Source organism: Dryobates pubescens, chromosome 39 (genome assembly GCF_014839835.1).
Source record: "Dryobates pubescens isolate bDryPub1 chromosome 39, bDryPub1.pri, whole genome shotgun sequence".
Lineage (NCBI taxonomy): Eukaryota > Metazoa > Chordata > Aves > Piciformes > Picidae > Dryobates > Dryobates pubescens.
The window spans coordinates 519,162-652,419 of NC_071650.1; the positions used below are offsets into that span (position 1 = coordinate 519,162).

General features: G+C 53.7%; 3 protein-coding genes across 3 annotated transcripts; 1 reads left to right on the top strand and 2 right to left on the bottom strand.

Annotated features, from left to right (window-relative positions):
• The first annotated feature begins 6,420 nt into the window (after positions 1–6,420).
• VPS54 (VPS54 subunit of GARP complex) lies at positions 6,421–42,064 on the top strand. The gene is made up of 22 exons (XM_009901589.2): positions 6,421–6,578; positions 7,995–8,236; positions 10,058–10,136; positions 12,375–12,409; positions 13,697–13,828; positions 16,272–16,657; positions 17,827–17,953; positions 19,644–19,751; positions 22,791–22,846; positions 24,715–24,811; positions 25,256–25,587; positions 26,998–27,127; positions 27,495–27,676; positions 28,937–29,049; positions 30,284–30,347; positions 31,890–31,995; positions 33,423–33,510; positions 34,939–35,060; positions 35,174–35,254; positions 37,851–37,958; positions 38,749–38,843; positions 41,854–42,064. The coding sequence occupies exons 1-22, from the start codon at positions 6,443–6,445 to the stop codon at positions 41,957–41,959; spliced, it is 2,925 nt and encodes a 974-aa protein (XP_009899891.1). The 5' UTR covers positions 6,421–6,442; the 3' UTR covers positions 41,960–42,064.
• Positions 42,065–43,918: 1,854 nt separating this feature from the next.
• Positions 43,919–63,900, bottom strand: UGP2 (UDP-glucose pyrophosphorylase 2). The gene is made up of 10 exons (XM_054177237.1): positions 63,583–63,900; positions 57,558–57,685; positions 56,946–57,053; positions 50,088–50,273; positions 48,621–48,754; positions 47,427–47,724; positions 46,026–46,223; positions 45,568–45,810; positions 45,006–45,110; positions 43,919–44,084 (listed from the first exon to the last, which is right to left on the bottom strand). Exons 1-10 carry the CDS (start codon positions 63,599–63,601, stop codon positions 43,977–43,979), a joined length of 1,527 nt encoding a protein of 508 aa, XP_054033212.1. The 5' UTR covers positions 63,602–63,900; the 3' UTR covers positions 43,919–43,976.
• Positions 63,901–85,626: 21,726 nt separating this feature from the next.
• On the bottom strand, positions 85,627–99,080 carry MDH1 (malate dehydrogenase 1). Its single transcript, XM_054177250.1, has 9 exons — positions 98,982–99,080; positions 93,449–93,547; positions 92,011–92,107; positions 89,955–90,130; positions 88,523–88,645; positions 88,235–88,411; positions 87,118–87,231; positions 86,846–86,935; positions 85,627–86,226 (listed from the first exon to the last, which is right to left on the bottom strand). The coding sequence occupies exons 1-9, from the start codon at positions 98,982–98,984 to the stop codon at positions 86,101–86,103; spliced, it is 1,005 nt and encodes a 334-aa protein (XP_054033225.1). The 5' UTR covers positions 98,985–99,080; the 3' UTR covers positions 85,627–86,100.
• Between the last annotated feature and the right edge of the window lie 34,178 nt (positions 99,081–133,258).

Here is a 133,258-nt window from a genome sequence, read left to right on the forward strand (position 1 = left end):
TGGCAGTGTTGGTGGGGAGGCTGCCGGCAGCTCTCCCCGGGAAGGTGTTTCGACCGGGGTTGAAGTAACCAGGAGGGCTCTCGGGTTTTTTCCTGCAAACCCCGCCCCAAAACGATGTACAAAACTTGATTACGTTATTTGCAGGTTCTGTTTGGGTCACGAATTCCCCCAGGATGCTTATTGGGCAACTTCAGTGCAAGTTAGAGGCTTCAGAAAATGGAGAAGGCAGAGCCACACAAAACAGCTTCACCCCACTTGCAAAGTCAGAGGCGAGCCAGGACCTTAGGGAAGGTATGAGAATGCCAGTTGTGCTCAGGAGGACGCAGCAGGAATGTGTTGATGGTCCCTAGGTCTTCCTTGGGTGGCAGGCTCCAGAGCTGCAGGTTTCATAATCCCATTTGGGGATAGCATGGCACAAATCCGAAGGAAAGGGTTCTGCCAGAATCAAAGTGTCTGCAGACACGGCTGCCACGAGGGGAAACTCGTGAGCAGCACTGTCTGAGCAGTGCAAGCAAGCAGCAGTTTGATGGCAGGCAGGGAATCAGAGAATCAGTAAGGTTGGAAAAGACCTCAAAGATCATCCAGTCCAACCTGTCACCACAGACCTCATGACTGCTAGACCATGGCACCAAGTGCCACGTCCAATCCCCTCTTGAACACCTCCAGGCATGGGGACTCCACCACCTCCCTGGGCAGCACATTCCAATGGCCAACAACTCTCTCAGTGAAGAACTTTCTCCTCACTTCCAGCCTAAACTTCCCCTGGTGCAGCTTGAGACTGTGTCCTCTTGTTCTGGTGCTGGTTGCCTGGGAGAAGAGACCAACCCCCACCTGGCCACAACCACCCTTCAGGTAGAGAGCAATGAGGTCTCCCCTGAGCCTCCTCTTCTCCAGGATAAACAACCCCTAGCTCCCTCAGCCTCTCCTCACAGGGCTGTGCTCAAGGCCTCTCCCCAGCCTTGTTGCCCTTCTCTAGACACATTCAGGTGTCTCAATGTCCTTCTTAAACTGAGGGGCCCAGAACTGGACACTGGACTCAAGTTGTGGCCTAACCAGTGCAGAGTACAGGGGCACAATGACTTCCCTGCTCCTGCTGGCCACACTGTTCCTAATGCAGGCCCCGTGCTTCAATCTGCCCTCCGGGGATCCACCTCTTTCCCTGGCTCACACTCGGATCCTCAGCACCACCCACAGCCCATCCCTCAGGCCCCTGTAAAGTGCCATTTTCCTGCTATTGCCTTAGGAAGGGGCTCTACCTGTGCCCTTCCCTTTGGCTGGCTTTAAGGAGCTGACTGCAGACCAAGTCTTGAGTGCCTCCCCATCCTTTTCTCTCGAGGACAGTATTTTTAGCTGATCCCAGAAGACTGCAAGCAAAACAAACACATGCAGCCATCTCCTCAACTCGCCTGAACGCACGGCTAAAAACTGCAGCCTGCTGTCGTGCACCGTGGGAGAGGAGCTGAGGAGACTCATCCCTTCCACACCCCTGGCGTTCTGCTGCGCTCCTGCCGTGGAGGAGGAGGAATCAGCCAGCGAGGGGAAGGAGGAATCAGCCAGCGAGGGGAAGGAGGACGGCGAGAAGCGCACACAGCTCCCAGCAGCGCCCTCAGCTGCCGTGTTAGCATGGAGCAACCTGGACACAACCTGGCTCCTTCGTCGGGTTCCACCTCTGGGCTGTGCTGACAGCTGGCACAGTGGCTGAGCTCTTCAGAAGCCTTTGTAGGAGGAAGGTGCAGAAGAACTTTCTTGACCGAAAGGGTTCTCGGAGCCTGGCACAGGCTGCCCGGGGAGGTGGTTGAGTGCCCATCCCTGGAGGTGTTTGAAAGAGGCAGAGGTATGGTGCTGAGGGCCATGGCTTTGCCCCAGCCTTGACAGAGCTAGAGAATGGTTGGACTGGGTGATCTGAAAGGGCTTTTCTAGTTGTCATGATGCTGTGACTGCACAAAGCATTCGGAGAGGCAGGGCAGGTGGTGTGAGGACTTCAGCCCCACCATGGCTCAGGTGTGCCCAGGTTGCTTAGCAGGGCTGTCAGCTCCCTCTGGAGCAGCAGAAGCAGGCAGCCCCTCTGTGCCTCCATCAGTTGCTGTTTGTGGCCCCCCTTGGCAGCTCCTGCCAACTGCCACTCAGGTACAGCAGACCTCTCCCTGTGTGACACCCAATTCACTTTCCCAACAAGTGGATCTGAAATGGAAACTGGGGAGGAGATCGCTCCACAGAGCTGGGGCAGCTCTCACCAGGAGGAGGAGATGGCTTGTCTGAGGGACAGGCAGGAGTAGCAGGCTACAACAGCCCTGGCACGCTGCCTGGAGAGCGGTGGAAGGGTATTTTAAGTGTTCATTGGATGACAAGCTGAACTGGAGGTCTGGTATGCACCCAGAAATGCAGCTTCCTGCCTCCTGGGAGCCAAGGTTCCCACAGCAGGAGCTGCCAGGGCTCTGATGAGCATTGCACCTCGAGCACAAGCACCCCCCTGGCCTGTCCAGCTCATGGTGGTGCTGTCTGGGCTGCTTCCTTCTCGGCTGCGTGAGCCAGCACGATTCATGGAGTCGTGGAATGGTGAGGGTTAGAGGGGACCTCCAGAGATCCAGAGCAGGTCACACAGGAACACAGCCAGGTGGGTTTGGAAAGTCTCCAGAGAAGGAGACTCCACAGCCTCTCTGGGCAGCCTGCTCCAGAGCTGCAGCAGCCTCACACAGTAGTTTTCCCTCGTGTTGAGGTGGAGCTTCCCCACTGAAAAGAGCCTGGCCCCTTCTTGTTGACCCCCACCACCCAGATGGTGACAGACATTGCTCAGATCCTGTCTCAGCCCGCGCCTCTCTACAACCTCCATGGCAGCACCCTGGCTGTGGCTCGTTCCTGGAGCCTCTCACAGCCCTGGCTGGCGGCGCCGCGGCCGGGAGGTCTCCCGCGGCCCTGGCGGGCGGTGCTGTGGCTGAGAGGCACTCCCAGAGCCTCTCCAGAGGCAGTTCCTCGCCGTGGCGCCCTGCGGAACTTCCCGCACCCCAGCCGCTCACCCTGCCCGGCTGCGCCGGCGGCTCCTCAGCCCTCCAGCCGACCCGAGCCGGAAGAGCCAGGGCCGGAACCGCAACGCTCAACGCGGCCAGGCAGGGCATTGCCTTCCGCCGGCCGCGGCGGCGGCTCCTCCTCCGGGCCGCTGGGAGAGGCGGTGCCGCCGTGCCCCGGCCCCTCCCGCCGCCGCCGCCCGGGCCGCTTCCTGCGCCGCTTCCTGCGCCGCGCCGCTCCCTGCGCGCCGCCCAGCGCTGCCCTGCGCGGGGTCGGGCAGCGACGTGTCGCGGTGGAGGCGCCGCGCTAGGCCGCGCCGCCCGCCGCCGCCGCAGGTAGGCAGCGGGGAGCTCCGCGCCGCTTAGGCCGCCGCCGCGGCTGTCTCCCGGGCCGTGTCCGCGGCTGGGAGGCTCTCAAGGAGGGCGGCCGGGAACGCTGCGTTTTCCCGGGTGCCCTTTGTGTCTGCGGCCCGCTGCGGGGCCGGGTGGGTGAGGGCCCGCACTGTGTGGAAGAGAGGAGGGGGGGAAGGGGCAGCGGCTTGGAGGCACAGGGGCCGCCGCCCGCGTTTGCCCGTTTCCCCACAAATTTACGGTTTGCATTTCCATGGTAACGCGCCTCCCGCCCCCTCTCCGGGTGCTGTCTGAAATCCCTGTGCCTAAAAGCGGCGCCTGCACCTGGCTGGAGGCGTTGGGCTGCTGTGGAAGGGTCCGTGTGAAGCCGGGCTCTCCCGGCCCGCCCTGGCCACGGCCATCGCTGCCCTCTCTCATGTGGCTGTCTCGCCTGCAGGTCACCGTCGCGCCGTCCCCAAGGCCCTCCAACCAGGCGGCTTTCCGTACGATGCGACAGGGAGAGATATGACGACGGCCTCCCGGAGATACCCTGGCGTGTTCTGTCTAAGGTAGGGCCGGCTCCTCGCCTGCTCTTCGGGCACAGCTTTCGTGTGCGGGGAAGGAACGTTTGGAAGAAGCTTTTTTTGGGGGGGGGGGGTGTGTGTGTTTCTCTGTAGTGCTGGCACACGATGTGCGTGTTAGACTGGGGTGTGGGATCGTTAAGGATTTGTTTGTGGGGCTGTGAGGGTTGCTGGCTTTGTGGCTGGTTCCAAAATCGCGTGCCCAGGCAAAGGTAATTTACTACCTTTCCTTACCATGGTTTTTCCAACACGGGGTGTGTTGGAGGAGAGGAACACCTGTGTGTGTCTGTAAAAGAGCAACCTCCAGCGCCTTCAACGGCAACAAAGAAATTGCTTTCTCTCTCTGGCTGCCCAGCTCTGACTATAGCATTTTACTGCTTCTGGGTTTTCATCTCAGTTTGTCTTAGAGTATCTAAAATGCTCGGGGTTTCTGTTCCCCAATGTGTAAAGTACCTGTTTCAAGCAATAGTTTTGCCTGCCCTGTTGTGGGTTTGGGAGTTTTAAAGCACAGGTGGGGGATCGACTTTGCTGTCTTACCTGTGCCCTGAATGAGAAGTCCCTGTGGACTTTGTGCAGCTGTGGCCCTGTACAACCACAGCTGCTGTGCAGCCCTGTGACAGAACGCTCCTGGTGACAAACCCATCTGCAGGATGTTGGTTAGTGCAGTTGCTGCAGTAGTTGCTGCTTGAGCCTGAGAGGCAGCGTGACTCTTTCCCAAGCTGTAGGGCAGACAAAAGCTGTAGTTCCTGTGAGGCTTTCGGGGCACGAGGTGGTGCTTCTGTTGGGCTCTTGGGGAGGAGAACAATGCCTCAGATGGACTAGTTGAAAGGAGACCTGTGGCTGTCTAAGCAAAAGCTGCTGTGCATCCTGTGGAGAGCTTCGTCACTGAGGTCCAAAGGCTGCCCACTGAGAAGCACCTCAGTCTCTCCCATACCGTTCACCAGTAACAGAATCTGCCCTGGGTTTCCCTCTTGTCTTTAGTTTCTTCCCTCCTGCCTCTGTAAGCAGGAGCCTGGTGTGTACCTTCCTGTTGACAGCACAAACTTCCTGGGAGAGGGAGATGTCCCTTCCCAAGGGTGAGCAGAAACCCTGTTTGCCTGAGAAGTGTCAGGAGCCACCAGAGGGGTTGGAGGAAGCAGACCACAGGCTAGGTCTGGCAGTTGGAGTGGGAAGATCTGATCTGTCTGCAACCCCCTGGTTTCAATTCCTATACCCCATGTGTAGCTGTTGCTGGCTTGGGCTGCACTGTGAAGATAGGCTGTAGGCCTCCTTGGAAAGCAGAGTGCCCCCCATGGTGTGGGGTCCTGCTATTAAGGCAGCACAACAAAGCAAGGACACGGAGTGCCCCACCTGACCTGTAGTGGGCTGGAGTTAAGCCTTCCTGGGCATGATCTCACAGGATCTTCTGTCCACCTCTTGAGTAGAGCAGTTGCAGGAAGCTTCTTGGAGGTGGGCATAGGCAGCTTTTTGTGAGCTCCCTCAGCTGTGGTTATGCAACAGTTTGCAGGCTTTCAATCCTGACCCAGAGCCATCATGCAGATGGGGTGGGTCTTCAGATGCTTGTCTTACTGCCACTGCCACTTACTGTTTGAAGACTGAGATCATGGCTGGACTTGATGATCTCAGAGGTCCTGTCTGGCCTGGATGATTCTATGATTCTCTCTCTTTGCCCTGCCTGGGTTGTCATGGGGGTTGTGGAGTGCAGCCCCCGGGACAGCAGAAGCTGCCAAAGGGGATCTGCTCCTAGCTGTCATGGAGGATAGTAGGTAGGAGGGCAGAGGGGGTGGAAGGCTCCACATTTGTCCACCTAATGTCCCTGACTCTGAGGAAGGTCTGCAGTGAAGGTGTGCACTGTGGCTGCAAGAGAGATGGCAACAGAAGGGAAGAAGTGCCTGGAAGGCTTTTTAAACATCCAGCTGTAGTGGTGCTGTGTGCAGGAAGCTAGGCTCCAAGGTGACCTAACTGTGGCCTTCCAGTATCTGAAGGGGGTCCACAAGAAGGCTGGGGAGGGACTTCTCAGGATGTCAGGTAGTGATAGGACTAGGTGGAATGGAATGAAGCTGGAGGTGGGGAGATTCAGGCTGCATGTGAGGAGGAAGTTCTTCCCCATGAGAGTGGTGAAGCCCTGGAATGGGTTGTCCAGGGAGGTGGTTGAGGCCCTGTCCCTGGAGGTGTTTAAGCCCAGGCTGGATGAGGCTCTGGCCAGCCTGATCTAGTGTGGGGTGTCCCTGCCCGTGGCAGGGGGGTTGGAACTGGATGATCCTCGTGGTCCCTTCCAACCCTGTCTGATACTGACACTACTGCTACTATCCCCTGAGCCTGGAGCTGTGGGGGAAAGTGGGCTGGGAGGTTGTGCTCAGCCTCTGCTCTGGGGGTCTCACATGAGCTGTGCCTTGCTTTGCAGTCGCAAACCCCGTTGTGGGGCTGATGGAGTGACGCTGCTGGGGTGGGAGCTGTTAGCAGGCCCTGCTTAAAGCCTGGCTGCTCGCTGTCTCTCGTGCAGGTCTTGCCTGGAGGTGTCTTTATGCAATGGCCTCACGCCACAGCTCCTCACCAGTGCCTCAGCCCAACGCCGGCGATGCTTTCTTCAAGAAGGAGCTGGAGGCCGCCAAGTGCTTCCGCCCCGCGCAGTCACTGCCCGACGTGTGCCCCAAGGAGCCCACAGGTGAGCCTGCTGTGCAGGAGGGGGGGCAGGGCAGCTGGCTTTGCCAGCCTGGGCACAAGTGCTGGGCCGGGGGCTCTGCTGTGCTGGGGGCGGCGCGCTGAGCCCCTGCTGTCGCTGCGCCGCAGCAGGCAGCGTCCCCTGGAGGCAGAGCAGGAATGCCAGCCTGCAGCCTGTGTTTTAGATGCCTGCAGTGTAGGTGGGATCTTTCTTGTGGGATTCCACAGGGTAGTTGTGATCCATACCAGATGCAAGAAGAGGCCATGGTGTGTTCTGGCAGAGCCTGTAACCGGCCTGTCCAGCGTGCTTGGACTCCTGTGCTACAGCCCAGTCCTCTTGCAGTAGCTTGCAAGCGACCAAGACCTCTCTCCAGCACTGTCATGAGTCTCTAGGGCTATTGTAGTGAGTGGAGTTGACTCCACTGGTGGCCACTCACCAGTGGTGTTCCTCAGGGCTCAGTGCTGGGGCCAGTTCTCTCTAATATCTTTATCCATGATCTGGGTGAGGGAATCCAGGCACCCTCAGTCTTTTTGCAGGTGGCACTGAGCTGGGAGGAAATGTGGAGCTACTGCAGGGCAGGAAGGCTCTGAGGCCAGTGGGATGAGAAGGCCAAGGGTTGGATCCTGCATTTGGGGCACAACAACCCCGTGGGCGCTCCAGGCTTGGGGCAGAGTAGCTGGAAAGTGCCCAGCAGAGAAAGCCCTGGGGGTGCCTGAGCCAGGGGGTGCCCAGGTGGGCAAGGAGGCCACCAGCAGCCTGGCCTGGATCAGCAATGGTGTGGCCAGCAGGACTCAGCACTGGGGAGGCCACATCTCGAGTGCTGGATTCAGTTTTGGGGCTCTCACTCCAAGAAGTACGTTGAGGGGCTGGAGCAGGTCCAGAGAAGGGCACAGAAGTTGGGGAAGGGCCTAGAGAGCAAGGCTGGTGAGGAGCAGCTGAGAGTACTGGGGTTGTTCAGCATGGGAAAGAGGAGGCTGAGGGGCGACCACCTCTGCAGGTTTTGATCCCAGCTGTAGCTGCTGTGGCACACAAAAGCTTAGTTTCTAAAAAGGAATAGATGGGGTGGGACCTTAAGAGTTGTGACATCCAGTGCTGAGGAATTTCAGCTGCCTTTGTGTTCTGGTTCAGATCAATACAAACCTGTTGGTGGTTGGGATTTTGCTCTCTGAAGTAGAAGCTAAATGCAGATGAGCTAAATACCCTCAGTGCATGTGAGGACTCTGCTGTGGTCAGCACTTGCTTAGTCTGAGAGAAGCAATGGCAGTTAAAGCGTTGCAGAAGGGAAATAGCCTTTCTGCAGAGGTAACTCTGCTCTGCTGTGGCATTGTGAGATCATGGTTTGCTTAAGAGTCCTATTTCAGCAAGAATGCCACCCTCAGTGTCTCACCTCCCCCATCTGTTTTGTCTTTTGTGCTGCAGGTGATCCCAGTAACCTACGTGACAGCCCATCTCTAGTTGTGGACCAGCACAGATGGACTATCTATCATTCCAAAGTCAATCTCCCAGCAGCACTAAATGACCCTAGGTTAGCAAAAAGGGAATCTGATTTCTTTACAAAAACATGGGGAGTGGACTTTGTGGACACTGAAGTCACGCCTTCATTCTACCTCCCACAGATCACCAAGGAACATTTTGCATTATACCAACAGGAGATCACTCCGGTAAGAGCCCAGGCGTGGAGCCACACGCTGCTGGAGGCCAGGGAGAGACCTGAGCCCCTTCTCGCTGCAGACTGGCCCTGCTAGGAGCCCGTGGTCATTAAGTTGCTCCTCAGTGCTTGTTGCCTCTTCACAGGACTTCCCTGGTTTGTCACCTCAGGGTTTGCAGCGTGCCAAGGGCCAACTGAGTCCTCTCCCAGGCAATTCCATTATTTTTGTCCTTAATTGGTATTGCTGAATATGAAGCTCTGCACCAGGACTTAGAGTTCCTGTTGGTTCTGAGGATGAAGAGTCCCTTTTTTGTAAGGGCTGTGTAATGGTTGGGCTTTACAGTTCAGACCATCAGATCCAGCCCAGAGCAGGATTATGTGCAGCAAGGGCTGGAGATACTTTTGAAGACTTCTCTAATGAAAATACTGGTCATGAAGTTCCTAAACTCCAAACAGGCCTGGGTTCTTTTGTAACAGGAGTGTTTAAGTGGCATCTAAGGCCACCAGGGCCAGTAGGAGACTCTTAAACTGCAGCTGTCAGGAAGTATCTGGTGGTCTGGGGAGATTCTGAGTGAAAGAACACAGAGAAGTCTGCCACTGTTTTCTCCTTCCTTGCTTTGTCACTTCCTTGTGTGTTGTTGCTTGCCCAAAAGGGGCTCCAGGAAGTGTTCCTTGTGTCCAACACAGAGTGTGTGGAAGGGGGTTGGTCTGTAACTGAGCTGCTGCCACTGGTTTAGGTGTTCAGCATTTCAAATGTTTGAGAGCCAATCTGTGCAAATTAGAGTGCAGGGCAAGGACTGGAAGGGGGTGCTGTGCTGGGGTAGGAACTGGCTGATGGCTGGGCCCAGAGAGTGCTGGGGAGTGGAGTTAACTGCAGTTGGTGGCCACTCGCCAGTGGTGTCCCCCAGTGCTCAGTGCTGGGGCCAGTTCTCTTTAATGTCTCTATCCATGACCTGTTTGAGGAGATCCAGGCACCCTCAGTCAGTTTGCAGGTGGCACTGAGCTGGGAGGGAGTGTGGAGCTGCTGGTGGGTAAGAAGGCTCTGCAGAGTGACCTGCACAGGCTGCGTCCATGGGCTGAGGCCAATGGGATGAGACTCAACAAGGCCAAGAGCTGGGTCCTGCATTTGAGGCACAACAACCCCATGAAGAGTCCAGGCTTGGAGCAGAGAGATTTGTGTTGGATGTTAGGAAAAAGTTCTTTACTGTGACAGTGCTTGAGCACTGGAACAGGTTGCCCAGAGAGGTGGTTGAGGTGGAGGTTCCCAAGGTGAGGCTCAACAGGGCTCTGGGCAACCTGACTGCAGATGAGGTTGGGCTGGAGGATCTTTGGAGGTCCCCTTCAACCCAGAGCATTCTGTGATTCTGTGAACCACAATCCATGGTCATGGTTTCAGCGAGGTCCTGAGTGACAGGGTGTGAAAGGGATTCCTGCTGTGCTCTGATTGAATTTAGCAGTGAAAGGCCATTCACCCTGTGCTGCTGCCATTGCTGGCTTTACAGCAAGTAGGGGTTTGCATTTGTGATTGCAGCTGCTCTGTGGTCATAGCTCAGTGTGCAGAGAAGTTATTACACCTCTGCAGTAGATTTTTGTTTTCTTTTTCTCTTGAGATGTAAAGAAACAGGGGGGGGGGGGGGGAAAGCCAGCACAGTGACTGCAGGGTGAACTTTCCGTCACCTTCCACCTGGACAAACAACATCTGAGCTTTTAAGTGGAAACAAAAACCTCTCACAAACTTGCCAGAAAACACTCTGAATATTCTGCTTCAAAAGGGGGGAAAAAAAGAAAAAGTCCTTTTAATCCTTTTTCTTTCATCTGTTTTGTCTTTTTCTAGAGAGAGAAGGTTCACGAGAGAGGCAAGGATGTTTGTGCTGCTAAGGACCCCTTGGACAGGACTCTGTTGCACACCCACGGTACAGTCATGAAGCAGGGATTTCTTTCTGTGTCAGGGACAGCACTCAGCAGCGAGTGCTGCCACCCACTGGTGGGCTCCTTCCCTTGCTGGGGGGCTTCCTGTGCAGTAGGTGCTGCTGCTGGTGTCTCTGTAAACAGCAGCTGAATCCCCCAGGCCTAGCTGCCCAGGAGCAGGTCAGAATGCTTTATGCTGCCTGCTCTTTCCTTGGCAGGTTTGTGTTTGTGGCAGCTCAGTTTGTCCTTGGCAGTGTTTTCTTCAGTTTCCTCTCAGTTAAGGAACTGTTGCATCAAATCTCTGGCAGCTGCTGACTTTGCAGTGAAGAATGGCAGCACTGAGCCCTTCCTGTGTCTGTGTCGGGAAGGTCAAGGGACGGTTGAGGTGGGAGGTGACGCTGCAGGATGGTCTAGTTCCCATTACCTGTGCAGGCAGGCTCATCTGTGAGAGGACAGTGTCCTACTGAATTGAGACTTCACCCAGGATGGAGATGGCACAACCTCTCTGAGCCAGCTGTGGCAGTGTTTGACCACCCCCACAGTCAATGTACTTCCTTGTGTGTAGATGGACACCACTGAGAAGAGCCTGCTCTATCTTCTTTACACAGCAGAGATTTAAGAGCCATTGTTAAGCTCCCTCCTGAGCTTTTTCAGCCTAAGCAGTCTCAGGTCTCTCAGCCCCTCCTCCTAGGAAAGATGCCTTGGTCTCTTAATCATCTTTGTGGCCCTTCACTGGACGTGCTCCAGGGTGTCTGGGTCTGTCTTGTACTGAGCCAGGACTGATTTCAAGTTCTTGTGTGAGCAGTTCAGCTAATGGGAAGCTGGACAAAGCAAGGCAAGAGGTAAAACAAAAAAGACAAAGTCAAGAAGCAGTCCTAACCTGGAGCACCCTTTTAATATTTAACTTCATTTATTTTCTGCAAAATGTTTGCATGAAACGTTTCCCAGTGGCTGGTTGCCATGAAGACACATCAGTGTCTGCAGGTAATGAAGCATGGAGCATTCAGGGCTTTGCTTGTCCTGACTGAGTTCTTCCTCCTTTTCCATGCCAGAGGAAGTCCTTCTGCAGGGCTGCTCTGGGATTGGTTTCATTCTGCAGCAGCTCTTCCTGAGGGAGTCTGTGGCACATGCTCAAAAATCAAAGCTTCTCCAGGCTCAGCTTCAGCTGCTTGGAAAGGGTCTTTTAAAGCAAAGAGAAAAGGACTGTGTCACCCAAGGAACTGGGAGCTTCTGTGTTAGCTGGGCAGTGTGTAGTGTAAGCACCCTTTGGGAAGCAGGAGCTCTTTGTCTTTTGTCAGTTCTTTTGTTTGTCACCTGTCTTGCCCTCAAGGCTTGGCTTTTCATTCTGTAGAAGGCTGGAGGCTGAGGACAGCAGGGTGAGTCCTAGGCTGCTTTTTTCATTCCACTACAAATGAAGTAAGAAACAGATCAAGTGACTGACTCTGGATGACCCTGCTCTAGCAGCAGAGCTGGAATGGATGGTCTTCAGAGGCCCCTTCCAAGCCCTGCTGTTCTGGAGCTGAGGGGGAGCTCAGCAATGCTGGTCAATTAGCTGAAGGGTGAGTGGCAGGAGGCTGGAGCCAGACTCTTCTCAGTGGTGCCCAGGGACAGGACAAGGGACAGTGGGCACAGACTGGAACCCAGGAGGTGCCACATGAACAGAAGGAACAGATTCTTCCCCATGAGGGTGGCAGAGCACTGGGACAGGCTGCCCAGAGAGGCTGTGGAGTGTCCCTCTCTGGAGGCATTCCAGACCCACCTGGATGTGTTCTTGTGTGACTAGCTCTGGGTGACCCTGCTCTAGCAGGGGAGTTGGACTGGATGATCTCCAGAGGTCCTTCTAACCCCTGCTGGTCTGTCATTCTGATGCTAGAGTCCAAAGGACAGCACAGTGTGTCAGAGAATCAGATCATCTCGAGTGGGAAGGGTCTTCAGAAAGCCTTTACTGCAACTGCCACCTCAGAGCCAGTTCAGCTGTAAGGTCAGGCCAAGCTCTTCAGGGCTTCATCCTGTTAGGCCCTGAAAACTTCCAAGGCTGGAAGGGTACCTCCTAGCCCTTCTGGGCAGCCTCTTCCAGTGCTTGATTGTCCTTGTGGTGAGAGAGGTTTTCCTTGTGTCCAGTCAGAATGGTTCCATGGAAGAGTGCTGTTCCCTGCCCACCCGCTGTGATGAACCTGTGTTCAAAGTGATTGCTACCCCTTGTTTGCTCATCAGTGACTGCTTGTGTTCTGTTTTCATTGTAGATAAATCCAGGACAGATCTGGAACAAGTACCTAAGGTATGGCTCCTGGGCACTGTGAGCTTCTGTAAGGGTTTGCCATGTACAGGCTTAAATATTTCAGGCTGCTGTGTCCGAGCTGCTGAGGATCTTCAGTGCTCACAACCTGAAAAGACAAAGCACAATCTGTTGTCTTTTTACTTCCTTTTGTCTGTTGGTTTTGCTTTGTTACTGTTTGCCATGGTGTTGTAGAGCACAAATGGCATCATTTTCTTCATCTTGGGCAGTTAAAACCTCAGAGCTGCCCAAAGCAGCCACTCTGGTTTAGGAGGAAGGGAAACAGGAGGAGGTTGATAGAAGCCTGAGTGTTGCATGGGGTACATCTTAGCACCGGGCTTAACTCCTTGGATCCTTGAGCAAACCCCTCCTGCTTGTAGGTCTGTGTTGTGGCAGGCTGCAAAAGGCACACCTTTAAATTCCATCTCAGCCTGAGGAGCTTTTTTTCTGGGTCCATGAGGCAGGCAGAGTGTGGATGTGGGTCAGCATCTCTGGGCCAGTCATGCAGCTGTCGCTGCGGCGTTCAGCAGTCCAGGAAACAGGAATGTGGATGTGGTGCCTGCCATACACATTGAACATGTTAAAACTGCACTTCATAAGCACATGGCAAGGGCCCTGCTGCCTGCCTGGCCTGGGAGCTGAGGGCTGGCACTGGTTTTGCCAAGTGCAGATAAAGCCAGAGAGAGCTTTAGGTCCCTGCCTCTTGGAGAGGCGTAGTCATTGGTCGGTGTCACCGACTCCCCGTGACCAGCACCTTTGCTGCCTTCTGCTAAAGGAGATCAGCTCTGGGGCCAGGCAGCTCTTGCTGCACCTTGACAGTTGGATGAATCCTCAGTCTGGTCAAATCTCTGGCCCCAGAGCTGAGCAGGTCAGCAGCTGGACACCCCTGCTGTCGAAGGACGTTTGCTCTGGTCCTTTGGAGGCCCCACCTGCAGTTCATTGCTCAGGCTGGTTTAGCTCACGGGAGTGCTCGCTAACCTGGCCCTTTGTGCAGCTGTGTCTTCCCCTTTTAGGAAGCTGAGGCTCTGTCAGATCAGACAAGCCCTTCAGGTGTGTCTTCCCCTTTTAGGAAGCTGAGGCTCTGTCAGATCAGACAAGCCCTTCAGGTGTGCAGGGAGATGGTTGTAAGGTCTGCAACGAATTTGCTTGCCCGGCTGAAGGAGAAGTTGGTTTTTGCGAAGCAGCCAACAAGGCCCCTGTTGGCTTCAGGAGATGGGAGGTGTGTTTAGGTGGGGAGGAAACTGCAGGGCTGAGAGAGGCACATTTATTCCTTTTGTTTTTCTGTTTCAGATTTTTATGAAACCAGATTTTGCCTTGGAAGATTCCTTAACATTTAATGCCGTTTTACCATGGTCTCATTTTAGTACTGCTGGTGGCAAAGGAAATCGTGATGCAGCTTCCTCCAGGTTACTCCAAGAAAAGGTAGAGCCTTGATCCCAGCTGGTGTCAGCCACTGCAGCTGGCAGCTGCTGCAAACAACCTCTTGCTGCTCTTCCCTGCTTGCTGTTGGCTTTGGTGTCTCTCGTGAGGCTGAAGATCGTTGTTGAGCAGCGCAGGAAGCATCTTACTGCAAGAGAGCTTTCTCGTTTGCCCTGCTAAATGAATCCATGCAGCAAATCAGGAGGGAAGGGCTTGTGAGTGGCATAATAGCAAATGCCAAAGCTTAGTGAAGCAGGGGAGGAACTGCAGAGATGTGGAACTGCTTGTTAGGGAAGAAGAGCAATTCATGAGATGGGAAAGCCAGAGCTTCTGCACTGTTTGTTCGAGACTGTTGCTTTCTGACACCTCAGGGAAACTGCAGATGCAAGGCAACCTGGTTTCTGTGCTAAAAGCAATACTAAGTCCTAGGTTTTTGCATGTAAGGAGCTTCCTCTTACCTTTGATTGTCTTGTCATCTGCTGTGATCCCTGTTTGCATGTCACAGAGGGTTGGAGTGCCTTGGAGAGCACAAAACCAGGGCAAACAGAAGTCTTGCTCTTTGTGTTGCTCCTGTAGTGGTCCTGTTGAAAACCCCATGCTGAAGCATTTGGATGGCCCCCATTTCCCACTAAACACTTCCAGGAGATCTGCAGGATTCTGGAGGCTGTTTTCTAACTGCAATTTTCCCTCCTGTTTAACCTCCTAAAGCTTCTGGGGGCAAGGGGAGAGTAGTGAGGTGTCTTAGGGAAATACTCAAGGTGACATCCCCTGGGTAGTGCTTCCAGATGTCCAGGAGTCAGTCCTGCTGCTCCCCCACCAGCTCAGGAGGAGCTGACTTGGTCTTTCATTGGGTTGTCCTACACACTTAGAGTTGGAGTTTCTTGTGGCTGTCACTCTCTGACAATGAAAAAGCAATGCCTGGCAGCTGCTTTAGACTCAACAGGCGTGCCTGGCAGCAGCAGGATGGAGGCTCAGGGAGTGAATGAGACCTAGAGCCCTCCCTGATGCAGTGGAGGGAAAGGAAGGCTTTGACTAGCCACGAGCCAAGACTTCTTTGTAGGGGTGGCACAAACACCCACATGGCATAGAGCAGTTCAGGTCTCTCCAGAGCCACAGGCCTGGTAAATCACTGCACTGCTTCTTACTGCTGGTTTACTCTTTAAAGGCTCTGAGCCAGATGAGGTTTATACTCAGCACATGTGAACAGGCACCCTTTGGCCACAACTGTCCTAAGCTCCAGGCACCAGTTACCAACAGGGTTTTGAAGCCCTGTCTTCAGCACACATCCTTAGGCTGTTGTTAGTGCTTTTGGACTGCTGCTGATCAGCTTGAGCAATGTCCCCCTGACATTTTTCTCTTCCTTACTTCCTTCCATGTCTTGCCCTGCACTGGGACTGTAAGCTCTTTGAGGCAGGTACTATCATTTTGTTCTCTTTGTTCTACCTCACTTAGTATAGTGAAGGGACCTGGGGCACCTGGCTGGTGCAGTCACATAAGTAAATGGGGCTCATAACCCCTTCTCTGTTCCCTGTGTCTTTCTCAGCTTGTCCTGTGGGCTGGGTGTGTTTCAGCTGGTTGGTGGAGGATGGTTTTGGTGCAAGGTATTAGAGGAAAAAGAGGTTTGCACGTGGTGTAAATCCCTGGTGTTAAAAAACACACAGGATGGAAGGAACTGCAAGAAGGGAACATTCTCTAGCTGTGTTTCTTTCCATCTCTGGATGGGACTTGTGACATTCTGCATAAGGTTTGAGTGCTTGGCACCTCTTAGAAACCAAGTCACCTGCATTCCAGTGAGCATCCTGAAGCCTCAGTCCCTGGAGCTGGCATGTTCAGCAGAAGGCAGAGCACAGCTTTTACAGCTCAAATCATCAGGCCTGGCCTGTGAGAGAAAGAGTCTGGAATTCAGGTTCTGAATGTGTGGGCATACTCTGGGAATGCCACAGTGCTGGCACATGTGAACTACACTTACCAGGAACTCCTGCTGGTTGGCAAAACCCAGCAACAGCAGCCAGAGCTATCCTGAGGAAGATGCTGCAGCCTTGGTGAACAGAGCCATTCCAAAGCCACCTTGCCTGCACACTGAGCAGCTTCCATGGCCTGGAGCACGTGTGTGTACTGATCTTACTTGCAAGCCAGCACCCAGAGCTGTGTCCTGGCTGCATTCTCGCAGTGCCAGTGCGCCCCCATGCGATGCAGAAGCTTGGCTCTTTTGTAATGCCTTGCTTTGCTCCCTTGTAATCAGGAGCACCATCGAGGCAGTCTTCCCAAAGTGGTTTCGAGCTCCTTTAAGCAGTGGTCAGAGCACAGTGGGTAGGTAGTTGTTTGCTTGCTGAGCTGACAAAGGGGGTTCCTTTTTATTGGCCACATGTCCTTGTGGGACCACAGACCAACACGGTGATAGACTTGGCAGCACTGCTGACTTTTGCCTCCTCCCTCCTCTCTCTAGCTGAGCCATTACCTGGACATAGTGGAAGTCAACATTGCCCAGCAGATCTCCCTGCGCTCAGAAGCATTCTTCCATGCAATGACCTCTCAGCATGAGCTGCAGGACTACCTCAGGAAAACCTCCCAGGCTGTAAAGTTACTGAGAGAGAAGATCTCCAAAATCGATCAAGTGATGTGCGAGGGTTCCCTGCGAGTGTTGAGGCTCTCTCTCACCAGGAATAACTGTGTCAAAGCCTACAACAAGCTGAAGCTGATGGCTACTGTGCACCAAACACAGCCCATGGTACAGCTGCTGCTCTCAACTTCTGAGTTTGTTGGAGCTTTGGACTTGATCTCAACGACGCAGGAGGTACTCCAGCAGGAGCTGCAAGGCATTCACAGCTTCCGGTAGGTGACCGCGGAGGAGGTGAAGGAAGTGCAGGCAGAGCTGCGGTGTGCTGAGCACAGGGGGTGGCAGAAGGGCTTGGCTTTGCCTTTGGGCATTCACAGGGCACAGGAGGTACAAAATGTGGCTGATGCATGTGCCAGGGAGCTGCTGTTTGGTTAGGGCAGGAGGAACTTTGAACAGATGCGTGGTGCTCCCTTCCTGTTCACAGGTGTTTTAGGGGTGCAGAGGTGAGAGCCAAGCAGTGGCTTGTGGTCCACAGCTGGGAGATCACAGAAGTGTTTGGGCTGGAAAAGACCTCCAAGGTGATCCAGTCCAACCATTAGCACCACCATGGTCTCTAAACCAAGTGCCATGGCCACAGGTTTCTTGAACACCTCCAGGAATGGGGACTCCCCCACCTCCCTGGGCAGCCTGTGCCAATCCCTGACCACTCTTGCAGCACAGAAACTTTTCCTCATATCCAATCTAAACCTCTCCTGGGGTGGCTTGATGCCATTTCCTCTCTTCTTCTCACTTGTTCCTAGGGGGAAGAGACCAACCCCCACCTGGCTCTAGCTTTCTTTCAGGGAGTTGAAGAGAGCAATGAGGTCCCTCCTCAGCCTTCTCTCCTCCAGACAAAGTTTTTTGACTCAGATCCAAGGGGTCCAAAGACATTTTGACCTCACTGTGCAAGCCAACAGTCCAACTAGACCCCCACCTGGCTGCAACCTCCCTTCAGGTAGCTGTAGAGAGCAAGAAGGTCTCCCCTGAGCCTCCTCTTCTCCAGGCCAAGCAACCCCAGCTCCCTCAGCCTCTCCTCACAGGGCTGTGCTCCAGGCCCCTAATATCCAACTTAAAGCTCACACCACTCACAGCCCATGGAGCTTCCAATCACAGGAATGTCCCATGAGGACCCCCGGAAGCTGCCCTGGGGGTGTCTGGGCTGGGAATTAGGAGCTGCCAGGAGAAAGCAAGGCACCTACCCCACATCAACATTCAGGTCCCTCTGTTTGGTTGCACGGTGGTGGGGCCTGGTTTGAGCTGCTCTGGGAAGGGCTGCCCCATCTTGAGGCAGCCTTGATTGCCTGCTAATTACCTGCCGGGTGGTTATTCTCTTCAGCTGTGAGCTAATGACCGGTGTTCAGGTTGATGACCCGGCTCTCCTCTCTCCCTGGCTGTCTTCTCTTAGGCATCTTGGCTCCCAGCTTTGTGAACTGGAGAAGCTGATCGATAAAATGATGATTGCAGAGTTTGCCACTTACGCTCGCAACGATTTAAACAGACCCCTGGAAGAGGATTGCCACGTTCTGGAAGAGGTATGCCTGGTACTGAAACAAACTGCCTGCTGAATGTGTGTGCATCTTTCACACACTTAATTAGCCCCCACTAATTCACTCAGCTTCCTAGCAGCAACAGTATCATTTTATGCTGTTTCCCTTCTTGTCTGCTCTCTCTCCTCCTGTTTTTTTTTTCCCCACTGTGTGCTGGGTGAGATTAAATAATTGCATTGAAACTCGTGGTGCTGCAATTCCTTTGCCAAACCAATCAGTTTTCTTTTCTCTGATGAAATGCATTCCAAGTTCACTTGGTGGCCCTCACTGTGTCAGTGGCAAAGAGCACGGGCTCCCAGATCTGCTTGGCTGCAAAGCTTCAGTTGTGCAGTGGCAGCTGAGAGCTGCATGTTCTCACTGGCTCCCTGTGTGTCTCTATCAAGCATCTGGCTGCCCTGAACACATGCTTCATTTGCTCTATGTGTAGAGGTCTCTAGATGTGTGTTCCTCTGAGGGTCACTAACATCTGAAGGTAGAACTGCTTTCTAGCCAGGTGAAGACTTCTCTGGATTTTTGCCTGTGCTGTTCTTGCTAGACCCTCTTGACTATCTAGTCTTGTTTCATCCATGGCTTCGTGGAATGAGTGGCAAATACACAGGCACAAGTCTAGGCTGGGTGCAGAGGTGGTTGACAGTAGCTCTGAAGAAAGAGACTTGGGGGTGTTGGTTACTGAGCAGCTCCCCAAGAGCCAGCAGCGCAGCCCAGAAGGCAGCTGTGTGCTGGGGTGCAGCCAGAGGAGTGTGGGCAGCAGGGCAAAAGACTCTGGTCTGCTGAGACCCCCACCTCCAGTCCTGCCTCCAGTTCTGGTGTCACCAGCAGAAGCACATAGAGCTGTTGGAGAGAGTCCAGAGGAGGCCACGAAGATGAGCCAAGGGCTGGAGCAGCTCTGCTGTGAGCACAGGCTGAAGGAGCTGGGGGTGTGCAGCCTGGAGAGGAGGAGGCTCCAGGGGGACCTTAGAGTTGCCTTCCAGTTGCTGAAGGGATCCTGCAGGAAGGCTGCAGAGGGACTTTTGCTGAGGGTGTCTAGAGACAGGCCAAGGGGGAATGGTTTGAAGCTGAGGCAGAGCAGGGTCAGACTGGAGCTGAGGGAGAAGTTCTTCAATATGATAGTGGTGAGACTCTGGAGCAGACTGCCAAGGGAGGCTGTGGCTGCCTCCTCCCTGGGGGTGTTGAAGGCCAGGTTGGGTGAGTCCTTGAGCAGCTGAATCTAATTGATAGGTGTCCCTGCCCTTGTCAGAGGTTGGAGTAGATGATCTCTGAGGTCACTTCTGACCTGAGGTGTTCTGTGATGACTCTCTGAGCAGCACTTCTCAATAGCCTCATTTCTACCCTGGAGTTTCTTCCACCTTTGTGTTGCAGTGTTGTAGCCTCTCACTTGTGGCAGGGCAGTGGTGTTCAGTGTCATCCTGGCTCAGGGTAAGGAGCCTCAGTCACCTCCAGAAGTGACCCTGTTTTGAAGCACAAGTGAAGAACAAGTATGAAAGGGGCTGGGGAGAAGGGACTCAGCCAGTGCTGCCACAGGGGACTTTGTATAGCTGAGGCATGGGCTGAGGGCACTGGGCTGATAGATACATGAACTATTTGCTTGCCATGCAATTCTTCACCAGCTTCTTGTCCTCACTTTGCTTCTTTGTCCTGTGGATTTTTATTCTCTTCTTTTTCCCCCTCTTGCCAGGAGAGACTGGTTTCACTGGTGTTTGGCCTTTTAAAGCAAAGAAAGCTAAATTTTTATGAAATCTATGGAGATGAGATGATTATTACTGCAAAGAACATCATTAAACAGGTAAGCCAAGTGCTTCTAACTTATCTGACAGGCTTGTCTCAGCCTCCTTACAAATTACTTTCTAAATAGCTAAGAACAGCTCTTTATGAAGGTGTTTTTGGGGTGCCTGATCTTTCACTGATAGCAGCTGAGCTTGCAGACACTGAGGACTAGAATAGACTTAACCAGGTTGGAAAAGACCTTTGAGATCATCAAGTCCAACCCATCACCATCTAATCAACTAACCCATGGCAGCAAGTGCCTCATCCAGGCTCTTCTTTGACACCTCCAGTGATGGTGACTCCACCACCTCCCTGGGCAGCCTTCCTGAAGGTCTGTTTGCAGGAAAGACCTTCTGGAAAGAGTGTAGGTAGCATCAGTCCCAGCTTCCTCTGTTGGATTACCATTGCTCTGCTCCTCTGATTTTAGCTTTTAGTTTTCTGGGGTGTTTCCTTAACACATGGCTTTCCCCACCAGTCTTGCAGCTCAATTATACTATGTTGAAAAAACCCCAAGAAACAAACCACCAAAAAACCCCAAAAGCACACCAAAAAGCAAGGGACAAACCTCCTCCTCACCCACGCTCATGTGGCTGTTTGCTGTGTGTAGGGTACTGTGTCTGTCTTTACAGACCAGACTGTTTGTAGCTAGAGTCAGCTAAGGGCAACAAACCAGCACAGTTCATCTGACTCCTCTAGGTCTAGCCTGGACAGTGCCATGGTGCCTTTGTTAGCAAACACAGGCTGAGCTTTGAGCGTGGGCTTGGTGTGTTTAGTTTTGCTTGGCTTGTTTGTGTGCTTGCATGGGTGAGGATATTGGGTGAAGAGGTGTTTTTATGCCCCCAAAGAGATGGGATTATTTCCAGAGCCACCTTCTGATTTGTATCTCAAAAGCTGGGAGATAGTCAGGTGGTGGTGCCATCAGATGGAGGCAGTCTCTCACAGAAAACATCTGGTTGGAAGAGACCTCCAAGCTTATCCAGGCCAGCCCTTCACCCAGCACCACAGGGTCACCACCAAACCATGTCCCTAGGCACAGCTCCACAGGCTGCTGGAGCACCCCCAGGGATGGTGACTGCAGCACTGCCCTGGGCAGACCATTCCAATGCCTGAGATCCCTTCCAGGGCAGAAAGAGTTCCTGAGCTCCAGCCTGAGCCTGCCCTGGGGCAGCTTGGAACCATTGCCTCTGCTCCTGTCTTTTGCCACCAAGGAGCAGAGGCTGCCCCCTCCTCACTCCAACCTCCCTTCTGGGAGCAATGAGGTCTCCCCTCAGCTTCCTCCAGCCTGAACACCCCCAGCCCCCTCAGCCCCTCCTCTAGCCCAGGGTCTCCAGTTCCTTTTCCAGCCTTACTGCCCTGCTCTGGACAGGCTCCAGCCCCTCAATGTCCTTCCTGCAGTGAGGGCCCAGAGCTGAACTCAGCACTCGAGGTGTGGCCTCCCCAGTGCTGAGCACAGGGGGATGGTCACCTCCTGGCCCTGCTGCCCACCCTGCTTCTGATCCAAACCAGGATGCCATTGGCTTTCTTGGCCACCTGGGCACTGCTGGCTCATGCCCAGTGACTGCCAACCAACACCCCCAGGTCCCTCTCTGAGTTGCAGCTTTTCAACCACACCTCCCCAAGCCTGTAGCTCCCCATGGGGTTGTTGTGACCCAGGTGCAGGACCTGGCACTTGGCCTTGTTGAACTTCATCCAATGAGCCTTGGCCCATGGGTCTGGCTTCTCCAGGTCCTGCTGCAAAGCCTCCCTACCCTCTAGCTGATGGACACAGCCACCCAGCTTGGTGTCATCTGCAAATCTGCTGAGGGTGCCTCAATGCCCTAACCCAGATCATTGAGGAGGCCAGGCCCCAGCACTGAGCCCTGGGGGACACCGCTGGTGACTGGGTGCCAGCCAGACTTGACTCCATTCCTCACCACTCTCTGGGCCTGGCCATCAGCCAGTTTTTTTTATCTCCCTTCCTCACAGTCTGCTGCTGAGGGCTGTGCTGAGAACCCAGCTTGTGAACACTTGGATTTTGGTTTTTATTTATTAGTGTGAGGGGTTTTTGTTTGAAGCCAGAGTGGCTCTCTCAGCCCTCTTGCTGTTGCAGCCTCAGGGTTCTGTGGGTGTGCCAGGTGTGTGCAGATAAGGCAGGTTGATGTTGCTAGTGAAGATGATGGCAGCATTGGTGTGTCTGGCTGTTCCACCACCACTCCTTTGTGAGGGCCTGGTGTTGGTGCCAGGCCATTCTCACTTGGCCCCAGCACAATTAAGTCTAGTCAAGCTCCATTCCCTGAGCTGCAAGCGGTGGGAGGCTGGGGTGGGTCATTGCCCTGCTCCCTGAAAGCTCAGCACAGGGAGTGACTGAACACAGCTTTGTGGTCAGGCTGTCCTGCTGTAAACCTGGAAGAACAAAGGCATGCAGGTGTGTGCAGCTGCTCTGCAGAAGGCTTAACCACAACCAGAAAAAGCAGCAGTGGCTCACAACAGGGTGAAACTCCACTTGGAGGTGGACAGCCAGCCAGCAAATACCATATATGCAAGGAGAGCAACTGGAAGTAGGTCTGCCTTAAGAGTCAAATCACAGGGCTGTAAGTCTGTGCTTCCACACCTCCCTGCTGCTGCTCCTTCCAGGCTGGGTTAGCTCCCAAGTCCTGTGTCTGAACTGAGAAGGACATCAGCCAACACTTCCCAGATGCAGTCAGTGTTCAAAGGGGACACCTGGCTTCTTTTCTTCAGTACCTGACCTGAGAGGCAGGTTTTGGAGCATTGCTTCACGTTCACCCTCAGAAAATCAAGGCTGAGATGGAGCCAGTGAGCCCCCCAGAGCCTGGCACACGGCTGGGGATGCTTTCATCAGCTGTGTTTTGCAGAGAGATCTTCGGGAGGGTGAGTCGGAGGAGGGTTGCCGGTTTGGTTTTGGAGAAACAAGTTGTTACATGATACAAAGATGTCTCCTGCCTTTATCATTTTCCTTACTACCCTGGGGACTGTGGTGTATGTTATGGAACTCAGCAGTGGTTAGAGAGAAGCTAAGATCCTGTGTTGTGTTGTTTTTCTTCCCCTCTGAACCTGACAGTGTGTGGTTGACACGGTGTCCCAGATAGAAGAAATCGACCCAGAGGTGGTTGTGAAGTAAGTACACAGCCAGGCTGACTGTTGGCTGCTGCTTTTTGGTAGGGGGTGGGCAGGGAACGTGGATGGGGTTTAGCACAGGTAAGGTCACCATGCTAATTTGTGCTCCAGTTTCCCTATTCTTAAGAATTACCCTTCCACTTCACCTGAAGTCGCTGCTTCTGTCTGCCATGGGATGCATTCCCCTTCTCCTTCAGGCTCACCTTGCCCTAAATGAAGCTCACCTGTAAATACAGACTCAAGTGTTGTGACTCTCACAGCCTAGTAGCTCTGAACTACTTGGAAGCATTCCCTGTTGTTGTCATCTGGGATTTTGTATCAGAGGTGCCTCGGAGGAGCTGTGGGAGATTTCAACCCGGTGACGCCGGCAGAGGCTCTCAGACTGCAAGCTGTGAGGCAGCTGCATCAGCGCCGGCTAGCTGCCGAGATCCTCAGAAGAGAAAAGAGGGCTCCCGGAGACAGGGAGACCGAGAGGGGGAGAGGAGACTCGACCCAACCCAACTGGGAGGGTCTTGCGAGGTCGCCTGAGGGCATTCCCGGGGAAGCCGCGGGAGGTGTAAACCCAGGGACACCGGCAGAGGCTCTCGGACTGCGAGCTGCAGGCAGCAGTCTCCTTGCTGGTTGCAACCCAGGGAGCGGGGCGGGAGAGGTCGGACGGCTGGGAGCGCCTGGCCCTTGGTGCGGGCAGGCTGACAGGCACAGGGGGAGCGAGTGGAGACTGAGTGTACCCCAGGGGCTCCTTCGACATCAGCTCAGTTGGAACCCAGAGGGTGGGGTGTGAGGTGTCCCAGGGGCTCCTTTTGAATTAGCTCAGTAGGTGGCAGGAGCAGGGTGTGTGGGCAGGACACAAGGTGCTTCAGTCTCACTGAAGGCATGATGCTGGCTACTCAGAGGAGGAAGACTCTGCTCTCTGCACCTACCAAAATGGATATTGGCATCCAGGCCACAGCCTTTCACAGGCCACAGGGGGCAACGCTGCCTATGGGTGTGTGTGGTGTGAGCAGGTTTTTGACCTGCTCAGCCTGTGGGCACAGCTCCAGCATGAAGTGATGGAGCTCAGGGAAGAGGTGAGCAGGTTAAGAAGCATCAGGGAGAGTGAGAGGGGAAATTGATAACTTCTGCTAACTGATCTTTACAAATACAGAGCAGGGGTCAACTCTGAGTGGAGCAGAGGATTTGATACCCTCTCATCAGCAAGCCCCCAGCCCTCCTGCAGTAACTCACATGTGCAGGGTCAATGGGAACAGGTAGCTACCCGATGAAACAAACACCACCCACAGTGCCCTTGCAGAACAGGTATGAGGCTCTGCAGGAGGAACTGGTTGCGAGCAGGGATGAGGGCTCACGAGGGCCAAAAGTACCACAAAGGCCAGAAGTGCCACCAAGGCCAACTTGCCTCAGGCCAGCCATAAAAACTGACCCTGAAAAGCAAAATGGAGGGGTTGTGGTTGTAGGGCTGGAGCTCTCTGCTATGGAGACAGACTGAGAGAGTTGGGATTGTTCAGTCTGGAGAGGAGAAAGCTCTGAGGAGACCTTATCTTCTGTTGTGCCTTCCAGTATCTTAAAGGGGCCTACAAGAAAGCTGGGGAGGGCATTTGGTCAGCACTCTCCAGCGCTGGCTCTTTTGCTCTTGAGGCCTGCCTGTGTCACCAGGCTTCACTCCTGTCCCAGCAGTTACCTTTCTGCCCTTTGCCACAACTGCACAGCAGAAGTGGACTCCAGTGAGGTGCAACAAAATGGGCTTCATAACACAGATATTGTTAACACCTGCAGAAGATTTTCCTTTAGTTTCTTTCTTTGCCCACATGATGTTACTGACCTCTCTCTCCTGCTGAAAAAAACCACTTCTGAGCACTGCTCTTTTTCAGGCTTGCAGACCAGATGAGGATGATGAATTTCCCTCAGTGGTTTGATTTGCTGAAGAACATTTTTTCCAAGTTTACCATTTTCCTCAAGAGAATAAAGGTAAGGCACTCACCCACCCAGAGCTGCACACGCTACAGGCCTGAGAGGAAAGGCAGGGACTTGAAGTCTGAAGATGTTGGGTTTTGCTTACAGAGCTCCAGCTTTGGGTTGAAAGGAGGCTATGTTGAATGTGCAGGACAGAAATGATTAGTGCCAACAAAGAGAGGAGTGGGAAGGAGATAACAACCCCTCTTGTTGCCTGCTTGCATCCTTCCTGAGCTGCTAGGGATTAGGACAGAACTTCTGTGCGTGGTAGATTGCTCCAGATGAGGTTTCTTTCACCATTCTCTGGTACTGGTTGGCAGGAGCCAGATGGACCCATCTAATGGCACCACAGAAGGTGAAGGCAGGGTCCTCTAGTTTAATGTGGTGGGCATGAGGAAACCTCCTTGTAGCACAGGGCTGTGGTCTGCCTGTTGCAGTAACAGTTGTATCTGATTCCAGGCAACCCTAAACACCATCCGTAGCGTGGTTTTCTTGGTTCTAGACAAGAACCAGAAAACCAGGGAGCTGGAGGACACCTTGCACAAGAGCTCTGCCAAGGACAGCACAGTGGACTCAGAGGTGGCCTACCTGACCCACGAGGGGCTGTTCATCAGCGACGCCTTCGCCGCCGGGCCCCTGGCACCCGGCGACGCTGCCGCGCAGAGGAACGGCTCCCCCAGCAGCGAGCCCTGCAGCAGCGACTCGGTCTCCGAGCCGGAGGGCACCACCGATTCCTCCTCCAGCAAGGAGCAGACGTCCTCCTCTGGCACCCCAGCAGGGGTGGAGATGATGTAAGTGCAGGCCCAGCCCGCCCCGGGCTGCAGCGTGCCAGGCACGGGGTGAGGGGTGCAGTACTGAGATTGCTGGGGAGGAGGTGAAGCAAGAGGTGCTCCACTGTCAGCCCTGGAGGTGACATCAGACTGCAGTGCCTTGAGCTCACCTTTGTTGCATTTGTTTGCCTTGTTTTCACCTCTGTGTGTAGTGGTGGGGACTGAGTGTGGCACTTAGAGAAAAGGGCCTCTTCCCCATCTGTGCTGCTGGGGAGCCAGTTCTGTAGAGAGCAGGAGAGATGCAGGCCTGGCCTACAGGAAAGACAGACTGCTTGTCATGCCTTTAGCAGGCAGAAGCATTTCTGCTCCCTGTCCATGTTTCCTGTCTCTGTTTTTTTTTCTAGTTTCCAGGCTGGCTTCATGGAATACACCTTGATAATTCTAGAGCAAAGTCTGCTGTTCATGTTCAGCTGTTTGACTTGCCTGGTTAAAGAAATCCATCTCAGTGCTTTGCTGTCGTAGGCAGTGCTGCCCCATGGTGCTCCAGGCTTGTCACCTTTTTGGCAACCTTTAATGCATCCCTCAGCTATAGCTAGAAATCAGAGGTACCTTTTGAAAGGACCCAGGCATAGGGTGCCTGGGACTTGGGCATGAGCCCCTTCCAAAGCCACCATGGCTGGATGCAGAATTCCAGGAGGCAAAACTGAAAAACCCTGCTGCAAGATAGAAGATAGCAAGTGCAGCAGGCTGCCCAGAGAAGTGGTGGAGTCTCCATCTCTGAAGGCATTCCTGACCCACCTAACCCATTCCTAGGTGGCTGATTCTGGGTCACCCTGCTCTAGCACGGGGGGTTGGACTGGATGATCTACAGAGGTCCCTTCCAGCCCTCACCAGTCTTGTGATTCTGTGGCCTGCTTGCTCCAGCTGCTTGGCACTCACAGACATGGCCTGGAGCACCTGGGCTGAGAAGAGGGGCTGAGGGAGCTGGAGGTGTTCAGGCTGGAGAAGAGGAGGCTGGGGGAGACCTCATTGCTCTCCACAGCTCCTTGAAGGGAGTTTGGAGCAAGGAGGGGGCAGCCTCTGCTCCTTGGTGGCAAGAGACGGGACTAGAGAAATGATGCTCATGATGCTCAAGTGGAGCAGGAGCTTAGCAGAAGTTAGTAATCTTTATTGTGTTAGTGATGGCTGTGTGGTAATAGCCACTAGAACATGGATTTAAAATGAAATAAAGATGTGCAGGTGTGCATGTCCTTGTTGCAGGCACTGAATGACAGCAGCTTAGATGATCCCTTCTGTACCAAGTGACTTTGGTGATGAGCTGTCTGCATTTAGCAGCTGCTGCGAGGTTCTTTCCTCCTTCAGCCCATGAGCAGAAATACTGTGGGGGTTTTAATAAACTGATGCTCAACCAACTGCTTCTGTCACTTGTAGGATCAGTGATGACATGAAGCTGACTGACCTGGAACTGGTCAGGCTGGCAAACAATATTCAAGAGCTACTTTATAATGCTTCTGATATCTGCCACGATCGTTCGGTCAAGTTCCTCATGGCAAGAGCGAAGGTAAGGAGCTTGGGTCAGGCTGCTGCTGCTGCCTCCTCCTTAAGGAGGAATTTACCCCCAAGGCTGAAATTAAGTCACTGTGCCTGCTGCCACAGGTGCCAGAGGGGCACACAAGCGCTCATGCCATGGCAGTGTGGGTTTCTCCTGTGTTTCAGGGATTTTTCCTTGTCAATACTCTTTGACTTCCCTGAAGCTCCCCGCAGAGAGCGTGTCTGTGACAATGTGGCTGCACACTCTGTGCTCTGCCTTCCCTGCTCTGTCTAGAATTACACAGTGTGCCCTTGAACATGCTGCTGGCCCTCAGCCCTGCCCCCTGGTTTCCTGCTTTACACCTCTGAACCTGTGTGGTGGTTTTCTTTGCCTGCAGGATGGCTTCCTGGAGAAGCTGAATTCCACCGAGTTTGTTGCCCTGTCGCGACTGATGGAAGGCTTCATCTTGGACACGGAGCAGGTCTGTGGCAGGAGGAGCATGTCCCTGAGAGGAGCACTCCAGAGCCAAGCCAACAGATTCGTGAACAGGTTCCACGAGGAGAGAAAGACAAAGCTAAGGTAGCTCTGAGCACAGGATTGCTGTTTTCTCACAGGGCTCACCCTGCAAGTCACCTCTCAGGCACACACCACCTTTTGCTGCCCAGCACACCAGCCAGCTGCTTGTGCTGAGATGCTGAGGAGGAACCAACTGCAGTGAAGCCAAATCAATTTTCAGTGGGTTCAGGCTTTTTTACAGTTTTTATCATTTCTTCACACTGAGTTGTTCCAGAAGGGCTGTGACAGCAACAGAAAATGCCCAAGCCTGAAGGGCAGCAATTAAAACCCCAAACAATTAGAACAACAATTAAAAACCTTTAAGCACTTGGGCAGCAGCCTTCACAGGGACAGGCATCAGCCCCTTTGGCTCCCATCCATCCACAGCTCTTCATATCATGGAATTGCTTCAGTTGAGAAAGACCTCCAAGAGCATCCAGCCCAACCATTCTCTAACTCTGCCAAGGCTGGGGCTAAACCATGGCCTTCAGCACCACAGCTCTGCCTCTTCCAAACACCTCCAGGGATGGGCATTCAACCACCTCCCTGGGCAGCCACTGCCAGGCTTTGTCCAGAACCCTTTCAGTCAACAAATTTCTTCTCATCTCCAACCTAAACCTCCCCTGGGGCAACTTGAGGCCATTTTCTCTCCTCCTGTCACTTGTTCTCAGGGAGAAGAGACCAACCCCCACCTGGCTCCAGCCTCCCTTCAGGGAGCTGTAGAGAGCAATGAGGTCTCCATTCAGCCTCCTCCACACTAAACACCCCCAGTTCCCTCAACTGCTCCTCCCCAGCCCTGTTCTCCAGACCCTTCCCCAGCTTCCTTACCCTTCTCTGGACCCTCTCCAGCTCCTCGATGTCCTTCTTTGAGTGAGGGCCCCAAAACTGAACCCAGCACTCCAGGTGTGTTCTCCCCAGTGGTGGGTCCAAGGGCCAAATCCCTGTTCTGGTCCTGCTGGCCACACCATTGCTGGTTCAGACCAGCATTTGGGTCTTACTTGAGTGGCAGTGATCTCATCAGGACCTGTGTTGCCTCTGCAGTCTTTTGTTCTCTGGCAGGCTGAATGAACAAACTGGGAGGTCACTAGGGCCTCAGCTGCTTTGCTGTTTTGTGACTGCCACTTGCTGGGCACCTCTTCCTCACCAAGATGAACACAACAACACTTTGGGGCACTGGCTGTTGCTAAATGAGTGTAGTTTTTATTGGAGGGATGGCAGGCAGGAGCAGAGTCAGGAGAAGGCAGTTCATGTTCTGAGTCCCCTCCCTTTTGTGTTTATCTCTAGCCTGCTCTTGGACAACGAGCGCTGGAAGCAAGCTGAAGTTCCTGCCGAGTTCCAGGACCTTGTGGATTCGGTGTCAGAGGGCAGAATTTCTCTCCCTGACAAAAAACCAGCAGGTGTGTGTCTTGTAACTCTACCACTAACTCCATTTCTTACCAGCCCATGCTGCTGCTGAGTGCTGCTAGATGTCACTCTTGATCGCTGTTTGCTCACCCTCTGGCAGTATCAGGGAAAAGTTGAGGCCTCTCTTCTTTCTTCTTTCCCCTCCCTGTTTCAGCATCAGAGCTTCTTGTGCTGACCTTTAAAGGCCATTTATTTCCTTTTAAAGAAGCCCATTTCAGTGCTAGCACAGGCAGGGAGCTCCCTCTTTATCCCAGCATTCCCAGAGTGGAGTCTTTGCACCAATGCAGTCCTTGCCCACAGCACACCACTGCTGAGCCCCACTTAGCTTGCCCCTTCCCACTGTTTTGTCTGCCAGATGCTCAAAGGAGGGGCAGCCCTGCTCTGTGACACCTTGAGCACGTTCAGCTGTTTACCTTGCCACAGAAACCTCACCTGACCCCAAACCAAGGCACTGGCTTGCTCCTCATGCCCCACTCCCCCCTGTTCACACTGGGCATGCGTAACATAATCTTGTGGAACTGCAGTGGTGTGTGTGAGCAGCTGGAAGAGGAGGAGGAAAACATGCAGAAAGAGGAAGGAAAATGGCACCAGATGAGAAGGGAAAATGCAATAATTTCTTCATGGAAAACCCTGAGCCCCTTCCCCCCACCCAGGGAGATGCAGAGACCACATTAGGCAATAACCATGCCAGTTAGGGAGTGTGACACCAAAACAGGCATCTTGAAACTCCCCAGGATAACCTCTTGCAGCTTCCAGCAGGAAGATAGCAAACTGGTGGCATCAATTGTAGCATGAGAAGCTGCATTAGGAGGAGCTTCTTCTGTGAAGCCTGAGGAAGAACTGGTTTGAAGATGAAACAGTAATGTACACAGCAAGTCACTTGAGAAGGTGTAGTGGAAAACCCAGTGACTCCTTGTGCTTTTCTCCTCTTCACAACCTGCTGTGTTTGGAGTTTCTGAGTCTGTAGTGCCTGTGGGACGTTGGAGGATTTGTGAGCTAAGGTGCCAGCAGATAATCAAGTAACTGCAGGGGCCATAATACTGATGATAGATGACCAGCGATGCAATCAACACTGTAAAAGAGAGCAGTGCTCCAAAGGTCGTTTGGGGGTGGGGCTGCTGGTGTTGAAGCCTTGGAAAGTGAGCACTAAATATGCAGAAACTGGCACTTTTGGATACCTGTTTTTAGTTCAACTCCTGCTTTCTCCTTCCTCACTAAAATGCCTAGCTGCTGAAGAAAGAAAGCCAGCTGAATTCCTCGTTGTTGAAGGACAGAAATACGCCACTGTTGGGTAAGATACGCCCTGCTTTTAGCAGGGGGCTTGCTTGGCAAGACCCTTTGGGCAGAGCTCTGAGGGGTACTAACAGCTTCAGCAATCCTATTGGAGTGAAAAACCTCTAATCCTGCAACAGGCCACTTTGTAGGTCCCGGGGCCGCGCTGCCGGCCCTTCGGGGTCCCAGGGCGAGCCGGGCAGCGCTGCCGGCCCTTCGGGGTCCCGGGGCTGCGCTGCCGGCCCTTCGGGGTCCCGGAGCTGGGCAGCGCTGCCGGCCCTTCGGGGTCCCGGAACCAGCCAGCGCTGCCGGCCCTTTGGGGTCCCAGGGTGAGCCAGGCCAGCGCTGCCGGCCCTTTGGGGTCCTGGGGCGAGCCAGCCAGCGCTGCCGGCCCTTCGGGGTCCCGGGGCGAGCCGGGCAGCACTGCCGGCCCTTCGGGGTCCCGGGGCGAGCCAGGCAGCACTGCCGGCCCTTCGGGGTCCCGGAGCACGCCGGCCCTTCACCCTCCTGGGGCCGGACAGCGCTGCCGGCCCTTCGGGGTCCCAGGGCATGTCGGCCCTTTAGGTCCCTGGAGCAGGCCGGCCCTTCGCCCTCCCGGGGCCGGGCAGCGCTGCCAGCCCTTGGCCCTTCACCCTCCCGGGGCCGGGCAGCGCTGCCAGCCCTTCGCCCTTCACCCTCCCAGGGCCGGGCAGCGCTGCCAGCCCTTGGCCCTTCGCCCTCCTGGGGCACGCCGGCCCTTTAGTTCCCAGAGCTGTGCAGCACTGCAAGCCCTTCTGTAGCTGGATTTGCTTTTTGCTCCTCTGAATGGCTGGGCTGAGAGCTGTGGTTTCATTTGACCCTGGGGGGGCGGTTCCCAGTCGTTTCATGAAAACGCAGCCTGAAGGCAGAGAGGTTGAACTTCTTGAAGGGTTGGAATATCTGTTCAGGTCATTTGGTCTTGCCTTAGTTTTCCTGAACTGCAAGGGTTGTGTCTGCCCTTTGTGGAGCCCTCTTCATTGCATCCAGCAGCTCCCAAATCCTCCAGTGCCTGCTGAATTCAGCAGCCATTGCAAGTGTTGGGTGCCTTTGGCTGTGTGGTGCTGTTTCCTCACAGCTCCTGCTCTGGTGGTGACTCCATTCATTCCATCCTTTCCAGTGGTGGTTGTAGCCTTCCTTCTGGGGCTCTCAACACCTGCTCAAAGCCAACCATAATTACACCCTGGTACAAAACCACTCCAGAGCTCCATTTCCCACCCCCCTGCTAACATCTCCATGGAGACTTCCAGTTCCACAGCAGCTTTTTTGGAGATTCAGGAGTTTAACCAGTGAAGCTTAGGAGATTTTTCTCTCCCAGATCCTTTTTCTACCAGCCATGCTGTTGTGTGGTGTTCCTCATAACCACCTCCATGTGCTGCTGCCTGGGGTTGACTTCAGATCACCTCCTGGCTTTATCTAGTGCTGGCATCTCTAGCAGGAGGTAGCTTCCCACCAGCCCAGGCTTGATGGTTTTTTTTATGGTGGTTTTATATTCAGCATCTTGTGTGCACTGAGGTGACATCCTTGGCTGCTTGCTCTCTTGTAGGACAGTCCTGCTGCTGATAAGAATCATCCTGGAGTACTGCCAGTGTGTGGACAACATTCCTTCCATCACCACTGACATGCTCACCCGCCTGTCCGATCTGCTGAAGGTAGGGCTCCAAATGTCAGCTCCTCAGGGCTCTGGAGGACCTGGCTTCCCCTCTCTAATGCTTCACTTCATAGGAGTTCTGGACATTGGCTGGAGAAGGCTGTCTTTATTACTGTGCCATCACAGATGGCATCTGTAGTGTGAATGAGCTCTGGGAAGGCTGCTGTCCTTCCTCTTGTTCACCTGCAGTGCTGGAAATCCCATCTAGTTGTGTTTACCAGAGCTGCCTTGAGGTGTGTGAGAGAGGGGCAGCTCTCCTCTAGGTTTTGACCCCTGGTTTACACCCCAGTGCCAGCAGAACAGTCCTGATTAAACATGGGACTCCTTCTGCCTGTCCAGAGCAGGAATCAAGAACAACCTCGATGGCTTCTTCATCCTGACTGCAGCACCCAAGGCAGTCTGGAATACCTGGGGCCTCAAGCTGAGTGGTGGGGCAGAATTCCACACACACAATGCTAACAGGAGCTGACTTACTGGCCAAAGGCTGTTTGGGTTGGCCTGTGCACATTTAGTGACAACTTCTTGTCTCCTGGGACTAAGGAAGATGGAGTCATGAGTCGTGCACTGTGCCTGGAGGTCTGCCAGAGCTGAGTTCTGATGAGGCTTAGCCTCTCCTGTGCATCAGTGCTGCACCTCAGTAGTTTCTACTGTTAACCAACACAGATTCAGCCACCTCAGCAGGAGGGAGTGTCAGTGCTTTCAACCTTTCTGTAGCAGCAGCAGTGGGGAAGGTCTTAGAGCCAGAGGAGAAACTTACTCCCATGGGCTGCTTAGCAGAACTGCTGGGGTCCTTCCCCTTCACTCCATCCAAGCTCCTGCTTGGAGAGGAATGGTTTACAGCTTTCTAATGCAAAGCTGCCCTTGTGCACAGCTCTCAGAGTAAGGCTGGGCCACAGTCTGACTTCCTGCTTTTTTTTTTCCCACACTTGAGAGGAGCCTCACCCAAAGGTCTCACAGAGAAGCAGGAATCAGAGCCTGAAGTGCAGTCACTGAGGAGCTGTTTTTAACAGCACCACTTCTGCTTCCCTTTGCTGAAACACTGCCTTGAGTCAGAAAATCACAGAAGCACAGAATGGTAGGGGCTGGAAGGGGCACACAGGGGCAGAGCAGGGGCACCCAGGGCAGGGCACACAGGAACACAGCCAGACTGGTCTTGAAAGCCTCCAGAGAAGGAGATTCCACAACTTCTCTGGGCAGCCTGCTCCAGGGCTCCAGCAGCCTCACTGTAGAGAAGTTTCTCCTCAGGTTGAGGTGGACAGGTTTTGGGGGTGGTGGAAAAAGTCCTCCTGTCTCGCTGAAGAAGCACAGGAGACTCTGGAACTGGCCTTCAGCATCATCCTCTGCCTGAGCCTCCCAGGCTCTCTTGCTGGTGCTTGTCAGGTGTGGTTGCTGGGGTGCACCTTCACCATCTTTTTCCTTTCTCAACAGTACTTCAACTCCAGAAGCTGCCAGCTGGTGCTGGGAGCTGGTGCACTGCAAGTCGTTGGCTTGAAAACAATCACTACAAAGAACCTAGGTATGGATTTCTCCCTGCACAATGTCAGGGCTCCTGCTGCTGCCTGTTCAAAACCCACCCAAACCCACCCAGACATGAGCAGACACATGTTTGCAGTCAGCTCTCTGTGTGCTGCTGGGTGCTGTGGGTGAGCAGCCCTTGCTGGCTGGGGGGGGTGAGATCTGTACAGATGCTGGTGAAGGCTCTGGGCTGGAGGGGCACTGGAATCCATCCCATTCCTGTGCTGGCTGCTGGATCACTGTAATGGGAAGCTTCCCTGTGGTAGGGGAAGGCACCATGACATCAAACACATGGGCCAGCAGGTCTGCCATGAAGGTATTTTGAGGGCAGGAAAGGGCAGGGACTTTTTCAGTGGTGACTTTGATATGCTTGGAACTGCTCAGGGCAAAGCTCTTGCCACTGCAGGTAGGTGGGCAGAGAAATGCAGCCCAAGGCCTGGCTGCTGAGCTGTGCAGTCCTACCTGTGCTGGGGTCCTGTGAGGCCACACAGACAGCTGCTGCTGGTCCAGACCACATGTGGGTAGTGCATGGAGCCCTTCAGGGGGTGGTTCTGGATCCAGTTCAGTCTCCTGTGGCTGAGTGTCCCAGGGCAGTCAGGGGACATTGGACTCTCTGTGTGCTGAACCCAAACACTGGGTTGTGCTGCAGAGTTTCTCATTTGCTCCTCTGCTGCATTGCCAGCCCCAGGGTAACCTGCCTGGGGACAGCAAGGTGCCCAAGCTACACAGCAGTCCTACCCCTCATCCCAGTGTCCCCTGAAACAAAGAGCCTTTGGCTGGTGAGTTGCTGCAGGTGTTGCAGCATGCAGTGCCCACGTTTCAGGCTGGCCTGGCTGCATTTCCCTGTGGATGGAGGATGGATTCCAGAGGCTTCCCCCTAAAGGACTGTGTGCTGGAGCAGGCACAAGTGAGCAGAGAAAAGCTGGCTCAGGGTCTTTGCTCCAGAAGGTTTCTCCAGGCTGGAGACCACACTGGTACCGCTGTGTGTCCTCCTGTTGGCTCAGGTCCTGTTGGGCACAGGAGAAGCTCAGTCTTGGGAATCTTGCTGGCAGCACAGGCAGGAGCAGGCTCTGGGCAGGGTGTTTACATACACCTCCTGCAGAAGAGATTTTGATGCCTTGAGAATGTGGCTGCTGAGGTTGGGTAGCTGCTCAGTCAGGTCTTTAGAGGTCTTTCTGATGTCTGTGTGCATGCTCAGGGCAGACATTGGAAGCCTCTTGCAGAATCAGCCTCTTCCCCCACCCCGTGCCCCAGCAGCTGGCTGTGAGCAGCCAGGTCCCAGCCTGGCACCTTGGCTGGCTGGGTGTCCCGGGGCACACAGAGGCTCCTCTGGGTTTGCCTGTGCCGAAAGGGTCTGTTAGAACCAAGTAGCTCTTGCTGTGTAATAACGAAGTGATCTTTCTCTCCCCCTGGTGGCCTGGCCGCGCAGCCCTCTCCTCCCGTTGCCTGCAGCTAATCGTGCACTACATTCCTGTTATCAGGGCTCACTTTGAAGCTCGGCTGCAGCCCAAGCAGTTCAGCATGCTCAGGCATTTCGACCACATCACAAAGGTAATCCCTGGGCATCCCCTGTGGGAGCTGCAGAGCTCTGCTTTGCAGCTGTGCTCTGAGGAGCAGGGGTTGCCCCTCAGCCAGTGAGTGAAACCTGCTTTCTTCCCTTGCAGGATTACCATGACCACATAGCTGAGATCTCAGCAAAGCTGGTTGCCATCATGGACAGCTTGTTTGACAAACTATTGTCCAAGGTAATGGGCTGTGGCAGGAAGGATGCACTCTGGAGGGCCCCTTCTCTACTGACCAGGGGTTTCATGTGGAGGCTGAAACTTGCCTAATCAGGACTTGTTTGAACTTCCCTGAACTGCATGAGCACACAGCTATGTGCTGTGCTTGTGGATGTGTTTTGTCTTGACAGTTTGCCACGTGGCTGTCATCTGCCTTCAGCCCCCAAGAGAAATGGCCTCAATCCTGTTCACTCCTTCAGCAGTAAGAGAACTGCTTTGGCTGGTGCAGCTGCTCTGGCGCTCTCCTACCCTCAGCAGTCTTATCCACTCACACAGCTCTTGTCTGCAGTCAGGCTGAGCCAGGTCCTGTCCTCCTGCTCTTCCTAACAGTGGGGTGCCTGCAGTTTCCTGCAGCTGAGGAAACAGCAAAAGAACTGCTGAGGAGGAAGAGTTTGTGGAGGGGAAGGACCCAGTGGGCTGCAGGCCTGAGGTCCAGAGGTCTGTGGTAAGCAGCTGCTGTTAGCATGCTGCCTGCTCCATGAAGTGCTCTTGGTGGGTTTAGGATTTGGAGCACTCATCAGTGCAGCAGGTTGCTCTTGGGCCAGCTCCACTTGCTCATGGCTCCCCTCATGGTGGGGTGCACTGACAGAGAGTGCCCCAAGATGGAACCTGCTGGGCCCACAGACACAACAGACAAGTTACAGGAGCATTTAAAGCTTGGTGCTTCTTTAGTGAGAGAGCCTTGGTTGGTTGGCCTGGGCCAATCTCTGCCTTCTGAGAGCTGATGAGAAGCACAGCATGACCCTGCTGGGGCCAGGCTGCTGGGGGCTGCAGGGAGGCAGCTACTGGAGGCAGCATTTCTCTCATCCTGGCTGTTTCTGTTCTCTTAGAATGTGGTTGGGTGTTGTGGGGTTTGTTTGGTGATGGTTGGGACTTGATGCTCTTAAAAGACCTCTTCCAACCAAAATAGTTTTGTGAGTCACAGAGTCATGGAATTGCTTGGCTTGGAAAAGCCCTCTGAGATCATCCAGTCCACCCTTCAACCCACCACCACCACAGCCACCAAGCCATGTCCCCCAGATGCCATGGCCACATGTTTCTTGAACACCTGCAGCACTCCACCACCTCCCTGGGCAGCCTGTGCCCATCCCTGACCAGTCTTGCAGCAAAGACATTTTCCCTAATGTCCAACCTAAACCTTTCAGTCAAGAAGTTTCTTCTCATCTCCAACCTAAACCTGCTCTGGTGAAACTTGAGGACATTTCCTCTCCTGTTACTTGTACCTAGGGAGAAGAGACCAAACCCCACCTGGCTCCAGCCTCCCTTCAGGGAGCTGTAGAGAGCAAGGAGGTCTCCCCTCAGCCTCCTCTTCTCCACACTAACCACCCCCAGCTCCCTCAGCTGCTCCTCCCCAGCCCTCTTCTCCAGACCCTTCCCCAGCTTCCTTGCCCTTCTCTGGACCTGCTCCAGCCTCTCAATGTCCTTCTTGCAGTGAGGGCCCCAAAACTGAACCCAGCATTCAAGTTGTGGCCTCCCCAGTGCTGAGTGCAGGGGACCAATCCCTGTTCTGGTCCTGCTAGCCACACCATTGCTGATCCAGGCCAAGTGTGGGACCCAGCCCTTGGCCTTGTTGAATCTCTGAGGCCAACATCACACAGTCTAGAAACCTGCTGTGGAGGGGAGGAGCAGCTTGGCTCCTCCAGCAGGGTCAGTCACACAGGAACACATCCAGGTGGGTCTGGAATGCCTCCAGAGATGGAGACTCCACAGCCTCTCTGGGCAGCCTGCCCCAGTGCTCTGCCAGCCTCAGAGGGAAGAGCTGCCTCTGCTGCTCCTGGGCAGCTGCTTTCATTTCAGAGTCCTTCTCAAGTCACATTCAGGTCTTCCTAATCCAGAACAGGGAGGTAAGAATTGTGTTCCCTGGGTAGTAAATCTCTTGCCATCTGTTGGTTTCCAGTGTCTGTCTTCTCAGATTTCAGTCACTAGAAAGGGAGGTTTTCTACTTTGTTTTCCAAGGAATTCCTGCAGTGGATTTGTGGGGGCTGCAGGATGATAGGAGCCATGGAACCACAGAGTAGTAGGAGTGGGAAGGGGCCTCTGGAGATCTTCCAGTCCACCCCCCCTGCCAGAGCAGGGTCACTCAGAGTGGTATCCAGGTGGGTTTGGAATGTCTCCAGAGATGGAGGCTCCCCCACATCTCTGTGCAGCCTGCTCCAGTGCTCTGCCACCCCCAAAGTAAAGGAAGTTCCTCCTTGTGTTGAGATGGAGCTTCCTGTGCTCAAGCTTGTGTCCATTACCTCTTGTCCTGTCACTGGGCATCACTGAGCAAAGCCTGGCCCCATCCTCCTGACACCCACCCTTGGAGTGCTTACAGGCAGTGATGAGATCCACCCTCACTCTTCTCCAGGCTAAACAGCCCCAGGTCCCTCAGCCTCTCTTCCTAAGAGTCTGCACCTGCCTGAGACCATGCCCAGCCCCGCTGTGAGCTGGCAGTCATGCTGAGTGCCCCTTGGTTGATGATGTCATTAGCAAGGCAGGCCTGCAGCTGGCTCCTGGAGGCTGCCACACAGCCTGGCTTAAAGGGGTGGAGAAAAGTAACTGCTTGTGGTTTTCCTTGCAGTATGAAGTGAAAGCTCCTGTTCCTTCAGCGTGCTTCAGGAACATCTGCAAGCAGATGGCAAAGATGCATGAAGCCATCTATGATCTCCTGCCTGAAGAGCAAACCCAGGTGAAGGTTGTGTTTGAGATCCCAGTGACACCTTCCTTGCAAGTGCCCAGGGGACTGGGAACAGGAGATACTTCTGCTTGATCTGGTGGGGGGAAAGAGCTTTTTTTAGAGCCTCTGTGAAACTCAGGCAGGGAAGGGGTTGGTAGCAGGCACAGAGCTCAGCCTGAGCTGCAGGGAGTGTTGGGGTGTGCAGGGACAGCACAGAGCTGAGTGATGCCAGCAGCTGGAGCTGTGTTTTGAGCTCTGAAGAGGGGCATTAGGCACCTTCTACACAAATGGCAGCACCTGGGGGCTTGAGTGCAGTTGTTGGAGGGAATGCTTCTGTGATGCTGCTCAAACCTGGTGGCTTCCAGAGGGCCCTCAGTGCAGGCAGGTGGTGCCAGATGTGCAGTGTTCTGCTGCAGAGTTAGGGACTCAGGCACAGAGCATCCTGATGCTGTGGTTTCTCCTTTGCACTCCATTAAAGGAGCCCTTCAGGCTGCTCCTCAGGCTTTCTCTTGGGAGAATGGTGCTGAGTGGTGCCAGTACAGGGAGAAGATTTGTTATCTCCTGACCTTCATGCTGGTTGCTGGATGCTTCAGACAACAGGGAGGAAAAAGTCATGCTCCAAAGAGCATGTCCTCCAAAGGCAAGGCAAAAGAGATAGCTGAGGCCTCCTGGCCTGGGGGCTAGAAAGTCTCCATGGCCAGAGAAATAGAGAGGCAGAAGGCCTGGCAGGAGGCAGAGTTTCATCAGCTGCTGGAAGGCCCAGCCTGAGAGTTCCTTACCCTGGCCCTGTGCTTCCTTCTAGATGTTGTTTTTACGAATCAACACAAGCTACAAACTTCACCTGAAGAGGCAGCTGGCCCACCTGAACGTGGTGAATGATGGAGGACCTCTGAATGGGTATGTCTGGGCACTCTGGGGTTTTCACTGCTTCCTTTTACAGCTTCACTGCTGGAGCGAGGCCAGAGGAGGCCACAGAGGTGAGCCAAGGGCTGGAGCAGCTCTGCTGTGAGCACAGGCTGAGGGAGCTGGGGCTGTGCAGCCTGGAGAGGAGAAGGCTCCAGGGGGACCTTAGAGCTGCCTTGCAATAGCTGAAGGGATCCTGCAGGGAGGCTGCAGAGGGACTTTGGCTGAGGGGGTCCAGAGACAGGCCAAGGGGGAATGGTTTGAAGCTGAGGCAGAGCAGGGTCAGGCTGGACCTGAGGGAGAAGTTCTTCAGTGTAAGGGCAGTGAGACTCTGGAAGAGCCTGCCTAGGGAGGCTGTGGCTGCCTCTTCCCTGGGGGTGTTGAAGGCCTGGCTGGATGAGTCCTTGAGCAGCTGAGTCTAGCTGAGAGGTGTCCCTGCCCATGGCAGGGGGTTGGAGTAGATGATGTCCCTTCCACCCTGAGCCACTCTGTGATTCCATGGTTTCAGTAAGCAGGCTCTGCCTTCTGTGCTGCAGAATGCAGCCACCCTCTGTGTGTTCATGTGTGCCCTTGCAGTAAAGGGCATGCCTTGAGCTTTCCCCAGTGCCCAGGAGAGCAGCTTGCAGCCTGTTGCAGCTTCCCCAGCTGGGGGCCTGACTGTGTCCTTCGGTGTGGCAGCAGCAGCCACAGTTCAGTTCCCAGGAACCCTGTGATTCATGGAGCAGTTTTGAAGCGTGGCTGGTGATTCATGGTGCTAGCAGAGCAAGAGGAGGGAAGAGAGTCTGACTTCATCTGTACACTGGGCAGCTGCTCTGGGGGTTGTTTGTACAGCAGAGCCAGGTTTGCAGCAGAGATTGTGCTCACAGGGGCTTTCTTCTTTCCTGTCTCGGCCCAAGCCTCCAGCACCCAAACCCAGGCCAGGGGCAGCTTTCCTGAGAGGCTGGAGCTGGTTGTGCCTGGAGTCCCACACCTTGCAGGAACTTGTGCAGGCTCAGTCCTGCTGTGAATTGTGTTGTCACCTGAAGGTGTGAGTTTGACACTCATTCCTGATGGCCTGGGGGGGGTGTGTTTGCAGTGGTGTGAGGGTGGCATTCAGCTGGCCTGCCCCTGTGCAAGAAAGCTGAAGAAGCTGGGGCAGGAAGGTTGTTCCAAGTGGCCCTGGAGTCAAGGAGAGTTTGGGTCCTGCCCAGGCTCTTCCTGCCTGTTGGGCCTTGTGCAAGACTTCATCTGAAGTGGTTTTTCTGTGCTTGTGGTGAGCTCACAAGGTAACATCCAGCTGGCTGTGGCACTCACCAAGGTCCTCATTCTTAAGTCAGCAAACTTAAGGGGAGGAGTGGGGCTGCCATAGCCCCAGGTGCACCCGGAAGGGACCCCTGGAGAGCATCCAGTCCAACCCCCTGCTGGAGCAGGGTCACCCTGAGCAACTCCCACAGGAACATGTCCAGGTGGGTCTGGAATGCCTCCAGAGAGGGAGACTCCACAACCACTCTGAGCAGCCTGCCCCAGTGCTCTGCCACCCTCAAAGGGAAGAATTTTTCCCTTAGATTTACATGAAGCTGCTGCATTCCAGTTTGTGTCCACTGCCTCTTGTCCTGTCCCTGGGCATCACTGAGAAGAGTCTGGCTCCTGCCACTCATCCTGTAGCTATTGATGAGCAGTGATAAGATTCCCCTCAGATCTCCAGACTAAGCAGCCCCAGGGCTCTCAGCCTCTCCTCACAAGGTGGATGTTCCAGTTCCCCCAGCATCCCTGCAGCCTCTGGGCTCTCTCCAGTAGTTCCCTGTCTCTCTCTAGCTGGGGAACCCAAGGCCACAGGCACTAAGAAGCCCCAAAAGAGCAAGAGGAATAGAGCAGAGCAGAGTGTCTGGGAGCACACACAGAGGTGTGGATGAGTGGCAGGAGGCTGGAGCCAGACTGCTCAGAGAGGTTGTGGAGTCTCCATCTCTGGAGGCATTCCAGGCCCACCTGCTCCTGTGTATTCCTGTGAGTTACTCTGGGTGACCCTGGCTGCTCTCCAGAGGTCTCTTTCAACCCCCACCACGCTGGCATTCTGTGAATGGTCTAAAAGGATCCCTTCCTGATAGGAGGATGGGGGCAGGTGCTCCTGGTGACATCCTGGTGGTGTGTCCCAGCACAATCCCCCTCACTGCTGGAAGCATCTCCAGTGCCCTGAGTCCAATCCCTCCCAGAGACTTGAGGCCACAGCACTCTGGGAGAAGGGAAGCAGCCTTTGGCTGCTGTTGCAGCAGCCTCCACTGACCTAGTTTGGATCATGCACTCCAGAGCCTCGCTTCAGCGCATTTGTTTCTGTACTAACAAGTGAAACCCCAGGTCTGTGAAACCTGCTAAGTGTTCTCCTATGAAAGCACAGCTTCCCTGCTTTGCCTCTTGCTGCTGGCCATGCTTCTGGCATGTTCCACAGCCTAGGAGGCATTTGAACTGCAAACTCTCACAACGTTGCTGCTTTGCTGTGGAGCTGCTCTCACAGTCCCCTTCTGCCATGCAGAAGTTCATGTTGCAGTAGTTCATGTTCTAAGCTGCAGCAGGATCAGAGCTCTGGGTAAGCCTGAGAATCCAGCAAGAAAGAGAAGGTCCTGCTGCCTCCTTCCTGCTGGCTCTTTTGAGCTGCTTGTTCCTGCTCCCTGCCCTGTACCTCGGCTTTGCACCGCTCAGTGGTGTGTGTGGGCACTGCTGCAGTAAGATCAGCACCAGGAGGCTGCTGGAACACTGCAGCAGGTTGCTCAGGGAGGTGGCTGGGGCCCCATCCCTGGAGATACTCAAGGTGAGGCTGGAGAGGGCTGTGGGCAACCTGAGCTAGTGGAGGATGTCCCTGCTGCCTGCAGAGGGGGTTGGACTGGCTGAGCTTTGGAGGTCCCATGCTGTGAGCCTGTGAATTGCAGCCCTTAGAACAGGGCTGAGTTCTGAACTCGGCCTCCCACTACCAACCACAGGCTGCACAGCCACTCCCGGTGGGAGCTGCTCATGGTGTCCTGTTCCACTGCAGGCTGGTGACCTCAGACGTTGCTTTTTACACTGGAAACCTTCAAGCTCTGAAAGGCCTTAACAACTTAGACCTAAACATGGCTGAGATCTGGGAGCAGAAGAGGTGATGATCCGCTGGGAGCGGCGGCTTGGCGCCGCCAACAGACACACTTTCTTCTGGGTGGCGCTGACGACTGTGAGGTGAATCCTGAAGTCCGAGACAGGCCACTATTGATGGTCGGGGGAGGGAGCGGGGGGGAGGGGAGAAGGAGGCTCAGAGGAAGCTGCAGGGAGGGCTCCTCCTGCCGTCCTCGGGCGAGAAACAAGCGCTCAGCTGTCCGTGCAATGTTTGCTCCCTCTCTCTCTCTTTCCCTCTCTCTCTCTCTCTCTGGAAACAGACTCAGGTTTCTTTGGACCAAATCCAAACGAACTCATAGCTGTAACACAGCTGTAGTTGTCTAGGATGCTCTGTATATCTTTATATTAAAACAAAAAAAAAGATGCTTTGCATTTCTTCTAGTGCAATGAACCTCCCCTGGTGTCCCACCTTATTTAATGCCGGTGCAGGAGCCGAGAGCTTGTGGTTGGAACTCTGTAGCCAATGGTTTTTTTTTCCCTCCCCCCCCTCCCCCCCCCCCCCCCCCCCTCCTCTGAACTGATGCTGTTCTCAAAAGTTTATTTTTTTACAGAACTTTATATATATAAAATAAATGTCTTTTGATTGCTTGCATGTTAGGATTCAGCTTTGTTAGGGAACAGGCCTCTCCTTCCAGGGGGCTTCCTCACAGCTGGCCTCTAAACTGCCGGCTGAAGCCGGGATGAAAAAGGCTGGCACGGGTTCCTGCAGCTCCTCAAGCCGTGGCCAAGGGGAGAGAGAGAGGGTGTGGGGAAGGAGAGGGAGTGGTGTAGGACTCTGCTGAAGACACAGAGGAGGACACCAAAAACAGGGCAGGAAGAACGTTGGAAGTTTTCAGGCTGCTCATCAAAAGGTTGCAGCAAAGGAAGCTCTGACATTAATTTAGAGGTTTGTTTTCTCAATGCTGCCTTGCAAGACTGGCCCTTGGCAGGCTGCAGCACAAGTGCCTGTGGGGGTCACCTTCACCCACCCCCCCACCCCCCCCCTCGCCATGCTGCTTGCCCCTGGGGCCAGGCAGGTGTCGGTGTCAGTGCCAATAAAGCTCCCCAAGCACAGCTGTTCTTAAAGATCAACTTCTTTAATGATACAGACCAGTGGTATGGACTAAGCTTATAAAATAAAGTTGTCTGCATGTAAATACAATAGAACATTCAGAAATCAAAAGTGAGGGGGGAGGGGGAGGGGAAGGGAGGGGGGGGTCAGGTCCTGTACAAGTTTAGAAATGAGTGGGGAGGAGATAAATTAACATAGACGGCTGTGACGGCAGGGACGTGGCGCCGGGCAACGTGGGGCAAAAGAAAGGGCAGCTGGAGGCCTGGAGAGGAGCTGCAGTCTGAGATGGGGGGGAGGGGGTGTGTGAAAAAGCAAACACCACACGTGGCTATCCAGGCGTTGTCCTCAAGTGCTCGACTCTTTGGGTGAGGCTGAACACCGACACTTCCCCCTCCCACCGCAGGGCCTGGCCCCCGAGCAGCAGGGCTGGAGGTGGGGCAGGGCCGCCGGTGCGCGCACGGAGTACAGGGAATGAGGGGGTGGCAGCCTGCTTGGCAGTAGTGAAACTTCTGTTTGCCACAGGGCCTGAGGAGGGCCCGTGGGTCGCTGGCGGCGCTGTGCCACGCGCGTCGCTTCACAGCTGCCTTCTGCAGTTACCAGCAACTCAAACACTACCTAGCGTCAGAGGCAGGCCTCTGAACTGCTCTTCACAGCAGCTCTGTCCAAGACAAACAGTATTGCACTTCAAGGGGACAGTAAGTAACTGAGTGACAGCATCTCTTCAAGGACCAAAGCTTTACTTAACGCACATCCACTGTGCCGTGTGTCTGCTCAAAGAGATCAGCAAGGAAATCAACTGGGAATTAATACTGCAGGGTACTGTGAAGGTGGCAAAGCAGAGGCCCTCTCTGTACTCTCATTTCTAACGCTTACAAGGTTCTGCTCTTGGGGGTGGGGGGGGGTGGGGCTGGTTCGGCACAGCAGCCAATGGACCCGGCCCTGCCCCTTGCCCTGACTCAGTGGTCCAGGATCCGGAGGTTGCCAGACACAATTTTGTTCTCCAGAACGGCGCCGGGGGGGATGTCGATCCTGTCGCCGTGATTGGCGATGATGATCACTGTTCCCTGAGGCACACAAAGGACAGGGCGCGTGGGAAACGCCGCACTGGCCGCTGCCTTGGCAGGAGCCAGAGCAGACACAGCCTCAGCCAGCACCCAGCGCTGCCTGCTGCAGCCCTGCCTTGCACCCAGATGCAGCAGCAGCCAAACTACCCTGCTCCAGGGGCAAGGCGAGGTCCTGCCGGGCCTGGCCTGCTCCAGGGGGCCAAGGCGAGGTCCTGCCGGGCCTGGCCTGCTCCAGGGGGCCAAGGCGAGGTCCCGCCGGGCCTGGCCTGCTCCAGGGGGCCAAGGCGAGGTCCCGCCGGGCCTGGCCTGCTCCAGGGGGCCAAGGCGAGGTCCCGCCGGGCCTGGCCTGCCCCAGGGGGCCAAGGCGAGGTCCCGCCGGGCCTGGCCTGCTCCAGGGGCAAGGTGAGGTCCCGCTGGGCCTGGCCTGCTCCAGGGGCAAGGCGAGGTCCCGCTGGGCCTGGCCTGCTCCAGGGGGCCAAGGCGAGGTCCTGCCAGGCCTGGCCTGCCCCAGGGGGCCAAGGCGAGGTCCCGCTGGGCCTGGCCTGCTCCAGGGGCAAGGCGAGGTCCCGCTGGGCCTGGCCTGCTCCAGGGGGCCAAGGCGAGGTCCTGCCGGGCCTGGCCTGCTCCAGGGGGCCAAGGCGAGGTCCCGCCGGGCCTGGCCTGCTCCAGGGGGCCAAGGCGAGGTCCCACCGGGCCTGGCCTGCTCCAGGGGGCCAAGGCGAGGTCCTGCCTCAGCTCTCCTGGGGACGCTACAGAGAAGCAGCTCTCGTGGTAACATTTTGCACTCCTTCAGGAGTGGCTCTGCAACCCCTGGGCCCCTCAGCTTCTAGGAGAGCTTGCAGGTCGGGGTGGTGCCCTCAGGCAGTGCTGGGGCAGGCTGAGTTACCCTGGAGCAGGCAGCAGCATCCTGCACACACTCACCTTTAGTGAGACGTTCTTCCCGAACGTGACATCCCCGGACACCGTGAGGTGATCCAGCTCCAGCATGTCTGGGATGCTTTCAAACCTCCGCAGGTAATCCTGAACCTTTTGGAGCAAGAGCAGAGACACTCTGAAAGCCACCTGCGGACTACAAGCATGGGAGCTGCCTGAGAACTCCTTCTGGGGCCCTTTCTAGACCCCACAGCTGGCAAACACTGGAGCTGCTCCTTTGGAAGCAGGGCAGCATTGGCACTTCTGTCAGCAGCAGCTAGGGAGCAGCAGTAAGGGCAGCGTCCCACTGCAGCTGGGGGAGCTCTGGAGAGCACACCCCCCACACCCCCAGGTCAGCCTCTGCTTCCTCAAGCAACCGGGCAAAGGAGCAGCCACCAGCTGCAGGAGGCTGTGCACACCTGAGGTGGGTTGCAGTTCTTCACAGAGAGCCGAAGGGCAGTGCCCAGCTGGGCAGAGGCAGCTAAAGGGAACCCTCACTTTGAACTCGTGCCTTGCTCTGCACTGTGTTCACAGCCAAGAGACAACCCCAGGGTGTAAGTGGGGCCTTTACCTTGGTGAAGGAGCTTCCCAGCTTGACAAGAGGCACCGTGGGGAACTCGCGCTTCTCGCTCATGGTCAGGGACCCTGCGTTAAGGCTGTACAGGTTGGACATCACCAGCAGCAGATCCGACGTGGTCTTGACGGGCAGGAAACGACTGCGGGGCACATTGATCCCCAGGGAGTTCTCAAAGCTCTTGATAGCAGCACCCACTGCAGTCTCCAGCTGGATAACATTTAGGCCTCCATCCAGAGTCTGCAAGAGGAAGCTCCAGGTGAGCACAAGCAGCAGGGAACGGGAGCAAGCTGCTCAGGACTAGAGACAAGCACCAGCCAGAGCTCTGCTGTTATAGGTTACTCTGCTAGGAGAGAGGTAGCTCCCAGGAGCTCCTTTCTGAAGGCAGCAGTCACCCTCTGGTCACCTGGAAGCAGCCAGATGGAGCCCATTTCCTCCCCCTGCCAGGTGGTTACCTTGGGGTTCACAATGATCTCCATGTCAATGGCATTCTTCTCCTGCAGCCTTTTAATTGCAGACAGGGCAATCCACAGGTTGTTGGTGTTGAAGATCTTGAACTTGGACACAGACTTGAACTCATCCACGTGTGCTTTGGGGACCTGAGCAATCTCCACCAGCCTCAGCTTGTTCTCGTACTGCGTCAGCGTCCCACCCTGCGCGGGGCAAGGGAGAAGGTTCAAGCGCTGTGCAGAAGCTGCCAGGGGAAGTCTTCCCTCACCCCAAGTGCACTGCTGTGCTGGCACTCAACCCTGAGCCTCGGTGACAGCACCTTGTCTGTGTCAGCTGCCAGGTTACCAAGTATAGAGCATGGCCAAGTGCGGCCAGAACTGCCACACAGATACGGCTCAGCGTTCCGAGACGCTTAATGCTCGCAGTGAAAGCTGCTGAGAACCTTCTGCAAGTGCTGCTCACAGATCACCTTCAGCAGTGCTTCTGTGCTGCTGGGTTACAGAGCAAACCTCAGCCAAAGCCACCACCTGCTCTGTACCTGTGCTGCTTCGTGGGAGCAGGTGGCACTTGAGCAGCCTGGACTGCGTCCTGACAGTGCATGGCTGTGATCTGAGCGTGGCCAGCAGGACAAGGACAGGGATTGTCCTCCTGCACTCAGCACTGGGGAGGCCACACCTGCAGTGCTGGGCTCTGTTCTGGGGCCCTCACTCCAAGAAGGACATTGAGGGGCTGGAGCAGGTCCTGAGAAGGGCAAGGAAGCTGGGGAAGGGTCTGGAGAAGAGGGCTGGGGAGGAGCAGCTGAGGGAGCTGGGGGTGTTTAGTGTGGAGAAGAGGAGGCTGAGGGGAGACCTCCTTGCTCTCTGCAGCTCCCTGAGAGGAGGCTGGAGCCAGGCTGGGGCTTGGTCTCCTCTCCCTAGGAACAAGTGAGAGGAGGGGAGGAAACGGCCTCACAGGGCAGACTGAGAGCCACACCAAGCTGATTGGTGGAGTGCAGCTGGGTAAGCAGTACAGGCAGATTTCAGTCTGCAGAGGTACAACTGCTGCACCCCACCCCTCACAGCTCTAGTATAAACCCCCCCCAACTTCTCCCCCCTCAACAAGTGACAGTTTGCAGCAGGTATGGGGGTTGTGACCTGCACCCTGCAGCAATCCCTTGTGCTTGCAGTGCTCCCTGCAGTCCAGGCTGCCCTTGCCTGCTGTTGCCCAGAACCTAGCTCAGATTTGTTCCGTGAACTTCACAGACTTGCTGATTTTGTGCATCTCGAATTAGCTCCCAGCTGATGTGTTAAAGGATGCCTAAAATAGCTGCAGGAAGATGTCTGTCTGAATCCATGCACACAGAAGAGGCAAGAGGCTGAGAGCTCTCCAGCAGCGTGCCAGGCACTCAGACAAGGCTCTGCCTTTACCTTCACATCTGCCCTGGTCTTGTTTGTGACTTCCATGACGAATTCACAGCGTTTGCCGTTGGGTGGGTTCATCAGGTGGTTAAGGATGAAAAGGTCCACAGTGGCACCCAAGTTATCTATATTGGATACAAAAATGTATTCCTTCCCCTCTGCAATGAGGTTGTCCAGCAGACCAGAGTTGTAGAAGCTGGCATAGATGTCTCCATGGCCTGGGGGATACCAGCACTCTGTGTTCTCTCCTGAGTAAGAAACATCCTTGGCTATGGGCAGCAGAGTTTCCTTGTTAATCCGAGGGTACCTGGGAAGACAACGGGCTTTGCTGAGTCCTCACCAACCTCAGACTAGCACAAAGAACAACAAAATGCAGTAGTCAAGCTGCAGCCAGGCAGACTTCTCCCTTCAGCTCCTGAAGGAGCACTGTCCAGCTTGGTGTGAAGTGACCTGGGAGGCCCACCCGTGTCCCGAGGTGTCGCTGAAGCTGCAGCATGCAGCCACAGTGCTCAGCTCAAGCTGTGAACCAGCTCTCCTCTCAGGCAGGCTCAGAGCATGACTCTGACACCAGCAACCGCTCAGAGCTTGCTCCTGTCAAGGAAGCCAGCTTCTGTCCCCCTCCAGAGCCCACGTGCCCTAAAAACATACTGAGGACTGAGAGTGGCCAGCACCCAGCAGGTCATGGTTCCTACATTCCTGAGGAACCCACACACACAGTATCTGAAGGGGGCTACAAGAAGGCTGGGGAGGGACTTCCCAGGATGTCAGGTAGTGACAGGACTAGGGGCAATGGAATGAAGCTGGAGGTGGGGAGATCCAGGCTGGCTGTGAGGAGGAAGTTCTTCACCATGAGAGTGGTGAAGCCCTGGAACGGGTTGTCCAGGGAGGTGGTTGAGGCCCTGTCCCTGGAGGTGTTTAAGCCCAGGCTGGATGAGGCTCTGGCCAGGCTGATCTAGTGTGGGGTATCCCTGCCCGTGGCAGGGGGGTTGGAACTGGATGATCCTCGTGGTCCCTTCCAACCCTGACTGATTCTATGATACTATGCACTGCCCTCAACTCTGCTGAACACCCTGACACTCCAGCCCTCCAAGGAGGCCTGAGAGACACTCAGCATCTCAAGCTCAAACCCCACCCCATCTGGAGCATGCAGAGGTGCAAGCTGCTCACTCCTCCCCGCCTCCAGGAGGCAAGTTTGGCCGGTACCTGCTCTGATTGAAAGTGTAGATCTTGACACGGCTGTGGCTGTACTTCTGCAGGATCTTCTTCGTGTCGTCGTCAGTGTTGAAAGAGTTCATCAGAACAAGAGGAACATCGGTGTTGTAGGACTTGTTCAAGTGCTGAGGTGGGAAAGAAAGTGTTCAAGTCAGCAGGTGTGCTTAGCTTCAGCTCCTGACACCGAGGTGGGGGGAGAAAGAAGGGAGATAAAACAGGCTGGAAATACGAAAGACATGAGGCAGAGAGAGAGAGAAGGGCTAAGAAATCAGGTAGAGGAAAACAAACCCTTGGAAGTAGTAAAGATAAGGCCCACATTAATTAATGCAGCATTAAATCCCTGCTGGCAAATCTGCACTGGGATGTACAAGTTGGAGAGCACAAGAACCCTTTGAAGTGTTAGGCCACCAAGGGGCAATGTTTGCCCCCAGATGATTCATGCCTGGCAGGGTGAGCTTTCAAAACCTCTGCACACTAAGCGCTTTCTGGCACGCTACGAGGTGGGCAACAGCACCAAGAGTCCATCCTGCAATGTTCTTTGGGAGTCTGTCACCAACAGCAGCATTTGTGTGTGGACAGCACAGTGAAGGCAAACATAATCATGCCCAGAGCACACACCACTACACCACCCAAGAGTGCTCAGGAAGCAGAAAGGCTCTTCGGCAGGCCCACAGCCTGGTGTCTCAGATTGCCCTGCTCTGCCAGAGAGTGTCTGAGACCATTAACCTCTGGTGGCATCAGAGCCTGCCACAACGACCCTTCTGAGGAGGCACAGAGGATTAGGGCTGTGTTTTGTTGGGTATAAAGTTAACTCTGCTCCAGAAGGGTCCCTGGGGAGACACTCCAAACACACACCGCCCCGAGGCGAAGAAACCACCTGTGTGGAGCTCCAGCAACCACGGGACAGGCAGATCCAATTTCCTGCTTTAACGACCATCCTAATGATCTGCTGCAAGAGGAAGATGCTGCATGAAAACCATCAGCTGAGATGTCCTCTCTCGAGGCTAACAGCTGCTGTTTTCTTTCACTGCTCTCCCTCCTCAGAGGGAAGTGCCAGCAATCACTTCCAGCAGGAGAGGTCTCATTTGGTGAGGAACTCAGAGCTGCTCTGAAGAGCTTTGTCCTAAGGCACATAAAGAAAAGGCTTTTAACAGCTGAGCTCGGACTTGGCACCTGGTGGAGTCAGAAACAGACCCAGGCCAGTTCCCCAGTCGGGCTGTTTGTGTTTCTGGGCACAGGCAGCGCTGCCTGGGCCGGTGGCGCACAGGCTCGCACTGTGCTGCGGGGTGGGGTGGGCAGCGCTCAGTCACCGCCTGCTCTGCCCCCTTCCTGCCTGTTCCTTCCAAAGCACTGCTAGCACCGTGACCAGACCTTCTCTCCCTTTCCTCTCCCTGCTGGCAAGGCTGCCCTGTGATCTCTCCTGGAAGGGCTGCCCAGGAGAGGCCCACCAGGAGTTACCTCGATCTGCTGAACGGTCAGGTCCAAGAAGGTGTTCTCGTTCCGCACCCCGATGAGGCTTTTGGGGCCCTTGCAGCCCATGCTTGTGCCCAAGCCACCATTGAGTTTGACAACCACCAGCTTGTTCAGGACAGAAGCAATGTTATCAGGCAGTCCTCTGGCCTTGATCTTCTCATAGGGCTGGATCTGGGAAAAGAAGAAGCCCAGCAGTCACACCCCTGGAACTGCCCTCTGCTCACAAGTGGCCCTTGGCCGGCGCTGCCCACACGTGTTACGGGACTGATGGCACAAGAGAGCCTTCACTGCTCTGACATCCCCACTGCTTACTGCAGCCACCCCTTTGCTTGGGAGCTTTCACAGCCTCCGTGGCACCAGGCACAGCCAGCTTCACACAGCTGAGAAGATCTCTGGCTGCTCTCCCAGCTCAGGGAACCTGCCCTGAAGAGGAGGGTTAAGGATGAAGTCAAGTCAGGTGTGCTGCTTACCACAGCCCTCCCCTGGTCCTGCAGAAGGGATCTCCTTGTGACCCCCAACTCACTTCCCCAGTAAGCTGGGGAAGTGTCCAGTCAGGTCACAGTTTAGGGTCCCAGGCACTCTCATGCAGGACAGAGAATTTTCCTTCCCTGAGCAGCTTGAACTTGTAGCGGATTTTTCTGTTGTTCATACTTTGCTTTGAGGTTGCCAGGGGCAACTTCCTTGGCCAAAGGTGGCCTCTGACTCAGTCTAAGAAGATTCCTACTCTAGCTCCTAGTCCAATACAACCATTCAGCACTCCCCCAAGGCCCAGAGTGGAAGGCAGTTCCTCATTCTTAGCCTGCTGCTCTCAGGCTGTGCCCATTCAGCTGAGACGCAGCCTTGCAAAGCCACCTCCTGCCTTGCTGACAGCTCTGTCCTGAGGTGCACAATCAGAGCTCAAGCTGCCTCTGGGCTGCTGCTGGAGAGCAAACTCAGGCTTCTGCTGACAGCCTGCCTGGCACCAGTCCCCTGACCCAAAGCACCCAAGTCAGAGAGACAAAGGTAACAGGGCAATGAGAAGCATGGTGCCAAGGCTAGGGGGGGCAAAATCAATCCCATCACCCTTCAGCTTGCCCTCCTGCAGCCCTGCTCCTGAAGGCAGGCCTTGTGTTCCAGTGCTGGGTGCATCTATTTTGGTGCTGCTAGGGGCTGAGTAGGACCCAGAGCTGACAGCCAACACCACACACACAGAGAGCAGCTCTCAGAGCTCTGTTTGCTCTGGGCCAGGCAGGCTGGGGTTCAAAAGGAGCCATGGTTCCTGCTCGGCTCTGCGAGGACACGGAGCAGCCCTGACGCAAGCCCAGCATTCCAGGACACCACAGGCAGCTTGGAGCAGAACCTCACACCAGGGAAATCCTGCCCTGGACAGCTCATGGTCTGTGTTTAGAGATCACTGCCTGTGGAGTGCTTGTGCCTCAGGCAGCAAGCAGGAACAGGCACTGCCACTTCACAGAGCATGCAGAGCCACAGAAGCCTTGAGGGTGGAAAAGCTCTCCAAGAGCATCCAGCTCAGCCGTTCTCAAAGTGCCAAGGCTGGGGCTGAACCATGGCCCTCAGCACCACAGCTCTGCCTCTCTCAAACACCTCCAGGGATGGGCATTCAGCCACCTCCCTGGGCAGCCTCTGCCAGGCTTTAGGAACCCCTTCAGGGAAGATGTTTCTTCTAATATTGAATCTCACCTACACACGTGGAAAGGTCGCTCCAGAGTTCCCAAAGCCAAGAATCTTGCTGTGTTTGGTCAACAAACCAGCAGGGACCAGCAGGACAAGGCAGGTGATTCTGCTCCTCACCTCTGCTCTGCTGAGACCCTACCTGCAGACCCTACCTGCAGACCCCCAGCAAAAGGAGGGCATGGAGCTGTTGAAGAGGGTCCAGAGGAGGCCACCAAGATGATCAGAGGACTGGAGAACCTCCCCCATGGGGACAGGCTGGGAGAGTTGGGGCTGTTCAGCCTGGAGAAGACGCCAAGGGAGACCTTAGAGCAGCCTTCCAGTACCTGAAGGGGCTCCAGGAGAACTGGGGAGGGACTTTTGACAAGGGCTGGGAGTGCCAGGATGAGGAACAATGGCCTGGAGCTGGGAGAGGGGAGATTGAGACTGGAGAGGAGGAAGAAATTCTTGAGAGAATTCTTGGGGAGACGCTGGCACAGGTTGCCCAGGGAGGCTGTGGCTGTCTCCTCCTCCCTGGGGGTGTTCAAAGCCTTGAGCAGCCTGGGCTGGTGGAAGGTGTCCCTGCCCATGGCACGGCACAGGTTGGATGTGGATGTTCCCTTCCAACCCAGCCCAGGCTGTGGCTCTGTGCCGAGGCTGCGCAGGCAGCTCGGCCAACAGCTGCCCTGCTCCTGAGCAAGGGCACACTGAACACAGGTCCTCATCTACTGAAGGTGCTTCAGAATGCTCAACCAGCAGGACCCACAGAGATTTACCACTTCCCACCCTCTCTGAGGTCACCTCCTGTGAGCCTGCAGATGGATTTAAAACACTGAGGTCTGAGGTTTGCATGGGTGGGATGCAAGTCACACCCATGAGTGTTCCGACGCCGTCTGAACAGCCAGAGGAAGGGTTCCAAGTCTCACCACGCTCCTCCTGCCTCACTCACAACACAGCTCTGCAAAAAGAGGCAAGTCTGCCATCCAGTTCTGAGCCAGACTGCCTCCAGAAGCCAGAGCTGAAGTGCCAACTACCCCTCCACACCTTCATCTTCATGCCTGACACCAGCTTATGCTGAAAGCTGAGAACAGGATCCCAACGAAGCAAAGGGTTCTGCTCAGGCCCTCCACTGAGGACTCAGCTCAGCTGCAGCAGCTGCCACACCGAGCTGAACAGCCCCAAGAAATGCTTCAGTGTCTTCTGAAACTGTCCAGTGGCCTGGAGCTGCTGGAGAGCTGGCAGGGAGAGACCTACTGAAATTCAGCAAGGGCACAGGTAGAGCGCTGTGCCTGGGGCAGAACCACCCCATGGGTCCCTAAGGCTTGGGGACACACCTGCAGGAGAGCAGCTCTGGGGAAAAGGAACTGGGAGTGCTGGCAGACAGCTTGAGCCAGTCCTGTGTCCTCATGGCCAAGAAGGCCAATGGCAGCCTGGGGTGCAATGCTGTTCATGAGAAGAGAGTGGGCAGCAGGTTGAGGGAGGTTCTCCTGCCCCTCTACACTGCCCTGCTGAGGTCTCACCTGGAGCACTGCCTCCAGTTCTGGGCTCCCCAGTTCAAGGACAAGGAACTCCTGGAGAGAGTCCAGCAGAGAGCCACTGAGCTGCTGAGGGCACTGAACATCACCTTGTGAGGAGAGGCTGAGAGCCCTGGGACTGCTTAGCCTGGAGAGGAGCAGCCTGAGGGGGAGCTCAGCAGTGCTGATCAATAGCTGAGGGGTGAGTGGCAGGGGGCTGGAGCCAGACTGTTCTCAGTGGTGCCCAGGGACAGGGCAAGGGGCAGTGGACACAGACAGGAGAATAGGAGGTTCCATGTGAACAGAAGGGAAAACTTCTTTCCTGTGAGGCAGAGCACTGGGGCAGGCTGCCCAGAGAGGCTGTGGAGTCTCCCTCTCTGGAGGCATTCCAGACCCACCTGGACGTGTTCCTGTGTGAGTTACTCTGGGTGTCCCTGCTCTGGCAGGGGGTTGGACTCAATCTCCAGAGATCCCTTCCATATCCCTGCCATTCTGGCAGCAGCACTGCAAATGCCAACTTGGCAGTGAAGCTCTGGAAGGGTCTTTCATTCAGAGGATGATTCATGGCAAGAACTCAAACGCTGCAGAGGCCCTGCTGGATGCCAGTGCTAGCAGCTGCAGCCCGGTGTGGGCACTGCCATGCAGAAGCACCTCAGCACCTGGTGAGGTTACCAAGTGCTCCACAGGAATCAGAATCAGTTCTTGCTCCAGGGCTTGGGAATGTGGACCTTGTCACAAGGACATGCTGAGGGGAAAAAGCTTCAGCAGCAGAGCTGGGCAGGACTGGCATTGGCCTGCAGGTTACTCATTTGAGACATGGCTCAGAAGTGTGCTTTGGGACTCTTCTAGGATGACAGATCCAGCTGCTCTGGGGTCTGCAGGCAGTGCCACAGGAGTGGCTGCTGGGCACAGGCCATGGAGCAGTCTGAGCAGCAGCTCTCAGAAGGGTGCCCCTGCAGCAAGGGACCTGGCAAAAGCTGGTCAGAAATGAACAGCAGGGCTGCCACTGTGGGCAGCCTGGAGCAGAGCACGGGCCCTGAGCCAGCATGGCCTTGGAGAACCAAGGAAATATTTACTCAGCACCAAGGGACAGCTGCAGAAACAGTGAACCCTTTAAACCTGTGCTCAAAGCTAGGATCAGGAAGGCAGTTTGCTTCCTGAGCAGGACCGGGATGTTCTCTCTTTTGCTTCACCACACAGCTCGTTGAGACCGGAGCTGCAGGAAGCAGTCCCACCGCTGGGGGAAGGGACAGGCTCCTGCCACCCTCACATCCTGCACCAGGCTTTGCAGGCTCTTCAGAGCTTAACTTGAGCCCTGCAGCTCTCAGAGGCAGGACCCTGCTTTTGTTTCCCATTCAAAGGAGCAGATCGCTGCACAGGCAGCACTGACACCCGAGGGCCACCTTCTTCGCCTCCTCTCCTCGGTGCCCAGCACTCCCAGCCTGCTTTCTCCTCTGAAACTGGACCAGAGAGGGCTCCAACTGCACCACCTAGCAGCACTGTAAGCCTGGGACATGTGGAAGCAGTGCTTCTGGAAGGGAACAGTAGTCAAAGGTTTACCAGTGGAGAGCAAAATGGGATCAGTCCTCTGCTCTCTGCCTGGAGCTGAGGAGGGGCTGGGCCATGGGTATCAGCTGCTGCAGAGGAAGCAGGGGGCTCAGGGGTGACACCTCCCATGGCACAGAGACAGAACAATCACTGCTGCTGCAGCTTCCTGCCTTGACTTAGTGGGTGCTTCAGGAAAGAAAGGAGAGCTACATTCAAAGAGCAGGTACAGGAGAGGATACAGGAACCATGGACAGCTGATGACAAATCCTGCTCCTCCACAGCATGGTGCCACAGTCACAGAATCCTTTCAGCTGCAGAATCCAGCCCAACCATCTCTACCTCTGCCAAGGCTGGGGCTGAACCATGGCCCTCAGCACCACACCTCTGCCTCTTTCAAACACCTCCAGGGGTGGGCATTCAACCACTTCCCCAGACAGCCTCTGTCAGGCCTTGAGAATCCTTTCAGGCAAGAAGTTTCTTCTCATCCCCAACCTAAACCTTCCCTGGGGCAACTTGAGGCCATTTCCCATCCTCCTATCACTTGTTCCTAGGGAGAAGAGGCCAACCCCCACCTGGCTCCAGCCTCCTCTCAGGGAGCTGCAGAGAGCAAGGAGGTCTCCCCTCAGCCTCCTCTTCTCCACACTAACCACCCCCAGCTCCCTCAGCTGCTCCTCCCCAGCCCTCTTCTCCAGACCCTTCCCCAGCTTCCTTGCCCTTCTCTGGACCCTCCCCAGCCCCTCAATGTCCTCCTTGGAGTGAGGGCCCCAAAACTGAGCCCAGCACTCCAGGTGTGGCCTCCCCAGTGCTGAGTGCAGGAGAACCATCCCTGCCCTGCTGCTGCTAGCCACACCACTGCTGATCCAGGCCAGGCTGCTGGTGGCCTCCTTAGCACAAATTCCCCCTTAGTCATACAACAGTCCAAAGCCAGCCCAGGGCCCCAGCTGAATCAGGCAGGTTAGGTTTCACAGGAAGCATTTACTTTGACACCAGCAGGGCTGAAAAACCCAGGAGGGGCTTTGCCCATGGCAGCTGAAGCAGCAGGGCCAAAGTCAGAACATCAGTGGCATCAGGAAAAAGCCCCAGAGCCAGCCACTTGGGTCCCATTCCTGCCTCTGCCCGAGCTGCTGTAGCTTACAGGAGCTGCTAAACGAGCTCCACAACACAACCCACCTGTCACATGTCCCTCCCCAGTCACTGAGCAGAATGGATTGCTGGAAACAGTCCCCTCTGAGATGCACAACCTTCTCTGAGGGGCAGGAGGGAAATGGGAACAGGGAGCCTACCTACTTCTCCTCTAACACAAGGTGCCACTGACTCCAGAGAAGGTACCAAATGTTACCAGGCCATCTGTCCCACTTTGTTCCCCTGCTCCAACAACAGCTAACAGAGTTATCACCAAAGAGCTTGACACATATGTGAAGCAGAACCTGATGTTCAGGAACACTTACAGCAGATGTCAACAAAGAATTACTTGTTCAGAGGATCACAGAACAGCTCAGGTTGGAAGGGACCTCAGAGCTCATCTGCTCCAACCCCCTGCCACGGGCAGGGACACCTCTCAGCTAGACTCAGCTGCTCAAGGACTCAACACCCCCTTCAACACCTCCAGGGAGGAGGCATCCAGGGCAGCCTATTCCAGACTCTCACCACCCTCATACTGAAGAACTTCTTCCTCAGCTGCAGTCTAACCCTGCTCTGTCTCAGCTTCAAACCATTTCCCCTTGGCCTCAGGAAAAGTCCCTCTGCAGTCTCCCTGCAGGATCCCTTCAGCTATGCAAGGCAGCTCTAAGGAGCCTTCTCCTCTCCAGGCTGAACACCCCCAGCTCCCTCAGCCTGTGCTCACAGCAGAGCTGCTCCAGCCCTTGGCTCATCTTTGTGGCCTCCTCTGGCCTCACTCCAGCAGCTCTGTGTCCTTCTGCTGGGGACACCAGATCTGGAGGCAGGATTGGAGGTGGGGGTCTCAGCAGAAGAATCCCCTCTCTTGCCTGGCTGGCTACACTCCTTGGGTTCAGTTAGAACCCAAAGTGTTGTCCTGCATGGTTCCACAGAACATACCCATCCTCTGGGCAGCTGCAAGCAGCAGTGATCACTTTTATGCTCCTTACAAGGCTGTCACTTCATTGCAACTTACAGAATCTTCTGGAGGTCTCTGGATCTTCCCCCAGTCCACAGATGGTCCCTTTTCTTGTAGGAATCTATGAAACAGCTTCTTAAATCCTTCCAGGTCCTTTTTAGTATGCTGCAAAGAGGAAGAAATGCACTGGCAGTTAGTGCAAACCCAGTCAGTCCTGGAAGCACTCCTACAAACCTGGTGCACAGGCTACTTCCAGAGGCAATTTGGTCAGGCTAACATGAAGGAAAGCTCTGCCAGTTACCAAAAGCTCAGTTCCACTACAACTCAAGGTACAGAACCCATTGGCTACCCTAAAAGGCAAGCTCCCAGTCAAAACCACAAGCATGAGAATGTGGCCCAGCCTGCAGGCTTCATCCTGCCCTTCTGACAGCTGTTACAGCTTACACAGACCCTTGGAATCACTGCAGAGGATGAAACACTTAACAGGAACTCTGTCACCCAGCTCACAGGGCGCTGACAGCCTCCTGCTGGCATCGTGGCCAGGCTACTCCTCCCTGCAGGATCACAGCACACCCTACAAACTCAGGATGGTTGCTGCTCTGGGGTTTGCCTCAGTTTGCTGCACCTCCCCTCTCGTGGCCTGCTCTGCACCCAGGGGCTGCTCCTCACCTCTAGCTCATTTGCGGCGGCGGTGGCCAGGATCTTATCGAGCTCTACTTTCATCGAGTACTCCAGCTCCTGCCGAATGACTTCCTGGAACTGGGAGCTGCCAGCTTGAGACATTGCTTTGCTGAAATCTTCAAGGGAAAGAAAAAAAAAAAACAAACACCATTGGTTAAAGGCAGAAGAAGTTAAAACCTGCTGCTTAGATGACAAATAGCCTTTGGTTCGCTGTTAGAAGTTCATCAGCTCGTGAAAGTCTAGCCTCACGTTAGCGCTGGGCTGGCGCTCCAGGAGTGCAAAGCTTTTGTTCTCAGCAACTCAAAGAGCACACCCTAAACTGGGTGCCCCTCTCTCAAAAACTCCTAGTCCCAAAAGACCACCTCAAGAAGCATCCAAAAATCCACAGCTTGATTGCTGTGGAGCCAAAGGATCCACATCCGCTGTAAGAGGGACACAAATCTGTTGGAGCAAGTCCAGAGGAGGCCACAAAGATGATCCAAGGGCTGGAGCACCTCTGAGGTGAGGGAGCTGGGGGTGTTCAGCCTGGAGAGGAGAAGACTCCAGGGGGACCTTAGAGCTGCTTTCCAGTACCTGAAGGGATCCTGCAGGAAGGCTGCAGAGGGACTTTTGACAAGAGTGCCCGCTGATAGGACACGGGGAAATGGATTGAAATTGGAGGAGAATAGGTTTAGATTGGATCTGAGGAAGAAGTTCTTCACTATGAGGGTGGCAAGGCTCTGGAATGGATTGTCCAGAGAGGCTGTGGATGCTTCCTCCCTGGAGATTTTCAAGGCCAGGCTGGATGAGGCCTTGAGCAAGCTGGGCTGGTGTGAGGTGTCCCTGCCCATGGCAGGGGGGTGGTGGATGAGATGATCTCTGAGGTCTCTTCCAGCCTAAGCCATTCTGTGATCAGCCACCAAGTGAGTGAAGGGTGATGAAAGTGTGAAAGCCCTTTTCACTGAGAGATGCAAACTCTTTGCTGCAGGAGTTTGTGCAGTCCCCCTGTGCTCACACCAACAACATGCTTTCCTTATTTACACAGCACCACCCCGGGCTCCTCCCAGCAAACCTCCTCTAACTTCGTGTGAGTACTTTCAGCCTGCAGCATGCTCCTGGGTTGCTAAGGGACCTAGAAAATTAGCCTGTCACCTCGGCATTTGTTTTGCTTCTGAAAGCGATAACCTCCCTACCCGCGCAAGAGCAAACACACAAACGCTCTGGGCGCTGAAGTCCCCTGCGCAGCCGGGCACAGGAGGCAGCAGAGAGCGCTTGCAGCCAGCCCCTTCTCAGCAGACATCCCCAGGGCGCTCTCCGAAGACCTCAGCTGATTTAAGCCCTGCCAGATCCCCTGGGTAATCACTTCTGTCGCACGCAGAGGGAGGCATCACCAAATATAGCTGGGCTGGTGAAACACCCCAAACGCCGGGGCAAAAGAGAAAGAGGGATGGGAGGAAACTTTGCAAGGGCACAGAGTGGTGCTGCCGGGGAAGGCTGTGAGACAGGGACCTGTCCTTCACGTTTGCCTCTCTAGAGCGTGCACCAAAAGGCCACTCCATGAGGACATCCCAGGCAGGCAGAAGCAGCTCGTTCTACCACAATGTTGCCTCTCTCCTGGGTGGTTTTTTTCCGAGGCAGAGTGCTCCCCAGCCTCAGCAGCAGTATCTAATCCTTGCTTTGAAGCCCACAGAAGCCATTTTCCTGACTGCACTGTTTTGCAGGTAGGGGAAGGGTAGGGGGAAGGCCAGAGAAGTGCTGCAGGGCTCAGTGCGTGGTGGTGAGACATGGGGGCCACACCAGCCCAAGGTGAGCAGCTCAGTGAACAACAGCCCCTTTTATTCCTTCAATCCAAGGCTTCATTTAGCAGTGAAACCAGGTGAGAGCTGCAAGCCTGTCAGGCACAGCTGGCCAGCTCAAAGATGTAAACCCAGGGGGCAGCTCTGGGTTAGGAAGCACCTCGTCCCGCAGAGAAAACAAGGAGGTCTTTACCAGCTCCAACTGCTGTGAGCTCTCTCTGTTCACATGTTTGGGGCTGCTGCCTGCTGGAACAGGGTTTGGACTTCCAGAGGAACAACTGCCAGGAGACAGTGTCACACTGGAAACCCTCCCTGCAAGATGTCGTAACGCGTGGCTTCTGTTGCAGCAACCACAGCGGCCATGGCTCACAGTTCATCAGCCTGGAAAACACTGAACCTCCCCAAATGAGGCAACACATCTGGGAAGTATCTGCAAACATCAGGAGTTCAACACAGACCATCCCCAGCGCCCTCAAACACGCTGAGGCTAAGGCAGGCACAGCCTTCCCAGGCTGCCCTGTGAGCCAGGGCCACCTTGTTGGCTCCTGTTGGCCAAAACCGGCTGTCGACCATGTAAAAGCGTTTGAGGGCTGAGCTACATCACCAACAGACCAACTGAAAAAGGCAGCACCACACAAGCAAGTGCCTGATAATGTCCTGCTTGGTTTTAGTGATCCTCTAAACCCTCCACAACTTCCTGAGCCGATGCCAAACACACTTGCTGACCAAGGTGGTCCCAGAGAAGCAAAGCAAACCTTGCTGCTTCAAACCACCCACTGTGTCTGCTCTGCACCAAGCTAACAGAGAGGAGGTCTTGGGAAGCCCTCAACCCCAAAGAACATTTCTTATCAAACCCCCAGCCACCAGCACATCAGCTGGGGAAGACCTGGATTCTCTCCTGGCCACTGAACAATGCCTGCCACCACCAAAGCCAGTGTGCCAGGGCATGGCTGCTTGGTGAGAGTGCTAGCATTATTAGTGCTATCAGCACTATTATTAGTAGTGGTGCTTTGGGGAGAGAGAGGCAGGCCAAGGCTGGGGTCCATAAAAACACAGATTTGCCTGGCACAGGGGAAGTGTCTGTGCTGCATGGGGAGGAATTTGAATACTGTAACTAAGCAGCCAAAGGAATAACAGCTCCAAGCTTTTCTGCTTTTAAAGTGCCATTGCCAGGCAGAGGCTTTTAAGGATTTATCTTCAGAGATGTCCAGAAGGATTTGGCCTGGATGGGGACCCAGGGCACTCTCTAAAGGCTCATCAAAGCAAGAGTGCAGTGGCTGCCCCCACTCCACACAAACACAGCACTCCTTGTTCCTCTACTGCTGTCCTGCTCTCGTGGGGAAGAAGCTGGTATTCAGCCACCTCAGCCCAGCAGCAGCAGCAAGACAACTGCAGTTAACTGGCTACAGTTGATTTCAGCAGCCCAGGGTGAAGACTGATTCCCATTCTTACCCCCAGCAGCAATGAGGAAGTAGAGAGGCCAGTGGAGCTGTTTCCCACAGGCCAGCGATATTGCCCAAGGCTACCACAAAAAGCAGTTCTGGTGCCCTCGAAGATCAGCTGGGAGGTAGGGGTGGAACCTGGACGGCTGCAGGAAGAGGTTTCCAAGGGTACATCATCAGGCCATCAGCTCACAAATCGTTGTTAAAAAGGAATGCCTCTCCCAAGCTGTTTCGCAACCGGCACCTCAGACTCCAGCCTGTGCCCACTTTTACGGGACCAGCCTTCTTGAACACTCATCTGAAGGAAGGAGAGGCTGGGACAAGGGAGCAGACGACTCTCGGGGGCCCAGCCCAGGCAACAAACGAGCACAGCACACCGGAGCTTCCAGACCCGGCCGGCGTCGCACAAAGGATCACCCAGGCTATCCGATGCTAGTGCCTCCAGCAGCAAGAGCTTCCCCCAAGGAGCGGGGAGAGGACACTCCTGAAGCGAGCTCAGCCTGGAGCCTGGCACACGGAGCTTCACTCAGACCCTCCTGCCCCTGCTGTTACTTACAGCAGGCTTTCGTGCTCTGCTCTGGCTGCCCCCTGCCCTCACAGCACAAACTACAGCGTGTGGCAGGGTGCTGGTGCGTCTGCCAAACCTAGCTTGATAGCCAGGAGATGAAATAAAGACCAGGTGGAGCTCACAAAAGGGAAGTCTTGGTAGAGCATCAGGAGTCAGGGATAGCTGTCCTCAGGGAAACTGAGCAGGAGCAGCGCAGTGGCGAGCCCTTACTTCGGGGCTCACACCCATTCCCTGCCTGCCCTCCCTCCTCTCACTCTGCATCAAACTGCACTGAGATTGATTAGTTTTAGTCATTCATTCACTCAGAAGAGAAATTCACTGCCTGGCTGCTTGGGTATTCCAGGACCCAGCAGCGGAGGGAGCGGTGGGACGAGTCAAGCTTGTGAAGAAGCCTGGGAAGCTTTGGTGCTGAAGGTTATGAATGCCATTAAGGTTTGCAACCTGAGGAAGCACAGCCAGAGTCCTGCAGCAGACAGTTATTTAGTCTCCTTGGAGCCCCACTACTGGGATTAAAACAAACCATGCTGAAGGTGGCCAGCCAAGTCCAAAGCAGCAGCTGAACTTTAAATTTAACGTGCTCTCTCCTTGAACTCCCAGCTGAGGGGACAGAGGGAATGCCTCAACCTCCACCGACTCCCCTGAAAGTTCAAGGTAATTTTTATCCCTGGCCAGGATAAAGCAAATCTCTTTTAACTACCCCAGCTATTAACATGCAGCTCCAATCAATATTACTACCTTGGATTTTGAAGCTGAACACAGCCCCTCTGCCCTTGGGAATGTTTACCCTTCCCTGTTACTAGAGGCAAAAATCTGTCAGCGGCGCGTTGCGGACTGGAGCGCAAGGCGAAAGCTCTGCAGCCTACCTCTCCGCTCAAGGATGGCCACAAGCCTGAGCTGCCTCACAAGCCTGCAGCCCAGGAAGCCCTTCTTGCCTGCACCAAGAGGTGAGGTGCTGGGGTCAGACACAGCTGGGTTTCTCAGTCTAGCAGCTGACCCTCGGCGCTAAAAATACCACTTGCCACCGGCGGCGTTTGACTGCCATTGGCCCAACACGGAGCTCTTCGACAGCGGAGACTCCGAGGAGGGCCAAACCTTTGGTAACATTCAAGCAGCTGGTTCTGATTTTACATAGGCTGGAGACCAGCTTTCAGCTGCATCAGCAGTACCACTTGCCTGCAAAGATGGACACCTTCAGCCGCGGGCCGGGAGAAGCCAATACCCGCTTCAAAAGAACTCGGAAGGCGCTTCTGTGTGTCAGAGCGAGAAGGGGCTGGTGGCAACTCCAGAGCAAGGTGGCTGTCACCTTTAGCCACTCCAGCTCTCCATGCTTGCCCCAGGAGCTCTGCAGCCAGCTGGTGCCTTCACGCAGCAAGCGCTGCACGGTCCCGGGCACCGGCGAGCGACAGTCACTTGTCACAGCCCTCCAAGCCCCTCCGCTGCCTGCAACAGCCAAGTTCGCACAGGGAGAGACCTCCTCATCCTCTTCCTTCAGGCAGCCTCACATTTGTGGACAGGCCTGCAGGGATTTGTGCTGAGGACATCTCCAGCTTGGATTTAATTACCAAACCCCCTTCTCCCCCCCAAAAAACCCCCAGACAACCAAAACCCCACTGCGAGGACCATCAGAAAAAGGAGGGAAAGAAAACTGCCACAGCAATGCACCGAAATAATTTTTCTTCCCCCAAAACGACCTCCCCCTGAGCCAGTTCCCCGTTTCGCAATACAGGAATATGGAACTCTGACCACGTACACACAGCTCACACATGCGGGAGTCAAGGAGAGCCTCGGAGCCTGCTGGGATCCGCAAATCCCACCAAAACCGCCGCTGAAAACAATTCCAAGTGAGCAGCTTCGACCTCGGCGCTCTTCCTCCCCCAACTTTCAGAGCGCGCCTCAGCGGACAGCGGAGATTTCCCTCGCAAGATGCCCCCGCAGCCCCCGGCGCCAGCCGCGCACCCCGCACCGACAGCCACGCAGCCTCCAGGGGCGCGAACCGAGCCGGGCACAGCCGGCGGAGGCCCCGCCGCCAGGTAACGGCCAAGGCTGCGGGGAAGCCCTGGTACAGCCCGGCTCCCGCTGCCACCGGCCGCTGCCCGCGCCCCGCCGGGCTGCCGGGAAGGAAACAAACCGGGAGAGGGGGTGGGGGGAAGGACTGAAAAAACCCCAACGGAGATGTGCCTGCGGAGCTGGAGAGTCCAAAGCCCACCAGCACAGGCACGGCAGCTTACCTGCGGCAAAGGACGACATTTTCGCTCTTTAATAAAACAAACACTTTGCTCTGACAAACGTAAACGGAACCGTCCGGGGGTTCTTCCCCGCGCCCCGAGGCTGAGCAGGGCAGGACAGGCTGCCTCTGCCCGCGCCCCTGCGGAGCCCGGCCGGCGGCTGCGGGGAAGCGGCAGAGAGAGACGGCCCCGGCCCCGCTAGCAGCAGCCCGCCCGCCCGCCGCGCTGGCCCCTCGAGCCGAGCAATCCCTCCCGGTCCGGCGGGCGGGAGGCAAAACCCCGAGGAATTTAAATTTCATCAATGAAAGAGGCGGACCCGCCGCTCCCCGGCTTTCACCACCCCCAACCCTCCCCTCCTCTCCCCTCCCTGGGGCTCCCCGCACGGCTCCTCCCCGCTCCCAGACGGGACAGGCCAAGGCCGGGCCGGGCCGGGCCAAAGGCGGCCGCCTCCCCTGTTCCGTGTGCCCCACTCGGCTGTTAGGCCCGAGGGCGGGCCCGCCTCTCCCTCGGGCGGCGGGAGGGCAGCGAGGGGCCTCCCCGCCGCCCCGGGGAGGGGATGGCGGAGGCGGGAGGGAAGGACGGGGGCGGCGGTCCCGCCGTACCCACCTCGTCGCTGCCGGCACCGCGGGGGGCGGGGAGGGGCGGGGCGGTGGCGCCGACACCCGCGTGCAGCGCGCGCGCCCCCGCCCCCGCGCCCGCGCCCCCTCCCCCTCCCCCCCCCCCCAACCGCCCCTCCGGCGGGGGCGGGGCTCCCGCCGCCTTCCCAGCGGGCCCCGCGCGGCGGCGGCGGAAGCGCGGCGCGGGCGCTTCCGGTTCGTCCGCGGCCGGCATGGCGGCGCCGAGGGGGGCAGAGAGGTCTTAAGAGCCAACGCAGCAAAGCAAGAGCTCACTGCAGCTGCCTGCATGGGTGCTGGAGCACACCCCCCCTCCCCCCCCGTGCATCTGTTTGGCCTCTTCCAGGGGTGTCCCATGAGGACTGCAGTTCTTACAGCGGGGCTGGGATACAGGGGAGGTGAGAGCATGCAGCCCCTGCCAGCCCCTGCCAGCCCCTGCCAGCCCCTGCCAGCCCCTGCCAGCCCCTGCCAGCCCCTGCCAGCCCCTGCCAGCCCCTGCCAGCCCCTGCCAGCCCCTGCCAGCCCCTGCACGCTCACAGTGTATTCCAGAACCACAGTCACAGAGTGGCAGGGGTTGAAGGGACCCCTAGAGATCACCTAGTCCAACCCCCCTGCTGGAGCAGGGTCACCCAGAGTCAGCCGCACAGGCTGCTTTGTGTGGTGCTGCAGGACTGATGCTGCCATGTCTGCGCTGCAGGGCTGAGCACAGCAACATCTTTGCTGCTGCTGCTGCTGACCTGACCTCACCTGCTGTTTGCAGAGCCCAGCAGCAGAGGATCCTGCAGTGGGTGTTTAAAGACCCAAGGGACTAACACCTCAAGGGTTGTGCTGCACTTTGTCAGCTTCTTGGGTGCCTCGCAGCATCCCCAGCCCCAGGTACTGGTTGTCACCCTGTGAGACGGGAGGCTTGGAGGTGTGGACACAAAGCCACAGAGCTGGGAACAGCTTGTCAGGGAATGAACCTTTTCTTCCCAGAGGCAGAAGCTGGCTGAGTTTAGCTCACAAATTCAGCTGGAGACACAGAGTAACTTTTGCCTTTTTCAGAGGGCCAGAAGTTTGGAAGCTCCCATAAACTCTAATGATGCTTCTGCAAAACCATTAGCAGGAGCTGTTGAGAAGCAAATTATAGCCATTTATGGGGACTCAAGAAGTTCCAGCAGCTATTCATTCAACAAGAGCTGGCAAAGCAGCCCTTCAATCAAGTGCCAGAGCCCCCTTTGTCAAGAACTTCCTTTCTCTTGCCAGGATTTCATTACATTTCGTGTTTGCCTTCCCAAGCCACTTCTCCGTGGACCAGCCTGGAGCTGGATGAAGCCAGACAGGGAGCCAGGAGCCCCAGCTGGCACCAGGCACTACAGTTCCCTGGGGATAACCGTGATCCTGAGCAAAACCAGATCTCACCTGATGTGTCCCAAAAGATGATGTTAACAGGCAGCCTCCAGAAAGCCTGAATCTTTAAGGCTGATTTGGAGAGCCTCTTGAGCTGGTCTGAAGGGAGGTGGACATGGCTTCTGAACAGACCAGATGGCTTTTGAATGCTATTAATGAGACCCAGGGAGAGGGTAGGCTCCTGAGCTGCTTGGCTCTCCTCTTAACAAAGGAAGACAAGATAGACAAGGTACATCTAGCTCAGCCTTTCCCAGACAAGAGAGCAACCCCAGCGTGTCACCCTTCACCTTCAGGCTTTGTCTGCAGGGCTGAGTCATTACCACAGCTAATTAGAGCCTTCAAGCTGATTAGGAAGATTGCAATAAGTGGAGTTATAAAATCCCTGGGCCTGATACTCCTTAGCATAAAAGCCACTTTACCCTGACCCGGCTTTAAAGTACCTGGGGATGTGTAAAGTGCTCTTAGAGCAATGGCAGCAGTCCATCAGCATTTGCAGGAGCCAGTGCTCATCACAGACCACCGGCACCTGAGGCTGATGGGACTGTCAAAGCCCCCTTCTGCCCCCAGGCGAGGTGAAAGCATCTTTCTGGTCACAGAGAGGCAGGTCTCCCACAACAGCAGCAGCAACAGTCTATGTATCTGTATATTCAGGCAGCTACCTGGAGATACTGATATTGATCCGATAAAAGCAGAGCAAGGTCTTGCCAAGTCCATTTGCAGGTGCCTCTGGGGGTACCTTAAGACCTTACCAGGTCAGGAAATCTCCCTCCAGGTTGACTCTGCCAGGACCTCTGTGGCTGGACACCGCCTGACCTTCAGATACATTTTAAACTGGATACAAACCTGGAAAGAAGAGCTCGACTTGGGGGTTGGACTGGATGACCTTTCGAGGTCCCTTTCAACCCAGACCATTCTCTGATGCAGACAGGAAGCTTCCTCTGTTGGTCTCAGAGCAACAGAGGTGTCCACACAACAGCTTTTGAACCAAAAGCACCGGGGATGCACGATGGTCTCACAGCCTGGAAGTGGCCATTTGGGGACAAGGTGCCAGTGTTTGCCCTAAGCAGGCACCCTCCTCTAAACAGCCCCAAGAACTGCTCTGTCCCCACCCCCAGGGTCACAGAGCCACTGAATCATTTGGGTTGGAAAAGCCCTTTAAGCCCATCCAGTCCAACCATTCTCTAACTCTACCAAGGCTGGGGCTGAGCCATGGCCCTCGGCACCACAGCTCTGTGGCTTTGAAGCCCCTCCAGGGCTGTCCCAGATGCTGCTGGTGATGCATCCCAGGGTGGAAGGCCAGGCAGAGATGGCCATCCTCTTGGCAGAGGAAGGAGGCTGCAAAAGGAAGCCTTGCCTGTGGGCTGAGTGTCTAAAAATATGACAAGAGTCATCAGACCCACAGCCTGGGTCACCTGGTGTAAAACTACTGCCGTGGTGACATTTGGACCATGGCTTTGGACTCAGTGATCTTAAAGGTCTCCTCCAACCAAAACAATTCTGTGATTCCAAATAGATGCAGCTAAGGGTTTAGGTTTCCCTGTGAGTACAATAAGGCAGGAGAAGGGGTTTGCTGGCTGGCATGCTCCATCCAACCTCAGCAGTTCCTTTTTGCTGGCTGGCACGCTCCATCGGACCCCAGCAGCTCCTTCAGCCTGTGGGGAGGCAGCTCCTGAGCTTGCACTCACAGGAGCGATGCCTCCACTCACCTGAGTGCCAGCAGTGGGGTGCATGTGGGAGATGATGCAGAGGAGCCAAAATGCTACCCTCCCCCTCACTTCCCAGGGCTGATCAGCCCTCTCCTGTGCAGAGGCTGCTCCAAGGTAACCTGTGATTCGTAGAGGAACGTGAAAATCCAGCCAAACCAGTATGCCCAGCTGTGGTATTGGGGAGAACAGCTCAACCCTGGCTGGTGGAAACTGGGACTCCATCTCTTCCAGCCCAGACACCCTGCCCTTCCCCAGCACAGGGGCTGTGGGCAAGGGGGAAACCTCTGTGGTCACCTTTGCTTAGAGGTCTTCAGAAGGCTTTTTCTCCTGCAAGGGGAGGTTTTGCTAAGGAACAGGGATGAGTAATGGGGGCCCCATACTCAAGTGGGATAGTGGAGGGGTCTGGATCAGCATGGATCTGGATTGCTGCCCTGGCTTGTTCAGGAGAAGTGATGGGTTAAGGCATCCAGGTCTGGAGCCCTCAACACAGGGAGGACATGGACCTGATGGAGCAGGTCCACAGGAGGACCATGAAAGTGATCAGGGGGTGGAGTACCTCTGCTATGAGGACAGGCTGAGGGAGCTGGGGGTGTTCAGCCTGGAGATGAGAAGGCTCCAGGGGGTCCTTAGAAGAGCCTTCCAGTACCTGAAGTGGCCTACAAGAAGGCTGCAGAGGCACTATTTCCTGCACACTTGCTGTGCTGATGCCAGCTGCACAGGGTTTGGGTCACCTGGGACTTCATCCCAGCCTTTCAGAGCATCCCAGGTCACCATTTGGCAGGAGACCTTCCTCCAAGGCAATTTGGACACAGCTCAGGGCGGGTGAGAGAGTTTAAGAGCGTGGCTACAAGCTATGGCCATTTGCCACTTGGTCCCCAGTGCCAAGAAAATCTCTCAAATGCATGTTCCCAGCTTGGACAGGACGATCATGAAGCTGTGGCTAACAAAAGCCTGAAGAAAAAGGGCTACAGAAATATTGCAGCAGCCTCAAGTTCCCTAAGGGGAGGAGATGTGGGTTGCCAGCTCCCTTGCCAAGATTATGTGTTTGCAGGAGGAACTGCTTCAGCAGCCCAGTCTGGACCCAAAATCCCAGGAGGCAAACGTCCAAGACCTTTACCCTGCATTCAGAGCCTGGGTTTACACCAGCAAATACCAACACACGCCTCAGAGGCGGCCAAGGATATTCCCAGGTGTGGGGTCTTGCTCACCTCTGTGGGTAAATCATTAGCACAGCCTCAACAGTTGTGGACAAGTCAGCCAGTCCTGCCCCAAACCGTTGCCCAGCTCCTCTGCTAGCTTTGTGATGAGCAAAGAGGTGGTGGAAGGGGGTGGGCAGAAAAGATCTGTGGTGCCTTTGGTGGGGGGCATAAAGTGCAGAGAGACCTGGCCAGGCCTGCCAACCAAGAGAGGAGTGTGCTTAAAAAGCACTCAGCTGCCAGTGCCAAGGTGGAGAAGCAGCAGAGTGAGGGGGAAAAAAAAAGACATTGCTTTGTCTCTGGCTCACTTGGACATTAGTGTCTGATCCTGCAGCTACAGCAGCACCCGGAGAGCAACTGTGGAGGAGCCGGTGGGGAGCAAACCCTGCCCTAATAAACCCTGCATGTGGCAGGACTGCCCCTGGCAGCCAGGGGAAGGAGAGTTAAAGCAGCACGTGAAAAATGTCCCTGGTTGCTAGGCAGGGGAAAGCTCCAGCAGAAGCAGCACAGAGGAGGTAGCTCGGGGTGCACACAGGGAGCGCAGCCTCTGCGGGGCCGTGGGGGACGGGAGAGCTAAACCTGGTCAAGGCACGGGGGGGAACACAGGGCTGGGGAGGAGCAGCTGAGGGAACTGGGGGTGTTCAGTCTTCGGAAGAGGACCCTGAGAGCAGACCTCCTTGCTCTCTACAGACCTCGCTGGTCTCTTCTCACATGCAACGTGACAGGACAGGAGGAAAGAGCCTCAAGCTGCACCAGAGGAGGTTCAGGCTGGACATTAGGAACAATCTCTTCCCAGCAAAGGCTCTCAGGCACTGTCCCAGGCTGCCCAGGGAGGTGGTGGAGTCCCTATCCCTGGAGGGGTTTAAAGGCTTCATGGATGTGGTGCTGAGGGAGGTGGTTCAGTGGCAGTGGCTGAGCAGCAGTGGTGAGGTTGTGAGCTCTGGGTGAGGGCTTGGACTTCGTGATCTCAAAGGTCTTTTCCAACCTCAGCAGTTCTGTGGTTCTGTGATTCCAAGGGACATTAATGCCCTGTTATCAGCAAAAGCAGGCTGGTGAGGAGGGTGCTGGCTTGGGAGGAGTTCGGCAGCACTGTGAAGGTTTCCCATCTGTACTGGGGGGGCTCTGGCTCACGGAAAGTCTCTGCCTGCTTTCAAGCCTGTAGGAAGGGGGTGGCTGGGGAGTCCTCCTGCACGGCCGTCCACGGCCGCCAGCTGCATCCAGCGCTCCTCTTTTGCTGTCCTGGAGCGGATCTTGGCTGTGTCCCCCGTGGCGTTTTGAGGCCAAGGTGGTGATGGCTGAAAGGCACCGCGAAGAGCAGGGGCTGCTGAAGGGGCAGCTCTGTGCTGGGCAGGCTGCGGCCGGACCGCGGCGGGGAGGGGAAAGCCGCAGGACGATCTCTGCATTGAGGGCACCGCGCCCGGGGCGCTTCTGCTGCCTCTGCGGCGGGGGGGAACAGGCAGGGCAGGGGGATGGAACCTTCCTCACCACGGCTCCAGGGCCTCTGCTCTGCTTGTGCTCCTTTCAGGTGAGGAGAAGCAGCAAATCCTTTTTTTTTCCCCCTTAGGAGTACATCCTCGTGGGATTCAGCAACGTGCTGGGACTCGAGTGGAGCATTTCCAGTGGCTGCAAGTCATCCTCTGGTTAAATAATAAACACAGCAAGCAGACACTGGTGTGTTTTCCAGGCACGGGGGACAGGTTGCCTATTGCCATCAGTGCTGTTCTCCCTGTCCTCCTTTTTCAGCCAGTTGTCTGCTCCCCAAAAGCCTTACTGGGAGCAGACCCTAAACATGTGTCATTCACTCTGACCACCTCTTGGTCTTTTGATATCTAGCAGTTGTTGGCAAGTGTTTGTGAAGTCTTGCTACAGAGAAGTGAAAATTGTCTGGCCAATGCTATTCAGCTGAAGAGATTTGATTTCCTAACCCCCCAAACAAGGGTGTAAGCAAGGAACTTTATTCATATGAGCAACCATGGCTGAATCTTCATCCATGGAGGTGTTTCAAAGAGGCAGAGATGTGGTGCTGAGGGACATTGTTTAACCCCAGCCTTGCTAGAGGTAGACAATGGTAGGACTTGATGATCTTAAAGGGCTTTTCCAACCAAATCAATGCTATGATTCTGCTCTTGTAGATTAGTTAGAGAGTGGTTGGACTCAATCTTGAAGGTCTTTTCCAACTGAAATGGTTCTATGACTCTACTCAGCCTGAATCAGAGAATGCATCGAGCTGGAAGGGACCCTTGAAGGTCATCTTGTCCAAACCCCCTGCAGTAAGCAGGGAATCTTAGACTCACAGAATTGCTTGGGTTGGAAAAGTCCTCTAAGATCATCCAGTCCAACTCTCAGCCCAGCACCACCAGGGCCACTAAACTATGTCCTCAAGTGTCATGGCCACAGGTTTCTGGAACACCTCCAGGGGTGGTGACTCCACCACCTCCCTGGACAGCCTGTGCCAATCCCTGACCACTTTTGCATCAAGGCATTTTTCCTACTCTCCAATGTAACCCTCCCCTGGCACAATTTCAGGCCATTTCCTCTCCTTCTGCCACCTAATACTAGGGAGAAGAGACCAGCCCCCACCTGGCTCAAACCTCCTTTCAGAGAGCTGTAGAGAGATAATCTTCAACTAGATCAGGTTGCTCAGGGCCCCATCAAGCATGACCTTGAATGTCTCTACCACACCTCTGGGCAACCTGTTCCAATATTTACTCCCCTTCCTCCTACTCTCCAGTGAAGCTGTGTCCTTCTGTACAAGTGAATCCTTTTATGGTTAATGCTGTCTGTAGGCATTTCCCATCTGAGCATTGGATCACAGAACCACAGAATGGGTTGGGTTGGAAGGACCCTCCAAAACTCATCCAGTCCAACCTCCCCTGCACTCAGCAGGGACATCCTCCACTAAATCAAGTTGCCCAGAGCCCTGTCCAGCCTCACCTTGAATATCTCCAGGGATGAGGCCTCAACCACCTCCCTGGGCAACCTGCTGCAGTGTTCCAGCACCCTCATGGTGCAGAACTTGTTCCTCACATCCAGTCTAAATCTGCTCTGCTCTGGTTGGAAGCCATTGTCCTACATGACAGAAGGCATGGGGAAATGCTGGGCACCAAGCAGAGCTGAAGTTTCCAGACATTGTAGTTTCCAGCCTCTGGCTCTGCCAGGAAGCTTCCCTGTTCCATACAATGTTGTTTCCAAGTCTGGCTTGCAAATCCAGGCTCCAATGAGAACCACTGAGAGATCCACCATTTCCTTGGGAAACTAGGGGGCTGAGCAAGCCCAGCTTGGGAAGTAGGCACAGAAGACTGCAAAGGCCACGGATCAGAATCTGTTCTGCTAGGGAGCACCCCCAGCACCCTGCTGTGCTGCTGAGGAGCAGCAGCTCCTGCAGAGGCAAGGGGCACCCCTCCTGCTGTCCTGGGGCCTGGGTCAGTGACAGCCCTTGTGTTGGCTGTGCAGAGACAGGACTTGGCCTTTCACTGCTGTCACATGTGAAACACTGTTAACATGATGAATGTGGTGACAGAAAACCCAGCTGGAGCATGACTGGGCTCTAATTTTCCTGGTGGAACTCAGCAAACCTCTCACCACGAGGCTCCACGGGACTTGGCCATTAATCTGTACAGAATGTACCAAGCCCCCAGGGTGACATTTCAAACCCCCAGTAGAGGAGGGGCAGTTGTCAGGGCTGTGATTAAAATAGATGCTTGTGTGTTGGTGTGGCTTTTGCTCAGCTTCCAGGAGATGCAGCGAGGAGCCCTGCCACCTCCCCCCCCAAATAAGATATGCCCCAGGTGGCTGCACACAGAACCATTTGGGTTGGAAAAGCCCTTTAGGATCATCCAGTCCAACCACTCTCCAACTCTGCCAAGGCTGGGGCTAAACCACAGCCCTTAGTATATCTTGCTGGGTGCTGTCAGCTCCCAACCTGTCCTGGCCATTGCGTGGCCATCACTTCACCGAGTCCAGCAGCCCTGGCAGTGAACCCAGCCCCAGCTATAAATAGGCAGGAGCCAGCAGGGCTGAGCCCACGTAAGCAGCTCTGCTGCAACACCTGCTAATCACTGCCTCCTGGGTGAGATGGGCACCAAAGCTGCCCTGCCAGGGTGGGCTTCCAGCACTGAAGCTGGAAGAGGAAACATTTGCTGACAGAGCAGAAGGGGTAAAGGGGAGCAGCTGTGGAATAGACCTTAGAAGGTGTTCGTGTGCTGGCAGAAGCAAGGCAGAAAAAGCAGAAGCCTTGGGGGGCAAAATGAGACAATAAAACCATTTGGTGACTTTCAGCATCTCCTTGAACAAGCCCTACAGGAAACTGCAGCACCTCAGGGGGAGCTGGCAACACAGCCTAAATCCCCTAAAAGCAGCCACCTGTGCCACACCACCATGGAATGGCCTGCTCCTGGATACTGCAGCTGATTGCCAGTTTTCTCTGGACATGCCTTTACACTGAGCCTGACTTTGGTAGCCTCCCAACAGGGCTGTGATGCCCACCATGACCCAGACCTCCTGAACCTGTCGCTGTCCAAGGGTCTCAAATTATTTTTGTGTTTGGTTGGTGTGGGGTTTTTTGTTTTTAGCATCATAGATCCCAGCTGACCCAAGAGCTTCCTTGGAAAAGCAACAAGCTGGAAAAATACTCCTCCCCCTTCTAACAAAATGTCTTCCACCTGCCAGCCTCTCCTCAAAAGCCTCCAAAGTCAGGCCCAGTGTTTCTGGGCGGGCTGCTGGCAGAGGTGCCTCGGGGGCACTTCAACCTCTTGAAGGTGAGAGCTGATGGGAGCTGGGTGAATGCCAGTGCTGGAAAGCGAGCCCAGCTCAGCCCCACTTGATCCTCCTGTCCCAGATGGCCACGGATGACCACATCTCTCCCTGGCAGCCCTGCAGAATGAAAGGCCAGATGAAATAGATACAAAGCAGCTTAAATCATGCTTTAGAAACACCAGGAGTGGGAAGGAGGAGTAGGGTTTCTGCTCTTTGTAGCCTGAAAGACCCCTGATTTTGCTTCGAGCCCAGCTCGATATCAACTGAGGCTTTGCTGAAAAAGCAAGACCTGCCTTTAAAATGCTTTTATTGCTGACAGCTCAGTTCACCTGCTCAAAGGGACTTTGACAAGTTTAAGGTTTTGACCTGGGTATCAGTGTGTACACACTGCAAGGAGAGGACCTGCTCTGGAGCTCTGGCTCCTGGCGCCACATGTGCCTGAGAGGCCTGGCCAACTCCAGGTGATTAAATATTAACATTTATTGCAGTCCATCCACTTTGTTCCAGATCCAGGGCAAGCTTCTCCCAGGAATGCAGTGGTTATGGGAAGCTGAGCAATGTGGGAGCTCAGCCATTCTGCTCGGGACTGGTGGTGAATAAAGCCTTTGGTTCAGCTGAGGCTGTCCTGGGTAGGGTGAATAGCTCCATAAATCACAGAGCAGCACCCAAGCCATCCCACCAGCCCAGATTTATCTCTTTGAGATTGATTTGGATGCTGGTTTTAATGACAGTTCTTCATCTCTGTCTGCTTGAGGACTGCTTGGGAAAAGCTGTTGCATGCCTTTGAATGAAACTCTCCGGGGAGACAGACCCGAACCATCCTTCCCCCCTTCCCTGGCAGCGTTTATTATCTGCTTCACCCAAGCAGCACTCAGGGCTTTGTGCAGAGCAACAAACATCTTTGAGCACTTGTGAAATTCTCTTCTTAAATGAAGCAAATTTGGGGCCAGGTCTTGCAACACAGAGGAATCACAGAATCACAGACTGGTGGGGGGTTAGAAGGGCCCTCTGGAGATCATCTAGTCCAATCCCCCACCCATGCTAGAGCCAGGCAACCTAGGCCAGTTTGCATAGAAACACATTCAGGCAGGTTTTGAAAGTATCCAGAGAAAGGAAAGAATAGAATAGAATAGAATAGAATAGAATAGAATAGAATAGAATAGAATAGAATAGAATAGAATAGAATAGAATAGAATAGACCAGACCAGGTTGGAAAAGACCTTTGAGGTCATCAAGTCCAACCCATCATCCAACACAATCTAATCAACTAAACCATGGCTCCAAGCCCCCCATCCAGTCTCCTCCTAAACACCTCCAGTGGAGGAGACTCCACAACCTCTCTGGGCAGCCTGCTCCAGGGCTCTACCACCTTCCAAGTGAAGAATTTCCCCCTGAAGTTCCCACTAAACCTCCTGTGTTCCAGTTTGTGTCCATTGGCCTTGGTCCTGTCACTGGACACCACTGAAGAGCCCAGCCCCATCCTCATGACCTCCACTCTATAGCTATTGATCAGCGTGGAGAAGGTTCCCCCCTCAAGGTGGTCTTCTCCAGGCTAAACAGTCATAAGTCTCAGCCTCTCACTGCCAGAGAGATGTTCCAGTCCTCCCAGCATCCTCTTAGCCCTCTATTGTACTTGGAGAAAATCCCCAGGAGAGAGGGCTGGCACCACCCAGTGCTGATGGCACCACGTGCAACCAGAGCGAAGAACTTTGCTCTGCTGACCATTGGTGATTGTTCCAAGAGCTCCAGTGCAGCAGTGCTCATACAGCCACACAGTGGGGGTCATAAACCAGGGCAGCCTGGGGTGCATCAAGAGTGTGGCCAGCAGGTTGAGGGAGGTTCTGCTCCCTCTGCTCTGCCCTGCTGAGGTCTCATCTGGAGTCTTGTGTCCAGTTCTGGGCTCCCAGGTTCAAGGAGGGCAGGACACTGCTTGAGAGGGGACAGCAGAGAGCTGTGAAGATGCTGAGAGGACTGGAACAGCTCTCTCATGAAGAGAGGCTGAGGGACTTGGGGCTGTTTAGCCTGGAGAGGAGAAGAGTGAGGGTGGATCTCATCACTGCTTGTAAGCACTCCAAGGGTGAGAGGACACACAAACTTGAGCACAGGAAGTTCCATCTAAACACGAGGAGGAACTTCTTTACTTTGAGGGTGGCAGAGCACTGGAGCAGGCTGCACAGAGAGGCTGTGGAGTCTCCTTCTCCAGAGTCATTCCAAACCCACTTGGATGCCATTCTATGCAAGCTGCTGTGGGTGACCCTGCTCTAGCAGGGGGGCTGAACTGGATGCTCTCCTGAGGTGCCTTCCACCCTACACCTGGAACTGGGATGGAACTGTTGAGGTTGGAAGAAACCTTTGAGGTCATCAAGTCCAACCACACGCATGGAGCTCACAGTCCCATGACTACTGCTAAGCTGCCACCACAAGACCACCTCATCCACTAGCACCACATCCATGGATCTTTTATATCCCTGCTGACTCCACCACCTCCCTGAGCAGCCTGGGCCAGTGCCTGAGGACCCTTGCTGGGAAGAGATTGTTCCTGCTATCCAACCTAAACCTCCCCTGGCACCACCTGAGGCTCTTTCCTCTTGCCCTGTCACTTGTGTGTGAGAAGAAACCAACCCCTCACCTGGCTCCAGCCTCATTTGAAGGAGTTGTAGAGGGTGATGAGATCTCCCCTTGGCCTTCTCTTCTGAAGGCTAAGCCCAGTTCCCTCAGCTGCTCCTCATAAGTTACTACAGATCTCCCACAGAAGAACATTAGCAGGAGAAATGGGGAGATCTTTCCACACTGCAGAGAAAAGGCAGATCCAGCTGGGATGGCTGCAGCCTTTCTCTTGCACAGATTCACAGGTTGCATGAGGCTGGAAGGGACCCTCAAAGGTCATCTGGTCCACCTCCCCTGCTGTTTGAAACTGTTCAAACGATGGTGGCCTGAAAAATATCACAACCTTTAGAGAACCCAGCTGCCCAGCAGGATGTGAGTCAGGAGAAAAGGTGAGGCACGTCCTGGTGGCTCCGAGTCACTCAGGTGTTGGAGGAGAGTGGCAGAAATCCATGTGGGAGCAGCACAAACAGACCAATTTTCTGCAGCCTGGACTCTTGCCTCTCCTTGCATTGTTTTTACTGCAGGTGAAGGTCCTTGGAGAAGGAGCCAGCTGGCTTCAGTGCAGCTGTACACCTGGATCACGTGGAACTGTGGAGGCTGGAAGAGACCTCTGAGAGCACCAAGTCCAACCACTCAGCCAGAGTTCATAGTCCCAGCACTGCTGCTGAGCCACCCAACCACCTCCCTCAGCACAGCATCCAGGTCTTTTAAACCCCTCCAGAGATGAGGACTCCACCCTTGGCAGCCTGGGCCAGTGCCTGAAAGTGGCCATTAGATACAGCTGGCTGACTGTTGAAACTGTGCCCAGAAATGGAAGAAATCTCTGTCCTCTGCCCCTCCACACCCTCACCTGCAGCTGGCCTGCATCCCACTGCAGGACTGTCTGGGAGGGGACAAGGGCAGGAGCATTCTCCATCACAGAGGGGCTCTGCAGACACCACATGCTCCCAGGTGAACCAAAAGAGTTGGCTCAAGTGGTGAATTGAAGGAAGGGCTGTCAGGAATTCCCTCCCAGCACTGAGATCAGGAAGGGCTGTCAGGAATTCCCTCCCAGCACTGAGATCACAAAGGACTGTCAGGAATTCCCTCCCAACACTGAGATCAGGAAGGGTTCTCAGGAATTCCCTCCCAACACTGAGATCAGGAAGGACTGGGACCTGTGCTGCTTAATATTTGCATCACTGCTACAGGCAGCAGGGTCGAGGCACCTTCAGCAGTGTGCAGATGGCACCAAGCTGAGTGGTGCTGTTGGTATGCCAGAGGGACAGGAGGGCATCCAGAGGGTCCTGGGCAGGCTGGAGAGGTGGTGCCCAGGGGAACCTCATGAGGTTCAACAAGAGCAAGGGCAGGGTCCTGCACCTGGGCTGGATCAATCCTCACTGTCAGCCCAGGCTGGGGGAGGAGGGGATAGAAAACAGCCCTGGGGAAAAGGACTTGGGGGTGCTGGTGGAGGAGAAGCTGGACAGGAGCAGTGTGAGCCTGCAGCACAGAAGGCAAATCCTGGGCTGCATCCAAAACACTTTGGCCAGAGCTGGAGAGAGGGGATCCTGTCCCTCTGCTCTGCTATGAGGACAGGCTGAGGGAGCTGGGGGTGTTCAGCCTGGAGAAGAGAAGGCTCCAGAGAGACCTTAGAGCAGCCTGCCAGTACCTGAAGGGAGCTACAAGAAAGCTGCAGAGGGACTGTTCCCAAAGGCCTGCAGGGACAAGACCAGGGAGAACAGCTTCAAACTAGAGCAGAGCAGATTGAGATTGGATGTGAGGAGCAAGTTCTGCACCAGGAGGCTGCTGGAATACTGCAACAGGGTCCCAGGGAGGTGGTTGAGGCCTCATCCCTGGAGATATTCAAGATGAGGCTGGACAGGGCTTTGGGCATCCTGATCTAGTGGAGGATGTCCCTGCTGAGTGCAGGGGTTGGACTGGATGAGCTATGGAGAGCCTTCCAACCCAACCCATTCTGTAATTCTGTGGTTAGAGGAAATGAAATCAGAATGAGGTTGAGTCAGTACCAGAGCAGGTTGCTCACTAAAGCTGTCCATTGTCCATCCTTCAAGGCCTGACAGCACAAAGCCCACTGGGCACCTGCATATAGCCTCAGATGCTCCCAACTGACCTGACAGAGCTGGCTCCAGTGGTGCTGAGAGGAGCATCCTCTTTCATGGAATTTTTGGGAATCTTTGTAAGCTGTGCCCCAGCTCAGCCCCCAGGGTCATTCCCAGGCACAGGCTCTGCTGCTGTCACTGCCTTGCTCTTGAATTCTGCCCGCTGTGATTTCCTCCTCAGCCTTTCCTCAGTTGCTGGCTTTTGCCCAAGCTTCCTCATGGCAGTGACAGCAGAGTTGCCTGAGCAACGTTTTCCCCCTGTCCCTGCTCCCACGCTGTGGTTCCAGCAGGGCAAGATAACCCCCACCTCCCCCCACCCCCAGCCCCACCGGCTACCATCTGTGCCCTGCCTCGCTCCCAAGGCCTCCTTTGCCTTGCCAACACCCAAGCAAACACGGCCGAGGTGCCGCACAGCACAGAGGCTTCTCCCACCACGTGCTGGCAGCTTCCTCCTCACAGCTTTGCTGCAGCCTGCTCTCATGCCAGCTCCCCTCAGAGCTGTGCTGGCTGTGGTGGTGCTCCTGCTCACCCCACAGCTGCCCAAGCACCAGGCCAGCTCATCAGATGGGTACCATCCACCTGGCATCTTCCCAAGCTGACCTTGCCTCCATCCTACTTCCACCTCCCGCTGGCACCTTCCGTCTCGTCTCCCCAGCTGCTTGCTGCTTACCGCAGAGTTAATCATAGAACCACAGCACTGTGGAGCTTGGAAGAGACCTTGGAGATCACCAAGTCCAAGCCCTCACCCAGAGCTCACAACCTCACCACTTGCTGCTCAGCCACCACCACTGAACCACCTCCCTCAGCACCACATCCACCAGCTCTTTTAAACCCCTCCAGCACCTCCCTGGGCAGCCTGTGCCAGTGCCTTGGAACCCTTGCTGGGAAGAAATTTCTCCTCATATCCAACCTGTATCTCCCTTGGAAATCCATCCTTCCTTCTCTCTATTTCTGCTCCTTCTCCCAGACTTTTGTGACTGTCCCTCAGACCAGCCTGGCTCTCCTCACAATCCACTCATTTCCACTTAGCAGCTTCTCCTCAGCTGAGGAGACTTCCTTGTCCTCCTGGCTGTCTTTCTGCCAGTGTCACACGTTTCCTTGTTGTGCCATCTCCCTCTGGGGTTCAGTCACTGGTTCTGTGAGCTTCAGGCTACTGCTTCATTTGAGTAATCTGCTCATTTTCTAATCCTAGGATCCTAGAATGGCTTGGGTTGGAAGGGACCTCAGAGATCATCTACTCCAACCTCTCTGCCATGGGCAGGGACACCTCCCACCAGCCCAGCTTGCTCAAGGCCTCATCCAGCCTGGCTGTGAACACCTCCATGGAGGAGGCATCCACAGCCTCCCTGGGCCCTCTGCCAGGGTCTCACCAACCTCACTCTAAAGAATTTCTTTCTAATCTCCAATCTAAATCTGCCCTCTTCCAGCTTCAACCCATCCCCTCTCACCCTATCACTCCCAGCCCTTGTCAAAAGTCCCTCCCCAGCTCTCCTGTCGCTCCCTTCAGGTACTGTAAGGCTGCTCTAAGGTCTCCCTGGAGCCTTCTCTTCTCCAGGCTGAACAGCCCCAACTCCCTCAGTCTGTCCCCACAGGGGAGGTTCTCCAGCCCTCTGATCATCTCCTCTGGACCCTCTGCAGCAGCTCCATGTGCCTGTGGAGGCAGTGCTGCAGGTGGGGTCTCAGCAGAGCAGAGCAGACTGCTCTTGAGCCGCTCCTCACCCGTCTGGCTTTGTGTTTGAGCTTAGAGGGCTTTCCCAGTCTCTGCAGTTCTGTGACAAGCTTTCACACCTGGGGGACAGAAGAAGTTTGTTAGATCAGGGCCCCCACTCAAAGCCCCTGGCACTGGAAAAGGTCCAAGGCTGAGCAGCTCAGGGAGAACTCTTCCATCCTTTCCCTCTGACAAACTCATCACAAGGCAAATCCTCAAAGGCTGAACTTCAGCAGGCCACAGCTTATGCTCTGAAATCAAACCTGAGTCTTCCACCAACACCTGACTTGATCAACCCCCTGCCCTGCTCTCCATTTATTCAAACTCATTTCTCCTGTCTGACTGGCTGAGGGCAGGAGAGCAGTTTCTGTTGAGATTCACGCTGGTAATCCTGGTTCCTGACCAGCTTCCTTCAGGCTGCTCTCAAGAACTGGGTTAACCTGTGCTGGACTCCAAACCACAGCTTCTGTAAAGAAAAAATACAGGAGAACCCTTTTTGTTGTCAAGCACACACACTAAGGTTATCCTCAACCCATTCTAGGGTGGAAAAAGAAGCATCAGAGCTTTAATCTGCAATAAAGAGAAGATGATGGCACAGGACACAAAGGGAAGAGGATGCCAAGAGCACAAATGAGGGACCTCATTACAGGTAAGTTCTCTGGACAGGACAGTGCCTGCCTACTGGAGAAGCAAGATGTGTCTTAAGATGAAGCTCCTGAAGCAAGCAGGGGAGGATGTACTGATGAGAACCAGTAGGTGCTATCAATAGCTTGTAATGGACTGACAACGAGGGCCAGAAGCAGCATTGATTTCATGCCTGGCCCTGCTTTTAGCTGAGTCCATAACCCAGGCCCAGCCAAAATCAATAGCAAAAGTGGTTGGGAAACCACAGGGGCAGCTTTGATCAGGTTGCATCTCCATGGCTTTGATTTTTCAGTTTGAGGTCACCCAAATTGTGTTTCTTGACCTTTTTTTTTTTTCAGTTCCACCTTCTGAACAAAATTATCCAGGAGTCCCTTTGTGCTGTGACACCCCAAGGTTTACATTCCCAGAGTGCTGGGAAGTGCTGCCAAGGTAAGCTCTGAGTCATCCTTTCTGACCTGTCTTCCTGCTCTTCTGTGTGCCCCAGGATGTGTGTGGCTGGCTGGCTGCTGGGCAGTCACTGCACTCTCTTTCCTTCCTGCTCCCGGGGCCCTTGCAGTGGGGTAGAGGAGCACCACATGGAAGCACCGTGAGTCAGGCACCCATTTGTTTGCCCAGGTATCACTCCCAGTGCCAAGACAAACATCACCCCCGGGCAGGTGTGGGCCTCATCACCTCCTTTGTGGATGTAGCAGGAACCAGGCTGCTTGTGACGTGAAGAAAGGCTGCGGTGCCTGCAGGGAGGGTCCGGAAGGTGACAGCCCTTTCCCTTCTGGATGAAGGATGCTCTCATGAAGAAAGGCTGAAGGACTTGGGGCTGTTTAGCCTGCAGAAGAGTGAGGGGGAATCTTCTCAGTGCTTTGGTGGGTGTCAGGAGGATGGCACCAGTCTTTTTCAGCAGTGCCCAGTGACAGGACAAGAGGTGACGAACACAAATTTGAGCTCAGGAAGTTCCACCTAAACATGAGGAGAAAGTTCTTTACTTTGAGGGTGGCAGAGCATTAGAACAGGCTGCCCAGAGAGGTGGTGGAACCTCCTTCTCTGGAGTCATTCCAAGCCCACCTGGATGCTGTTCTGTGCACCCTGCTTGGGGTCACCCTGCCTTAGCAGTGCAGTAGGACTAGGTGATCTCCAGAGGTCCCTTCCAACCCCCCACCATTCTGTGTGGTTCTGTGATCTGAGGATTTGATGGTTGGTAGCTTTGATGAAGGACACACAGCAAGGCCAGCTTTGCAGGTAGTACTTCCTCACCTATTCTCACACACCACACCCCCACACCCTCCCCCTGAATTCAAGTAGATGGCTTCTTTGCCTCAGGAGGGGCAAATGTCAGCTCCCAGAGTTTTAGCAGTGGCATTAGTGGCTTGAAGCAAGGCAGCCTGGGATTTCAAGAGGAGCTGCAGTAACCTTTTGGCCACGGGGTACCTCTGTCCTCCCTCCAGCCAGCAGCTACCCTGCATTCACCATCCAGCTCCCTGTATCCACTGAACATGGTGTCCATGATTCCCACACTGAAAGCCAAGCCAAGAGGTGATTCCCCACTCATTGTATGGCCAAGGTCATTACCCTGCTTAAAGCACCAAGGGCTTTCAGTGCAGGTCACTTGGAGCCACATCTCAAAGCAGCTACCCTGTAGGTTTGGAGAGAATCTACAGTAGGTATTCTACAGTCAGGTTCTTCCTTCTGTAGATGTAGCTAAGCTGGGAGGGAAATCAAGCAGTACTGAAGAGCACCAACATCAGCCAGAGCCTGTGCTACACTTTAGAGCAGCAGCCCCCTTCAGCTGTTAGCAGTAAGGGCGAGAAGCCTGGCAGTGCAGTGTTAGAGGTGTAAATGTAAGGGCTCAAAGCCACCTTCATTTCCCCCAACCTTTTGTTCTCTGGATCAAAAGGCCAGGAACGAGGATGGAAACCTCTGGCGCTCAGAGGATGCTTTGTTGTGAGGCTACCGTGAGGTTGAGTGCCTCCCTCCTCCAGCAGGGAGGCACTGTGAGACAGCTGGGCAAGGGGACTTCTGGTGCCATGGTTTAGGTGATTAGATGGTGTTGGATGATGGGTTGGACACGATGATCTCGAAGGTCTCTTCCAATCTGGTCTATTCTATTCTATTCTATTCTATTCTGTTCTGTTCTGTTCTGTTCTGTTCTGTTCTGTTCCAGTCAGGCACCTGAGGGAGACTAGGGAAGATTGGGACTTCCCTCCTGGTCAAAGAGGAGCACTGTTTCTGCCCTAAGGAGAAAAAAAGAACGTTCACCATTTGACAAGAGAACAAGAAGCAGAAAGAAGGGTGAGATACCCAGAGGCAGCTCTTCCTGTGCAGCACTGCAGCCTTGTGCTTTCTCCTGCGGCTGCCCAGGGCCCTGCAGCTGCCCTGTGGGGACACCTCGTGGTTCAAGTTTGGGTGCTGGTGGCTGGCACCTTTTCAATGCACTCCAGCCTGTGCTTCTTCTTGTACCTTCCAAGTGTGCCAGCTGGGAGGTGACCCATGCAGCCAGATCTGGAGATGGGAGCTAAAGGGGACAAGCCTAACCCAGGGTTTCCATCCAATACCCACTCTTAATGAGTTTTCTTAGACATTTAGAATCATAGAATCGTTAGGGTTGGAAGGGACCCCAAGGATCATCCAGCTCCAACCCCCCTGCCATGGGCAGGGACACCTCACACTACAGCAGGTTGCTCACAGCCACAGCCAGCCTGGCCTGAAAAACCTCCAGGCAGGAGGCTTCCACCACCTCCCTGGGCAACCTGTGCCAGTGTCTCACCACCCTCACGGGCAAGAACTTCTTCCTGACAGCCAATCTGAATCCACCCATTTCTACTTTTTTGCCATTCCCCCCAGTCCTTTCTTCCCTGTGAAGAAGGGGGAGAAGGGACAACCCTTCCCTGTGAAGAAAGGGGAGAATGGACAACCAGGCACAGAGGTGAATGGCAGGAGGCTGGAGCCAGACTCTTCTCAGTGGTGCCCAGGGACAGAGCAAGGGGCAATGGACACAGACTGGAATGCAGAAGCTTTATAAAGCAAAAATTCTTCCCTGTGAGGGTGGCAGAGCACTGGGGCAGGCTGCCCAGAGAGGCTGTGGAGTCTCCATCTCTGGAGGCATTCCAGACCCACCTGGATGTGTTCCTGTGTGACTGACTCTGGGTGACCCTGCTCTAGCTGGGGCTTGGGCTCAACCTCCAGGGGTCCCTTCCAGCCCCCTCAGAGCAGAGCTGCTTCAGCCCCCTTGTGGCCTCCTCTGGTATCTCTCCAACAGCTTTGTGTCCTTCTTCCTGGGGACAGCAGACCTGGAGGCAGGATTGGAGGTGGGGGCTCAGCAGAGCAGAGCAAAGGGCTTCTCGATGTAATTGTCTAATGTTTCTCCCATTGTTGTGGTGCTTCTGGAGGTGTGACACTGCCACCAGCAGGACTGAGCCAAAACCCAGGTGTGGTTTCCAGGCAGGGCTGTGTGCTCTGCACTCAGCTGCAGCCAGCTCCTGGGATCTCCCTGGCACACACAGCTCCCAATCAGCTGCAGCAGGGCAATCCCTGCAGTTGATTCCTTCGGTCCCTGGGCTGATGCCGAAATGAGATTTGACTGACTTTGGGTGGGACACCAGAAGGAAGGCAGCACACTGGCAGCTTCCCTTCCATCCCTGATTGTGGCACTTCCCAAACTGCCAGGAAAGACAGAGGGAATTCCCTTACCATGTCACCAGGGGGTTTACAGGAGTGAGAACAAGAGTGGAAAGAATGTGTGTGGGGGGTGTAGGTGTGCTTCTTGTCTGTTGCTGAGGCTGGACTGCTGCCACTGCACTTCACAGCTGCAGCTTAGCCTTAAGAACAAACCTACTGACCTTTGCTGCTTTAGATTCTAGTTGAAAAGCCCTCAAAGAACCCATGCAGTTACCCCTGCAATTCAGTTTTCCTCAAGACAGTTCCCCTTCTTCCATCTTCATTTTAAAGATAACCACACAGAGAAAGGAGCTGGCTCTAGGTGACCCAAAGTTCACTTTACTACCAGGCTTACTACCAACATTTATGTTGGAAGAGGGCAGACAGCACCTGAGCACTGACTGTGTACCAGAAAAACATCCCATAACTGGCAGAGAGAACATAGCTGCACAGGGAAGTACTGAAGGTGCTTAGGGAACAGATGGCACTGAGCTGGGAGGCAGTGTGGAGCTGCTGGAGGGCAGGAAGGCTCTGCAGAGGGACCTGCACAGGCTGCATCCATGGGCTGAGGCCATGGGATGAGATCCAACAAGGCCAAGGGCTGGGTCCTGCTCTTGGGGCACAACAACCCCAGGAAGGCTGCAGGCTTGGGGCAGAGTGGCTGCAAAGTGCCCAGCAGAGAAAGCCCTGGGGGTGTTGGTGGGCAGCTGGCTGGAGATGAGCCAGGGGGTGCCCAGGTGGGCAAGGAGGCCACCAGCAGCCTGGCCTGGATCAGTAACAGTGTGACCAACAGGAGCAGGGACTGAGTACTGGGGAGGCCACATCTTGAGTGCTGGGTGCAGTTTTGGGACTTCACTGAAAGGAGGACATTGAGAGGCTGGAGAGGGTCCAGAGAAGGGCAAGGTAGCTGTGAAAGGGTCTGGAGAACAGGGCTGGGGAGGAGCAGCTGAGGGACCTGTGGGTGTTTAGCCTGGAGGAGGCTGAGGCTCCTGGCTCCTGAGAGGAGGCTGGAGCCAGGTGGGGGCTGGTCTCTTCTAGCTTGCAGTGAGTGACAGGAGAAGAAATGGCCTGAAATTGTGCCCCAGGGGAGGTTTAGGTTGGAGATTAGAAGAAACTTGTTGACTGAAAGGGTTCTCAAAGCCTGGCAGAGGCTGCCCAGGGAGGTGGTTGAATGCCCATCCCTGGAGGTGTTTCAGAGAGGCAGAGCTGTGGTGCTGAGGGCCATGGCTTAGCCCCAGCCTTGGCAGAGATAGAGAATGGCTGGACTGGATGATCTTACAGGGCTTTTCTAACCTAAACCATTCTGTCATTCTGTATTTGATCCTTCCAGAAGCTGTGTTTGCAGCCTGTACTAGGAAAATTGTAAAGCAAACACATTACCCTTGGGTGGTCTTAGCCAAGTGAGTCTTTCTCTCCTGGGCAAAGAAAGATTTGGGAGCTACACTGGAAAGAGTCTTGAGCTTCTGCACTGTAGCAGTAGTAGTGGAGGACAAACCTGCCTGTAGGCTTTTGCATCTGGTGTTGACACCAAGCAGTTTTGCCTGGGAGAGACAGGTGGAAATGCCAGCAATGAAACTTCTTAAAGCTGCCTTCCCCTCAGCTTCTTAAAGCAGGCCCTTGGAGTTTAGACCCTGCCAGCTCTGCAGATGAGACATGCAAATGAAGCACCACACACTGCTCTTAGCCACCAAGTGATTAAGCCTCTTTTAATATTTCTATTGACAAACAATGTAAGCATAACCAGAGTGAACAGTATGGACCTGAGCCACTGAGCTCCTGGCTGGAGAAGACCTATTGGCATTCTGATAGCATCCACAGTTGAGCCAGAGAATGCTGAAGTGATCACAGACTAGAAGGGGTTTCAGCAGTGCCTCAGATTGTGCGTTAGGAGCCAAGGCAAACGATTATCCTGTACCATACAACAGAAAGCAGCTAGCATTGAACAAAGTTTGGTCAACAAACTAGTTTTACTTCTAGCATAACCCTTGTGCTAAGAACTCAACAGGCACAACAGTACCAGTAAGCAATGAACTTGAAAATGCAGGATGGCCACGGACAGCTGACTTGGGGCAGCAGCAGTGCTCAGCAGCAGACTCAGAGACGGCTTTTGGACTCTGGCGCTCCCAAGTGATTCGCTATCTCCTCCTCATCTAGTCATGCACTGGAGAGGAACTCCACAGCAGTCTCCTTCTCTTCAGTCAGCTCCTTTGCAGTCAGATCCATCTTCTCACGAGAAAAATCATTAATGGGAAGACCCTCCACAAACTTCCAGGTCTTGTCCTGTGGAAGCCAAACCAGAAGCCCTTCACGTGAGCACAGTCTGCGCTCCCCGGGCGTGAAGCAAACCGCGTGGTGTGAGGAACATAGTTCATGGCCTTAAAGAACCCATCAGGGCTAAGTTAATCATACAACCATAGAGCTGATTAGGGTGGAAGAGACCTCTGAGATCAAGTCCAACCACTCACCCAGAGCTCACAGTCCTACCACTGCTGCTGAGCCAGTGCCACTGAACCATGTCCTTCAGCGCCACATCCAGGCAGCTTTTAAGTCCCTCCAGGGATGGTGACTCCACCACCTCCCTGGGCAAGAGGATCCATGCTGGACCAGGGAAAAGCAAACCAGCTGTCCCTGAGCACATGGCTGGAACAAAGGGGGGCAAGTACAGCCATGCCCAGCTGCAGGAGGAAGAGAACCACTGCAGGACTCTGCTTCGTGGCTGTGGGATCCCAGCTTTAGCACAGCCTGGGGTGCTCCACGGGGAAGCTAACTTTGGGTCCAGATCAAGCATACAACCAACAGGAATGGCCCTGACTGAAAGGCTGCTCACAGCCCCTGCAGCCCCACCTGGAGAGCTCAGGTGCTAAGGGGCTGCTGGGCCAGCTCAGCTAGGACTGCTTACCTTGATCACCACAGGGAAGGAGTAGAGCAGGTCCTCAGGAACACCGTAGGAATTGCCGTCCGAAATGACTCCCATGGAAACAAACTCCCCCTGGGAGACAGGCGAGGGAAGGGTCAGGACCTCTGCCCCTGCCAGGAGCAGGCCAAACTTCCATTTCCACCTCCAGTGACACACTTGACTGCAGAAAAACATTCCTGCCCCTCCCCACGCCCCCGGCCCGAGGCCAAGGACGCTGGCATCAAGCAGGCAGTGACTCAAGAGCCAGAGCTTACCGCGGGAGTGCCAAACCAGATGTCCCTGACGTGATCACAGATAGCTTTGGCAGCTGACATGGCACTGGACAGCTTCCGAGCCTTGATCACGGCTGCTCCACGCTGCTGAACGGTCTGCAATACACAACACCACCCCAGGCCGTCAAGCAGCAGCAACTTGGCTTGCCTTGCCTGCTGCTAGCCCTGGCTGAGGACAGTCCACCTTGCAAAGCCTGCAGCTCAGCCCTCCAGACACAGCTGCCACGGCAGGCCACCCACAAACACCAGCTGCAAGCTTTGCCCAGGCAAGAGACAATGCAGCACTTCAGAGCCTGCCTTGTTTCTTAGGACCTGCTCTACAGCCAGCAGCCCCTGACTTCTTCCACACCAATCAGGTGGTTCGAGCTTGTACTGCCAGGAGAATTCAGGCCTGTCACTAGGAATGGGTGTCCCAGACAGCACTGGGAACCAGTGGGGTTTGCTGGTGAACTCCTTGCTGGTGTGCATCTCTGCAGGCATTCCAAACCCCTCCCTCACTCAAAGAAGGACATTGAGGGGCTGGAGCAGGTCCAGAGAAGGGCAAGGAAGCTGGGGAAGGGTCTGGAGAACAGGGCTGGGGAGGAACAGCTGAGGGAGCTGGGGGTGTTTAGTGTGGAAGAGGCTGAGGGGAGACCTCCTTGCTCTCCACAGCTCCCCGAGAGGAGGCTGGAGCCAGGTGGGAGTTGGTTTCTTTTCCCTTGGAACAAGTGACAGCAGGAGAGGAAATGGCCTCAAGTTGGTGCAGGGGATGTTCAGGTTGGACAGCAGAGGAAACTTCTCGACCGAAAGGGCTCTCAAAGCCTGGCAGAGGCTGCCCAGGGAGGTGGTTGAATGCCCATCCCTGGAGGTGTTTGAAAGAGGCAGAGCTGTGGTGCTGAGGGCCATGGCTTAGCCCCAGCCTTGGCAGAGTTAGAGAATGGTTGGACTGGATGATCCTGAAGGGCTTTTCCTACCAAAATGATTCCCTGATTCTGTGTCTTACTCCAGGCAAGGCAGAGCTGCCTCACTAAGGCAGTCAACTACAGTTCATGATTTCATATGAGATTAGGAAAAGCAGAAGCACAGAATGACCACTTCAAAGAAACAAACAAGATCTTACCAGGATAAAGTCTCCCTTCAGCCAGCTGTCATCTTTTATAGCTTCATAAACTCCAACTTCCTTTCCTTTCAGGTTTACCTTTGCATGGTTAACATCTGGGTACTGAGTGGAGGAGTGGTTGCCCCAAATGATGACATTCTTCACATCATTAGCAGTCACACCAAGCTTCATAGCAATCTAATTGGAAATTAAGGATGTCCACTCTATTAACCTCAGCTTCCCAATTCACAGCATTGCTGTGTTCATGCTCAGTGGAAGGGAATCTGCTTGGAATAGTGCCTGTTTTACCTGAGACTTGGCTCTGTTGTGATCCAAACGAGTTAAGCAGCTGAAGTTCTCCTTTGGTATCGAGGGGGCTGACTTTGATGCAATCAGGCAGTTGGTATTTGCTGGATTCCCCACTACCACAACCTGGAAACACAAAAGGGGATGTGGAAAGATGAAGGAGCTCTTTCTGCAGGACAGCTCCCTCCAGTGAAACACAGGCCTTTGCTTTCAAAGAAGCTAGCAAAGAGTTCAACTTCCTACACCTCCTGGGTGTCTTCACAAGACTGTTTTGTCTGCACTGAGTCTTCTGAAAACTGCACAGAAGAATCATTTCTAGCCAGGTATTTTCTTGACTCTGAGATTCACACCTGGCAGGGAACAAGACTCCTGGGCACATCTGCACACTGGCCCACAGTCTGGCTTCAACTCTCATGCTAACAGATACAGGGAAAGCAAGATCCATACGCAAGAGTCAGCCCACACTGAATCCACCATCACCTTTAAACACTCTCTAGACTGGCTGCCACTGCTTTATCTAATTGCTTTCTAATTAAGACAGCCAGAGCAGTTCGCTTCTCTCACTGCTCATAGGCAGGCAGAAGTGAAATGCTGCCTGAACTTAGAACAATTTATTACTACTGAAAGCTGATTTTTATTCATCCTTCATCTGTTAATGTGCCTCCAATGATTAAGGTCTCAAACACAGGAGCTAATCTGCCACCCTCCCTGTGAAAGGGAGCCGAGCCCCTTTTCCATCGCTCTGCAACAGTTACATTGATGGTTTGCATTCCAGCTGTCCAAAGACACAAACAAGGCTTGAGAAGCAGTAGGAAGTTCATCAGCAGAGGAAGCAGGCATTAAAAACTCAGTTACAAAGCACAGCTGGGAGTCTGGGGCTGAGATTAAGAGCAGTAGGAGAGCAGCCACATGATCCCATTAACTGCTGAAGGAATCTGAGAGGCAACAATTAAAAGCTTCCAAGGACCGAGAGGCAAACAACCCAAACGAAGCCCATTCTGTCGTGTGGCTGCAACTCAAGGTCAGTGCCAAAGCCAAAGGGCCATCATGATCAAGCCTCAGATGGGTGTGAAGCAGGCAGCTGCCTGCAGAGCATTTAATTTTCCCAAAGAAGAGAGAGAATGGGCAGCAGGCTGCTTTTCTGGGTCTTTTAAATACTTTTGTTCCCCCTTCTTTTTTGTGCTCTCAGAGTTAGCAGTAAGCGGCTCAGAGCATGTGTGGGCCAGAGCCACTGATCAGCAGACTTACCTTTCTCACCAGACAAGCTCAGGACTAAATCATCACCCTGGCTAAGACACTAGCTCACCTACCCTTGACTGGGCTGTATTTCCCAGGGCTTAGGGACAGCAATGCCTGCCCTCAAGTGGCTCCTGCTTGCCCAACTGCAGCGTATTTCCGCCTCTGCACAGCTCAGAGAGTCAATGTCTACGCTCACCTTGACAGTCTTTTTGGCATACTTGTCCAAGGCTGCACCCTGAGACTTGAAAATTTTCACATTTGCTTTGAGCAAATCCTTCCTCTCCATGCCCTCCCTCCTGGGCATGGAGCCAACCAGAATTGCCACGTCGAGGTCTTTGAATGCCACCTCCTCCTTGTCTGTTGGAATGACCTCTAAAAAAAAAAAACCAAAGGAAATGAAGGAGAAAGAAAATTATCTCCAGAAGAGAAATACTGGTGGCAAAGTGGTAAAGGGAATGTTTTCTGTGGTCCATAAACAGCATAGATCCTGATCTGATACCACCACCACCAGCACTTTTGCCCTGCTCAAACACAAATATGGCCATTTGGCCTCAACGCCACAGATCAGAAACAGGCTGTTGAGAAAGTGTTTATCCACAAACAGAGGAGAGATCTGTGTCACAGGGTACTTTTTGGGTGTCTCTTGCCATGTACCTGAGCAGGTTACTCACCCAGGCAGGCTGTGCTTCCCTTTCAGACACTGATTCTTAGTGGCGAGGATCAATGCTACAGAAACTTCCACTTGAAATTTCCAAGCTGCCCCGGGGCAGGTTTAGGTTGGACATGAGGAGAACCTTCTTGCCTGAAAGGGTTCTCAAAGCCTGGCAGAGGCTGCCCAGGGAGGTGGTTGAATGCCCATCCCTGGAGGTGTTTGAAAGAGGCAGAGCTGTGGTGCTGAGGGCCATGGCTTAGCCCCAGCCTTGGCAGAGTTAGAGAATGATTGGCTGGATGCTCTTAAAAGGCTTTTCCAACCCAAATGATTCTGTGATTGCTCTCCCTTCAACAATGCAACCTAAAGCAGCTTGGATTTGTACAAGAGCTGGCAGCTCCCCCTTTCTGAAGTACTACAACAGCTACAGTAGCATCCACTGGCTGCTCTTCTGCTCAGAACTTATCTTGTTCACCTGACTGGATGAGTGACTTTTCACTGGGTGTCTTGGGCAGAAGGCATTTCTGGAGCCTGGAGTCTGTATTGTGTGGCTGTGTCCATCTGCTAGAGGGGAGGGAGGCTTTGCAGCAAGGTCTGGACAAGTCAGACCCATGGGCCAAGGCTCATTGGGTGAAGTTCAACAAGGCCAAGTGCCAGATCCTGCACCTGGGTCACAACAACCCCATGGAGAGCTACAGGCTTGAGGATGTGTGGTTGGAAAGCTGCAGCTGGAAGAGGGACCTGGGGGTGTTGGTTGGCAGTCACTGGGCATGAGCCAGCAGTGCCCAGGGGGCCAAGAAAGCCAATGGCAGCCTGGCTTGGGTCAGAAGCAGGGTGGGCAGCAGGGCCAGGAGGTGACCATCCCCCTGTGCTCAGCACTGGGGAGGCCACAGCTTGAGTGCTGAGTTCAGCTCTGGGTCCTCACTGCAGGAAGGACATTGAGGGGCTGGAGCCTGCCCAGAGAAGGACAGCAAGGCTGGAAAAGGGCCTGGAGCCCCTGAGCTACAGGAGGGGCTGAGGGGGCTGGGGGTGTTCAGGCTGGAGCAGAGGAGGCTGAGGGAGACCTCATTGCTCTCTACAGCTCCATGAAGGGAGGTTGGAGTGAGGAAGGGGCAACCTCTGCTTCTTGGTGGCAAGGGACAGGAGCAGAGGCAATGGTTCCAAGCTGCCCCAGGGCAGGCTCAGGCTGGATCTCAGGAACTATTCCTGCACTGGAAGGGATCTCAGACATTGGAATGGTCTGCCCAGGGCAGTGCTGCAGTCACCACCCCTGGGGGTGTTCCAGCAGCCTGTGGAGCTGTGCTTAGGGACATGGTTTGGTGGTGACCCTGCAGTGCTGGGTGGAGGGTTGGAGTAGATGAGCTTGGAGCTCTCTCCCAAGCAGATGCTTTCTGTGATTCACACACACCCCATCTGATGACATTCTTCCCAGCTTACAGCCCAACTTAAATGATCTTAACAAAAAATAAACCCAAGAAAGGATCATCTAGTTTTGGGTTTGGTTTCTTTTTTGCTTAACTTCCTGCCAGCTACAGAGACTCTGTTATCAGTGAAGCAGCTGTAGCAGAACACCTCTAGGAATAAGAACAATGTCTTTGGTCACCTCTCAGCAGTGGAAGAGCACAGTCCTGCAGCTCCATCACCACACCTTCCAGCACTGTCATCATGGGGGTGATGTCCAGCAGCACAAGAACAAGAGGCTGTAAAGAGAGCAACCATTCAGTGTGAGTGGCAGATCAGCTCTGTGGAATATGAATTTAGTATCTGATGGAAATTGCTTGTGCAAGGCTTCAGATCTAATTACACAAGGCAGAAGCTTCCACATGACCAGCATCTGGAAACCAGTGTAACAGAGCAGGGCACGATGCTCCTGACTTGGAGAACAAATTACTTCTGTGTTGCTAAACCACTCTGAGTCTGCAGCAAAACAAGTCTCAGGCACTGCACTTCTGACACCAGCTTATTCACTACTCACTCATTCTTCTTCTGCAAGAAAGTGACCTGCTCAGTTATGAGGGCAAGGCTGTGGGTGGTATCTGGACTGTAGTAAAGCCTCTGACAGCATTTTCCACAGCATCCTCCTGCAGAACCTGGCTGCTCATGGCTTGGCTGGGGGGAGGCTTCCCTGGGTGAAACCCTGGGTGGATGGCTGGGCCCTGAGGGTGCTGGGGAATGGAGTTAGTTCCAGTTGGTGGCCACTCACAAGTGGTATTCCCCAGAGCTCAGTGCTGGAGCCAGTTCTCTTTAATATTTCTATCCATGATCTGTTTGAGGGGATCCAGGCACCATCAGTCAGTTTACAGATGGCCCTGAGCTGGGAGGCAGTGTGGAGGTGGCAGAGGCTAGGAAGGCTCTGCAGAGGCATCTACACAGGCTGCATCCACGGGCTGAGGCCAATGGGATGAGATCCAACAAGGCCAAGGGCTGGGTCCTGCACTTGGGGCACAATAACCCCAGGAAGGCTCCAGGCTCAGGACAGAAAGGCTGGAGAGTATGCAGCAGAGAAAGCCCTGGGGGTGTTGGTGGGCAGCTGGCTGGAGATGAGCCAGGGGGTGCCCAGGTGGGCAAGGAGGCCACCAGCAGCCTGGCCTGGATCAGCAATGGTGTGGCCAGCAGCAGCAGAGCAGGGATTGTCCCCCAGGTCAGGTGAGATGAGGGAACTGGAGTTGTTGTCTGGAGAGGAGGAGGCTGAAGTGGGACCTTCTGGCTCTTTGCAACTCCCTGAAAGGAGGATGAAGTCAGGTAGGGGTTGGTCTCTTCTCCCTAGTATCAAATGATAGGATGAGAGGAAATGGCCTGAAATTGTCCCAGGGGAGCATTAGGTTTGGGGATTAGCAAAAGCTTCTTCCTTGCAAGAGTGGTCAGGGATTGGAACAGGCTGCCCAGGGAGGTGGTGGAATCCCCATCCCTGGAGGGGTTTCAAAGAGGCAGAGATGTGATGCTGTTAGAGTCAGAGACTGGATGGTCTCAAAGGCCTTTTCCAAGCCAGACACTGGTGGTGCCTATGCAGCAGGGCAGTGGCAGCCCAGCAGAGGAGGTACCTGGTCCTTGCCGAAGACATCTCCCTTGGCAATGCTGTAGAGCAGCGAGTAGGCGATCTGCCCAGCAGCTCCAGTCACCAGCACTCGGATGGCTTCACCCTGCAGGGAAAGCATGGAGACTTACCCACAGCTGCAGAGCACAGGCTCCTCCACCTCAGCCTGCTGGACACCAACAGTTACTGTAGGATTATTTAACCCAGATAAAAGCCTGGGCCTGGCTGGGGCTCAGGGCCAGCTCCTGGGATCCTATGTCTGTTCTGCCACAGCACTCACCAGCCACTGCCCCACTTGCTTTTACCAAAGCAGATCTGCTTTTACCAAAGCAGACCACACTTGCAAAAATATCCCCCAGAACTGCTCCTGGAGAAGCTTCCAAGCTCCCAGGCATGGCAACCTGTTGGGAAAACTTTGTACTCCCATTAGCAGTGCTGTCCCTGCAGCACAAAGTGTTCCAGTGTCATCCATCACAGGTTACCTGTCCACATTCCAACCTCACAAGAGAGGTTGTGGGAGCTGCAACACTTCACTTCTCACCTTCTTTCCTTTTTGAGGGCTCTTTCCATTCAACATTTTGTGTGCCTGCTTGCAACCAAAGCCCTCTGGAATGGCAAAGAATCCAGTGGACAGAGCACTACTGCCTCACTCAACTGGTCTGCAGCAACGTGGAACAAATCCACAGCCAAAAGCTGTGCTCTGGCCAGGTACAGACACCAAGCTCCATAACACAACCACCCACTGTCAATTTGACCCAAATCTCCAGCAGACTGGGACTGACAACCTGTTGCAGGAGAGGGGTGGAAAGAGCTTACACTGGGAGCAGTAGTCCATTTTATTAAGCAGCAGCAGCGCTTGGGGGACTCCAGAGGCTATTTAATGTTGAAAACATGCCACAGGACATTCACAACCCCATGCTGTGCAGGCATGGGGCTGGCATCTCCCTTGTTCCCTAGAGAAACTAGGGCTGGGTCAGCAAGAAGCAGCCTCTGAGCAGGCTGCAGGAATCCAATGCCCAGCTTTTCCTAAATAATTAAAAGCTGCTCATTTAAATTATGGATGAAGCACCTTCCACGTTCACTGATGTCTGCAGTGATTTAATTGCTTACTGGGCTGCATGATGCAGTTATCAGAGCAAAGGCAAGCTGCTTACTGCTGGAGCACTGAGTCCAGTGTGGGGACCTTGAGTCTGAGAGGGATGCTGGAACACCAAAGAGGGGCCAGGCAGACACAACTCGGCTGCAGCCCGGAGCTCACGTCCTGCAAGAGGAGGCTGAGGGAGCTGCACACAGCCTGGAAGGGCAGAGGACAAGGGCTGACCTAACAGCAGCCTGCTAACATTTGGAGGGAGGTTACAAAACCAGTGCTGCCAACCAGCTCTCACTAGTGGCAGCTGGCAGAGCACAGGGCAGCAGCTACAAACGAAAAGAACAGTTCCCCGTACGGGTGGCACGGCTGCACTGGAACAGGGCACCCAGAGGGGCTGTGCAGCCTTCAGCCTTGATAGTTTTCAAGACTCAGATTAAAAACCCCCCAAACATCTATGATCTGATGTAGCAGTGGCAAAAGCCTTATCATCAGGCTGGGCTGGACAAGCTCCAGACTCAGAGCAAGAAAGAGGTCTGGCTGGATAACTGCCAGCAATCTTTTCCACCCAGCGCTCCTGTCAGTGATATTTATAGGGATTTGAGTGTGCTGCCTCTGCAGAGGTGACCAGCCATGCACAGCTGCATCAAGCCACCACTAGATACCTATAAAAATGAAGCCACCTAGTCCATTTTACTACCTACTCAATAAAATGAGGGAGTAAGTGATGCAGTTAAACTGCTGAACTCACAGATTGAGACCTCAACATGACTAAGCCTTTGTTAAGGAAAGATTCTTTAAGTACTTGGTTAGATGGCCAATGGGGATGGTGTTGAACTGCATCATTAAAGACACTGAAGTGCTGGAGAGGGTCAGGGAAGCTGAGGGAACTGGGGGTGTTTAGTCTGGAGGAGGCTGAGGGGAGACCTCATTAGTCTCTACAGCTCCTTGAAAGGAGGCTGGAGCCAGGTGGGGGGTGGGGGTGGACTTTTCTCCCTAGGAACAAGTGAGAGCAGGAGAGGAAATGGCCTCAAGCTGGCACAGGGGAGGCTCAGGTTGGACATTAGAAAAAACTCCTTGACTGAAAGGGTTCTCAAAGCCTGGCAGAGGCTGCCCAGGAAGGTGGTCGAATGCCCATCTCTGGAGGTGTTTGGAAGAGGCAGAGCTGTGGTGCTGAAGGCTATGGTTCAGCCCCAGCCTTGGCAGAGTAAGAGAATGGTTGGACTGGGTGAGCTTGAAGGGCTTTTCCAACCCAAACAATCCTGTCTCACCCTCCCCACCTTGTCAGATCTCAGTGAGGAGAGGGAAGGAAAGCAGAGAGCTGCCTATTGCCATTTCAGACCTCAGAACTTGTTTGGGTACTCTGAGTAGGGAAGCCCTCCTCTAGCTATATACCACGATGTCTGAAAGATGATGGGCAGCACTGACAAAGGTTTTAAAGTCAACCTCTCAGCAGGTTCTTAAGGAGACTTTGCACTTTAAGTAACTGGAACAATGAGAGCTCTTTTGGGGCAGTTAATCATATTAGCTTGGAAAAGAAGTACTGGAAAATTACTGTGCTGCAAAACCTTGGCCTGGCCAAATTCCCCACCAGCAGCATATCAAAAGAGCTCCTGTGGAAGCATGCTGCTCCAGAACTCAGACAGCAGCAGAACACATTGTTTCTGACTGACATGGTGCCTGAAATCAACTGAGAATTGATCTCTGAAGTCCCAGCGGATGAAACAAAGATGCTACAAAGTTTGTTAGGCTCTTCCTCCTCTGCAACCTGTGAGCCAGGCTAAAACAGTGCCACAAGGTCAATGAGAACCTTTTTCCCTTTATATGGCAATCTGGTTTAAACATTAAAAATGCCAGTCTGTTCACCAGCCTAACAGGAGAGGGAGGGAAGATGAAAAGGCAAGAGGTAGGGCTATTTTAGCATTGTTTGTAAGAACTATCCTTCAGTGATGACTCAGCTCCAAGCTCCCAAAAATATGTATTTGCTTACTACCATTCTTCCTGTTTTCCTCCCATTTCAGCCTGGAAGAGGGAAGATACAACAAGCTAAAATAAGTTGAGGAGTTCTGCCTACTAGTTTGTTTTCTCCACGCCTTCAGCCCTCTGGCTTCACAGAGGAGCTTTCCCCGACAGCCCCTAGCCCCGCACCAGCTGTGCACTGTGACATTTGGATGCTTTCCCTTGATTCCAGAAGCTGGATTAACAAGCCCAAGATGCCACACTCCTTACACAACATAGTTAAACTCTCCCTGGAAACCTCCTGTCAGGCCTAAGAATTGGCATTACTGAGCACCTGAGTGGACTCTTGAGCTGGTGGGGTCAGAGCAGCGCTTACCTCCTTGGCGGCAGCTGCAGCCTCGGCATCCCTAGCTTGCTCCCTGCACTGGCCTTTGATGAGAGCACTTTCTCTCTGTGCTAGCTGCAGGGGTGACCTTTAGTCACTCTCAGGTATACCAGACCTGGAGGACAAATCAACTCAGATCTCATTGAACTAAATAGCTTCAAAGCCTTTCCCACTTCACACCCTCCAGAGGTACAGCTGAAAAAAAGAGTATGTAAGATAATGAAGCCTAAAGCAAACCAAAGCAAACAGTGCATCTCCAGATACCCAGCAAATGGGTAGGTTTGCCCCCCCCATAAATTACCACAGATAAGTAAAACTTCCAGTAGCAAACCAGGGAGGAAATGGAGGGTTTAATGCCTTTGCTTTAAGAACACAGTGCCTAAATCATCTCTGTCTTTACTGCTGATATTAGCAGACAAAGCCTTAGTGCCACACATGAAAGCAGCACTGCGCTGAAAAACTGATGCAGGAGATGAATTAAACAACTCACAAGCTATCAAATGTGGGAATGAGAGTCAGTGTCCTGCCTACACAAGTGATGACCTTTGCATGAATAATTGCAGGTGTAAAAGACGACCATAAAGGTGACTGCTGATGAGATGTTAGTAAAAGATCAAGCCAACGCTACCCCTGAAGACTGGAGCCAACCAAGCCATCCCACCCTGCCTGACAAGAATGCTTTCAGCACTAAATTTAAACTGCATCTCCTCAAAGCCTAAAGCCTGCCTACAACCACATTCCCTTTGCCCTTGTGATCTCCTGATAATAAATGTGTTTGGAGAAGTGTCAGGAAGTATCAGCAGGACTTCAGCAACCCCAGCAGCGCTGTGGCTCACAGACCAAATTCCAAAGGAATTCTTTCCTTAAGAAATGACCTTGAGGCAGGTGACCTTAATTTTAATTCCCCCCCCCCCCCCCCCAACCTCTGTTTTACTAATAGCAGACAGGATTTTGTTTCAGGAGCTTATAATCTCTGCCCAATGTTAAATGCATAATTAAGAGTGGAAAGAAGGGCAAAGAGAGAAGAAAGGCAAAAGTCTGTGGCATTCTAAAAAGCCTGGGCATCAAAGTGAATTTCAAACAGCAGTTCCCCTGGAGATCAGCAAATTCATGGCAGCCAACAGTTTTGACAGCTCAAGTACAGATTGAAAGTTGCTGCCCTCTGTTCACTCCTGGACAGACATAGAGTGGAGAATTGGGACAGGTAAGGTTTGCAGATGTCAGTACTTTTAGCGTACAGCTGAAGCCGCAGAGCATGCAAGTGTCCCTTCTATAGCAAAGCACCAAAGGAAAAGGTTTCAATAATGCACAAAGTATGAAAAAAACTGGAGATTTTTATTATTATCAAGGAAAGCAAGGTCTCTGTGCAAGTTCGTAGGTGTGCAAACAGAAATGCAAGGCACCCCGGGTCACCTGCAGGTCCTCAGGGCAGGTCTAGGACTCCTTAGCCATTTGGAGAACCCTGACAAAAAAGCGCTGAGTTTCTGACCGCAAGCAGGGACGAAACGTGAGAGGAAAGCATTTCACATCTTCCCTAGAGCTAACAGCAGAACCTTCAATGCCTTACGCAGTTAATGCTCAGGCATCTTCCCGAAGGCAACGTCCCCAGGCTCTGCAGGGCCAGCAGCAGGCTCGATGCGCCGTGCCGGGGTGACCGCAGCGGGAACACGAGCTGACCTCCCAGCACACCAGCAAGGAAAAGGCAGCAATGCCAGCAGACCGCCGCTGCGGGGCCCGGCACGGACCCCAAGCCCCCAGGCTGGGACGTCAGCCCTCGCCTGGCGCTAGGCCCGTTCCTCGCCGCCCGCCAAGAGCACCTTCAATCACCCTCCAGGGCTTGCCGCGGCGGAGCGGGAGAGGAGACACAGCGACGGACAGCGTGAGACAAAGGGAGAGGAAAGAGGGAGACAGCGAAAGGAAGAGGAGAGTGAGAAAGGAAAGACAGGGAGAGCCGGCGCCATTTCACAGCCACCCCCTGCCTGACGGAAGCCCCCCTGCCCCAGCCGCTCCAGCCGCCCCAGCGAAAGGGCGCAGGCTGCCCGCCATCCCATCCCACACCACCCTCCGCCTAAAGGGAGCGCTGCCCGGCTCGGGGGGAGCAGTACCGACCATGGCTGAAACGAACGGTGTGTCCGGCAGCCCCGAGGTCACCTCTACAGCGCAACCGGAGCCGCGACAGCGCCGAGACACGGCGGAGGGGGAGGGCGGGGCGGGGCGCAGCAGGCCGGCCCCGCACTGCCTCCTGGGCGTTGTAGTCACGACTCCCACCCCCGCCGCTGCCCAGCGATGGCGAAAAACTACATCTCCCAGCGTGCCAAGCGGCTACGCGCGCCACGCCCCCGTAGTGGCTTGAGCTCGCGACAGCTGCCATTCGCCCCCCTCCCCATTCATTGAAGCGAAGAAGCGGTGTCGGCAGCAGCTCTGCCGACCGCCGCTAGGAGGCGTTTCCCGCCACCGCGCATGCGCCCTTGGGGGATTGAGGGCCCGGGGCGGGCCGCACGCGCTCTCTGTTGTGTGCCTGCGCCGAGCGTTGCGCCCCGCGTGCGGATGAGCGGGCGGGGCCGCGCAGGAGACGCCGGCCGGGGACGGCGGCGCCGCGTAGCTGCTGGCGCGTGCGCAGGTGGCAGTGCTTCGGTGGTTGCTAGGTGACGGCGGGAGCGCGGCGGGACGCGGGCGCCGGCAGCACTCTCCGCCCCCCGCGCCTTCCCATTGCCCCCCCCGCCCCGTCTCCTCGGAGCGCTCGGTGGGTTCGCGGAGTGCCTTTCCCTAGGGTGGGGAAGTGGGGGGGTCGGTTCGGGTCGGGGCGCTACCTGTACGCCCCGTCCCCTGCGCCCGCCCCCGCGGCGGTGCGTGGCCCTCGGGCGGCGCCCGGCCCCTGGGTGAGGCGGGCGGGATGGGGGCGGTGTGTGCATGGAGGGGGCCTCGGGAGCGGTAAGGGCAGGCAGAGCTTTGCCCTGGGCTGCTCCGCAGCGCAGCCTCCTGCCCGGCTTTGCCTCGGGCGCGGCCTGCTCGGCGCGGTTGCTTACGAGCGTCCCAGGGGCGCGGAGCCGCTGCCCTGGCGCTGCGCGGTTGCCCTCGGGAGGGCTGCCTGCCCTGCGTGCCCCTCTGCTTTCCCCCTCCTGCCCCTGGCGCCTTGCTTTCGGCCCTTGAGGAGAAGCTGCCCAGCTATAGCTGCCCGTTACCGGCTTCTGCCAGCTTGTGCTTCGCCGTTTCCTCATTTGCTGGGGGATGCTGAGAGCTTACTTTGTGCTGTTGCTTGTTAAAGCAGCGCGGCTAAACCAGCTGTCTGTGGTACGGAAATAAACGCGTTCATGTAGCTGTATTTGAGACAGCTGACTGAGGTAAACTGTCCATTTGTAGGCGGATGTTGGCGTAAATACACCAGCAAAGCCCGCAGAGTGTGGTGTTGTGCTATAGAAGAGAGGCAGAGTTGGTTACTTTTTTTTTCCCCCTTGGGATTCTGTCAGGATTCCCTATCAGACATTTCACAGGGTCGTTTGGCTTGGAGAAGCCCTTTAAGCTTATCCAGCCCAACCATTCTCTAGCTCTGCCAAGGCTGGGGCTGAGCCACGGCCCTCAGCACCACATCTCTGCCTCTTTGAAACACCTCCAGGGATGGAGAAGCCTTGAGTGAAGTCTCATCTGTCTGAATATTCTTCTGCAGCAGCAGTTTTCATTCTTGCAGTCGATTGTATTGGCTTTTAAGCAGTATAACTGTGTGTGCACACGTTCTTCCTTGGTCCTCAGAAATAGGAAATTACTCTCTTAGGCACTTTTGAACGTCAGTATTTTCGCTTATCACAGAATGGTTTAGGCCAGAAGAGACCTCAGAAATCATCTAATCCAACGCCCCTGCCATGGGCAGGGACACCTCTCAATTAGCCCAGGTTGCTCAAGGCCTTATCCAACCTGACCTCGAACATCTCCAGGGAGGAGGCATCCAAAGCCTGTCTGGACAATCCATTCCAGAGCCTTGCCACTCTCTTAGTGAAGAATTTCTTCCTCAGATCCAATCTAAGCCTACTATTCTCCTTCAGTTTCAATCCATTTCCCCTTGTCCTGTCAGTGGACACTCTTGTCAAAAGTCCCTCTGCAGCCTTCCTGCAGGATCCCTTCAGGTATTGCAAGGCAGCTCTAAGGTCCCCCTAGAACCTTCTCTTCTCCAGGCTGAACACCCTGAGCTCCCTCATCCTGTCCTCACAGAAGAGCTGTTCCAGCCCTTGAATCATCTTTGTGGCCAGCAGGAGCAGGGATGTCATTGTGCTCCTGTACTCTGCATTGGTTAGGCCACACCTTGAGTCCTGTGTCCAGTTCTGGGCCCCTCAGTTTAGGAAGGACTTTGAGACACTTGAATGTGTCTAGAGAAGGGCAACAAGGCTGGGGAGAGGCCTTGAGCACAGCCCTGTGAGGAGAGGCTGAGGGAGCTGGGGTTGCTTAGCCTGGAGAAGAGGAGGCTCAGGGGAGACCTCATTGCTCTCTACAACTACCTGAAAGGTGGTTGTAGCCAGGAGGGGGTTTGTCTCTTCTCCCAGGCAACCAGCACCAGAACAAGGGGACACAGTCTCAAGCTGTGCCAGGGGAAGTTTAGGCTGGAGGTGAGGAGAAAGTTCTTCACTGAGAGAGTCGTTAGCCATTGGAATGTGCTGCCCAGGGAGGTGGTGGAGTCCCCATCCCTGGAGGTGTTCAAGAGGGGACTGGACGTGGCACTTGGTGCCATGGTCTAGTCATGAGGTCTGTGGTGACAGGTTGGACTGGATGATCTTTGAGGTCTCTTCCAACCTTGGTGGTACTGTGAGACTTTTTATTTATATTTGACTTTTTATTTATAGTTTACTTTCTTTATATGCTACTTTTGCTCTGTTTAAATTTTGCTCTGTTTAAATTTTACTCTTTGTATTTTACTTTATGTTTTACTTTTGATTTTACTTTGTTTGTATTTTACTTTATTTAACTTTTACCTTATTTACCTTTTATTCCATTTACATTTTCCTTTAAATGTTAATTCTGCTGTCTTTATATTTTGCTTTGTTGGTTTCTTTTGCTTTCTTTGCTTATTTTACTCCTGTAAAAGTGTTATTTATTAGTCTGAGTCTCCTGTAGCCCTTTCAACCCAAAGCACATAGGAACATAGAATATGCAAAACAGAGTAAGGGAGTTTTCTTGTGCCTGTGGACTGGGCTCTCAGCTTGTTCCTGAGATGCACTTCACAGCTTCTGCTCTCCAAAGGAAGGGAATTACTTGGTGTAATTAAACAGCACACTTCCTGCTCAAGATGCTTCAAGTATTATTGAGTATTATTTTTTTTTAAGGCAACTCATGGTTTTAAAGAGTAGGCTGCCAGATTTTTCTTTTAATTAATATTAGTTAAAATATTACTCTCAAGTCCCCTCATTTATTTCACACTGAATTGCTCTCTGTTAACAGCTGGCTGCCTTCTTTAACCCTGTTCTGGAAGGGATTTGCTCTTTCCTTACTGCCACCAAGCTGATGAATGCTTTAGGTAAGTTTTTACACTTGATTTTAAAGAATTTGTGAAGTTCTGGGGTTTTTTTTTTCAGGTCCAGGCTTTATCTTCTGCATTTACATGCAAAACCAAAACCAGCTCTGTCATAGCTAAGTCTGTGGGAAATAATTAAAGGAAAAAATGTTTAAGACTATATATATATAAAAAAATAGAGAGCATGGAGAAAATATAGGGCATGGAGAATCCCTGTTAAAATAAACCCAAGCAGCCACAGCACACACACATGCACACTGACTTTGTTCTGGTGGCTGAATGCTCAGCAGCTGGTCTCTGAGTACAGAGAACTGAGAGTTGTGTTCCTGCTCTGAGAGAAATACTCTTGACTGCTTTTTTCTAGCCTTCACATGAATCTGCCCTTTTCATGCTTGAGCAGACACTGGGTGACAGCAGTGCTCACTGAGGTCAGTGTGTGCAGGGGCTTGGTTGTGCCTTGTACCTTGTGAGGGAATTCGGTCCTTCTTCCCATGGTTCTGTGTTACACAGACAGGAGGCCACACCTGGAGTTCTGGGTTCAGTTCTGGGGCACTCACTCCAAGAAGGACATTGAGGGGCTGGAGAGGGTCCAGAGAAGGGCAAGGAAGCTGTGGAAGGGTCTGGAGAACAGGGCTGGGGAGGAGCAGCTGAGGGAGCTGGGGGTGTTTAGTGTGGAGAAAAGGAGGCTGAGGAGAGACCTCATTGCTCTCTGCAGCTCCCTGGGCTGGAGGACCTTGAAGGGCTTTTCCAGCCCAAATGATTCTGTGGTTCACTGCCTGGTGAAAAGGTTGGATTCAAGTGGATGAAAGCCTTTCAGCTATTCAGAGTCCTATCAAAGAGGTGTCACTCTGCCTGTGCAGAGTGCAGTCTACAGTTCCAATATGGGCAAGCTCCTGTGTCTTTGTTCCATGCTAGACAATCCCATTGCCCTACGAGGAGAGGCTGAGGGAGCTGGGGTTGCTTAGCCTGGAGAAGAGGAGACTCAGGGGTGACCTTATTACTCTCTACAACTACCTGAAGGGAGGTTGTAGACAGACAGATGTTGGTCTCTTCTCCCAGGCAGCCAGTACCAGAACAAGAGGACACAGTCTCAGGCTGCGCCAGGGGAGGTTCAGGCTGGATGTTAGGAGAAAGTTCTATACAGAAAGAGTGATTGCCCATTGGAATGGGCTGCCTGGGGAGGTGGTGGAGTCGCCATCACTGGAGGTTTTCAGGAGGAGACTTGATGGGGTGCTTGGTGCCGTGGGTTAGTTGCTTGGGTGGTATTGGATTGGTTGATGGGTTGGACGCGATGATCTTGAAGGTCTCTTCCAACCTGGTGTATTCTATGTATTCTATTGTCTTCCCCCTTGCCCACTGTCTGCCGTGGGAGCAGTCAGGCTCTGCCTTTTCCAGTCCCAGCTCTCTGACCTGCAGGCTCTGGCCTCCCTCTGTCAGTCAGGAGAGCTGCAAATGCACCACAGCTAAATTATGGGGTCGTGCCTCCAGGTGGTGCTTGGATTTGTGCTTGAGGGCTGTAGAAATGAATTCTGCTAAAGCAGGAAACAACAGGACACTGAAGCCACCGTGCCAGCATTAGATGTGTGCTTCACCAGGGGCTTTTTTGTTTCTTCAGTTTGTTTGGGCTTTGGTTTTGGTGTTTTGCTTTTTTTTTTTTTTTCTGCTCAGCATTATTCAGTAATCTTTAACCCAAATTGCAGGAAATAGTTGAGATTCCATTCTAACAATATCCAGCAGAGAATATTAAAGGAGCATTAAGTTTCAAATGCCCGAGGGAAAAATGTTCTCTCGCAGGCACCGTGGGCATTTGGATCTCACTCCTCTGTGCAGGGTAATAGTCTGATATTATGCTTTTCCTGTGAAAGGCCAATTTTAATTCCATCTCCACAAACTTGGCATACTGCAGTGCAAGATAATTTATCTGAATGTTGGGGGGGGGAGGGGTTTGTGTTGGGTGGGTGTTGGTGTTTTTTTTAAGGCATTGCGACTTAACTGCAAAGCTTCCTCCCAGAAGGCTCCCACGATGGCTCCTTGTAATCTGACTCTCATTAAAACTTCAGATGTGCTCCTGAGGACTCAGCTGGCTGCTTTCATTGCTAATTTACAAGTGCTAAGATCCCAGAGTTACCACAGGGGTTTTCCTTCTTCTGTGCAATCAAACTTCAGCTTTATCTTTGTCGGTCTCTCAGCCCAGCCCAGCAGAGCCTGGACGCTCTGCTAAGAGGGCAGGTGGCGTGCAAATACACAGTGGCCTTCAAGATACTCACCCCATGCTGACCTGCTTGGCACAGCCAGCAGGTCCAGAAAGTGCTGATTAAACCTTGATGGTTTTGTAACCTCTAAATGCCACATTGGAGAGCAAAGCTATTGCAGCAGGGAGTCCCCAGCTTACAAGATGCTGGAGAAAGAGCCAGAAGAGTGTTTCTAGAAGGTTTAGAACATCCCTAGCACAAAGATGTTTCTTGCCACAGAGTCAAGTATCACAGGCTTTGGCAGAGCAAGGCCAAGGGCTATGTGCCTGTTGGGAAAAAAATGAAGTTCAGGGCCTTTAGAAAAGGAGCTGAGGAACTTTCCACCTGTGGTGGCTTTTCCAGTTTGCACTTTGGACAGAGCAGTGCCCAGAAAAGTAGGGACGCTGTGATGCTTCACATCCTGTTCCCAGGGTCAGGAAGAGGGCAGATTGAGACTGGAGAGGCAGAAGAAATTCTTGACAGTGAGGGTGGGGAGATACTGGAACCTCCCTGGAGGTGTTCAAGGCCAGGTTGGATGAAGCCTTGAGCAGCTTGGGCTGGTGGGAGGTGTCCCTGCCCATGGCAGGGGGTTGGAAATGGATGGTGTTTAAAGTTCTTTCCTACCCAATCCATTCTGTGACTCTTAAGTTGTGTCCCTCTTCAGTGCCTGGCTGAACTGCCCTCCTGCCATGCTTGTTTCCTGATCCAGCTGGTGAAATTGTGCAGCACCTTCCAGTCTAATGCCTGGCTGCAGTGGTCTTGAAATTCTACAGTGGTTTGGTTTGGAGAAGACCTTTAAGGTCATCCAGTCCAACCCTTCTCTAACCCAGGTGGGCAAGGAGGCCACCACCAGCCTGGCCTGGATCAGCAGTGGTGTGGGCAGCAGGAGCAGGGCAGGGATTGTCCTCCTTCACTCAGCACTGGGGAGGCCACACCTGCAGTGCTGGGTTCAGTTTTGGGGCCCTCACTGCAAGAAGGACATTGAGGGGCTGCAGAGGGTCCAGAGAAGGGCAAGGAAGCTGGGGAAGGGTCTGGAGAAGAGGGCTGGGGAAGAGCAGCTGAGGGAGCTGGGGGTGTTTAGTGTGGAGAAGAGGAGGCTGTGGGGAGACCTTCTTGCTCTCTACAGCTCCCTGAGGGGAGGCTGGAGCCAGGTGGGGGTTGGGCTCTTCTCCCTAGAACAAGTGAGAGGAGACCTCAAGTTGCCCCAGGGAAGTTTCAAGTTGGAGATGAGAAGAAACTTCTTGACTGAAAGGGTTCTCAGAGGCTGCCCAGGGAGGTGGTTGAATGCTCATCCTTGGAGGTGTTTGAGAGAGGCAGAGCTGTGGTGCTGAGGGCCATGGTTCAGCCCCAGCCTTGGCAGAGTTAGAGATGGTTGGACTGGAGGAGCTTGCAGGGCTTTTCCAAACAGAATGGTTCTGTGCTTCTGACTTCTCTTTGGGTAAGAGAAGAGGAAGGATGTGCTCTGCTGTAATGGCTGCTGGTAACTTGGGGCTGCCAGAGCAGTGCTGTTCACATTGCCACCCTGGCTTTTCAGACAATGCAGTAACAGAGTGAGGTAATTAAAGACAATTGCTTGTAACAGCAGAAAATTGCTGTCCTTGTTTTGTTTTCCAGTTACCCAGTGCAGATTTCTCATTCCTGTGCCCACATCCAGTGTTTGACTCCCAGAACTGACAGGGACACCACAAGCAGTTCTGGTTCTGTTATGCTTAATGGCAGTGCTCTGGCTTCAACTCCTTTCCAGCTGAAAAATCAGCCAAGGCAGGTTTCATCCTTAGCTTGAACTGCTCCACAATGATCCAACACAAACCTCTTCTTGCATTTCAGAAGCTTGCCTATGTTTTGTCATGTCTGTGGGCTGGCAATGAGCATGTTGGGAATGTTTTAAAAGGAGAGTTTCCATTAATCATCAAATCACAGAACTGTTTGGGCTGGAAAAGCCTTTTGAACTCATCCACTCCAACCATTCTCTAACTCTGCTGAGGGTGGAGCTACACCATGGCCCTCAGCACCACATCTCTGCCTGTCTGAAATACCTTCAGGGATGGGCACTCAGCCACCTCCCGTGCCAGGCTTTCAGTAACCTTTCATTCAAGAAGTTTCTTCTGATGTCCAACCTAAACCTCCCCTGGCTGCAACCCCAGGCCATTTCCTCTCCTCCTGTCACTTGCTCCTAGGGAGAAGAGGCCAACCTCCACCTGGCTCCAGCCTCCTCTCAGGGAGCTGTAAAGAGCAATGAAGTCTCCCCACAGCCTCCTCTTCTCCACACTAAACACCCCAGCTCCCTCAGCTGCTGGTCTCCAGCCCTGTTCTCCAGACCCTTCCACAGCTTCCTTGCCCTTCTCTGGACCCTCTCCAGCCCCTCAATGTCCTTCCTGGAGTGAGTGCCCCAGAACTGAACCCAGCACTTCAGGTGTGGCCTCCTGTCTGTGTAACACAGAACCATGGGAAGAAGGACCTAATTCCCTCACAAGGTACAAATCACAACCAAGCCCCTGCACACACTGACCTCAGTGAGCAGAAACCCCAGGCACTGCTGTCACCCAGTGTCTGCTCAAGCATGAAAAGGGCAGATTCAGTCAGAGTATTTCTCTTAGAGCTTATTGCTGTGCCTGAGGAGCTTCATCAGAATGTAAGGAGCAGCCACTCATACCAAGGGCACCCATCTCAGTGCTGATCTTGGGTGGTTTTAGCAGCTCAGAGGCTGTCTGTGCTGAAGCTGTGTGTACTGTGCTGAGACTGAGCACAGGTAGTTCATAGAATCATAGAATAGAATAGAATAGAATTAACCAGGTTGGAAGAGACCTTCGAGATCATCATGTCCAACCTATCATCCGACACCACCTAATCAACTAAACCATACAACCAAGCATCCTGTCAGAGAATGGTTTGGGTTGGAAGGAACCTCCAAAGGTCACCCAGTTCGCCTCCCCTGCACACAGCAGGAACATCCTCCACTGGATCAGGCTGCCCAGAGCCCTGTCCAGCCTCACCTTGAATATCTCCAGGGATAGGGCCCCAGCCACCTCCCTGAGCAACCTGTTGCAGTGTTCCAGCAGCCTCCTGATGCAGAACTTGTTGCTCATATCCAATCTAAGTCTGCTCTGATCTAGCTTGAAGGCATTGCCCCTGGTCCTGTCCCTGCAGCCTTTGCAGACGGCCTCTCTCCATCCAGATGTGTGTGGTCTATGCCAGTTGTGCCATAGCCAGGATTTTATCATCTTGTGCTTTGTGCTGTTATTTCCCCTGGGCTCTCATGAGCTTTGTGAGTGTAAGTTTGGGCTCTGTACCTAATGCTGCTTATTTTAAACATGTTTGACTCACTGCTTTAAAAATCCAGTGGCAAAAAAATCCCTGTGTAGCTGGGGAAATTGCAGCTTCTTCTTTGAAGCTTTTTGACCATCTGCAGTTTTGCCTATTAGAATTAGAGAATGCTTTGGGTTAGAAGGGAGCCTCCAAGGGCACCTTGTCCAACCCCTCTGCACTCAGCAGGGATACCTCCAGCTAGAGCAGGCTGCACAGGGACACAGCCAGGCTGAGCTTCAATGGCTCCAGGCATGGGGCCTCAAGCCCAGCCCTGGGCAGCCTGTGCCAGTGTCTCCCCACTCTCCTTGGGCACAACTTCCTCCTGAGGGCCAACCTCAATCTGCCCTGCTCCACTCTCAAACCATTTCCACTTGTCCTAGTCCCACAAGCCTTTCTAAACAGTCTTCCTGTAGGTGCCCTTTAGATATTGAAATGCTGTCAGCAAGATCTTTTTCAGCTTCAGAAACTATAAATGAAAGGCAAGGAAGTGGTTTGAGATTAGGTCAGGAATTGCATTAAGGGCTGGGAAAAGGAACCTGAGGAATCAAAACCCTTGTGATGCAGGAGTACCAGGATGGAGTTTCTAAATGGTGAAGCTTGAGGTGATCATCCACTCCAGCCTCCTCAATAGTGATGGGGAGAATTACAGCCTCAGCCTTTGTCCTCTGAACGTAGTTAGAGCATCTGAAGTTTGGTTTCCCACCTAGGCCTTGTGTTTGTCTATGGGCCTCACTGTAGCCTTCCTATCTGCAGAGCCACTGCTGCTCCCTGCCCTCAGAACTGGGCTGCACTGCAAGGATTGAGCAGGTTTCACTCCTGAGCTTCTGCCCCTGCTCAGGAAGCTGTTCCCTCAGCTCTCCAGTTTGCCCCTTGGGCTTTTGCTGCTGGTTGTGCAGTGGGCTAGCAGGAGGAGTCCTTGGTGGTGCTGAGCGCTTGAGTTTGAGTCTTGACAACAAGGAAGAGCACAGTAGAGTCCTTGGGTCAGCTCCTGCTGCTGTTGAGGTTATCTAAGTGTCCATCAGGTCTGCTTCCAAAGGGCACATGGACAGTGGATGCTCTGGCAGAGCTCTCTGGGCTGAGGAAAGTCAGACAAGGAAGGGGGGGGGGGTGCAGTGCGCTGACTGTGTGCTGCACTGGAGGGCCCAGCCAGCATGCAGCCAGTGTCCCAGAAGGAAACTGGGTGAGAGGCTGAAGGAACTGCTGAGGAACTGCAGCAGGATGAGGAGGAGAAAGAACTGTGTGAAGCCAACAGGGCTCAAAACAGGACAGTATGTGGAGAAAGGTGAGAGACAAATGCATTCAGCCTGCACATGTAATCAGCCAAGCACCTTCCTCTGCTGGAGAAGGGATTTAGCAACTTTCAACTCACTCTCCTGTGATCCCTTCCTCCTCCTCCTCCTGGCTAGATGAAGAAGAGGAGTGATGTTTGGAGTATTCCATCATGCTTAGCAAACCCTTGCATGCTGTGTCAAGTTAATTTTCACTGTCAGCCCTGGCTGAAAACCATCCCTATCTGTAGTCTAGCCTGAAGGTGACAAGAGATTGGAATCATGGTAATTAGGCACTCATCACACTCCAAAAGATACAACTATCTTGATGAATCCACTGCAAAAAGAAGCTGTGGGGTTGGGTTTTGGGTTCCCCCCCCCCCCCTTTAACTGCAGTTGGTGCCTGGGAATGTGAGAGCCTGGCAAGAACTGAGGTGGTTTCCTCAGCCTCTTCTCTCTGCAGAGAAAGTTCAGAAGGTTTTGCCCCTCCAAGTCCTGGTGACACCTTCAAGTGTTCTTGGCCTTCTCACAGGTTTTACTTGACAAAGATTTTCCAGTGCCCCACTTCTTTCTGATTTGGAGAAACATGCAGGATTTGTCTGTCCACACCTAAGCAAGAGCTGTGAGCTGTTGTTTGCCTTTGGCAGCTGTAGCTGGGGGCCGCACTTGGCTGTGAAGGGCAAGAGCGGTGGATCTGCCCAGCACAGTCAGGAGTGTGGCTGGGTATGGCAGAAATGGGCTAGGAGGAACTGGATCCCTCTGGGGAAAGGCATTTCCAGGCATACCAAAAGGCAGGTTTTGTGACCCCTCCCACAGCTGCCTTGGGTTAATCCTTAGGTTTTGTTCTCATGTTCTCCTGCATTTCAGAAAAGGTGCAGAAACCATTCCTGAAGCATGGCTGGCCAGGTCCAGCCAGAGATATCTGCTCCAGCCTCCTGCATGGGCAGGGACACCTCTCAACTAGACTCAGCTGCTCAATGCCTCATCCAACCTGGCCTTGAATGCCCCAGGGAGCAGGTGTGGCCTCCCCAGTGCTGAGCACAGGGGGATAGTCACCTCCTGTCACACAGTATCACCAAGGTTGGGAGAGACCTCAAAGATCATCCAGTCCAACCTGTCACCACAGACCTCATGACTAGACCATGGCACCAAGTGCCACATCCAATCCCCTCTTGAACACCTCCAGGGACGGTGACTCCACCACCTCCCTGGGCAGCACATCCCAATGATGAACAACTCTCTCGGTGAAGAACTTTCTCCTCACCTCCAGCCTAAACTTCCCCTGGCACAGCTTGAGACTGTGTCCTCTTGTTCTGGTGCTGGTTGCCTGGGAGAAGAGACCAACCCCTTCCTGGCTACAGCCACCTTTCAGGTAGTTGTAGAGAGCAATGAGGTCCCCCCTGAGCCTCCTCTTCAGGCTAAGCAACCCCAGCTCCCTCAGCCTCTCCTCACAGGGCTGTGCTCAAGGCCTTGTTGCCCTTCTCTGGACACGTTCAAGTCTCTCAATGTCCTTCTTAAACTGAGAGGCCCAGAACTGGACACAGGACTCAAGGTGTGGCCTAACCAATGCAGAGCACAGGGCACAATGACCTCCCTGCTCCTGCTGGCCACAGCCTTCCTAATGCAGGCCAGGATGCCCTTGGCCTTCTTGGCCAGCTGGGCACACTGCTGGCTCATATTTAGCGGGCTATCCACGAGGACCCCCCTGCTCGCGTGTCGTTTGGGGTGCAGCCTGCGTGTGCTGTGCCCTCGGAGCAGGGTGAGGAGCGCATCCCGAGTGCTGTGTCACTGCTGCTGCCAGCTTGGTGTGGTTTGGTTGCTGACTCAGCGCAGGCAGCGCTGGCTGCGCCGCTCTGTGCCTGCCCTCACACGCTGAGGCCGTGCCTGGTGGAAGGCCCAGGCTGGCGTTGCCCTCAGCGCAGCTGCTGTGCGCATTTGCATTTCTGGAACGCGCTCAGAGTTTCCCGTTCGCTTTTTTCCTCTCCTCCACCGAGCAAGCATCTGTTTGCTGGTTTATCTCCTCTGCAGATCAGAGATGGCTGATTATGGGCTGCCATAAATCAGCTTGTCGACTTTTGCCACGTTTTCATGTTTCTGTTGTGTACCTGAGCCACGCTGAAGATTTATAGGAGGCTTTAAAAATTAATCCGAGGTGTAAATGGTTGAGAACAAAAGCTTTGCTTTTTCCTCCCCCTTTGTTCACCAGATCTGATTTCTAGAAGCCTGCTCCATAACATCTCTTTCTAAAACAAGCTTTTAAGATCTAATTGGGGAAGGCATTGCCTAGTGATTTATTAGACACCTGGCCCTGTGCAAAACTGACAGTGTGTAGTCGTAACATTTGAGGCTCTTGGCACCTTTACCTGCCTGAGCCAGAGAAACAGAGGATTTGAAAACACAGCTTATGAAGGTAGAAAATACAACCTGTGGCATGTTGTGTCCCTTACAGAATCCCCCCCACACCTCCCAAAGTGCATTAGAGAATCACAGAATGACAGGGGTTGGAAGGGACTTCCGGAGATCATCCAGTCCAACCCCCCTGCCAAAGCAGGGTCACCCAGGGCAGGGCACCCAGGAACACATCCAGATGGGGTTGGAAAGTCCTCAGAGAAGGAGACTCCACAACCTCTCTGGGCAGCCTGCTCCAGGGCTCCAGCACCCTCCCACCAAAGAAGTTTCTCCTCATGTTGGGTTGGACCCTCCTGGGTTCCAGCTTGTACCTTGTCCTGTCCCTGGGCACCACCAAACAGAGCCTGGAACCTTCATTCTGACACCCACTCCTCAGATACTTATTGATCAGATCCCCTCTCAACCTTCTCCTCTCCAGACTAAACAGCCCCAGGGCTCTCAGCCTTTCTTCACAGCAGAGATGTTCCAGTCCCTTCATCATCCTTCTTTCCTCTGTTGGACTCTCTCCTGCAGATCTCTGTCTCTCTTGAACTGGGGAGCCCCAGACTGGACACAGCCTTCCAGCTGTGGTCTGCGCAGGGCAGAGCAGAAGGTCAGGAGAACCTCCCTAGCGCTGCTGGCCACACACTTCTTGATGCACCCCAGGATGCCTTTGGCCTTCTTGGCAGTGGTTTCAGGTGGAAACTGCACCCAAAGAAGATTTCTTTAGCTAAGTATACCCTCAGGTTTGTCCCAGCACATAGCACTGGGTGTCTTGAGGTGCAGGAGGCAGAAGGTGATGGATTTATGCCAAGTGTTTGCAAAGAACATCCTCATTTTCATCCTCTGAAATTCCTCCTTCTGTGGTTTCCAGACTGCTGGCATCAGAAGGGAGCTGCTCCTTCTCTCTGTTCTGGACTGCTGGGTAGATAGAAGAAATTTCTTTTGGCTTCACAGAATCACAGAATGTTAGGGGCTGGAAGGGACCTTGAAAGATCATCCAGTCCAACCCCCCTGCCAGAGCAGGGTCACCCAGAGAGGGAAGCAGTTTGAACTGGCTGGAAGTAAGAAGGGACATTTGCATCGAGGATGTGTTTGCTGGCTTAGGACCACATCCTGGAAGCTCCCAGTACCTGCATGTTTGCTGGCATGTGTCATGAGCCTGCTTCAGCAAATAGTAATAAACCAGAGCTTCCTTATGTTACCTTTCACTTAAGGTAAGCTTCAGTGACCTCTCTGTTCTGCTCTTGTGGGGCTGGCAACGGTGTTCACACTGGCGTCCTTCATCTCAGTGGCTACTGCAGATCATCCCCAATGCAGTCAAATTTGAAAGCTGCTTTTCTGGTATGAAAATTTTCTCCTTAAACTGCCCAAAAGGTCAGCCTTTATTGCAGCTTGAAGACAGAAAGAAACAAACTGACAATGCTTTAAAGAGGTGGTGATGCAGGGCCAGCTAAATCAGCTTGTGACTAGATGAAGTGTCATGACTTCATTGATGGGACACCATTAAGAAGAGTATTGTTAGAGCAGTTTGGAATTGGATCTTTGCTCTCTTTGTTCTCTTTGGGCAAACAATGAGCTTGGCAGATTTAAGAATGGAGATTTCACCCCACAACATTGTTTTGCATCCATCTGGAAGCAGGCAGGAGATGAGGTGCTGCTTGGCCTGGTGAGAAGAGCAAGACCTGCAGCGGTGAGCGGTGCGACTGGCTGCTCTGAGGTTTAGTCTGACACCCAGCAAAAATGTGCAGCCTTGCCTCTTTTTGCCTGTCACAGGGTCAGCATTGGGATCCATCATCCCTTTGATCTTTACATAAAACAGATGAAAATGCAGAAATTGCTTCTCATCAGAGATGAATTAAAGGAAAATAGCCTCCCGGAGGACAAAGCACCCCAGGCACCCACCAACAGCCTTACCAAATGACAGACCTGGAGGAGACTTCAAAGCTGCAAGCACAACTGCTTATGAAATCCACCAAGAACCCATTTCCCAGTGCCTGGAACTCTCTGAGGAGAAGTGATAGACACAGCCTATGTGGACTTGCTTTTGAAGCTGCGAGGGATCCATTGCCTTTCAGCAGAGTGGATGAAGGCAAGGCTGGCTGCTGTAGTTGAGGCAACAGATGTGTTCAGACACGACCCTGGTAGTTTCTGTGTTAGGCAGGGTTTGCTCCATGTGAGGGGCACGTTGTCTTGATGCTGGAGTGCGTGTTTTTAGTGGAGGCAGATCAGACATTGATTATAATTGCTGCATTAGGTGCCCTCCGTGTTTGTCACTGTGAACACAAGCACAGGTAACGTACCTCAGGCTGCAGAAGGAGGAGGAAATGGCATGAAATAGCAGGTTTGATTGTGGAGGTGAGGGAAGGCTGGAGACCAGAGTGTTGACTGTGAGCAGTTTTCTCTTTGTGGAGCAAGGAATAATGTTATCCATTCCACAGCCAGGGAATTCAGGGCCTCTTCTGGCTCAGGTGGCTCACTGAAAGACTGTGTGGATACTGCCTCCAATTCTGGCATCCCCAGTAGAAGAAGGACACAGAGCTGCTGGAGAGTCCAGAGGAGGCCACAAAGATGATGCAAAGGCTGGAGCAGCTCTGCTGTGAGCACAGGCTGAGGGAGCTGGGGGTGTTCAGCCTGGAGAAGAGAAGGCTCCAGGGAGACCTTAGAGCTGCCTTGCAATAGCTGAAGGGATCCTGCAGGAAGGCTGCAGAGGGTTTTTTCCTGAGGGTGTCTAGAGACAGGCCAAGGGGGAATGGTTTGAAATGGTCTGAGGCAGAGCAGGCTTAGACTGGAGCTGAGGGAGAAGTTCTTCAGCAGAAGGGTGGTGAGACTCTGGAACAGGTTGCCCAGGCAGGCTGTGGCTGCCTCCTCCCTGGGGTGTTGAAGGCCAGGTTGGATGAGTCCTTGAGTGGCTGAGTCTAGTTGAGAGGTGTCCCTGCCCACAGCAGGAGGTTGGAACAGATGAGCTCTAAGGTGCAACCTTCCAACCTGAGCCATTCTGAAGTTCTATGACACTAATGACTGAGTTGTTCCAAGACAGAAGGTCGCTCCAACACAAAATTCTTACTGTTTTGGAGAGGACACCACAGCTGTATTTAACCTTTCTAAGGATAGAGAATGATCCTCATTTTCTGGACTATTAAAATACTACTTCAAATGAAGACTTGATTAGACTCTATGGGATTAGGAAGGGGGTTGCCTGCCCCAAGCTGTCTGCTTTACTTAGGTCTGGTGTACTACAGAGTGTTTATATCTATGGCTAAATAAATGCCAGGTTGAAGAACAAGTGACACTGCCAAAGAAGCAGCTACACATGAGATTGTTCCATGGGCTGAGGGATTGGCTGTAGGTGAGGGCAGGAGGGCTGCTCTAAGTGCAGTATGTGCTGTGTTTGTCTGGGGCTGTTGGGGTTTGGAAGGGGAAAGCAACAAAAAAAAGGAAAAAGGTTTCTCCAGGCTGTGTAAGGATGGAGCTAGAAAGAACTGCTGAGAGCTTGCTTTCTCTTACAGTTTCTTAAGGTTTTCCCACATCCTGAAGTCCCTGATACCCCTGTCCTGTAGAGCTGACATTTTGTGTTCAGTTCTGAGCCCCTCACTCCAGGAAGGACATTGAGGGGCTGGAGCCTGTCCAGAGCAGGGCAGCCAGGCTGGAGAAGGGCCTGGAGCCCCTGGGCTAGAGGAGGGTCTGAGGGAGCTGGGGGTGTTCAGGCTGGAGGAGGCTGAGGGAGACCTCATTCCTCCCTGCAGCTCACAGAAGGGAGGTTGGAATGAGGAGAGGGCAGCCTCTGCTCCATGGTGGCAAGAGACAGGAGCAGAGGCAATGGTTCCAAGCTGCCCCAGGGCAGGCTCAGGCTGGATCTCAGGAACTCTTTCTGCCCTGGAAGGGATCTCAGACATTGAAATGGTCTGCCCAGGGCAGTGCTGCAGTCACCATCCCTGGGGGTGTTCCAGCAGCCTGTGGAGCTGTGCTTAGGGACATGGTTTGGTGGTGACCCTGCAGTGCTGGGTGGAGGGTTGGAGTGGATGAGCTTGGAGCTCTCTTCCAACCAGATGTTTCCTGGTTTCTGTGTGATTTAGTGAATCTGTGAAATTGGGGGTTGAGAAACTGGAGTTTGCCTCTGTCTGGTGAGACCTTTGAGCTCAACATCTTCACTCAGTGCCCTGCCCTCACTGCAGAGCCACTGGCCAGACTGCATGTGAGCCTTCCTCACAGAGACAGTGAGCAGAGATTGACTCCTGGCTGATCCTATCAATGTCTGGGCTGGCAGGGCATAAGGTTTCAAGGCAGAGCAGGAAGTCTGCCTTTTTCTGGCAGGTGGGATGAGAACTACAAAGAGAAGAGAGGAAGTGAAGGCTGATACTGAAGCAGAGGAAAAGCAGGTGTCATAAATAAAAGGTGATGGCCAGTTCCATGTGTGTCATACCCATGGCAAAGGAAAATCCCAGTTCCCTGTGAGGGGAGCAGGAATTTCTTCCTTCTGGCCCATGCCAAATTTCTCCTGCTGGGCATCACAACAGCTTAGCAGGCTTTTTGCTTGGCTGATTTTTAAGAAGGAGCTCATTTTCTCAAACCCCCTTTCTAAATGCAAGGTAAATGTCACTCTTTACTTCATATTTGCTATGGAAATCTGCCTGGAAAGGAAGGATGGTGTCTGCCTCTCTGCATGAAACCAGCATGAGGGACTCCTCTGCTTGGAAAGGAAGGATGGTGTCTGCTGTCTGCATGAAGAAACCCGCAGGATGGACTCATCAACCTCTTTGCAAACTCTTCAGGCTCCCCTTAGGGTGGGAGTGTGCATGAATCAAGCAGTGCCAAGTGCTGCTGCTTCTGGGGCTGGCAGGAGCATGAGGTGCCTCAGGGCTCTGAATCACAGTGCAGGGCAGTTTACCTTGGAATGATTGTTGGGATTATTGCACTGCCTCTGCTTCAGGGACAACTCAGCTGCTTATGTAGCAGCTCCACAAATTATGGGTTGGCAAATGAATCAAAAAACTGCAATTGGTGGTAGCGTGCCATTGGCACTGAGCTGTGCCTTGCATCAGTGCAGAGCTGTGAAATGCTCCTTTCACAAGCAGCTGAGCCCCCCTGCCACAGCCTAAGAACCCCTTGGTCCCTTAGGAGAAGAGAGGCAGGTGGACAGCTGGGCTGAAAGCATCTGTCTTGCTCAGGAGCTGGTGCCCTGACCTAGAGTAATGTGTCCTGTTTCTGCTCCCTTAGCTTTTGATTTCAAAGCAATGTAGACAGAGAATAAGCACTTTAATGCCATGAGGTACTGCAATCCTTAGCTACCCAGAGGTGGCCAATTCACCTTCTAGACACACTCAGCAGCAAGGGGATTGTTCTACCTGCACGGAAATCTGTGTTTTGCAATTGGGATTCTTCTGCTTCTAAAGGACCCAGAGAAGGATCTATAGTTCTCAGAACCCTCTGAGTTTCTTCATCTCTCCTTAGACCTCTCCTTGTGTTGGAGAGGAGTGCTAGCTCTGTGCAGCTGCATTTTGCATGCAGCCAGGGACAGTTGTCTCCAGTGCTGAGCATTTGCTCAGGGACCTAGACTCAGTTGTTCTACTCTTTGTGGTTAGGAATTGAGCAGTGGCAGCCTCATGTGCAAGCCTTCACCTTAGCAGGTGTTTCTGTGCAGTCCCTGCCATGCTTCTGCATTTCACTGAGCAGTGTTTGGGGTAGCATTCTGCTTTTTCTTCATCATCACCTCCTCAGAGAATCCTTACAGCTGGAAAAGACCTCTAGGATCATCAAGTCCAAGCATCGGCCCAGCACCATCATTGCCACTAAAGCATGTCCTGAAATGCCACACCTGCCATGTACCTTTGTCATAACCATCACCTTTGTTAGGAATTTGTCACCTGGCCTTGTGCTGTCCTCATTTGTGCCTAAAGTACCTTTTGATTTCCAGCTGACACTGCATACCTCATTCCTTTGGGCCAAGACCAAGCAGTGCAGTCAATACTCCAGGCCACACCTAGAGCACTGTGTCCAGTTCTGGGCTTCCCAGTTCAAGAGAGACTGCTGGGGAGAGTCCAATGGACAGACACAAAGCTGCTGAGGGACCTGTGAGGATGAGAGGCTGAGAGACCTGGGGCTGTTGAGTCTGGAGAAGAGCAGGCTCCTGAGGGGGATCTCATCAATGTAGCTTAACGGTGCGGGGCAGGAGGATGGGGCTGGGCTCTTTTTAGTGGTGCCCAGGGACAGGACAAGGGGCAATGGACACAAACTGGAACAAGGAGGTTTCACTTAAACATGGGGCAAAACTTCTTTGCTGTGAGGGTAGCAGAGCCCTGGAGCAGGCTGCTCAGAGAGGTTGTGGGGTCTCCATCTCTGTAGACTTTCAAAACCCACCTGGATGCATTCACGTGTGGCCTGCCCTAGGTGAACCTACCTTGACAAGGGTGTTGAACTAGATGGTCTTGAGAGGTCCCTTCCAACCCCAACCATTCTGTGCTTCTGTGAAGTTAGGGTTTTGGGCTATCTATAGTTACATTTTTATTCAGAAAGGACAAAGCCATTTGTCACCATCTTCAGCTTCTTTACTCCTTTGCCTTCAGCAGTTGACTGGTAACCATCATTGCTCTGTCTCCAGCTTCCTTTTCTTCAGAAAGAACAAAGGAGGAGAGAAAGTTTCTGTTTAGCTGCCTATAACTCAGTGCAAGATATTAGGAGCTTGCTGATGTGCTGCTGCTGTCCTGGCTTCCTAGAGGAGCTAGTATACAGAAGGCTGTTTCCCTTGCCCACCATGTGGAGAACATGAGGCAGAGCATGCAAGAATGGCTTCATTTGTGAGGAACGTCTCCCTGTGAGATGCCTCTGCTGTGCCAAATCATCCCAGATGATAGTCTGGCCTCTGAATGTAAACTGTGCCTGGGTTTGTTTTCCCTTTGTGTGCCAGCCTGTGGCTTGTGGTTGTTCAGAAGCTCTTGGGTGATGCCTGTGGTATTGCAAGCCAGGGGGATGAACAATGGGGGAAGGGGACTATGTCTGAGGGGAGCCTGCTCTGCTCAGTCACAGCTGTTGGGGAGGCAGTACAAGACAGCCTTGCTTGTTGACCCTGTCCACTCACCTTCTACTGTTCTGCTGGGGAGACTGTGCCAGTCACCTCCTGAGTTGTGCTCTGGGAACTCTCCTGTCCAACTGCCTGCCAAGCCCTTGCAGATCTCAGCGCAGCAGGTTGTCCCTCTCCTGAGCATGCAGTGTGAAGAGGCATCTCTCTGGCAGCCCTGCCAGCTGGCACAGCTCTTTCTTTATTCTGCATAACTGCCATGTCTGTAGGGCTGCCTGATGAGAGTTAAAACTGGTTCTACACTGGACATTTTTCTTCATGTGGCCTTACAAATGGTTGTGCCAGCACAGCTGAAGGGAGATCAACAGCCCTGGCTTTTCTTCAAGAGGGTCCATTCTGAGGGCCCTCTCTGCTGGGGGTCTGGTTGTTGCAGGAGTGTTGCTGTGCTATCTCATTGTGCACAAGGCAATGTTGTTCTAAAGACTGAGAAGGGTTTGCAGGCTAAAGACCAAGCTGGGGTCCAGGCTATACAACTAACTCAACTGCTTTGATCACAAATATCTTCTGGTGTGTTGGAGCTGCCTTTAGTGAGCCCCATTACTACCCAGATCAATGTTAGCAAAGAGATGCTGCCCTCCTCTAGAGAAAACACCCCCCCTGACATCCCTGCCTTAACCCACTGACCAAACTCTCAGGGCTGCCTGGTGTAATGCAAAGAAAATCTGGCAAAAGGCTTCTCCTCTTCTCCAGACTAAACACCCCCAGCTCCCTCAGCTGCTCTTCCCCAGCCCTGTTCTCCACATCCTTCTCCATCTTCCTTACCCTTCTCTGGACCCTCCCCAGCCCCTCAATGACCTTCTTGGAGTCAGGGCCCCAAAACTGAGCCCAGCACTGCAGGTGTGGCCTCCCCAGTGCTGAGTGCAGGAGGACAATCCCTGCCCTGCTCCTGCTGCCCACACCACTGCTGATCCAGGCCAGGATACTGGTGGCCTTCTTGGCCTCCTGGGCACCCCCTGGCTCATCTCCAGCCAGCAAGCAAACCATTTTCTCTGTAAAGTGACCTCACTTTGCACTTCCAGGGAAGAAAAATCAACCTGGTGAAGATTTATTTGTGTTTCAGCTCACCCTGAGGAAGTCTTGCAAAGTTACTCACAACTTGATGTGTAGCTGTAAGATTAAGGAGGTGCTTTGACACTTCCAAAGGGCAGAGCTGCCAACCTGCCCCTACCAATAAAGGACAAGCTTGGGCATTGGCTGGCATGTTTTCCTGAGATGATAATGCTTGCCTTTAATCTTCTAAGTAAATTTTTGCTCAGGACTGCCATTTCCACAGGAAATTTGCTTTCTTTCCTAATGGTTTAAAATGCATATGCAGGCAGCTTGATTTCCACTGCACCACTGAGTCAAATCCTGCTTGGAGACCCCAGTGGTACTGACTTGGAGCATAGAACAAGGCACCCAAGGGGCCTGAGCATTTCTTATGGATGAAAACCAGCTGGTGCCTGAACTTAGGATGTGTTCACATAGCTTGTGTTGTAGCTCAGGGCTTGGAGGGGTGGACACTTCGCTGGGTGAAAAACTGGCTGGATGGCAGGGCCCAGAGAGTGCTGGGCAAGGAGGCCACCAGCAGCCTGGCCTGGATCAGCAATGGTGTGGGCAGCAGGAGCAGGGCAGGGATTGTCCTGCACTCAGCACTGGGGAGGCCACACCTGGAGAGCTGGGTTCAGTTTTGGGACCCTCAGTGCAAGAAGGACATTGAAGGGCTGGAGAGGGTTCAGAGAATCACAGAATCATAGAATCAAACAGGTTGGAAAAGACCTCAGAGATCATCAAGTCCAACTTATTACCTAATACCTAACACCTCCTGACAATTAAACCATGGCTCCAAGTGCCACATCCAATCAGTTTTTGAACACCTCCAGGGATGGTGACTCCACCACCTCCCTGGGCAGCACATTCTGATGGCCAATTACTCTTTTTGGGAAGAACTTTCTCCTCACCTCCAGCCTAAACCTCCCCTGGTGCAGCTTGAGACTGTGTCCTCTTGTTCTGGTGCTGGTTGCCTGGGAGAAGAGACCAACACCCACCTGGCTACAACCTCCTTTCAGGAAGTTGTAGAGAGCAGTTAGGTCTCCCCTGAGCCTCTTCTTCTCCAGGCTAAACAGCCTCATCTCCCTCAGCCTCCCCTCATAGGTCTAGGAAGGGCAAGGAAGCTGCGGAAGGGTCTGGAGGACAGGGCTGGAGACCAGCAGCTGGGGGTGTTCAGTCTGGAGAAGAGGAGGCTGAGGGCAGACCTCATTGCTCTCTACAGCTCCCTGGAAGGAGGCTGGAGCCGGGTGGGGGTTTGGGCTCTGCTCCCTAGGAAAAGGTGATGAAAGGAGAGTAAATAGCCTCAAGTTGCCTCAGGGGAGGTTCAGGTTCGAGATGAGAAGAAACTTCTTGCCTGAAAAGGTTCTCAAAGGCTGGCAGAGGCTGCCCAAGGAGGTGGTTGAATGCCCATCCCTGGAGGTGTTTGGAAGAGGCAGAGCTGTGGTGCTGAGGGCCATGGCTCAGCCCCAGCCTTGGCAGAGTTAGAGAATGGTTGGGCTGGATGCTCTTGAAGGGCTTTTCCAGGCAGAGGTCTCTGTGATTCCTTGACCCTCATTTTCGGTATGACACACAGAGAGCCTGTCAGACCATGGGACGAGCCCGAGCCCGGTTCGCCAGCAGTGAGCGCTGAGGCTGGTGCTCAGCGGGCAGCGAGCGGTCAGAAGCCGCGGGCAGGGCAGGCCTGGCAATGGCGGCTGCGTGACACGAGGTGGCGCCATTGTACAGAGCTGGGCTTCTGCGGCGCTCCGGAGCCAGCGCGGGCGGGAAGGGTGCGCAAAACCTCCGGGAGCGGCGTGCGGGCGGCTGGGCATGGAAGGCGTGAGGGGACAGTATGCCTGCACCTCTGTTCTGTGAGGCGTGGAAGGAGAAGGCTCGGCAGAGATCTGTGGGGTAAATCACAGAATCACAGAGAGCATCCGGTTGGCAGAGCTCTCCAAGCTCATCCAGTCCAACCCTCCGCCCAGCACTGCAGGGTCAGCACCAAACCATGTCCCTAAGCACAGCTCCACAGGCTGCTGGAACACCCCCAGGGATGGTGACTGCAGCACTGCCCTGGGCAGACCATTCCAACATCTGAGAACCCTTCCAGGGCAGAAAGAGTTCCTGAGCTCCAGCCTGAGCCTGCCCTGGGGCAGCCAGGGACCATTGCCTCTGCTCCTGTCCCTTGCCACCAAGGAGCAGAGGCTGCCCCCTCCTCACTCCAACCTCCCTTCAGGGAGCTGCAGAGAGCAATGAGGTCTCCCTCAGCCTCCTCTTCTCCAGCCTGAACACCCCCAGCTCCCTCAGCCCCTCCTCTAGCCCAGGGGCTCCAGGCCCTTCTCCAGCCTGGCTGCCCTGCTCTGGACAGACTCCAGCCCTTCAGTGTCCTTCCTGCAGTGAGGGCCCAGAGCTGAACACAGCACTTGAGGTGTGGCCTCCCCAGTGCTGAGCACAGGGGGATGGTTACCTCCTGTCCCTGCTGCCCACCCTGGTTCTGATCCAAGCCAGGATGCCATTGGCTTTCTTGGCCCCCTGGCCACTGCTGGCTCATATTTAATGGACTGTCAACCAACAGCTCCAGGTCCTTCTCTGAATTGCAGCTTTCCAACCACACAGCCCCAGGTCTGTAGTTTGCATTATTTGGACTTTAAGTCTGCTTGCAAGTATTTGCCTTTTGTTGGTTCCAAAGAGGGAGAAAGAGCTTCCCTCCTGCTCTGCGAATTCAGGAGCCATCTCCTAGCAGCTTTACATTGTGAATCTATCAAAACAAGCTTCCCTTGTGCTCCTTCAAATACACCCTGAAATGCCTTAGGATTAAAGCAATCATCTGTAATACAATATCTGTGCCTCATCTTGGATTGGCTCAAAACATGAAATAGGGCTTTTTTTTTCCCCCCTTGGAACAGTGAATGCATCTCCTGCCTTGTCTGCTTTACCAAAATTCTGCATTCCTTGTCTAATCCTGAGATATTAAAATAATTAAGTGGGATAGTCACAGTTTCACTAATGAAGCATAATTGAGCTTTGGAATACTTTGATATTAAAATTTAAAAGGAGATCTAGAAATGGCTTTGCTGAGCACATGCACATCATCTCTACATACTGGGACCTGTCTGAAGCAGTGAGAAGGGGTAGCTTGCTTGCTTAGGGACAGGTGGGCTGTCCAGGTAACAGCTCTTGGTAGTGGCCTTCCAGTACCTGAAGGGGGCTGCAGGAGAGCTGGGGAGGGACTTTTGACAGGGGCTGGGAGTGACAGGACCAGGGTCAATGGCTTTGAGTGAGAAGAGGGAAGACTGAGACTGGAGATGAGGAATAAATTCTCGCCAGTGAGGGTGGGGAGACTCTGGCACAGATTGCCTAGGGAGGCTGTGGCTGCCTCCTCCCTAGAGGTGTTCAAGGCCAGGCTGGATGAAGCCTTGAGCAACCTGGGCTGGTGGGAGGTGTCCCTGTGCATGGCAGGGGGTTGGAACTGGATGATCTTTAGGGTCCCTTCCAACCCAACCCATTCTGTGATTCTTTCAGCCTGCGAGCCTTTACCAGGTGCAGCTCTGTTGCCTGGACCTGTGAGACAAGCTAGCTGTAAATGAAGTAATCATTGAAACTTTGAGATGTGAGGACTTAATTGCACCGATAATTTTTCTTTTGGGCAAAGTGGCCCAAAGATCAGAGTTTGGCAGCAGCCTTTTTTAGTGGCCTTGCTGGCAGAAACGTGAGGGACTTTCTTCAGCAGAGGCTGCAGGATGATTGTTCCTATTGAGTCAGATAAACTGTGATTCCCTCTGCTTTGTTATTTAATTGTATCAGGTCCTAATAACCGTTTGTGTGACCTAGAAAACACCAAAGAGTTGGCATCAATTGTTAAATTGCTCCTTTCTCTCAGACCCAGAACCCTTCTTCTGTAATAATATCTTACACACAGGGTTGCTTATTATATAGATGTTGCATGGGCTTTTAACTGCTGTGCACAGCACATCTCCCATGTAATTACACAAACATATTTTAATTAATGTGACTTGTGTTAGCGTGATCGAGCAATGGGAGACTTCTTTTTTTTTTAGCTGTGTGTTTTGCAATCCTGCAAGAAGGCTGACAGCTGAGGAATGTGGTTACTAAATATCACACATCCCGTGAAGAAATCCTTGGAAAGGGCCAAGGCCAGCAGAGCTTTGAGGCCTCGTTGCAAGGAATCGCCTCGAAAAGCCCTGAAGCGAGTGTCGCCGTGGGTCCTGTGCTCCACCGGCCTCTAGCTGATCCTCAGGGGTCTGGGCAGCAAGGTGTTGTCAGGTGTGAGGAGCACTTTGCGGGGGGCCACTGGCAGAGTTTGTTTGCTCTGTGTGGAGCAGCTCCAGCCCATCCCACCGAGATGCCTCTGCATCCCCTCAGGAGGCTGCGCTGACAGACTTTGTGTGCCCTGCTTTTGTGAGCGACCTGCTGAGGGTCCTGGCGGTAGGACCCAGAGTGCAGTGCTAAGCTGCTCAGCTCCCTGCTGTGGGCCCATCGCTTTTTCACATGTTTCCAGATGGTTGTTTTGCACATGTCAGTGCCTGGAGTACCTGCAGAAATGTTAGGAGTGGGAATGAAGCTGGAAAAGGTACCGGTTCCCCTCCTCTTGTCCATGTGGAAGGGCTGTGAGGCGGCAGAGAGCGTTTCTCGTGGCTGCTGATAGTGGTTCGTGCAGATCAGATTGTGCACGTGCATGTGCAGTCATGCAGAGAGGTGGGTTTGGCTCCATGCTCTCACACAGCTTTTGAAGCTGTGGCTACACAGCTAATGAAGGAGGAGGGGTGGGTAGGCGAGCAGAGTTGCTCCTTCCATGGGACATTTCTCTGGAGCAGCTTCGTCTGGTGGAGCATTGCCTTAGGGGTAGGTCGGCTGGTTGCTGATCGGCTGGCGAAGCAATGTCACGATGCACAACTTGGGTGAATAGTGGTGAAAGCAGAACTTTAGCATAACCTAGGCCCCTGTCCATCTCTGAACATAGTCCAGAGCTGCCAGAGGTAGACAGAGGAGTTCTTGGCAGCACCAGCAGGCACTTTGCCATTGCCATCTGAAGGCTCATTACGCTGCTTGGGTGCCAGTCGGTTGCAAACCGGTTGGATATTGAGAAACAACTGTTGAGGCTGTTGTGGAAATTTCCAGTGCTCAGAGGGAGGAGGCTGCTGTGAAATGCAGCAGCACAGAGAGCTCAACCTGCTCAAGTGGCATTGGGAAGACAAAAAGTGCCTCTTCTCTCTCCCCTTTCCCCTTTGCCCTGTGCAAACAAACATTGTGATGGAGATGAAGACCTTCAAGGATGCCACAGGCAGATGGCATCCAGCATGGACAACTGTACGTAAGCCCTCCAGCTGACACTGCCAAGCACATCAACAGGGGAGCAGAAGAACAGCTGCCAGCAACCCAGTCACTAGGAATAAACCTCTGCAAGGTGTCTTGATGCTGGAGTACTTTGTCTTGAGGAGATGTGGAGGCCTGCTCAGAAAACCAAGAGGAGATTGCAGGGCTGCTGTTGAGCAGGGTGGGCTCCCTCCCTGGGGATGCTGCAGTGGAAAGGGAACACCAGCTGTGAACCACTGGGAAGGAAATCCTGGGCATTGGAGCAGCCATGTCAAAGTCTGCCTTCTCTTTTCTTGTGGTGTGGCGTGTGAGATGTGGCTGCTGGGATGTCTGTCTCAGCATAGGAGACATTCCTAGGTGCCTTACACTGCTCTAAAGAGAGAGCTTTCAGGTAGTCTAGGGTCTTGGAGCTGTGGAGGGCACACAGGTATGGATCCAGGATCTGCTCAGCTGTGCAGCAGTGCAGTAAGAGATGAAACAGGCTGCTTGAGGAATAGGTAGGAATGTGTCTGTATAACCAGCAAGCCAACAAACATTCTCTATAGAGTGACTCCTTTTCCTTTAGAGTGACATAAAACATCAAAAATCCAGCTCAATTAAAGTATGAGGACATCACTTCAGAGAGGTCAGCTCAAGGGCCCTGTCTGTTTGAATGTCTTTTTTTTTTTCAGCCAGACCCTGTGTTCTGGTGCTTGCCCTTCCTCCTAGATGTGTGGCTCCACTAGAGCCATACTCATTTGGCTGAGTTTTCCCATGACTGCTCCATAATAGTGCAGAGGGAAACCCACAGAGAATTAATCCAGTCATGGCTCTGCTAATTTCCAAAGCAGCAAGTGAAAATAAGGGGAGTTTGTAATAAATGCAACATAAAACCTGTTTACATGACTGCTCCTCCTCCCCCACCCCCCCAGCCTGACCTCAGCTCAGGCCAGATTGCCCAGCTCTAGCTGAAAGCATTTTTGTGAAGAATGCTAGCAGGAAAGTTTCCCTTTTTTTATCTTGACTGTGAAAGGCTTGGATGAAAGACCTTTCAGTGGGAAGAGGAGACCTGTCTGAATGTGCTGCTGTGGAAGGAGGCCTGGTTCATAGTCACACAGGCTGGTGTTCCCAGGGGGGCTACACCTTGAGTCCTTTATCCAGAAGAGGTTTGAAGGGCCTTCACAGAAGCTAAAAGCAGTTGGCTCTAAATGCCCTATCTTCAGCCTCAGGTCTAGCCAGAAGGGTTGTGGTTTTTCTGAGGGAATTTTCTCAAGTGTGGTTGCACTGCATAGTTTCAGGGGGGTTGCTCTCTCTCTTCATTCATGATTCCACACAGAACACTTCACCCAGGCCCCACCTGAATGACTTGTCAGCTCTGTGTGCAGAGAGGAAGCAGGCACTCCATTTGGAGAGGCTAGTCCAAATGGTTTCCAGGGAAGGTGCAGGCAGCTGGGTATCACCCCTGACCTATCCAAGTCTGCTCTCCAAGAGCAGTCATGTTCAGGAAGGCAAGCTTTGTCTTCCTGGATGAAAGGAGTCTTCCTGGAGGGTTGCTTCCCAGACTTTATCAGGTGAAGCTGTTCATTGACTGAATAGGTTGAGGCACCTCTGGAATGCTTCAGAAGCCTCTTGGTAAAAGCTCAACATCATTTAATGTCTTCCTGGGCAGTTGCAGCTGTCAGATTAATAAAGAACTTTCACAGATGCTCTCTGAAGGATACAGGTGCTCTCTGAAGGACACAGGTGCTCTCTGAAGGACACAGGTGCTCTCTGAAGGACACAGGTGATCTCTGGAGGACACAGGTGCTGCTCTGCAGGACACAGGTGCTGCTGGGCCCCTACACCGTGTTCTCAGCTGTGAGGCTGAGCTTCCTCAGCCTTCCTGCAGGAACCTTGCACTTGGGATAAGCTCTGCAGTGAGGGTAATGCAGACATCACACCCATCGTGATAGGGAGAAGGTGATCCACAGGGGGAAAAGATAAGTCAATTACTTGAGAATAGAGCCCTTAATTTCTTCAGGCTCCATCAAAGGACTTTGGGCATCTGCATGTATTCATTGAGAGATAGAGGGGCAAATCTTCAGCAGAGAGCATGGGGAGTTAGCCATGGAACACTCATTAGCGTTAATGGGATTGCTATGGCTAATTCCCCACACTCTGCCTGAAAATTTAGCCCAAAGAGATTTGAAAAGTGATGTTGAGAAGCAAGTTGGTTGGTTAGCCTCATTACCTTCCTGTTATTAATTGCTCTATCTGCCACTGGCTCTGTGTGAGCACTGAGAGATTTTACTCACCAGTTCCTAACAACAGCCTGCCTGCTAGCTACAGACTCTGGTGGGGAGGGGAAATGGTATAGTTCTGTGAGTAAATTTGGGGTGCTTTCAGAAAAAAAAATCAATCTGCAAAGATGTAGAACAGAAAGGGGGAAAAAAAAAGCTCCTAAGGCACATTTTGAGACAGCTCTAACAACAACACAACAATGAAAACAAAAGTTGAACTCCTCGTTGATACCAGCATTGATCATCCACTGCTGGGATCAACCTTCAGTGTTGGCCAACTCTGAGCTGGGAGCTGGACCCAAGGACTTGCAGGTTCCAACCTGATTGATTTGGACTTAGCATTTTCCTGAAGCCTTTTTGGGCTGGCTTTCTTTTGAAAAAAATTAATTGAGGTGAGATAGGAAAAGTCAGTTTCTGTCTGTCTCAGGATGGTGAGGAATGGTTGAAAGCTGGGCAAACACAGGAAGCTCTTCCAGCTCCAGAGCAGGGAATGTTGTTGTCAAAGGACATGCAGGCTCAGGCTGCTGCTGCTCTTCTTTCTGTGTTGTGGCTGTGCAGCAGGGGCTGTGTGTGAGACTAATCTTTGTGCATTCCCATATTCCCATTCCTATTTCTCTCACATTTGAGCAGTTTCTCTTCCTTTGCAGGGGAGCTGTTAAAACTGCTTTTCCAGGCCTCCAGCGCAGGCAGTAGGCAGCCATTAGAGGGTGCTTCTGCACCGAGGAGCTCTCCTTGCCTAAACCCCACTCTACTTAGCTTTAAGGCTCTGTAGGTTTCCTGAAGAATCCTTTTACTTCCTAGAATTACCTAGTTAATTTTCAGGACTTTGTGGCGTGCTGCTCTTGGGATGCAGAGGGTTGCAATGCAGGCAGCTAAAGGTGATTCAAAGGAACGATTCCAAGCAGCCAAATGATGGCATTTTGTGATTGTTGATGCAAAACCAGACAAAAATACACCTGAGGCCCAGGCAAATTAGTGACTTCTGTAACTGATGGCACTTGGTGCAACATTACTGCCTGTGGTTGCAGCTCCATTTCTTTGCAGCAAGAAGAGGGGCAGCTGTACTTAGCATATCTCTGCCGGAGCTGCTAAAGGTTCAACACCAAAACTCTGAGGCCAGCCAAGTTTGGTTTTCTCTCTAGGATCACCATGGCTCCTCATTCAGCATCAAACTGCAAATGGTGTGGGCTTGGTGTAAGGACAGGCAGGCAGCAGGGTAGGAACTGGTTTGACATCCATTTATCCCAGGAATACCATTTGAAAGCCTGCACTTCCAGCTCAGGACACTGATGAGGAACTGAAGGAGCATGGCAATAAGGAAGGCTTCTAAGAGAAAATTCTGCTGTTATGGAACCAGTTCCTAAGACTTAAATAAAAGTCATTAAATTCAGGCAGGGGAGCAGAGCACAAAGCAGTGCACCTCAGCTATCACAGAGAGCATCTGGTTGGCAGAGGCCTCCAAGCTCATCCAGTCAAACCTTTGGCTCAGCACTGCAGGATCACCACTAAACCATGTCCCTAAGCACCAGCTCCACAGGCTGTTGGAACACCCCCAGGGATGGTGACTGCAGCACTGCCCTGGGCAGACCTAGTGACACCTAGAGTATAAGAATCTGCCACCTGAGCATGTTTGGAGATGGTGCTTGTGAGCAGACTCCTCCAGGACAAGCTGGTTCATCTCTGCACACCTCTTCAGCTTGAGATTAACAATTTCTGGTAGCCAGCTGCTTCTGAATGCTGCCAGGACTGTGGAAGTCCTTCTCTGGTAAAATGTGAGTTGACAGGTAGAGGAACTGGTACTGATCCCAGGAATTTGCAGGGGCAGGGGTACAGGTCTTCTTTAGGAGCTTCTTAAGAAGTCATATAGCCTCCTGAGCCTTTACCAGAGAGCACAGCAGGATGTCCCTTCAGCAGGTGTCCAGTGGTTACTGCACACCTAGAGGCTCTTGTGCTCCCAGTACCACGCTGCTGTCGCAGGCTGTGCTGCTGCTGTCTCCAGCTGGGCACACTCATCCCTTGGATAGCTCTGCTGAGACTGGAAGGGCCTTCTCAACTGGTAGTGCTTGTGTGGCAAGAACACATGGAATGAAACTTGGTGAAACCTCCCTACCACCATGCTCCTTAACATGCTGCAAATTCATAGATTCATGGAATGGTTTGGGTTGGAAGGGACCTTAAAGACCATCCACTTCCAACCTCCTGCCATGCACAGGGACACCTCCCACCAGCCCAGGTTGCTCAGGGCCTCATCCAACCTGGCCCTGAGCACCTCCAGGGAGGAGGCAGCCACAGCCTCCCTGGGCAACCTGTATTTGCATTTTTGTTTAATTGATGTAAATGTCATCACCAGGGCCAGCTCTGTGGAGCAGGGCTGCACCACTGGATTGCTAATTGGAGTCTGATTCCACCAGGACACCATGTGATGGCTGTTTGTGTTTCTTTAAGAGCTTGAAAGTGTGTTCAGCCTGGAGAGAAGAATCTGGGAGGACCTTAGAGCTGCCTTGCAGTACCTGAAGGGATCCTGCAGGAAGGCTGCAGAGGGACTTTTGACAAGAGTGCCCACTGACAGGACAAGGGGGAATGGTTTGAAACTGAGGCAGGGCAGGGTTAGACTGGAGCTGAGGAAGTTCTTCACTATGAGGGTGGTGAGATGCTGGAACAGGCTGCCCAGGCAGGCTGTGGCTGCCTCCTCCCTGGGGGTGTTGAAGGCCAGGTTGGATGAGGCCTTGAGCAGCTGAGTCTAGGTGAGAGGTGACCCTACCCACAGCAGGGGGTTAGAGTAGATGAACTGTCAGGTCCATTCCAACTTGAGCCATTCTAGGATTCTATGACTGTCTTGTTCAGACTCAGATTTGTTTCTAATGTGGAAGTTGCAAGCAGACAAAGGTAACACATTTACCTTCAGCATCTCCAACAGCAGACTCACTGGGTCTTGTCAACATCCTGTTTTCCCTGGATAGAGTTTAGAGCTTCTGAATGAATGCAGACAAGGGCTGGTAGCCCCAGAGTTCTTTGAGGACACCCCTGAAGGTGGTGTCTTGTGTCATTTTGAAGGTCATTGTTCAGAGATTTTCAAAGAGGTTTTTACAGGAGACCTCTGGCAGCCCTGTAGCAAGGTGCTAAGCAGCTCTGCCACCTAAGAGTGCACTTGCACGAGGACCAGCAGACTTTAGCCCTGACTTGCTAAGTCTGTTCGGTGCTGTTCTTGTGCAGGTCATACCAGGACTGTAATGTGGAAGGCACTGTGCTCGCTCTGCTTGCTTGGGTCTGGGACTAAGCCACCCAGTGGCAGCTGAGCAGGATCCAATTAGAGGGTTACAAACCGATTCAAAAGTAGCACACTGTTTTTTCTGCTGGTGGAGGGTTTGAGTAGCTGCTGCAGATCAGTGGTTGAGTTCACAGCCTTTGAATTAGAAGCAGGCAGGTAACAGGGACTGGTTAGGTGAAAGCAGGCAGTCTGCCTAATCTTCTCACTAAGCTAATCACTCCTTCTGGTATTGTACTTTATAGTTGTAACATGGAGGGTTGATACCTTCAGTAAACATTTCATAGATTGATAGAATGGTTAGAAGAATCACAGGATGGGTTGGGTTGGAAGGGACCTTCAAGATCATCCAGTTCCACCCCCCCAGCCATGGGCAGGGACACCTCCCACCAGCTCAGGGTGGGGGTTGAGGCCCCATCCCTTGAGATATTCAAGGTGAGGCTGGACAGGGCTCTGGGCAACCTGATCTAGTGGAGAATGTCCCTGCTGACTGCAGGGGTTGGACAGTGGGCTCAGGGGTAGGTTTGTGTTTAAGCACAGCTGGCAAATGTACAGGCTTCATTATACAGCATTAACCAGGTTGGAAAAGGCCTTGGAGATCATCAGGTATCACCCAGCACCTTCTAGCCAACTAAACTGTGGCACTGGGTGCCTCTTGCAGTCTGTTTTGAACCACTTCCAGGGATGGTGACTCCACCACCTCCCTGGGCAGCTCATTCCCATGGGCACTCTCTCTGTCTGTGAAGAATTTCCTCCTAACATCCAGCCCAAACTTGACCTGGCACAGCTTGAGACTGTGTCTTCTCCTTCTGTCACTGGCTGCCTGGGAGAAGAGACCAACATTAAAGTCAAACCAATTTTGCCAGTGTGCTTTGGAACATATTTTTTTCAGTAAGTAATCAGTTGAGGTGCAGAGCAGGAAATATGGAAGGCAAGAGATAGAGACTGTGGTGGGAAATGTGTTGGTGCAGCACCTAAGCAAAAGGTGAAGTGAAGAGGTGTTCAGGCTATGGTGTGAGTGCTGCACTTGGAATTAACTCACCTCCTGGGCTGGGTTAGCAGGGCCATGGTGAATAGGTCTAGGGAGGTTCTCCTGCCCCTCTACTCTGCCCTGCTGAGGCCACATCTGGAATATTGTGTCCAGTCCTGGGCCCCTCAGTTCAAGAAAGACCACAGGGTGAAGGAGTCCAGCACAGAAACCCAAAGCTGCTGCAGGCAGTGGAACATCTCCCTGTGAGGCCAGGCTGAGGGAGCTCTGGGGCTGGGAGCAGAGGAGCCTGAGGGCTGCCCTCATTGCTGGTGATCAAGGTGTGCAGGGCAGTGTGGGGAGGATGGAGCCAGGCTCTGCTCAGGGATGCCCAAGGACAGCACAAGGGGCACTGGGGGCAAGCTGGAGCAGAGGAGGTGCCATGGGGGACAAAAAGGAAAACTTTGTCATTGTGAGGGTGCTGGAGGCCTGGAGCAGGCTGTCCAGAGAGGCTGTGGAGTCTCCTTCTCTGCAGACTTTCCAACCCAACCTGGCTGTGTTCCTGTGTGCCCTGCCCTGGGTGCCCCTGCTCTGGCAGGGGAGTTGGTCTGGATGATCTCCAGAGGTCCTTTCCAACCCCTAACAGCTGTGATTCTCCTCATGTTGAGATGGAGCCTCCTGTGATTGAGTTTCCATCCATTGCCCTTATCCTGTCACTGGGTGTCACTGAGAAGAAGCTTGTTCAGGTGCAAGCAGAGTGAAAATTCACAGCAAGCTGTGGCTCACTCCTGGCTTTGGCCTCACCTCCTGTTCTGCTCACTGCTTATTTAGCAGCAGCGGCCAGCCTGTGCCCGAAGTGCCTCTGCACAGAGGCCTCGGTGGAAGGCAGCAAGTGAGATGTGTTGCTGTGAGCAACACTGCTGTAAACCCACACATTTACATCAGCAGCTTCCAGTGTGAGCTGGTTTTGTGGAAGAGCTGCTGGGAGACACCTCCCTCGTTGCGAGGAGGAGCTGCAGCAGTGGCAGGGCAGCGCTGCAAGGACTTTCCCTGGGCTTGAATAATTTGCAGGTGCTTCACCTGCTGATGCTTGTTTCTGCTCAGCTTCAAAAAGAGAGGTTTTATTATCCTTTTTTGGCTGATGGCAAGCAATCAGTGTTATGAAATTTTATGGCCTGCTGACCCCTGGTATTGCACAGTGGGTTTATTTACACCCCCAGCCACTATCTGCAAGAACAACGTCGAGCAGGCTGACATTTAGTGCTTCTGTAATTGCCTTGTGTCATCTGTCAGTGCTGGATATCTGTGCTTGGCATCACTTATCTGCTGTCTCCTTTATAGAGAGGCCTGCAGGCTCTTTATCAAAATGTGTATATGAACTTTTCACTCTCTGAAGTAAAATCCCAGGTCAATTATAGCTATTTTCTGTGACCTCCTTAACTTTTCACACCCACTCTTGCCAGAGAGCCCTCACAGGCAGCTGCTGCTTGCCTGCAGCCCCAGCTGGAGAGCCACTCCTGGCTTCATGACTGTTGTCAGAGAGAGGTGGGGCTGAGAGGTAAACCAAGAGTCTTGGTGAATGGCATGACCTCCCTCAAAGTCACACTGCTGCACTCTGCTTCATCTCCCTATCTGTTCAGGTAATCAACAGCTGTCTTGCAGGAGAGTCAACCAATAACACCCATGGGGAGCCTGCTGCTGAAGGCAGGGCAGGCACTGCTGTGGTTTGGACAGCAGGCAAGAGTTTAGTTTCTGATCCAGTCATCATCCACTGGGATGACAGCTCAGC

Excerpts from the sequence above, each read along its gene's own strand:
- UGP2 (XM_054177237.1), bottom strand. Across the intron at positions 48,755-50,087 it reads TGACCGTTCAGCAGATCGAG|CACTTGAACAAGTCCTACAA; the intron begins GTAACTCCTGGT and ends TTCCCACCTCAG. Across the intron at positions 47,725-48,620 it reads TACACTTTCAATCAGAGCAG|GTACCCTCGGATTAACAAGG; the intron begins GTACCGGCCAAA and ends TTGTCTTCCCAG.
- VPS54 (XM_009901589.2), top strand. The coding sequence starts at position 6,443 with ATGGCCTCACGCCACAGCTCCTCACCAGTGCCTCAGCCCAACGCCGGC. Across the intron at positions 16,658-17,826 it reads CAAGGCATTCACAGCTTCCG|GCATCTTGGCTCCCAGCTTT; the intron begins GTAGGTGACCGC and ends GTCTTCTCTTAG. Across the intron at positions 27,677-28,936 it reads GAGAGAAAGACAAAGCTAAG|CCTGCTCTTGGACAACGAGC; the intron begins GTAGCTCTGAGC and ends GTTTATCTCTAG.
- MDH1 (XM_054177250.1), bottom strand. Across the intron at positions 88,646-89,954 it reads ATGCCAAAAAGACTGTCAAG|GTTGTGGTAGTGGGGAATCC; the intron begins GTGAGCGTAGAC and ends TTGTGTTTCCAG. Across the intron at positions 87,232-88,234 it reads TGAAGGGAGACTTTATCCTG|ACCGTTCAGCAGCGTGGAGC; the intron begins GTAAGATCTTGT and ends TGTGTATTGCAG.